At 40.7% G+C, this 144,179-nt stretch overlaps 2 protein-coding genes and 2 pseudogenes across 2 annotated transcripts; 2 read left to right on the plus strand and 2 right to left on the minus strand.

The window, feature by feature from the left end:
• Window positions 1-50,811: 50,811 nt before the first annotated feature.
• LOC137948141 (heat shock 70 kDa protein 17-like) lies at window positions 50,812-52,438 on the minus strand (annotated as a pseudogene).
• Window positions 52,439-56,385: 3,947 nt separating this feature from the next.
• LOC137948148 (ATP-dependent 6-phosphofructokinase 6-like) lies at window positions 56,386-66,095 on the plus strand (annotated as a pseudogene).
• Window positions 66,096-66,376: 281 nt separating this feature from the next.
• Window positions 66,377-68,023, plus strand: LOC137948156 (ATP-dependent 6-phosphofructokinase 4, chloroplastic-like). The gene is made up of 3 exons (XM_068794130.1): window positions 66,377-66,585; window positions 66,949-67,198; window positions 67,295-68,023. Exons 1-3 carry the CDS (start codon window positions 66,377-66,379, stop codon window positions 68,021-68,023), a joined length of 1,188 nt encoding a protein of 395 aa, XP_068650231.1.
• Window positions 68,024-85,638: 17,615 nt separating this feature from the next.
• On the minus strand, window positions 85,639-91,971 carry LOC137959459 (BRCA1-associated RING domain protein 1). Its single transcript, XM_068806830.1, has 14 exons — window positions 91,727-91,971; window positions 90,987-91,040; window positions 90,799-90,869; window positions 90,616-90,723; window positions 90,019-90,491; window positions 89,186-89,419; window positions 89,014-89,091; window positions 88,729-88,829; window positions 88,395-88,581; window positions 88,208-88,311; window positions 87,975-88,089; window positions 87,416-87,581; window positions 86,384-86,502; window positions 85,639-86,155 (listed from the first exon to the last, which is right to left on the minus strand). Exons 1-14 carry the CDS (start codon window positions 91,813-91,815, stop codon window positions 85,820-85,822), a joined length of 2,235 nt encoding a protein of 744 aa, XP_068662931.1. The 5' UTR covers window positions 91,816-91,971; the 3' UTR covers window positions 85,639-85,819.
• Window positions 91,972-144,179: the final 52,208 nt, after the last annotated feature.

Raw genomic sequence — 144,179 nt, forward strand, 5'->3', positions numbered from 1 at the left:
ATGTCTGGCCTTGTTACACATAGGTAAATAAGTCATCCCACTAACCTTTGATATTTGCCAATATCAACATCTTCTCCAGTGCCTCCACATAATTTTGTATTTGCATCCATAGGAGTGTCTACCGATTTGCATCCCATCATACCTGTTTCTTCTAGTAGATCAAGTGCATATTTTCTTTGGGATTCAATAATCCCATGTCTGGATTGTAAGACCTCAATCCCCAAAAAGTATTTCAGTAATCCAAGATCCTTCATCTTGAATTTAGCACATATTCTTTCTTTTATTTTTTGAATGCCCTCAGAATCACTCCCAGTTAAAATAATATCATCAACATAAATAGCTAGAATCACCTTACCACTTGCAGTGTTCTTAATAAAGATTAAGTGGTCTGCAGAGCATCTATAAAAACCTGCCCGTATGATGGCTTGACTAAATTTCTCAAACCATGCCCATGGGGATTGCTTTAGCCCATATAGAGATTTTTTAAAGCAACATACGGACTCCCCCTCAACCACATATTCAAGTGGTTGTTGCATATAAATCTCTTCTTTGATATCACCATTGAGAAATGCATTTTTTAACATCTAGTTGATATATAGGAAAAGAAGAATTAGCTGCCAAGGATAATAATATATGTACCGAGGTCATTTTTTCCACTGGAGAGAATGTCTCATCATAATCAATACCATAGCATTGAGTGTAACCTTTTGCAACTAGTCGAGCCTTCAGTCTTGCAATAGTCCCATCCGGATTATGTTTTACTATATAAACCCACTTGCAACCAACGGGTTTTTTATCTGTAGATAGTGGAACCAGAGACCATGTATGATTATCATTAAGGGCCTTCATCTCTTCATCCATTGCAGCCTTCCACCCTGGATGTTGTAGAGCCTCACGATATGACTGTGGAACTGATCTAGAGGAAATAGAAGAAATAAACTGACAACATAGAGGTGAGAGGCGATGATGAGACACAAAATTGGAGATAGGATGAGAAGTAGAAGGTTGAGTGCATAAACGAGGTTCTTTTCTTATAGCAATAGGATGAGTATCAAATTCAGGACCAAAAATGACTGGTGATGAAGGACTTACCTCTGGTGGATCCGACAACTCGGCAGGTGTGGTATCGGCCACTTTCTTTGGGGGCTGAGCAATCTCTGTATCACGAGGCACAACCGGTCGAGGAGAACTTGGTACTGATGACATACCAGGTGGAGCGCTATCAGAATAATATGAGGAGTCTTCAAATAATGTTACATCCCTGGACACAAATAAACGTTGCAAAGAGGGACTATAACAAACATAACCCTTTTTTGTTCGAGAGTATCCCAAAAAAAATGCACTTTATAGATTTAGGGTCAAGTTTGCTCTGTCTAGGTAAAGTATTATGAATAAAACATTGACAACCGAAGACTTTCAATGGTAATGCAAACAGATCATCATGTGGTAAAAGTTTAGAGTAGTGGGATTTATTCCCAAGAACAGTAGACGGTAGACGATTTATAAGAAAGACAGCATGGGGCCAATAAAAATATGAAACTTTCATGGCATATAATAGATCTCGAGATACCTCAAGAATATGATGATTTTTTTGTTCGGCTACACCATTTTGTTGAGGAGTGTAGGCACATGATGTTTGATAGATAACGCCATTCTCTTGACAAAAGAAGTCAAGGTTTTTTGAAATATACTCTTTGGCATTACCAGATCAGAGGATTTTTATCTTTTGACCAAATTGTGTGAGTACCATAGCATAAAAAGATTTAAAAATAGATGGTAACCCAGAACACTCCTTAAAAATAAAAAACCAAGTTGTGCGAGTCAAATCATCAATAAAAGTGATAAAATATTTGGCTTGACAATTATTAGAGACACTCAAAGGCCCCCAAACATCAGTATGAATCAATGAAAAAGGAATGTTACTTTTGACATATGGACTCGGAGAGTATGTACTCCTTTGATGTTTACTTAACTGATATACTGACCTTATCTTAAGAGATGGAAACATATGATGAAGAGTTGTATGGAAGGATGTCCCAACCGATTCTGCCATAATCGTGTCTCATTCTCCGTAGTGGACACCATATTGACCTTTGGCACTCTCAAGTAGTAGAGCCCCCCTTGTTCATGGCCTCCACCAATCACCTGCTCCATTATAAGATCCTGAAAAACACATAAAGCAGGTGAGAAGGTAACTGAGCAATTAAAATATTTTGTAAGCTGACTCACAGAGAGAAAGTTCAAAGGAAATGAAGGAACAAAAAGAATATCATTGAATGGAAGTGATGGGTGATAGAAGTGGAACCTTTTCCATGGACTTTGGTTTGAGAACCGTCAACTATGGTAACAAACTTGTGTGAAAGACTCGGAGAAAAGAATGTAATAAAGTTTTGTTACCTGTAAGATGCTCAGAGGCTCCCGAATCAATTATCCAGGATGAAGAGGAGGCAGATAGCATACCTAAAGTAGTAGTGGTAACAGTAGTGGCAGAGGGGCTAGGATAAGACCCTAGCATGGTATTTATTTTCTGAAATAATTCATACTCTTCATCAGTAATAATTTTCTGTGCAACTGATGTTGGGGGACGGTCTGCTTGTGCATCACTAATGAGGGCTTGATTGGCCCTTGTTGATTTTGACTTGTCATTAGCCTTATAGTATGTTTCTTTATAGTGGCCATATCTACCACAGGAAGTGCATGCCCTATAACGGCACTGGTCAATAGTGTGGCCCCGAAATTTACAATGAGTGCATTTAATATCATCTATTTTGCCACCTCTGTTTTGTCTATCCAGTGTATCAGGGCTTGAATATAGTTTAGTACATGTATCCCAAATATATATAGCAATGTCAAGATGAATAACATTACTAGAGACATGTGCTTCCATGCTATTTATTAGCCAACCAATTACCAAAGTATCATTCTTCATCCATTTCATATAAAAAATATCATCTTCATCAATAGGTGGTCCTCGGGTAGTGAGGTGACCAAGTAGGTCTTTGGTTATGAGAAACCTCCTAACCGAGGTGGACCAACTCATAAAATTTGATACCCCACATAAGGGTATAGTGATGATTTTTAGTATATCACCTTTGATATTCATATTCTCATCAGCCATGATAGGCTCTTCTTCTTCATAAAAACCTCAATAATATCACCATGTAGCACTTCTTCAATCAACTTGGTATATGTTAATATAGCATCAATGCTAAATAATTTTTTAATAGAAAACCACTCATAAGAGGCTCAATATAAATCTTCTATTATCAGGGAAATCTTATCCCAGGAAAAAAAATCAATAATCTGAGTATGGACTGGTCTTGGCTAACCGATAAAACTGTTTTGATAGCTCCTTCTAGATAGAGGGGCATGCATATTTATAACATAATAAGATAAAAGCATTCACATATTCATCCTTGAATCATCATCTAAAAACGAGAACCAATAGCATAGAAAAAAAAATTTAAACACTTATCTCTTGGCTAGTGTTTTTCCTTCATACAAGAGCCTTCTTTGAGTGGTGTTGATCATCACTTCTCTAGAGCATTCCTTTGTCGAGGGATCCTAATTATGTTGTTCTGATACCATGTTGTATTTAGGATCCCTTTTCCATGATCACGAACAAGAGAAAGAAGAAAGAAAAATGAGAAAAGGGGAGGAAAGCTCTCGGTAGAGAAGAGAAAAAATAAAAAAGAAAAGGGTGAGTTGCGTCAAGTAAGGAGAGGGAGAGAGAGAGAGAACCAACTCGGGATTGAATGTGTGACTTGATTAATTCAGAATTACAACTCCTCTATTTATAGTAGAGGAGGAGGTAGAGTCCTTATACAACTTGTTATTCAATCCTAATTACATTCCAACTCTAACTCTTCAATATAAGTAAGTCTATTCAAACTAGAACTCATAGAAGACTAATTGGAGTAGAACTAGGAGTCTTTTATTACCCACGAGATTATAAGGGATAAGCCAGCTCGTGGCCTTATCCTTGTGGGCCCCTCATGATCCTCCAGCGCACCTTGATAAGAGTTCCAGCTCGTGAAATCTTTGTGGGTCCCACTGGATCGTCAAGTCTGCTAAATCAATTCAGCTTGTGCTTCTTGATTCCTTAACTCGTGCTTGCTTTGGGAGAGGACTCTTCTTGGTGACCCAAGTCTTCTAGGATTCTTCTTGATAACCTATGTCCTCATGGTGGGTCCCACCAACTCAAGCACCATGGTGGGCCCCACATTGTAACATAATCCATAAGGGTTTTTGCTAGTCTACTGCCCATCATTCATGTCTCCTCCAGTAGATCAAGGACATACTTCATTTGAGATAGTATAATCCCATGTTTGGACCGTAGTACTTCAATACACAGAAAATATTTAAGTAGTCTAAGTTCTTTTGTCTTGACCTTTTCACATATCATTTCCTTGGTTTTCTGAATGCTCTTGAGATCACTACCGGTTAAGACAATATCATCAACATAGATGGCCAAAAACACTTCACCTTTAGGTGTGTCTTTAAGAAACATGGAGTAATCTACAAAATATCTGTGAAATCTAGCATGTATCAGTGCTTGGCTAAATTTATCAAACCATACACGAGAAGATCGATTCAGACCATAGAGGGATTTATTCAATCAATATACTAACTCCACCTTGACCATAAATCTAGGTGGTTGTTCCAACTCTAAAAAAATTGTTGAGATCAGATATTTCTAGAAAGATAAATCAACATTTGAAAAAGAAAAGGTTAAACAACAGAAAAGTTTGATGTAGCAGCAGAAAGCTTCAATTTCTTAGTCGTTTTATGCTATAAGAACAAAACTTTATATGGAGAATTATATATCAAAAGGAATATTTGTAAGTATATTTTATTATCTATTTAATAAATTCTCAATCTGAGTTTTTTATATAGAGATATCGTTCTCAGAAGAGTTAATGGTCATGCTGGCCAAAGGAGCAAGAGTACTTAGTTTGGCCAAATTAGTGAGTCTAAAATCTATTAGATTATCTATCTCAAAATAAGTACATTCTTGTTGGAAGAAGAGGCCAAACCCATATGACCAAAGAAGGCCCACACATCCAAGAGATGTGGAAGATGGGTTCAAGGCTTGTAGGCCTATAGGCCCATACAGTGATGGCAGGATGGTAAATAAAGAGTTGTCATATAGAGATGGCATTGATGTAATTAGTTTAAGTTCCAAGGGAATAATTGTAATATTTTAGTTTTATCAATCTATAAATTGAGCTTCAATGGGAGGGTTAGGACATAAGTCCATAACCTCTTCTTCCTCCTGTTTTCTCCCAATGGGTGTCTCTCTCTTTTTCTCCTTGAGTAAAATCCATGGAGTCGTGAAAATTAATATGGTATCAGAGCATTGATTTTCAAGACTCATATTGCTACTTCGATTTCTCTGGTTGATTATTCTCTATGATATGGATTATTCTCCATCCCCTTTGATTACTCGTGATTCTACCAACTCTCGTTGCTCTAATCCTCATCATCGGATCCTCCGTCACGCAAGTAGTCTATCACTATATGGCTTCTTGACATCACAAGCATCTCTTCATTTTTTTGACACTGGTACTACTCTTTTTAGTAATAAACTATCATCATGCCTATCACTATATGGCTAGTGACTAATAACTCATCTGGAGCCAAGTGATGTCGGAAGGCAAAGGATTCAACAGTCAGACGGTGGAGACTCTCATCTCAGGAACGATGCAAAGAAAGAAAAAAGAGATAAAATAATCACTGAGCAAAAGGAGATGGGTCACATCAACAAGTAATCAGACACTCTAAAAGTTTCTAAGAACTATAAAAATGAACCATCAATATGACAAACAAAATGGGTTTCTGGAATCTTGAAAACCATAGCTACGTGTTATGGTCCTAGGTTAAGTACCTATGTCTTCCGCTCCTAACAGACCGGTCTTTTGGGTAGTATTGGCTAGGTGCTTAACATTTGGTATCAGAGCGGGCTCCCACATCACGAGTTCGAGTCTCGGTGCGCACAAAGGCTGGATTAAAATTACTGGTAGGTTCGAAAGGGGCGACCTAGCGGAGGGGGAAACTTGGAGAACTGCGAAGGGGCACTAGGAGTAGGCCACACCTAGAGTAGGCCACCGGGTTGGGCCAGTGTCGTTGCACCGCCGTGGTCGTCGGCTCGCGAAGGTGGGGTGTGATGTTATGGTCTTGGGTTAAGTACCTATGTCTTCCGCTCCTAACAGGCCGGTCTTTTGGGTAGTATTGGTTAGGTGCTTAACATTTGGTATCAGAGTGGGCTCCCACGTCGCGAGTTCGAGTCCCGGGGCGCGCAAAGGCTGGATTAAAATTACTAGTAGGTTCGGAAGGGGCGACCTAGGAGAGGGGGCGACCTGGAGAACTGCGAAGGGGCACTAGGAGTAGGCCGCCACTAGAGTAGGCCACCGGGTTGGGCCAGTGTCGTTACACTGCCGTGGTCGTCGTCTCGCGAAGGTGGGGTGTGACGTTATGGTCCTGGGTTAAGTACCTATGTCTTCCGCTCCTAACAGGCCGGTCTTTTGGGTAGTATTGTCTAGGTGCTTAACACTACGAGTCCTGAAAATCAATGCTCCGATACCATGTTGATTTTCAGAAATCCTTGGATTTAGCTCATGGAGAAAAAGAGAGATGGACTCCTTGGGAGAAAACAGGAGGAAGAAGAGGTTATGGACTTATTGTCCTAACCCTTGCCATAAAGCTCAATTTATAGATTGATGATCTAAAAATATTAAAATAATACCCTTGAAACTTTAACCTAATTACATCAATGTCATCTCTATGAGATGACTCTTTATTTACCATATTGCCATCATTGTATGGGTATGTGGGCCTTCTCTTTGGTTTATGGGCCTTGTGCCTATCTTCCACATCTGTTGGATGTGTGGGCCTTCGTTGGTTTTAAGGGCTTGGCCCATCTTCTAACACACTTGGATATGTGGGTCTTCCTTAATCGTGTGGGCTTGGGCCCATCTTCCAATAGTCCCCCTCAAGCTGGGGGTGAGAGAACATCATGAACTCCCAGCTTGCTACAAATGGTGTATAGGATATTCTAGTACATAATGGTAGTCCTCCTTATCTTCCAATAGAAGCTCACTTACCGCATATGGCATGGCTCTATATTTTGCTTCTACACTAAACCTTGCAACCACATTTTTGTTTTTACTCCTCCATGTAACAAGGTTGCCTCACACTAGATTACAATATCGTGAAGTAGATTTTCTATCATTTGGTGATCCAGCCCAATCTGCATCGACAAAGTTTTCAATATTGAAATGGCCATTATACTTATATAAGAGCCCTAGTCCTGGTGCCTTTTTCAAGTTCCTGAGAATCCTTTCCAATGCCTGCCAACGAGACATCTGAGATTTATGCAAATTGACTGACCATATTGATAGCAAAAGAAATATCTGGTCTAGTCATAGTGATATATATAAATTTGACAACAAGCATCTGGTACTTGCGAGCATGAACTTCTTCTCTCGAGCCAACACAATTTTGTATTTGTCACCATGGGGTGTATGCACGACGACATCCCATCATTCCCATTTCTTCAAGCAAGTCAAGGACATATTTTCTCTATGATAATATAATATTATGCTTGGACTGAATAACCTGAATACCAAGAAAATAATTGAGAAAGTCCCAAATCTTTCATCTTGAACTCATTGGATATCCTTTTTTACTTGACAGATGCTATCGGAATCACTACCCATCAAAATAATATCATCCACATATATAGCTAATAGTACAACTCCTTGGTCAGTATGCTTGAAAAATACATAATGGTCTACAAAGCACCTTGTGAACCCAAAATGAATCATTGCTTGACTAAATTTGTCAAACCTGGCTCGTGGAGATTGTTTCATACCATATAATGATTTTGTAAGATGGCACACCAACTCCCCCTTAAACACATATCCAAATGGTTGTTGCATAAATTTTCTCCTTACAATTTTCATTGAGGGAGGCATTTTTTGCATCAAGTTGAAAGACAAACCATCGAGAATTAGCAGCTAAAGATAATAAGAGATGCACCGAATTGAGCTTGGCAACAAGGGGAAAAGTTTCCTCATAATCAATCCCATAACATTGGGTATAGCCTTTAGCCACAAGTTGGGCTTTAAGGTGGGCCACCATGTCATCCAAATTTTGTTTGATAGTAAAGGACCCATTTCTTCATTCATGGCTGTTTTCCATCTTGGATTCACAAGGGCCTCCTAATAAGAGTGAGAAATAGGAATAGAAGAAATGGAGGCAAGAAACTGACAGCAAGATGGGGATAACCAATGGGTAGATAAAAAATTGAGCAATGGGGTAAGAGGTAGAAGGCCGGGTGCAAGCCCGAGGTTCTTTTCGAAGAGCAATGGACCGGGTATTAAATGAAGGATCAAATATAGGAGGTCGAGAAAGAGTGATTGCCTCAGAAGATTATGGAGACTTCACATGTATAGTTTTAGCTAGTGCATCAGGGAGCGAGTCAAATACATCAAGACGGCCATGAATTGTAGAGTCATCAATGGGCATAATAGACTGTGGAAACTCATTTACTGTAGAAAAAATAGGTGGGGCACTAGTGGAGGGATAAAAGGGTTGGTCCTCCAAGAATGTGATATCACAAGAAATGAACAATTTTTGAAGAAGTGGATTATAACAGACATAGCCTTTTTTGAGTCTGAGAGTACCCGAAAGAAATATATTTAATTTCCCTAGGATCCAATTTAGTGCTATGTGAGGAAGTGTTATATATAAAATGTGTGCATCCAAAAACTCTCAAAGGGAGAGAAAATAGTTTATCACCAGGAAAAAGGTAAGAATATGATGTCTTGTTACCCAGCACAGAAGAGGGTAACCTGTTAATAAGGTAATAGGCAATGAGGATGGCATTAGGCCAATAGAAGTGAGGCACATGCATATGATGAATAAGGGCTCAAGAAACCTCAAGAAGGTGTCTATTTTTTCTTTCAACTATCATTTTGTTGTAGTGTATAGAAACATGGGGTTTGGTGAATTATGCCATTTTTCTTGACAAAAGGACAAGAAGTCAGTAGAAAGATATTCCTTGGATTTATCAAAATGAATATTCTTTAGGGTAGTATTGAATTGAATAGACACCATGGCACAAAAGGACTTATAAAGAGGTAAGACTTTTGATCTCTCTTTTAAGAGGAACATCCATGTTGCTCGAGAGAAGACATCCACATATGTAACAAAGTACTTTGACCGTGAAACAATGGAAATATTCATAAGACCCCATATATCAGTGTGAGCTAAAGAAAATGGGGCAACACTTTTGGTTCACTGCTAGGAGAATAAGTACACCACTGGTGTTTACTCATTTGACAGTCTTTGCAGTTGAGACTTGAAACAGACTGTAATGTAGGAATAATGTGTTTGAGAGACTAAAGAGATATATGTCCTAACCTATTGTGCCACTAAAGAGCTATATGCTAAGCACTGGTGGTGGTTGTTAGTGCTGGTGAATCAAGATAGTATAACCCCCTCTTTTACAGCCTCCACCAATAATATATTTTGTCTTTAGATCCTGAAGGACACAAGAAGTAGGAGAAAAAGTGATGGAATAATTAAACATTTTTTAAGTTGACTACCAAAAAAGAGGTTTAATGGAAACTCAAGTAAAAACAATACATCTTGTAAATTAAGAGTAGGTGTAGCAATTATGGACCACACCCCACGTTCATTGGTTTGGGATCCATCAGCTATAAAAACAAACTTTTCAGGTAAACAAGGAGATAGAATTTAGGAGGGTACCATTACCTGTCTAGTGCTCAAAAGCCCTAGAATCAATGATCTAGGATGGAGAAGTCATTGAGACCAGACCTTGTATAGGATTAGCAGTAGTAGGAGAATTCTAGGGTAAAAATAAGTTTCATTGTAATACAAGTTGAAATATCTCAGGGTACCAATCAAGCCTAAGTCAAGAAGCTAACTGAGGGAGGAAAGAGACCGGGTGGAGAGAATTGAATTGACTCATGAATCAGATTTGATCAAGTTGATGAGACCCGATGTAGACCTTCTAGAGTTAGGCCAAGTGAACTCAGCCCAAGTCAACAGATAACAGTATACTCAGATAATCAGTCCTTCTTTGGTTTGCTGGTTCGAGTTGAGAGGAGTCCTCAACTCACAATTTTCTCTATTCTCACCAACTCAAATAATTATCAATGTGCCTAATCACTAAGATTCAGAACCTGGAATAAATCAATAAGCAATAACAGAGAGATATTTGGCAAAGATACTTGGCATGCAATCAGCAACAGTAGAGGAAGGTCTAAGCCTGGAAGAAATCGACAAGCAATAATAGAGAGATATTTGGCAGAGATACTCGGCAAGCAATTGGAAATAGAAGAAGAAGGATCGAGGCAAGAATTAATTGGCAAGCAATAATAGAGATATTCTACAGAGAATCAACCAATCAGTCAAGACCAGGCTTGAAATACCAAGCATGAGATGAAGACAGGCATAAAAAATTGCCTTGGTAACTTCTTCTAATCCAAGATGCAAATGGTTCCACTGCCTCATAAGATGAAGTTATCCATAAAAACATCTCTAAACCATCCTTTTAATATCCAAAGACCAGTAGCATAAATCAATAATACCATGAATAGAAATAAACTTATCTTGTGAGCATCAATCTTGCTTCATGAAGAGCCTTTTATGATCATATCTTCTTAGAGCATTCCTTTTACGTGGGGATCCTAAATTGGTTGCTTTGATACCATGTTGAATTTAGGACCCCATGAATAATATCTCAAGCAAGGGAAGAGAAAAAAATAAAAGGAAAAGAGAGCTCTCAGGTAGAGAAAGGAGAAGAAAAAAAAAACTAAAGAGAGGAGAGGGAGATTTCTTTCACATGAATGAGAGAAGAGGAGAGCTTGATTGAATGCCTCAACCAAGACCCTCTATTTATACTATTTCCAATACATAATTAGGTAAACTCCTTAATCAATTAGGATTCTTACTTTCCCTTATAAAAAATCAAACTAAGGAAGATAAATCAATCATATAAATCAAGGAAGATATGCAAATCTTTCCAACTCATGTTGGGAAAGATACCAGCTCATCATGTACATGTGGGTCCCACTTGATCCTCAAATCTTCCAATGTATTCCAGCTCATGTGGTGACTCCTCTTGGCTGATGTCCTCATGGTGGGTCCCACCATAGTTGCACGTCATGGTGGGTCCCACATTGTAACACTCCCCCTCAAGCTAGGGGTGAGAAAACATCATAGATGCCCACCTTTCTGAAGATGGTGGACAAAATTTTATGTGTGACTGGTTTGGTGAAAATGTCTTCAACCTGATCTTGCGAAAATATATGGTCGAGGTATAAGATGCCTGCAGTGAATTTTTCCTATATGAAGTGACAGCCTATTTCAATACATTTTTTTTCTTTCATGGAAGACTGGATTCTATGTGATGTGTATTGCGTCCTAATTATCACAATATAAGTCCATAGGATCTTCTTTGTATAATCCCAGCTCAGTAAGAAGGGATCTAATCCATAAGAGTTCGCTGACCGTGTGTGCTATGGCCTTGTATTCTTCTTCTACACTAGACTGTGCCACTACGTTATGCTTCTTGCTTCTCCATGTAACCAAGTTCCCTCTAACCATCGTATAATATCTCGAAGTAGATTTTATATCATTTGGGGATCCTGCCCAGTCAGCATTTGAGAAGTTGAAGTCACCATGATTTTCATAGAGAAGTCCTCTTCCTGGTGCTTCTTTCAAATATCACAATATCCTTTCTAGTGTTTGCCAATGACTGAGTTGTGGGTTGTGCATATATTGACGTACCACATTGATTGCTTATGAGATATATGGCCTCTTTACGCAGAGGTAAATAAGTCTTCCCACGAATCTTTGATATTTTTCGATGTCTACTTCTTCTCCAGTAACTGCACATAATTTTGTATTTTGTCCATAGGAGTATTTGCTGGCTTGCAACCCATCATTCTGGTCTCCTCCAGTGGGTCAAGGACATACTTCCTTTGAGATAATAATATGCCATGTTTGGATTGTAGTACTTCAACATACATAAAATATTTGAGCAGTCCGAGATCCTTTGTCTTGAATGCAACACATATCCTTTCTTTTGTTTTTTAGATTCCCTCGTGATCACTACCGACTATAATGATAACATCAACATATACTACCAAAATTACCTTGCCCTTCGGTGTGTCTTTAATAAATATCGAGTGATCTCCAGAGCATCTGTGAATCCGGCCCTTATGAGTGCCTAGCTAAAATTTTCAAACCATGCACGAGGAGACTATTTCAGACAATAGAGGGATTTTTGTTGTTGACATACGGACTTCCCCTCAACAACATGCCTAGGAGGTTATTGCATATAAACTTCCTCTTTTATATCCCCATTCATACAAGCATTTTTTATATCAAGTTGGTATACTTGCCAAGAAAAAATAGTTGCCAGAGATAATAATACATGTATCAAGTTCATTTTTGCCACTGGAGAGAAGGTTTCCTCATAATCATTGTCATAATTTTGTGTATAGCCTTTAGCAACGAGGCGATCTTTCAGGCGAGCCACTGATCCATCTGGATTGTGTTTCACAATAAACATCCATTTGCAATCGACCGATTTCTTATCAGACGAAAGTGGTACTAGATCCCATGTCTGATTTTCATAAAGTGCCTACATTTCTTCATCCATTGCCACCTTCCACCCAGGATCTTTGAGAGCCTCCTGATAGGACTAGGGTACGTCATGGTGGGTCCCACATTATAACATACTTTTGGGATCTTCCAGGGCCATGGATCTTGTCACCCTTCTTCCCTCTCTTCCCTCCAGATTGGCTATTGACGCTGGAAGAGAACTCCTGTTCTTGGAACGTGTAATGGTGGAAATGGATTGAGCCTTGAGAAGGCTCAACCTGGACCTCTGAGGGAGAATACGGCCTGGCTAAAACTAAATGATTCAATGCTTAATCTTCATTCTGCTCTTTGTCCCAATAAATAGGTTTGGGGATGAAATTACAACTCAGACCCATGGGTCACATGGTTCACGCAAAATTACATTCAAACCAAACCAAACCAAATTCAACATACATGCAAAGGGAAATAGCATAATTTAATTCTTACGTCTGCTGATAACTCGGGATGCTATGGAGTCCATAACACATACACAATTAAAGTTGTTAATTTTCTTTCTTTGTGTTTTATAAACAAAGTATGATTTGAGTTACTTTGCTTATAGCCAAACTCCATCATTGTAGCCGAGAATCTCCCAAACCATGCTCTAGGTGACTGTTTCAGCCCGTACAATGACTTCTTCAATTTATAGACTTCACTTTGACATAAAGAACCACTTTTAACTATGGGTGGTAACTCTATGTAGAATTCTGCTTCTAAGTCTCCATTGAGAAAGGCATTTTTAATATCAAATTGTTGCAGAGGCCAGTCTCGATTTGCTGCTATAGATATAAGAATGCGAATTGTATTGATCTTAGCTACTGGTGAAAAAAGTATCCTGATAGACTATCCCATACCGTTGTTCATATCCCTATGTAACTAGCCAAGCTTTATATCTTTCAATACTTCTATCCGGTTTGAGTTTCATCGTGAACACCCATCAACATCCAATTGTCTTCACTCTTTTAGGTTGTGGAATAAGTTCCCAAGTGGCATTCTTTTGTAGAGCCTCCATCTCTTCGTTTTTGCTTTTTTCCATTTTGGGTCAGCTAATGCATCATGTACATTACAAGGAATAGAAACCCTGGATAATTGATCAATAGTAATTGCATATAATTTAGTCAACTTATGAGAGGACACAGATGTTGATTGAGTATTTGGTCTTGGCTTCAGGATCAAGTTCAAACTATTTTTTTGGAACTCCCCTATTCAATCTTTGTGGATATCTAGGAGTTGTATTTTTTGTAGGAACACATGTTTCATTAGACTCATCAAACACAAGATTCATATTTACCTGAGGAACATTCTGGGTTGATTCTTCATCTGATGGGAAAGACGGAGAAATCTCTGAGGGTTCTTCAGGAGAAATTAATGATTCACTCTAGGCTTCATGGTTGTGATCACAGTCTTGTTTCACATCATGACAACCTAGTTGCTTAAAAAATTCATTCACTACTTCTAACTCAATAAACTCAGCACCTCTATTATTCTCTTGTAGAACGTTCTCAGTCAAAGGCAGAACTCCTTTTCAAAAATCTCATAACAGAAAATTAGCCAATTGAGGCTAAGGTTCTTAACGCCACGGCTATCATAGGTGAGTCTTCACATCCCTCTATCCGACGTGTAAAAATTGGAGAAATGCACACTCTGTCATGGGATACCGGTCAACAGAAAAAGGAGGACAGTGTGGAGGCTTCTTCTCGTGGTCATAGACGATTTTGCTTCAAAGATTTTGTTGGAAGATGGGCTCAAGCCCACAAGCTCATGGCAAGAAACTCACACGTCAAAGGAGTTGCACATGTGTGAATTATGATACTTCACTTAAAGATGGCATAGAGGTGTAAATATGTGTTCTTTTTATGTCTTTTATTTCAACAAGTTGTAGCCCTAAGAGCATCTAAAGACTATAAAAAAAGGCATTGGCTAAGAGGTAGAGCATTGAAGCACTCTCCTCTCTTTCCACAAATTCGTCCAGCCCTCATTTTCACTTTGACGCAAACCTCTTTTCCCTTAATCCAAACTCTCTCCTTCCAAGTCCTTCTTCTTCTCTTCTCCTTCTCTCTTCTTCTTCTTCTTCCCCTTTGATCTAAAGTTTCTTTCATGAGATCCTAAATTCCACATGGTATCAGAGCAAAAAGTTTAGGATCTCTCTTGATGAAGTTATTATGGAATCTGTTCAAGAAGTTGTAAAAGGAGTTCAATCATGAAGAGATAAGTTCATTCTCTTCTTATTTACATTTTATTTCCTTTCCTTATTTACATACTCCTCTTTACTGTGTTTTCTACTTCTTGAACTTTGAATCATATCAAGTCAAGATAAATCTTTATATGTTGTGAAGATTTATAGTTATGACTAAGTTGATGTTATAATCTTGATCTTCTTGTAAATCAATTACAAACGTGATCAATAGATGGGTGAGATTCAATTACCTTTATGTAACTTGGATCAATCTCATTTCTGGTAGAATTCTAGCACATGTTACTATAACTTCTCCTACTTAATGTTGCTCATGGGTTTGTGTTATGTCGTTTGATGCCCACTATATGTTTGGTGAAATTCCAGCAGCTATTTACCCTTTGTAGTTCCTTTTGAACTTCAAAAATTGAATTTTTTTTTACGTTGAAGTATCCCATGAGCTGAAGATAAATTTCTTCCAAGTATCTTGATTTGCCTTTAAATCTTCTCTAAATATTTTCTCTATCTCTCAGTTTGTGTTGGAGTTTGGATTAAGGCCTAATCGGTTGCATCTACCTTCTTCTCTTTGTTTTTAAGAATACAAGAGGAGTTGAGTGATGGCTGGATGTTATTCTCACTTGCTAAAGCCACAAATTTGTTGATAATTTGGTGCTTGTTCTCATGAAAGAGATTGGTTCTTGTTCTCTTTTTTGGTGACTGATTTGGTCCACAGGTTCTTCAAATTACATTGAGTAATTGTTCTTTGAAGAAGGCCCCTTCCCTTGACCTCCACATTTGACTTGCCTCATCAGGGAGAGTGGACACAACATTAATAAGAGTGATATACTTCGTATTACTACAATTCCACTTAGAGGTCTCTCCAATTACATGAGCTGGTCACAATCGATTCGGAGGGTTCTTATTACTCGTGACCTCTTAAGTCACGTTATTAAATTTCCTCCTCCAATTGATGAAGAAGATGAGACCTACCACAAGTGGGTTAAGCATGATAACATGGTGATAAGTTGGATCATCAATAGCATGGAAGAGCATGTGGCCAACAATGTGGTCCACTTGGAAACTGCCAAGAACATATGGGACACATGTGCTAAGCTTTACTCAAGTACAAAAAATATATGATGACTTACAAAATATGCTGCATACGAGACATGGAGATAATATTCATGAATTTTTAGCACGGTTTCGAGGCCTTCTCTAAGAATGGAAACTAGCTCAGCCATACTCCACTGATATTGCCATTCAAGAACGACAACGAGAAGCTTTGGTAGCAACCATTTGCTTATCGAATATTAAACCTTACCTTGAGGTAGCCAAAACTCAGCTTCTAAGTTCTTCCTCTCTTCCATCCTTCGATGACATTAGTGTTACATTATTTTGGATACTGGATCATCCCCTCCTTCTCCTATTGATACCCCATCGGCGATGTTCTCTAGCAATCGGGGTACATCTTCCTTATACCGAGCATAGGGCAAAAATATGAGAGGGGGTCGAACTATGAGAGGGGCTGAAAATAGAGGTGATAGAACGGGTCCGAATTCTTCTTATACTGAGCCTCTAATTTGCACTTACTGTAGTGGTCAGAACCACCTTGTGGCAACATGCCGGAAACTTCATGGCAAGCCTGATTGGACCACGGCTAACCCAGTCTCTGTTAGCGTTGAAAAACAAGAAGATAAGGTTGAATCATCCTCCGAAAATGTGACTCTTATTGCTGAAGACTATGTTGCATTTCAGAAAATGAAGTCCTTCATGGAATCATCTATTCCCTCATCATCTACTTCTGCCACTACTGTTGCCTTAGGTATGCTTTTTTCCTCTTCTTCCTCTTCCTCTTGGATCATCGACTCGGGGGCCTCCAAACATCTATCAGGTAACAAACACTTGTTGCAGTCCTTGTCTCCTTGGTATCCTCAGAAATTCATTACTATTGCTAATGGTACCCAAACCAAGGTCCTTGGCAAAGGTTCCTCCTCTCTTACCTCATCTATTTCCCTTCAAGATGTTTTGTTTGTACCACAATTTCCTTTAAATTTTCTCTCGGTTAGTCAATTAACCAAACATTTAAATTGCTCTATCACCTTCTCACTGTCTTCTTGTATATTCCAGGATCTCACTACGAAGCGGGTGATTGGTGGCGGCCATGAAAAGGGGTGTTTGTACTACTTTACTCTTCCACCATTAGCTGCATTATCATCCACTACATCTGAGGCCCAACTTTGGCACAACCGACTCGGTCATCCGTCTACCCCTTCACTTCGTTATTTGCTTCCGTCCATCGAAGAACTTTCTAATTTCAGTTGTGAGGTTTGTCAATTAAGTAAACATATTAGGAGTACATATTCTCCTCGTCTTACAACTACAAGTACTGCTCCTTTTGAGCTAATACATTCTGATATATGGGGACAGTTATGTGTCTCAAATATTTCCCAAGTTAAATATTTTGTCATTTTTGTTGATGATTTTACTCGAGTGACTTGGTTATATTTATTTAAAGAGTGTTCAGAAATTCTTCCTTTGTTTAAAAATTTTCATGCAATGGTCTTGACACAATTTGGGAATAAAATTTAGATCCTTAGATTTGATAATGCTAAGGAATACATGTCTCATGAATTCAAATCATTTTGTGAGAGTAATGGGCTTATTCATCAAACATCATGTGCCTATACTCCTCAACAAAATGGTGTTGCTGAAAGGAAGAATCGTCATCTTCTTGAAGTTGCTCGGGGCCTCCTCTACTCCATGAAGGTACCCTATTTCTATTGGCCTCATACTATACTTACAACATCTTTCTTATTAATGGGTTACCTTCATCAGTCCGTCATCATAAAACTCCTTACTCTATATTATTTAATGGTGAAAATCCTTTTTCTCTTCCTTTGACAGTGTTTGGATGTACGTGTTTTGTTCATGTTATATCCCCACATAAAAATAAACTTGATCCTCAGTCTATGAGGTGCATTTTTTTGGGGTACTCCCGCACCCAGAAAGGTTATGTCTGTTACAATCCTACCCTTCGGAGGATGTTTATCTCAGGGATGTGACTTTCTTGGACGACACCTCCTACTCCTCCCAAGATGCTCCTCCAGGATGGACTTGTCCTTCTACTACTCCTTGTCCTCTTGTGCCTTTTATTCTTGAAGTTAACCCATCCCCTGATGCACCGGTCGTACCTTCACCTATGGAGTTGTCGGATCCTCCAGAGGTAAGTGCTTCTCCTCCTATCTATGGGCCTAAATTTGATACTCGACCTATTGCTTTAAGAAAGGAATGTCGTTCTTGTACTACTTCGCATCCTATCTCAAATTTTATGTCTCACCATCGCTTCTCTTCCGAGTGTTTTCAGTTCCTTGCATCTCTTTCTTCTACTTCAATAGCACAGTCCTATCAGGAGGCTCTGAGGCATCCAGGATGGAAGGCGGCTATGGATGAAGAAATGCACACCTTATACAAAAATCAAACCTGGTCCTTAACATCACTCCCGAAAGGTAAAAGACCAGTTGGTTGTACATGGGTTTTTTCAATAAAACATAATCCAGATGGATCGGTTGCTCGTCTTAAAGCTTGACTCGTTGTTAAGAATTATTCACAGTGCTATGGGATAAATTATGGGGAGACCTTCTCTCCTGTTGCAAAATTGAATTCGCTACGCATCATGGCCCGTCTATCAATTGGATGTTAAAAATGCTTTTTTAAATGGTGATATAAGTGAGGAAATTTATATGGTCCAACCAACTGGTTATGTGGTTTAGGGGGAGTCAGTATGCCGGTTAAAAAAAAATTTATATGGGCTTATGCAGTCCCCTCGGGCGTGGTTTGATAAATTTAGTCAAACACTTCTACGGTTTGGTTTTCATTGGTGCTCGGTTGATCATTCTATATATTATAAAGATACGGTCAAAGGAAAAATATTATTGGTCATATACGTGGATGATATTATCTTAACCGATGATGATGCTTTGAGCATACAAGAGGTGAAGAATATGATATGTCAGGAATTCAAGACTAAAGACCTTGGTATTCTTAAATATTTTTTGGGTATAGAAGTTGTTCAAGCCAAACATGGGATAATATTATCTCAAAGAAAATATGTCTTGGATCTCCTTGAAGAAACAAGAATGAAGGGTTGTAGACCAGTTGACACACCTATGGATACAAATGTAAAATTCTGTGCCACAAATAAAGAAGATATTGATATTGGCAAATATCAAAGACTCGTGGGAAAATTGATTTATCTCACGGTAACTAGGCCAGACATATCATATGATGTAAGTGTGGTGAGTCAATTCATGCACAAACCACAAATTACCCACTGGCAGGCTTTAGAGAGAATATTACGTTACCTAAAAGGAGCTCCAGGAAGAGGATTGATGTATAAAAAACATGGGCACTTCAACATAGAAGGCTTCTCAAATGCAGATTGGGCTGGATCACCTGATGATAGAAAATCTACATCAAGATATTGTACTCTGGTTGGAGAAAACTTGGTTACATGGAAAAGTAATAATCAAAATGTGATTGCAAGATCTAGCGTCGAAGCCGAATACAGAGCTATGGCCCATACCATTAGTGAAATTTTATGGGTTAGGACCCTTCTTACTGAACTAGGATTTTATAAAAAATGGTCCATGGGTCTGCATTGTGATAATCAAGCTGCCAATCATATTACTTCAAATCCAGTTTTTCATGAAAGAACTAAACATATTGAGGTGGATTGTCATTTTATACGGGAGAAGTTTCAAGCAAGAATAATCTCTCTCAAACATGTGTCATCTCAAGAGCAAGTAGCTGATATTCTCACTAAACCCATTACATCTAAAATCCTATCGTTTATATGTAGCAAGCTGGGTATTTTTTATATCTTTTCTCCTCCATCTTGAGGGGGAGTGTTGGAAGATGGGCTCAAGCCCACAAGCTCAAGGCAAGAAACTCACACGTCAAAGGAGTTGCACATGTGTGAATTATGATACTTCACTTAAAGATGGCATAGAGGTCTAAATATGTGTTCTTTTTATGTCTTTTATTTCAAAAAGTCGTAGCCCTAAGGGCATTGTAAAGACTATAAATAAAGGCATTGGCTAAGAGGTAGAGCATTGGAGCACTCTCCTCTCTTTCCACAAATTCATCCAGCCCTCATTTTCACTTTGACGCAAACATCTTTTCCCTTAATCCAAACTCTCTCCTTCCATGTCCTTCTTCTTCTCCTCTGCTTCTCTCTTCTTCTTCTTCTTCCTCGTTGATCTAAAGTTCCTTTCATGAGATCCTAAATTCCACAGATTTCATTGGGGATTTATCAGGACGGATAGGTATGTTCAATTTCCTAATTTAGGATCATCAGGAATTTTTTGACATTGTGGCCAAGGTGCAAGAGAATGGGGAGAGTGATGTAAAGGGTTTAGGTAAGACCATCATAAAGCTAATGGTTTTGGTAAGGCCAAATGATGAAGGAGAAAAACTCTCGGGCCCCAAAAATGAACCACCTTTGGACGTAGAGAAGGAAGAAGTGTCCCTTAAAAATAGCACAGAACCAAGAATTGTTGAAGGGGAATTTAGTGTTTGGGTCCCGAATCTGACACATGGATTCGTAGGGAGGAAAAAGGGAAAGATAAAAATAAAGCCAAAGGAAAGCTTGAAAACCCTAGGTTCGTTAAGGAGAACGCACACCCCTGAGCTCGTTGAGGAGAACTCAAAACGCTAATTAACCTAAATCATTGCTTGCCTTTTCTCATTACTCTTACCCCTTAAATAGGGTTCACCCTTATCATGTTTAAGATAAAATATTACAAAAATACCCCTAAAAATAAAATATTCCATAAATGCCCATGTGGCCTATTTATTCTTTAACTGAAATAAAATAAAGTAAATTAAAGAAAAACAATTAAAATAATAATGTTACTGCATGCATAACATTACACCCCCCTTTGGAGAAAGAGTTTGTCCTCAAACTCGAAGGTAGGGTATGTTTGCCTATGCCGACATCTCCACCTGTTCTCAAGTATCACCCACGGTATATGTGTCTACCCTCTAGACTACAAAACTAGAGCATCCACTAGAGAAGAATTTTTTATTTTTTTTACTCAGCCAGCATCACTTGCTGAGCATACCCCTATACAGATAATCAACCGAACAACAAGTTAAACTATCACCTGCGCCAAACTGGTAACTGCTACTTTGACATTAACAGCTTTTGTGGGATCCGCCCCAACGGTTGCTTCAATGGCAAAATACAGCATGTCTCCTGTAACCTTAGGCATTGGACCCAGTCCATGTTCAGCAAATTGCCCAACATGCTCGACGAAAGTACCATGGTCGTAAGCACGAAGCATAATATCAAGATAACAACATGGTCTACTACTTTGTCAAGATCCACCAATTCAAGGTTCCACCTTTTTTGAAACTTCTCATCCATATCAAGAACATATGCAACGCCCCCACTCATCCCTGCAGCCAAGTTTCTTCTAGTTTTCCCACGTACTACTACAGTACCACCTGTCATGTACTTACAACCATGATCTCCAACCCCTTCGACCATAGCTTTAGGCCTTGAGTTATGTACACAACCTCTCAACTACAGTTCTGTTGGAAGATAAGGCCCAAGCTCACACGACCAAGGAAGACCCACATATCCAAGTGTGTTGGAAGATGGGCCTAAACCCATAAGAAAAAGGAAGACCTATGCATCCAAGAGATATAGAAGATGGGCTCAAGGCCCATAAATCAAGGAGAAGGCTCATAGGCCCACATACAATGATGGCAGGATGGTAAATAAAGAGTCATCTCATAGAGATGGCATTGATGTAATTAAGTTAAAGTTCTAGGATTAAAACCTTAAACCCTAAACCCTAAGTTCAAAGGTATTATTGTAATATAGTAATTTCATAAATCTATAAATAGAGCATCAGGGGGAGGGATAGGAATCAAGTTGTTATGGTCCTGGGTTAAGTACCTATGTCTTCCGCTCCTAACAGGCCAGTCTTTTGGGTAGTATTGGCTACGTGCTTAACATTTGGTATCAGAGCGGGCTCCCATGTCGCGAGTTCAAATCCCGGAGGGGGCGACCTAGAGGCCAAATTAAAATTACTGGTAGGCCGTAGGAACTTAACCCGGGTCCGGCCAGTGTCGCTAGAGTGGGCAGCCGTGGTAGTCGACTCGCAAAGGTGGGGTGTGATGTTATGGTCCTGGGTTAAATACATATGTCTTCTTTTCCATAGTTGTTAAATATTAGGTATTTTGTTTTGTTGATTATTTTCTCATAGCCCGGCATTACTCTGCCATTACCAAGCCTCTCTGCCACTGCTATCGAGCAGATCTTGTTTTTAGAAAATCATCTGAGACTGTTTCTCCCGGCCTCTCCGTTCTCGGCTCATTCTTGCACTTCATCAACAACCAAATAATAGCAGAGTTTCCGTGCCAATCCCTTCTCTGTTTTTTCGATACTTGCAGCAGCCAACGAATAACAGCTTCTCGATTTAAGTGTTTTATTCATCATAGCAGACGCATTGATTATTCTTCTAGCAGCAGATATTTGAATTGCATTCTGGTGGTTAATGTTTTTGTATCTCTGCATAGACCAACATCTAACATTAACTGATGTAGAGACAGGCTGAAGGATCAGGTGACCAGCACATGCTTGGCTCACTGCTGTATTGTTCAGATCTCTTCCGAATTGATATGAAAACCATGCGTTGCTGTCTGGAAGATTGCCTGCGCTGGTATCTTTGCTGGAATTGCTTCACTACTAGCCAGCCGAAACTATCTTGCCAAAATTGAAGGGATTTCGTTTCATCACTGCTTTGCTGATAATCCGAAATCATCTCTGCCAAAAAAGCAGCTGGTTTTGGAAATTCGTCTCTTGCTGTCTGATTGTCGTCCGAAGTTGCTCTGCTCTTTCTAGGCTACACCTGGTTATATTTCCAGCAGATCGTATTACCATTGCTTTACATTGCCAGCCAGATCGTGTTTTTTTCAAAAGCAGATGGTTCGGTTTTGGTTTACTGTTTGGAGACTTCATTAATAGCAGATACGTATCTCTTTAAGAAGAAGATTTTTCCGATTCTAGTTGATGTTTCCGGAGTTCGGAAATCACCAGTGTCGCGGGGAAGAAGAGATATTGCCGTGATTACGTTCTGCATATATTTTTTCCGTTGTCCCGAGTTGTTCGGTGTTGTGAGGAAGAGGAAGGTATTCCGAGCTGTTCGGCGCCGTGGGGAAGAAGGAGACGTTTTCCCAATTCTTGCCGATGATATTGGGAAAGAGTCCAGAATCGAAAGGAAAATTTTTTTCCAATCGGCCCAGTCCTTCGGCCCCGTGAAGAAGAAGACACTGTTTAAAAATTTATGTTTCCTAACTCAGGAAAGTTATTAAAAACCGGGTCGCTCGCCTGTTCTGACCCTGACCCAGACCAGAGTTCACCCAGCGACTGTCTGCTGACCCGAGGATGCTCTTGTTCTGCTGAGCCAACTCGGACCGATCAACCCAGTCCGGGTCAACCCAGTAGATCAACTCGACCCGGGTCAACCTGACTTGGGCCACTTATGTTTTCTACCTCGGTATACGTGGTTGTACCAAAGATTATACATATTTTTGTCATGACTCTGATATATTGATCTACTATTTGACTCGATGCGATTCAGTAAACTTTTTCTTTGGCTGGATTATTATTTTTGAAGAATTTACAGATTATTCCTTGGTTAGCATATTATTTGGTACAAATATGTGCATTAGATTATTTCATAGGTCAATTTTACAAGAATTATTTTGGTTCGTGTTATATGGTCCCAAGCCCATTACAACAGCTATTATTATGTCTCATTGGATGAGACTTTATTATTGAAAAAGAGGTGGCCTCAGTATATGTTACATCACCGTGATTGAGGAGCTTATTACTACATCCACTACCCGTAAGGACATCTATGTTATTTCACCGTGATGGAAAAGTTTAATACTAACTCTATGTTATACCCCATGAATTAGCATTTATTACTCCTACCACTTGAGAGTGGTTGTCCTGTGGAGGGTGTTATGGACTCCTTAGCATCTCGGGTAATTAACAGACGTAGGATTTAAATTATGGAATTTCCTTTTTATGTATGTTAGTTTGGTTTGGTTTAATTGTAATTCTCATGACTTGGTGACCCACGGGTTGGGTTTATCATTTGTGTCCTTAATCCTATTTATAGGGGAGAAGGGCTTTATTGGAATCAAGCATTGAATCAATTAGAAAGGTAGAGGTCGGATTCTCCCTTCTGAGGTCCAGGTCGAGCCTCTTCCAAGGCTCAACTCGTTTTCACTATTGCAGCCACCAAACACAGGAAACTCCTCTCCACATCAAGAACAAACTTGGAGAGAAGAGAAGGAAGAAGGGTGACGAGATCCATGGCCCGGGAAGACCCTAACATCTTGGTATCAGACAGGTCCACCCTTGGGGATTCCTCTTCCCGGGAGGATTTACGTCAAATGGTGGAGGAACACCGTCATGCCATTAAGGATAATTGCCAGCAAACTGCTGGCCTCCATTCGGTGAACTCAGCCTTGAATGAGGCAGTGAAGCACCTGATACGGCGAGTGGAAGAGGGATAGGTTCGAGGTCAGCCGCCGCCGGGCAGCTCCAATCTTCCGGCCGACTCCCACCATCCCCACCCACCCCCACCACCTCTGCGCCATCAACCTCCCCCCACCATGGGACCCCACACACCAGGCCCCAATTCGGTGCCACGGTATGTGAAGCTTGATTTTCCTTCCTTTGATGGGTCTACAGACCCCTTGATCTGGTTACACCGCTGTGACCAGTTCTTTTACAACCAAAGAACACATGCGGATGACCGGGTCCATTTAGCCACATTCCATCTGCTCAATGAAGCGCTTCTATGGTACCACCAGTTTAAGTATAAACATTTGGCTCCTGATTGGGATTTATTTAAAGAATATTGAATGTTAAGGTTTGGTCCACCTGCTCGTAGCAATCCTTTGGGTGATCTAGTGAACTTGAAATAGACGGGAACTATAAAACTGTATCAGAAGCACTTCCAGAAATGACTTGCCCGTGCCACTCACTTTGTGCTGCCCTCTCAGTATGTTAATCTTTTTACTACTGGATTGACAGAGGCTTTGAGTCTAGAGGTAGAATTGCAGGACCCTCAAGACCTAGCCTATGCTATGAATCTTGCCAGAACCATAGATGCAAAACAGTGTGTACTGAAAGAGTCTCTGGTTAGAAGACCTTCTTGGCAGAGCAGGGCGACCACCCCTGCCCCTGCATCATATTCAGGGACTCCACGCACTAGGACCCTTCCCTCTCCACATGCTGATCTTTCCCCATCCACGCCACCAGCCCAGTACATTAAACGATTGTGTAGACCTGAAATGGAACAACAGCGAGCCAATATGTTCAAGGTCACCAATGCAAGAGGTTATTCTGGTTGGAGGTATTAGATGACACCGAGGAAGATCATCCAATGGAAGACAGTATTGACGCCGAACAAGATGAACCAGCTATTTCCCTCCATGCTATGATTGGTATGCATAGCTCCAACACGCAGGGGCAACACCTACACTTACTAGCCTTAGTGGACTCAGGCAGCACCCACAACTTCATCAGTCAGCCAGCCTTTGAACAGCTTGGATTGGTCATTCAACGGAACATCGACATATCAGTCTCAGTGGCCAATGGGGCCAAAATATCCAGTGCGGGTATTTCTTCCTCCACAACATTTTGTATTGAAGGACACTCCTTTGTAGCCAATTTTTTGGTCATTCCATTGGCTGGGTTTGACTTGGTACTCGGGATTAAATGGCTCCAGATGTTGGGTCGATCTTGTGGGATTTCAAGGCACTTACCATGACATTTACAACTGGCCAGCATCCGATTACCCTTCATGGCACACATACTACTGCGCCCTGCACTATTCAGGAAATTCAGGTTCAAAGCGCTGAACACTGTAAGTTAAAAACTTTACTTACAGAATAAGGTGATTTATTTCAAGCCCCTACTGCCTTTCCGCCTATTCGCCATTGTGATCACCACATAAGGTTGAAATTGGGGAATGAACCTGTGGTGGTCCAGCCTTACCGTTACCCCCACTTACAGAAGGATGAAATTGAGCGCCAATGCCAGACTATGCTGGCCCAAGGGATTATTCAGCCCAGCAAGTCTCCCTTTTCCTCCCCCGTGTTACTGGTCAAGAAACATGACAAGTCTTGGAGGTTTTGTGTTGACTACAGGGAGCTCAATGCTCATACAATTAAAGAGAAATTTCCTATACCGGTGGTTGATGAACTATTAGATGAATTACATGGCGCCACCTTATTTACAAAATTGGACTTGAAGTCAGGTTATCATCAGATTCGGGTTCATCCTTCAGACGTGGAAAAGACCGCGTTCCGCACACACCATGGGCATTTCGAGTTTCTTGGCATGCCATTTGGTCTCTCCAATGCCCCTTCCACTTTCCTGGCCCTAATGAATGAGGTATTTAATCCTCTCTTGCGGAAGTTTGTTCTTGTTTTTTTAATGATATCCTGTTATATAATAAACACTAGGACGAGCACCTTCAGCATCTCCTCTAGGTATTTACTGTATTACGATCCCATCATTTGGTTTTAAACCACTCCAAATGTTCAATGGGCACGTCAGAAACGGCATATTTGGGACCCGTTATCTCAGCAGTTGGTGTGCAAGTCGACCAGAGCAAAATACAGGCCGTGACCAACTGGCCTACTCCCACATCCAGCTCAGCGTTAAGGGGTTTTTTGGGACTCGCTGGTTATTACAGAAAATTCATCCGTAACTACGGACAGATTGCCACTCCGCTCAAAATTTTCCTTAAGAAAAATGCATTTCTCTAGTCCGACACAGTAGCTTCTTCGTTTGAGCACTTGAAGGCCGCATTATCTTCGGCACTAGTAATGCAGCTACCAAACTTTGATGAATTGTTTGTGGTTGAATGTGATGCCTCTGGCGGGGGTATCGGTGTGGTTTTACAACAACATGGTCACCCTATAGCTTATTTCAGCAGACAGCTTGGCCAACATCACCACAAACTCGCTGCCTATGAAAGGGAACTGATCAGTTTAGCTAAAGTCATCCAACACTGGAGGCCCTCTCTCTGGGGGCGCCCTTTTCTTATACGGACCGATTATTGCAGTCTGAAGTATCTCCTGGAGCAGCGTCTTACCACTTCCCCCTAGCAGCATTGGTTGAGCAAATTGATGGGGTTTGATTTCACAGTTGAGTATAAACTGAGCACCCTTAATGTGGGGGCAGATGCCTTGTCTTGACGGGACCTGCCTGGGCCTCAGTTCCACGCTATCAGTCAGCCCATATTTCATTTGATGGACTCTATACGGGATGAAACACAGCAGCATCCCGAACTCCTTGAGTTATAACATAATATTGAGCAGGTTACAATGGATAGTAATTGGGCCATCCAGGCTCATCTTATATTGTTTCAGCACCGGATATATCTCCATTAGACCTCACCAATCATTCACAACATCTTGTCCATGTTTCATGATAGCACACATGAGGGAAGGCAGAAAACATATTTCCGACTCAATCGGGATTTTTATTGGCGAGGCATGAAGAGAAGTGCGATAGACTATGTGACAGCTGGTCAAATGTGCCAGCGGAAAAAAGCCGAATCCTTAAGTTCAGCAGGGTTGCTCCAACTACTCCAGTTACCTTCACAGGTTTGGTCCGATATTTCCATGGATTTTATCGATGGATTGCTGCCATCTTCGAGCAAATCAGTTATTTTTGTGATGGTTGACCGCTTCTCAAAATATGCACATTTTCTGCCTCTGACGCATCCCTACACTGCTGCTCACGTCGTCCAGCTCTTCATGGATTCTATTGTAAGATTACATGGGGTGTCGGCGTCCATTACTAGTGACAGAGATGCCATCTTCACCAGTACTCTCTGGAAGGAACTCTTCAAACTACAAGACACCAAGTTGGCCTTCTCTTCCGCCTACTGATGGCTAGACAGAGGTAGTCAACTGTACCATTGAGATGTACCTCCATTGTTGTGTGGGTGACTTGCCTAAACGGTGGGTTAGGTGGCTAGCATGGGCAGAATTCTGTTATAACACCTCTTACCACAGTGCACTTGGCACAACTCCTTTCAAGGTCGTATATGGCAGAGATCCACCCCGCTTTTATTGAATGAACCCGGTTCTTCCAAGGTGGCCACCCTAAACCAGGCTTTATCAGAACGGGACGCATTGCTCAACCAAGTGTGCACTCATCTCCAAGCTGCACAACAAGCAATGAAACTTCTTATGATAAAAACCATTGTGAAGTGGTCTTCTCTCCAGGGGATTATGTGTGGCTTCGTCTTCAACATTACCAACAACTCTCCCTAACAGCCTCCAAGCGTGACAAATTATGCCTTAAGTTTTATGGGCCCTTCCAGTGCTGGAACGCATTGGCACATTCGCCTACCGCTGGCAGCTTCAGTTAGGTTCTTCCCTTGCCATGGATCGAGTCACCCTTCTTTCCTCTCTTTCCTCCATGGATGATCTTGACGTTGGAAGAGAATTCTTTTTTCTTGAATGAGTAATGGTGGAACTCAATTAGAATGAAGGAGTTTTGGAGGAAGCTCAACCTTGGACCTCAAAGGGAGAAATCCGACCTAGACCTCTGAGAGAGAATCTGACCTGTAAAATATAATTTTCTCAATAATTGCCTCTCTTTTCCTTCACGTCCCCCTAAATAGGGTTGAGGACGAAAATACAAAGATGACCCATAGGTCAAGTGGTTCACGCCACATACACTGAACCAACCCAAAGTAAACCAAACCAAATAAAGTAAACCAAACCGAATTGAAATTACTTTAAAAGTAAATTGACATAATTTAATTCCTATGCCTATGGATAACTCGTGATGCTATGGAGTCCATAACATCACCCCCCCCCCCCCCCCCCCCCCCCCGGGAGAAAGAGCTTGTTCTCAAGCTCAAAGTATGGGTAGAGGGTGCGAAACGCCGCTAATGGCTCCCATGTCGTGTCAGTGGGGTCAACATCTGCCCATTGCACTAAGATCTCCCAATCACCCTGAATACGGTGAGTTTGTAATACATGTGCCGGTGTAGAAAGTACCGTCCCTCATGGAGTGGGGCAGCAGGGTGTGCAGCAAAGGCGAATCACCATGGAAGGCCTTTAATTGTGAGACATGAAAGACGTTATGAATTCTGGCCTCTGGCGGAACCTGCAATCTGTAGGCCACTGTCCCAATGCGGTCCATCACCTGAAAGGGACCATAATATTTTGGAGAGAGCTTGTGACGTTTGGAGGCTGTCAACGACAGCTGCCTGTAGTGTTGGAAACGCAACCAAACATAATCTCCAGGAGAAAAGGAGACTTCCGGGTGCTTCTTGTCATAATATTTTTTCATAGAATGTTGTGCCTCATTTAGATGAGTGCGCACCTCAGTGATGAATGTGTCTCTTTCAGCTAATGCTTGGTCCAAAGTGGCGACTTTAGAGGCCCCTGGTTCATAGGCTAAAAGACGGGGAGGTTCTCTACCATATACCACCTTGAATGGGGTTGTGCCGAGTGCACTGTGGTAGGAGGTGTTGTAATAGAACTCAGCCCAGGCGAGCCACTTAACCCACCTCTTAGGTGAGTCCCCCACGAAACAGCAGAGATACATTTCAATGGTTCTATTGACGACCTCTGTCTAACCATCATTCTGCGGATGGTAGGCTGAAGAAAAGGCTAACGTTGTGCCCTGTAACTTGAAGAGTTCTTTCCAGAAGGTACTTGTAAAGATTGCATCCCTATCACTGGTATTTGAATTAGGCATCCCATGTAAGAGGACAATGTTATCCATAAAAAGTTGAGCGACCTGAGTTACAGTGTAAGGATGCGCCAGAGGAATGAAATACCCATATTTAGAGAAACGATCCACCACTACAAAGATAACAGATTTACCCGACGAAGAGGGAAGTCCATCTATGAAGTCCATAGAAATATCAGACCAGACCTGTGACGGAAGCTGAAGTGGTTGGAGCAACCCCGCTGGACTTAATGTTTCAGCTTTATTCCGTTGAAAAGTCTGACAAGCTGCCACATAATCAGCTATACTGCGCTTCATGCTCCTCCAATAAAATTCCCTACTGATCCGGAAATATGTTTTGTGTCGGCCCTCATGTGTATTGTCATGGAAGGAGCCTAAAATGTTGTTAATCAGAGGGGATGTATGGTGTAGAAAAATTCTGTTTTTGTAGAGGACGAGATTGTCCTAAACCCTCCAATGTGGTGCCGCTGTCCCCTGCTGGATGTCCTGGCATAAGGAGATAATATCCAGGTACTGTTGTGCCTCTTCCCGTATAGAATCCAACAAGAGAGCTCTGGGCTGACTGATGGCGTTTAATTGCAGCTCTGGAATGTCCCGGTGAGATAAGGCATCAGCCCCTATATTCAAACTTCCTAGTTTATACTCGATAGAAAAGTCAAACCCCATAAGCTTACTTAACCAATGCTGTTGTGGGGAAGTAGTGAGACGCTACTTAAGAAGATACTTGAGGCTGCAATGATCAGTGCGAATCAAAAAAGAACGTCCCCATAGATAAGGGTGCCAATGCTGTATAGCTTTGCCAATCCGATCAATTCCCTCTCATAAGCTGCCAACTTGTGGTGATGTTGGCCCAGTTGACGGCTAAAATAAGCAATCAGGTGGCCCTATTGGTGCAACACTGTGCCAATACCGCCCCCCGAAGCATCACATTCCACTACAAAGGACTCCTCAAAGTCGGGGAGCTGCAAACCTGGGGTTGATGATAAGGCGTCTTTCAATTTGTGAAAGGAATGAGCTGCTGTCTCTGACCAAGTAAAAGCATTTTTCTTTAGGAGATTGTTGAGCGGAGCTGCAAGCTGGCCATAGCTACAATTAAATTTTCTATAATATCCAGCTAGGCCCAAAAATCCTCTTAAGGTTGTAATAGATGTAGGAATAGGCCAATCTATGACCGCCTGTATCTTACTCTGGTCTACCTTCACCCCCGATGCTGAAATAGCGTGGCCCAAATATGCCACTTCTGATGTGCCCATAGAACATTTTGACCGATTTAAAACCAAATGATGTGAACGTATAAGAGAAAATACCTAGTGAACGTGTTGAAGATGTTCTTCCCAGCTGTTGCTATAGACCAAAATATCGTCAAAAAATACCAATACATATTTTCTCAAGAGAGAAGAAAATACCTCATTCATGAGGGCCTGGAAGATGGAAGGCGCATTTGACAGACCAAATGGCATTACGAGGAATTCAAAACGGCCGTGATGTGTGCGGAACGCTGTTTTCTCCACATCTGATGGATGAACTCGGATTTGATGATAGCCAGATTTCAAATCGAGTTTAGTAAAAATAGTAGCTCCATGTAGCTCGTCTAACAGCTCGTCCACCACTGGAATAGGGAATTTATCTTTAATCGTATGGGCATTGAGTAGTCAGTAATCCACACAGAACCTCCATGATTTATCATGCTTGCGGACTAGTAATACCGGTGAAGAAAAAGGAGACCGGCTGGGCTGAATAATACCCTGTGCTAACATCAACTGGCACTGCCTTTCAATCTCATCCTTCTGTAAGTGAGGGTAATGATACGGACGCACCACTACATGTTCGGTACCCAATTTCAAACAGATACAGTGATTACAGTGGCTAAGTGGCGGAAAGGCAGTAGGGTCCTGAAAGATATCTTCAAATTCTGTAAGTAAGTGAGATAACTTACATGTGTTTGTGGACTGGACCTGGGCAACCCATAGTGCGCAGGTGAGTGGTGCTTGTGTGCCATGCAATATAATCTGATGTTGGTCCTCTATAAAAGACATGGCCAGAGCTTGGAAATCCCATAGTATTGATCCCAACAATTGTAGCCATTTAATTCCTAGCACCAAATCGAATCCTGATAGTGGAATCACCAGAAAATCTGCAACAAATGCACATCCCTCAATATCAAAGTGTGTGGCTGGTGATATGCCTACACTAGTAATTTTAACCCCATTGGCTACTGATACAGAAAGACCAGTCTGTTGCTGTACTACTAACCCTAGTTGTTCTGCCGCCTGTTGATTGATGAAATTATGTGTACTACCCGAGTCAACTAAAGCCAGTAACTGTAAATGAAGTAATTGGGCTTTAACTTGCATTGTGCTTGCACTGCGTAGAACAGTCATAGCATGAAGGGAAATCTCTAGACCTTCTTGGTCAGTTTCCAAAATTTCCTCCTCTGGTGGTATTTCTTCTCCATCCACCCATAGACATATACTGAATAATCGTTTGTAGTAGTGTTCAATGACATACTGTTCATCACAGTTAAAACAGAGGGCCTTGGCCTTTCTCTGGTCCATTTCTTGTCTAGTAAGTTTTTTGAAGTAAAGAGCAAGTGGAGCCGAATTAGAGATGTCTGGGCGTGGGGCTGCATTGTCTCTAAATCTTGGAGGTCCAGAGTAAGGGTTTGGCGTTGAGGCATTGTGCCTCCCTGGCCAAGCTGGTTTTCTTACCAGTGACTCCTTTAGAACACGCTGCTTGTGCTCAATTGCCCTGGCTAAATTCATAGCATAGTCTAAATCTGTAGGAGCATGTAATTCAACTTCTAAACGCAGAGCTTCTGTCAAACCAGCAGTAAAAATATGAACATACTGTGTGTGGCTAACAAATTGGTTTGCTCGGGCTAACCTTTCCTGGAAGGTCTTTTGGTACACCTCTAGTGTTCCAGTTTGTTTGTAATTGATTAATTCTCCCAATGGATTGCTACTAGCTGGAGGACCAAATCTCATCATGCAAGACTATCTAAAAGTTGCCCAATCCTGAACCACTTGGTCATTTCGGAATTGGTGGTACCATAGAAGCGCTTCATCGAGCATGTGGTAGGCAGCCAAATACACTTTCTCATCCGCAGGTGTTTTTTTATGATAAAATAACTGATCACACTTGGCTAACCAAATCAAGGGTCCTTAGACCCATCATACATAGGAAAGTCAAGTTTTAAATACTTGGGCACAGTGTTTGGTCCTTGAACGGCAGGCCCCAAATGGGGATGGTGTTGACGCATTGGTGGTTGTGGGGGAGGTGGTGGGTGGAATGGATGGTGGTCGGCCGATGGAGAGTAGGCAGCTGGTGGTTGGGCTCGTGTATCATGGTCCTCTTGTCGCTGGAGGAGAGCTTGGATGGCAGCATCCATTAATTTTATTGCCTCATGCAAATCAGAGGTTGTTTGACGCACCTCTTCCAGGGCATGAGCCTGGTTATCTGTCCTCTACCTAGTATCTTCCACTAACTGTCTCAAATCATCAGGGGAAGAGGAATCCCCAAGGGTGGACCTGTCTGATACCAAGATGTTAGGCTCTTCCCTTGCCATGGATCAAGTCACCCTTCTTTCCTCTCTTCCCTCCATGGATGATCTTGACGTTGGAAGAGAATTCTTGTTTCTTGAACGAGTAATGGTGGAACTCAATTAAAACGAAGGAGCTTTGGAGGAAGCTCAACCTTGGACCTCAAAGGGAGAAATCCGACCTAGACCTCTGAGGGAGAATCTGACCTGTAAATATAATTTTCTCAATACTTGCCTCTCTTTTCCTTCACATCCCCCTAAATAGGGTTGAGGACGAAAATACAAAGATGATCCATAGGTCAAGTGGTTCACGCCACATTACACTGAACCAACCCAAAGTAAACCAAACCAAATAAAGTAAACCAAACCGAATTGAAATTACATGAAAAGTAAATTGACATAATTTAATTCCTATGCCTATGGATAACTCGTGATGCTATGGAGTCCACAACAGCTTCCCCCCAGATGCTAAGCTCCATAATGTCTTTCACATCTCACAATTGAAGGCCTTCAATGGTGACACTCCATTGCTACATACACCCTTGCCACCGCTGGAGGAGGGACGAGGGCTTTCCACTCCAGCTCAGGTGTTGTAAGCTTGCCGAATTCAGGGCGACTGGGAGATTTTAGTGCAGTGGGCGGATACTGACCCCATTGACAATACATGGGAGCCCTTGGTGTCATTTAAGGCTATCTACCCCACTTTCGAGCTTGAGGACAAGCTCTTTCACCAGGAGGGGGGTGATTGTTATGGACTCCATAGCATCACGAGTTATCAACAGATGTAGGAATTAAATTATGCTATTTCCCTTTGCATGTATGTTGAATTTGGTTTGGTTTGGTTTGAATGTAATTTTGCGTGAACCATGTGACCCATGGGTCTAAGTTGTAATTTCGTCCCCAAACCTATTTATTGGGACAAAGAGCTTAATGAAGATTAAGCATTGAATCATTTAGTTTTAGCCAGGTCGGATTCTCAATCAAAGGTCCAGGTCGGATTCTCCCTCAGAGGTCCAGGTTGAACCTCCTCAAGGCTCAATCCATTTCCACCATTACACGTTCCAAAAATAGGAGTTCTCTTCCAGCGTCAACAACCAATCTGGAGGAAGAGAGGGAAGAAGGGTGACAAGATCCATGGCCCGGGAAGATCCCAACATCTTGGTATCTAAGCGGTCCACCCTTGGGGATTCCTCTTCCCTGGAGGATTTGCATCAACTGATTGAGGAAAATCGTCAGAGAATAGAGGCTCAATATCAATCCATTGACGAGGTTCGTTAGACTACTGCTAACCTGCGTTCGGACATGGCCGCCATAGATGCATCAATCCAGCTCCTCCTCCGGTGACAGGAGGACAGTGAGCTTCGAGCACCGATGCCGGGAAGCTATACACCACCCACCACAGCTACGCCACCCACATCCCCCATTGGGACCTCATTCTACTACACCTAATTCGGTTCCCAGGTATGTGATATTTGACTTTCCTACATTTGATGGGTCTAAGGACCCCTTGATATGGTTACACCGATGTGACCAGTTCTTTTACCATAAAAAAACATCGGCGGATAATCGAGTCCAGCTGGTCGCATTCCAAATGCTCAATGAAGCGCTTCTATGGTTCCACCAATTCAAAAATGAACATTTGGTTCCGGATTGGGATGTATTTCAACAATCTTGCATGATGAGGTTTGGTCCTCCATCCAGTAGCAATCCATTGGGCGAATTGGTGAATTTGAAACAAACGGGAACAATTGAAGTGTACCAAAAGACCTTCCAGGAACGCTTGGCCAGAGCCAATACCAATGTCAGACCCTTCCAGTATGTTAACCTCTTTACTGCTAGCTTGATAGAGGCCCTGCGTCTAGAGGTTGAATTACACAAACCTAGAGATTTGGACCATGCTATGAACTTGGCCAGGACCATTGATACTAAACAGCGAGTTCTGAAGGAATCCATAGTCCAAAGACCAGCTTGGCCAAGCAGGGCGACTACCACTGCACCCTCACCCTATTCAGGGCCTCCACGTACTGGACACAATGCAGCTCCACGTGCAGAGAGTTCTTCCTCCACGCCAGTACCATACATAAAAAAATTGAATAGACAAGAGATGGAACAGAGGAGGGCAAAGGGTCTTTGTTTTAATTGTGATGAACAGTATGTCCAGGGTCACATATGCAAGAGACTATTCAGTGTGCTTCTCTGTGAGGATACTGAGGAAATACTCCCATAAGAAGATAGTGCTAAGACAAAACAAGATGCCCCAACTATTTCACTCCATGCCATGAATAGCATTCATAATTTCAACACAATGCAAGTTCGGGCCAAGATGCACCATCTACAGTTACTAGCCTTAGTTGACTCTGGCAGTACACACAACTTCATAAGTCAGCTAGCGGCAGAATAGCTTGGCTTGGTAATCAAGCAGAATACAGGCCTCTCAGTCATAGTGGCCAATGGTGCCAAAACTGCCAATGTGGGTATCTCTACAGCCACCCCCTTTTGTATTGAGGGCCACTCCTTTATTGCCAATTTCTTGGTGATTCCACTGGCAGGATTTGATTTGGTACTCGGAGTTAAATGGCTCCAGATGTTGTAGGCTATCTTATGGGATTTGCAGGCCCTGACCATGACCTTCACAGAGGGCCAACGTCAGAACACCTTGCATGGCACGCATGCTACTATGCCCTGCACACTTCAGGCAGTTCAGGTCCAGAGCGCCGAGCACTATAAGTTATCTCAATTACTTACAAACTTTGAAGATTTATTTCAGGAACCTACTGCTCTTCAGCCTATTTGCCACTGTGATCACCGCATCAGATTGAAAATGGGGACAGAACTTGTGGTGGTTCAGCCTTACCATTACCCCCACTTACAGAAGGATGAAATTGAGAGAAAGTGCCAAAATATGCTCGCCCAAAGAATTATTCAGCCCAGCAGGTCTCCTTTCTCATCCCCAGTGTTACTGGTCAAAAAACATGACAAGTCCTGGAGATTTTGTGTGGACTACAGGCAACTCAATGCTAACACAATTAAAGACAAATTTCCCATTCCCATGGTGGATGAGCTGTTAGATGAGTTACATGGCACCACTATATTTACAAAGTTGGACTTGAAGTCAGGTTATCATAAGATTAGAGTTCATCCTTCAGATGTGGAGAAGACCGCGTTCCGCACGCACCATGGGCATTTTGAGTTCCTAGTGATGCCCTTTGGTCTCTCCAATGCGCCATCCACTTTCCAGGCCCTCATGAATGAGGTATTTAGCTCTATCTTACGAAAATATGTTCTAGTTTTTTTATGATATATTGGTGTATAGCGAACATTGGGACAAGTACCTTCAACACCTTCACCAGGTATTTACTCTCCTACATTCACATCATTTGGTTTTAAACAAGTCCAAATGTTCTATGGGTACACCCGAGGTAGCATACTTGGGCCACGTTATTTCCGCAGTTGGGGTGAAGGTTGACCAGAGAAAAATTCAGGCCATCATAGATTGGCCTCCTCCCATATCCATCACAGCATTAAGGGGATTTTTGGGCCTTGCTGGTTATTACAAAAAATTTATCCGCAGCTACGGATAGATTGCAGCGCCGCTCAACAATCTCCTTAGGAAAAATGCTTTAAGCTGGTCCGAGCCAGCGGATCATTCATTTCAGCAGTTGAAGGTAGCCTTATCTTCAGCATTGGTTTTGTAGCTACCGGACTTTGATGCGTTGTTTGTATTGGAATGTGATACTTCGAGCGGGGGAATAGGTGCAGGGTTACAGCAACAAGGCCACCCGATCGCTTATTTCAGCCGATAGCTTGGCCAACACCATCACAACCTCACGGCTTATGAAAGGGAATTGATCGGTTTAGCTAAAGCCATCCAGCATTGGAGGCCCTATCTTTTGGGGCGCCCATTTCTTATTCGGACCAATCATTCAAGCCTAAAGTATCTTCTTGAGCAGTGTCTCACCACCTCTCCTCAGCAGCACTGGTTGAGTAAACTGATGGGGTTTGACTTTACCGTTGAGTATAAACCTGACAGCCTGAAAGTGAGGGCTGATGCCTTGTCTCATCGGGATGTTCCAAAGCCACAATTGCATGCTAATAGTCAGTCCAGAAGTCTTTTGTTGGACTCTATTAGAGAGGAGACACATCAGCATTCAGAACTCTTTGCCTTATATCATGATATTCAGTAGGGGACCTTGGATAGCCATTGGACGATCTAGGATCGTCTTATCTTGTTCAAAAATAAGATTTTTTTGCACCTCACCTCACCACTCATTACCAGCATCTTAACCTCTTTCCATGATAGTACACATGAGGACAAAAAGAAAACATATTTCCTTCTCAATCGTGAATTTTTTTGGAAGAGTACGAAGAGAAGTGTAACAGAGTATGTGATAGCTTGTCAGACTTGTCAATAGAACAAGGCCGAATCATTAAGTCCAGTAGGGTTGCTCCAACCTCTTCAGCTACCATCACAGGTATGGTCCGATATTTCTATGGACTTCATTGATGGCCTTCCCCCTCTTCAGGCAAATCCGTTATATTTGTAGTGGTTGACCGCTTCTCCAAGTATGGCCAATTCCTCCCTTTGGCGCATCCCTACACAGCAGATCATGTGGCTCAGCTCTTCATGGATAATATTGTCCGCTTACATGGGGTGCATGCGTCCATTACCAGTGACAGGGACGCCATCTTCACCAGTATGTTTTGGAAAGAACTCTTTAAGCTACAAGGCACCAAATTGGTGTTCTCTGCCGCCTATCACCAGCAGACTGATGGATAGACCGAGGTGGTCAACAGGACACTTGAGATGTATCTCCGTTGTTTTGTGGGGGACTCACCTAAACGGTGGGTTTACTGGCTGGCATGGGCCGAATTCTATTATAATACATCATACCACAGCGCACTCGGCACTACTCCGTTCAAGGTAGTGTATGATAGAGATCCGCCTCGGCTTTTATCGTATGAACCAGGTGCATCCAAGGTCGCCACCTTGGACCAGGCTTTAGCAGAAATGGACGCCATGCTCAATGAGGTATGCACTCATCTCCAGGAGGCCCAACAGCCCATGAAACTCTATTATGATAAGAAGCACCGGGATGTGTTCTTCTCTCCAAGGGATTATGTGTGGCTACGTCTCCAAGATTACAGACAACTTTCATTGACAGCCTCCAAATGTCACAAACTCTCCCCTAAATATTATGGGCCCTTTCAGGTGCTAGACAACATTGGCACAATAGCCTACCGCTTACAGCTTCCACCAGAAGCCAAGATCCATAATGTGTTTCACGTCTACCAATTGAAGGCCTTCCAGGGAGACTCCCCATTCCTACACACACCTTTCTACTCCAGTGTAGGTGTTGCAGGCTTGCCGTATTCAGGGCGATTGGGAGGTTCTAGTGCAGTGGGCTGATACTGACCCCATTGACACTACCTGACCCCATTGACACTACATGGGAGCCCTTAGCCGCTTTCAGGGCTCTCTACCCCTCTTTCGAGCTTACGGACAAGCTCTTTGTCTAGAAGGGGGGTAATGTTATCGACTCCATAGCATCCCGAGTTATCAATAGACGTAGGAATTAAATTATGCTATTTCCCTTTGCATGTATGTTGAATTTGGTTTGGATTGGTTTAAATGTAATTTTGCATGAACCAGTTGTAATTTCATCCCCAAACCTATTTATTGGGACAAAGAGTTGAATGAAGATTAAGCATTGAATCATTTAGTTTTAGCCAGGTCGGATTCTCCCTCAAAGGTCCAGGTCGAGCCTCCTCAAGGCTCAATCCATTTCCACCATTTCACGTTCCAAGAACAGGAGTTGTCTTCCAGAGTCAACAACCAATCTGGAGGGAAGAGAGGGAAGAAGAGTGACAAGATCCATGGCCCGGGAAGATCCCAACAGTGATGTTATGGACTCCATAGCATCTTGGGTAATTAACAGACTTAGGATTTAAATTATGGAATTTCCTTTTTATGTATGTTGGTTTGGTTTGGTTTAATTGTAATTCTCGTGACTTGGTGACCCACGGGTTGGGTTTGTCATTTGCATCCTTAATCCTATTTATAGGGGAGAAGGGCTTTATTGAAATCAAGCATTAAATCAATTAGAATGGTAGAGGTTGGATTATCCCTTCTGAGGTCCAGGTCGAGCCTCCTCCAAGGCTCAACTCGTTTTCACTATTGCACACACCAAACACAGGAAACTCCTCTCCACGTCAAGAGCAAACTTGGAGGGAAGAGAAGGAAGAAGGGTGATGAGATCCATGGCCAGGGAAGACCCTAATAGAGGGACACAGCGATGGAGGAATTTTTTTATTATTACACTTCCGAACAATGTATAGACCCACTACCTATAGAAGATAGGAGTGTGTCGAACATCTAGCATGAGTTAATTGACTGGATTAAAGAGCAATGTCATACGACTTGAAGTGATTTTACTCTCACTTTTCTTTTGCCAATTGGGCCTCATGAATGAGAGCACCAACGTAAGGGGGAGTGTTGGAAGATTTACCACATTATACAAACAAATATTCTATATATCATTAGCAACAAGTTGGGAGTTCATGTTGTTCTGTCACCCCCAGCTTGAGGGGGAGTGTTGGAAGATAGGGCCCAAGCCCACACGAACAAGGAAGGCCCACATATCCAAGTGTGTTAGAAAGTGGGCCCAAGCCTATAAGACCAAGGAAGACCCATGCATGCAAGAGATATAGAAGACGGGCTCAAGGCCCATAGACCAAGGAGATGGCTCATAGGTCCACATAGAATGATGGCAGAAAGGTAAATAAAGAGTCATCTCATAGAGATGACATTGATGTAATTAAGTTAAAGTTCTAGGGTTAAAACCCTAATGTTATGGACTCCATAGCATCACGAGTTATCCATAGGTATAGAAATTAAATTATGTCAATTTACTTTTCATGTAATTTCATTTGGTTTGGTTAACTTTGTTTGGTTTGGTTTACTTTGGGGTGGTCCAGTTGTAATGTGGCGTGAACCACTTGACCTATGGGTCACCTTTGTAATTCAGTCCTCAACCCTATTTAGGGGGACGTCAAGGGAAGGAGAAATCAAGTATTGAGAAAATTAGATTAAGCAGGTCAGATTCTCCCTCGGAGGTCTAGGTCTGATTCTCCCTCTGAGGTCTAGGTTGAGCTTCCTTCAAAGCTCCTTCATTCTCTTTGATTTCCATCATTCCACGTTCCAGAAACAAGAATTCTCTTCTAGCGTCAAGAGCATCCATGGAGGGAAGAGAGGAAAGAAGGGTTACTCGATCCATGGCAAGGGAAGAACCTAACATCTTGGTATCAGACAGGTCCACCCTTGGGGATTCGTCTTCCCCTGACGATTTGAGGTAATTATTGGAAGATAATAGGCAGAGGACAGACCACCAGGCTCAATCCCTAGAAGAGGTGCGTCAGACAACCACTGACTTCGTGAAGCCATAAAATCAATGGATGCTGCCATCCAAGCTCTCCTCCGACGACAAGATGACAATGGTACACGAGCACAACCACCGCTTGCCTACTCCACACTAGCCGACCACCATCAATTCCAACCACCACCTCCCCCACAACCACCAATGCATCAACACCATCCCCATCTGGGGCCTACTGTTCAAGGACCAAATACTGTTCCCAGGTATTTAAAACTTGACTTTCCTATGTATGATGGGTCTAAGAACCATTTGATTTGGTTAGCAAAGTGTGATCAGTTCTTTTATCATCAAAAAACACCTGCGGATGAGAAATTTTATTTGGCCGCCTACCACATGCTCGATGAAGCGCTTCTATGGTACCACCAATTTCGAAATGACCAATTGGTTCCGGATTGGGCAACCATTAGGCAGTCTTGCATGATGAGATTTGGTCCTCCAGCTAGTAGCAATCCATTGGGTGAATTAATCAATTACAAACAAACTAGATCACTAGAGGTGTACCAAAAGACCTTCCAGGAAAGGTTAGCCCGAGCAAACCTGTTTGTCAGTCACACATAGTATGTTCATATTTTTACTGTGGGTTTGACTGAAGGTCTGAGGCTGGAAGTTGAATTACATGGTCCTACAGATTTGAACCACGCTATGAATTTAGCCAGGTCAATTAAGCACAAATAGTGTGTTCTAAAGGAGTCACTGGTCAGAAAACCATCTTGGCCAGGAAGGTACAATGCCTCAGCACCAACCCCTTATTATGGACCTCCACGTTCTAGAGACAGTGCAGCCCCACGCCCAGACATCTCTAATTCGGCTCCACCTGCTCCTTACTTCAAAAAACTCAACAGACAGGAAATGGATCAGAGAAAGGCCAAGGGCCTCTGTTTTAACTGTGATGAACAATATGTCATTGATCACCACTGCAAAAGATTATTCAGTATTTTTCTGTGGGAGGATGGTGATGACATACTACTTGAGGAGGAGATTGGGCAGACAGACCAAGAGGGTCCAGAGATTTCCCTTCATGCCATGACTGGTCTACGCAGTTCTAGCACAATGTAGGTCAACGCCCAGTTACATTATCTACAATTACTGGCTTTAGTTGACTCTGGCAGTACACATAATTTCATCAGTCAGCCGGCGGCTGAACAACTTGGGTTAGTAGTCTAGCAACAGACTGGCCTTTTTGAATTTGTAGCCAGTGGGGCTAAAATTACTAGTGTTGGCATATCTCCAACCACACACTTTGATATTCAGGGACATGCATTTATTGCAGATTTCCTGGTGATTCCACTGTCAGGATTCGATTTGGTACTAGGAATTAAATGGCTACAACTGTTGGGGCCAATACTATGGGATTTCCAAGCTCTGACCATGTCCTTTACAGAGGACCAACGTCAGATTATATTGCATGGCACACAAGCACCAGTGCCCTGCGCACTACAGGTTGTTCAGGTCCAGTCCACGGCCAACTATAAGTTATCTCACTTACTTATAGAATTTGAGGATATCTTTTAGGACCCTACTGATTTACCACCAATTAGGCACTGTGATCACCGTATCCGTTTGAAAATGGGCACTGAGCCTGTAGTGGTGCGTCCTTATTGTTACCCCCACTTACAGAAGGATGAGATTGAAAGGCAGTGGCAAAAGATGCTAGCCCAGGGTATTATTCAGCCCAGTAGGTCTCCTTTTTCCTTCCGCAAGCATGATAAGTCATGGAGGATGTTAGGTTCTTCCCTTGCCATGGATTGAGTCACCCTTCTTTCCTCTCTTCCCTCCATGGATGATCTTGACGTTGGAAGAGAATTCCTGTTTCTTGAACGAGTACTGGTGGAACTCAATTAGAATGAAGGAGCTTTGGAGGAAGCTCAACCTTGGACCTCAAAGGGAGAAAATCCGACCTTGACCTCTGAGGGAGAATCAAACCTGTAAAATATAATTTTCTCAATACTTGCCTCTCTTCTCATTCACGTCACCCTAAATAGGGTTCAGGACGAAATTATAAAGTTGACCCATAGGTCAAGTGGTTCACACCACATTACACTGAACCAACCCAAAGTGAACCAACCCAAATAAAGTAAACCAAACCGAATTGAAATTACATGAAAAGTAAATTGACATAATTTAATTCCTATGCCTATGGATAACTCGTAACGCTATGGAGTCCATAACATCACCCCCCCTGGAGAAAGAGCTTGTCCTCAAGCTCAAAGTATGGGTTGAGGGTGTGAAATGCCGCTAATGGCTCCCATGTTGTGTCACTGGGGTCAGCATCTGCCCATTGTCCCAATCACCCTGAATACGTCGAGTTTGTAATACCTGTGCCGGCGTAGAAAGTACACATCCCTCATGGAGTGGGGGCAGTGGGGTGTGCAACAAAGGCGAATCACCATGGAAGGCCTTTAATTGTGAGACAAGAAAGACGTTGTGAATTCTGGCCTCTGGCGGAACCTGCAATCTGTAGGCCACTGTCCCAATGCGGTCCAGCACCTGAAAGGGACCATAATATTTAGGAGAGAGTTTTTGACTTTTGGAGGTTGTCAACGACAGCTGCCTATAGTGTTGGAAAAGTAACCAAACCAAATCTCCAAGAGAAAAGAAGACTTCCCGGTGCTTCTTGTCATAATATTTTTTCATAGAATGTTGTGCCTCCTGTAGATGAGTGCGCACCTCAGTCAGGAATGTGTCTCGTTCAGCTAAAGCTTGGTCCAAAGTGGTGACTTTAGAGGCCCCTGGTTCATAGGCTAAAAGACATGGAGGTTCTCTACCATATACCACCCTGAATGGGGTTGTGCCGAGTGCGCTGTGGTAGGAGGTGTTGTAACAGAACTCAGCCCAGGTGAGCCATTTAACCCACCACTTAGGTGAGTCCCCCACGAAATAGTGGAGATACATTTCAATGGTTCTGTTGATGACCTCTGTCTGACCATCAGTCTGCGGATGGTAAGCTGAAGAAAAGGCTAACGTTGTGCCCTGTAACTTGAAGAGTTCTTTCCAGAAGGTACTTGTAAAGATTGCATCCCTATCACTGGCAATTGAATTAGGCATCCCATGTAAGCGGACAATGTTATCCATAAAAAGTTGAGCTACCTGAGTTGTAGTGTAAGGATGCGCCAGAGGAATGAAATGCCCATACCTAGAGAAATGATCCACCACTACCTGGATAACAGATTTACCTGACGAAGACGGAAGTCCGTCTATGAAGTCCATAGAAATATCAGTCCAGACCTGTGACGGAATTTGAAGTGGTTGGAGCAGCCCTGCTGGACTTAATGTTTTAGCTTTATTCCTTTGACAAGTCTGACAAGCCGCCACATAATCAGCTATACTGCGCTTCATGCCCCTCCAATAAAATTCCCTACTGATTCGGAAATATGTTTTCTGTCGGCCCTCATGTGTATAGTCATGGAAGGAGGCTAAAATGCTGTTAATCAGAGGTGATGTGTGGGGTATAAAAATTTTGTTTTTGTAGAGGAGGAGATTGTTCTGAACTCTCCAACGGGTTGCCGCTGTTCCTTGTTTGATGGCCTGGCATAAGGAGATAATATCTGGGTACTGTTGTGTTTCTTCCCGTATAGAATCCAACAAGAGAGCTCTGGGCTGACTGATGGCATTTAATTGTGGCTCTGGAATGTCCCAACGAGATAATGCATCAGCCCTGACATTCAAACTTCCCGGTTTATACTTGACAGAAAAGTCAGACCCCATAAGCTTACTTAACCAATGTTGTTGTGGTGAAGTAGTGAGACGCTGCTCAAGAAGTTACTTGAGGCTACAATGATCAGTGTGAATCAAAAAAGAACGTCCCCATAGATGAGGGCGCCAATGCTGTATAGCTTTCGCCAATCCGATCAATTCCCTCTCATAAGCTGCCAACTTGTGGTGGTGTTGGCCCAATTGCTGGCTACAATAAGCAATCGGGTGGCCTTGTTGGTGCAACACTGCACCAATACCGCCTCCCGAAGCATCACATTCCACTACAAACGACTCCTCAAAGTCAGGGAACTGCAACACTGGGGCTGATGACAAGGCATCTTTCAATTTCTGAAAGGAATGAGCTGCTGTCTCTGACCAAGTAAAAGCATTTTTCTTGAGGAGATTGTTGAGCGGAGCTGCAAGTTGGCCATAGCTACGAATAAATTTTCTATAATATCCAGCTAGGCCCAAAAATCCTCTTAAGGCTGTAATAGAGGTAGGAATAGGCCACACGGTGACCGCCTGTATCTTACTCTGGTCTACCTGCACCCCTGCTGCTGAAATAACGTGGCACAAGTATGCCACTTCTGATGTGCCAATTGAACATTTCGACCGATTTAAAACCAAATGATGTGATCGTATAAGAGAAAATACCAGGTGAAGGTGTTGAAGATGTTCTTCCCAGTTGTTGCTGTAGACCAAAATGTCATCGAAAAATACCAATACATTCTTTCTCAAGAGAGAGGAAAATACCTCATTCGTGAGGGCCAAGAAGGTGGAAGGCGCATTTGACAGACCAAATGGCATTACGAGGAATTCAAAATGGCCGTGATGCGTGCAGAACGTTGTTTTTTCCACATCTGATGGATGAACTCGGATTTGTTGATAGCCAGATTTCAAATCGAGTTTAGTAAAAATAGTAGCTCCGTGGAGCTCATCTAACATCTCGTCCACCACTGGAATAGGGAATTTATCTTTAATCGTAAGGGCATTGAGTTGTCGGTAATCCACACAGAACCTCCATGACTTATCATGCTTGCGGACTAGTAATACCGGTGAAGAAAAAGGAGATCTGCTGGGCAGAATAATACCCTGTGCTAACATCTTCTCGCACTACCTTTCAATCTCATCCTTCTGTAAGTGAGGGTAGCGATACAGATGCACCACTACTGGCTCGGTACCCGTTTTCAAACAGATACGGTGATCACAGTGCCTAAGTGGTGGTAAGGCAGAAGGGTCTTGAAAGATATCTTCAAATTTTGTAAGTAAGTGAGATAACTTACTTGTGTGTGTGGACTGGACCTCGGCAACCTGTAGTGCGTAGGTGAGTGGTGCTTGTGTGCCATGAAATATAATCTGATGTTTGTCCTCTATAAATGACATGGTCAGAGCTTGGAAATCCCATAGTATTGGTCCCAATAATTGGAGCCATTTAATTCCTAGCACCAAATCGAATCCTGATAGTGGAATCACCAAAAAATCTGCAACAAATGCATATCCTTCAATATCAAAGTGTGTTGCTGGTAATATGCCTACACTAGTAATTTTAGCCCCATTGGCTACTGATATAAAAAGACCGGTTTGTTGCTGTACTACTAACCCAAGTTGTTCTGCCGCCTGTTGACTGATGAAATTGCGTGTACTGCCCGAGTCCACTAAAGCCAGTAACTGTAAATGATGTAATTGGGCCTTAACCTACATTGAGCTTGAACTGCGTAGACCTGTCATAGCACGATGGGAAATCTCTGGACCTTCTTGGTGAGTTTCCTCAATTTCCTCCTCTGGTGGTATTTCTTCTCCTTCCTCCCACAGACATATACTGAATAATCTTTTGCACTGGTGGCCAATGACATATTGTTCATCACAGTTAAAACAGAGGCCCTTGGCCTTTCTCTGTTCCATTTCCTGTCTAGTAAGTTTTTTGAAGTACGGAGCAGGTGGAGCTGAATTAGAGATGTCTGGGCGTGGGGCTGCACTGTCTCTAAATCTTGGAGGTCCATAGGAAGGGTTTGGCACTAAGGCATTGTGCCTCCCTGGCCAAGCTGGTTTTCTGACCAGTGACTCCTTTAGAACACGCTGTTTGTGCTCAATGGCCCTGGCTAAATTCATAGTGTGGTCTAAATCTGTAGGAGCATGTAATTCAACTTCTAATTGCAGAGCTTCTGTCAAACCAGCAGTAAAAATATGAACATACTGTGTGTGGCTAACAAACTGGTTTGCCCAGGCTAACCTTTCCTGGAAGGTCTTTTGGTACACCTCTAGCCTTCCAGTTTGTTTGTAATTGATTAATTCTCCCAATGGATTGCTACTAGTTGGAGGACCAAATCGTATCATGCAAGATTGTTTAAAAGTTGCCCAATCCTGAACCACTTGGTCATTTCGGAATTGGTGGTACCATAGAAGCGCTTCATCGAGCATGTGGTAGGCGGCCAAATGCACTTTCTCATCCGCAGGTGTTTTTTGATGATAAAAGAACTTATCACACTTGGCTAACCAAATTAAAGGGTCCTTAGACCCATCATACGTAGGAAAGTCAAGTTTTAAATACCTAGGCGCAGTGTTTGGTCCTTGAACGGCAGGCCCCATATGGGAATGGTGTTGACGCATTGGTGGTTGTGGAGGAGGAGGTGGAGAGTATGCAGCTGGTGGGTGGGCTCATGTATCATGTTCCTCTTGTCGCCGGAGGAGAGCTTAGATGGCAGCATCCATTGATTTTATTGCCTCACGCAAATCAGAGGTTGTTTGATGCACCTCTTCCAGGGCATGAGCCTGGTTGTCTGTTCTCTGCCTTGTATCTTCCACGAACTGTCTCAAATTGTCAGGGGAAGAGGAATCCCCACGGGTGGACCTGTCTGATACCACGATGTTAGGTTCTTCCCTTGCCATTGATCGAGTCACCCTTCTTTCCTCTCTTCCCTCCATGGATGATCTTGACGTTGGAAGAGAATTCCTGTTTCTTGAATGAGTAATGGTGGAACTCAATTAGAATGAAGGAGCTTTGGAGGAAGCTCAACCTTAGACCTCAAAGGTAGAATCCGACCTTGACCTCTGAGGGAGAATCAGTCCTGTAAAATATAATTTTCTCAATACTTGCCTCTCTTCTCATTCACGTCACCCTAAATAGGTTGAGGACGAAATTATAAAGATGACCCATAGGTCAAGTGGTTCACGCCACATTACACTGAACCAACCCAAAGTGAACCAACCCAAATAAAGTAAACCAAACTGAATTGAAATTACATGAAAAGTAAATTGACATAATTTAATTCCTATGCCTATGGATAAATCGTGATGCTATGGAGTCCATAACAGAGGTTTTGTGTGGATTACCAGCAACTCAATGCCCATACTATTAAAGATAAATTTCCCATCCCAGTGGTGGACAAGTTGCTAGATGAGCTACATGGAGCTACTATTTTTAGTAAACTAGATTTGAAATCTGGCAATCATCAAATCCGAGTTCACCCATTAGATGTGGAGAAAACAGCGTTCCGCACACATCACGGCCATTTCGAGTTCCTCGTAATGCCATTTGGTCTCTCAAATGCGCCTTCTACCTTCCAGAATGAGGTATTTTCCTCTCTTGACGAAATACGTATTGGTATTTTTTGACGATATTTTGGTCTATAGCAACAGGTTGGAAGAGCATCTTTAGCACCTTCACCATGTATTTTCTCTTATCCGTTCACATCATTTGGTTTTCAATCTACCCAAATGTTCTATGGGAAAGTCAGAAGTGGCATGCTTGGGCCACGTTATTTCAGCAGTGGGGGTGAAAGTAGAACAGAGTAAGATACAGGCGATCACAGATTGACCTCCTCCTACATCCATTATAGCCTTAAGGGGATTTTTGGGCCTAGCTGGGTATTATAGAAAATCTATTCGTAGCTATGGCCTGATTGCAGCTCCGCTCAACAACCTCCTCAAGAAAAATTCCTTTACCTGGTCAAAGACAGCGGCTCATTCCATTCAGCAGTTGAAAGAGGCCTTATCATCCGCCCCAGTTTTGCAGCTACCCGACTATGATGAGTCCTTTTTAGTGGAATGTGATGCTTCGGGGAGCGGTATTGGGGCAGTGTTACACCAACAGGGCCACCCAATTGATTATTTTAGCCGCCAACTTGGACAGCACCACCACAAGTTAGCAACTTATGAGAGGGAATTGATCAGATTGGCTAAAGCTATACAGCATTGGCACCCTTATCTCTAGGGACGTTCATTTTTTATTCACCCTGATCATTGAAGCCTCAAGTATCTGCTTGAGCAATGCCTCACTACCTCATCGCAGCAGCATTGGTTAAGTAAACTTATGGGGTTTCACTTTACTGGAGAGTATAAACCGGGGAGTTTGAATGTAGGGGCTGATGCTTTATCTCGCCGGGACATTCCAGAGCCGCAATTACATGCTATCAGTCAGCCCAGAGCTCTCTTGTTGGATTCTATACGGGAAGAGGCACAACAGTACCCAGAAATTATAGCTTTATGTCATGACATCTAGCAGGGGACATCGGCAAAACATTGGACGGTTAAGGACAATCTGGTCCTCTACAAAAACAGAATTTTTCTCCACCACACATCCCCTGTGATTCACAGCATTTTAGCCTCCTTCCATGACAATACACATGAGGGCAGACAAAAAACATATTTCTGGATCAGTAGGGAATTTTATTGGAGGGGCATGAAGCGCAGTATAGCCGATTATGTGGCAGCTTATCAGACTTGTCAACGTAATAAAGCTAAAACATTAAGTCCAGCTGGGTTGCTCCAACCACTTCAGCTACCATCACAAGTCTGGTATGATATTTCTATGGACTTCATAGATTGACTTCCCTCTTCGTCAGGCAAATCCGTTATCTTTTTAGTGGTGGATCGTTTCTCAAAGTATGGGCACTTCATGCCTCTGGCGCATCCTTACACCGTTGCTCAGGTCGCTCAACTCTTTATGGATAACATTGTCTGCTTACATGGGATGCCTAATTCCATTACCAGTGATAGGGATGCAATCTTTACAAGTACCTTCTGGAAAGAACTCTTCAAGCTGTAGGGCACAATGCTAGCCTTCTCTTCAGCCTACCATCTGCAGACTGATGGTCAGACACAGGTCATCGATAGAACAATTGAAATGTATCTTCGCTATTTCGTGGGAGACTCACCTAAAAGGTGGGTTAAGTGGCTCTCCTAGGCTGAATTCTTTTACAACACCTCCTACCACAGTGCACTCGGCACAACCCCATTCAAGGTGGTCTATGGTAGAGAACCTCCCAGCCTTTTATCATAAGGATGAGGGGCCTCTAAAGTCGCCACTTTGGACCAAGCTTTAGCCGAAAGAGATACCTTCCTCACTGAGGTGCGAACTCATCTCCAAGAGGCACAACATTCTATGAAGATGTAATATGACAAGAAGCATCGAGAAGTCTTATTTTCTCCAGGAGATTATGATTGGTTGCGTCTGCAACACTACAGGCAGTTGTCGCTGACAGCCTCCAAATGCCACAAGCTCTCTCCGAAATATTATGGTCCCTTTCAGGTTATGGACTGCATTGGTACAGTTGCCTACTGCTTGTAGCTTCCGCCAGAGGCCAGGATTCACAACGTCTTTCATGTCTCCCAACTGAAGGCCTTCCAAGGTGATTCTCCCTTGTTGTACACACCGCTGCCCCCACTACATGAGGGACGTGTCCTTCTACTCCCGCAAAGGTATTACAGGCTCGCGGCATTCAGGGTGATTGGGAGATCCTAGTGCAATGGGCAGATGCTGACCCCAGTGACACGACATGGGAGCCATTACCTGTGTTTCGCACCCTCTACCCATACTTCGAATTTGAGGACAAGCTCTTTCTCCAGGAGGGGGGTGATGTTATGGACTCCATAGCATCACGAGTTATCCATAGGCATAGGAATTAAATTATGTCAATTTACTTTGCATGAAATTTCATTTGGTTTGGTTAACTTTGTTTGGTTTGGTTTACTTTGGGTTGGTCCAATTGTAATGTGGCGGAACCACTTGACCTAAGGGTCACCTTTGTAATTCCGTCCTCAACCCTATTTAGGGGGACATCAAGGGAAGAAAAAATCAAGTATTGAGAAAATTAGATTAAACAGGTCAGATTCTCCCTCAGAGGTCTAGGTCGGATTCTCCCTCTGAGGTCCAGGTTGAGCTTCCTTCAAAGCTCCTTCATTCTCTTTGATTTCCATCATTCCATGTTCCAGAAAAAAGAATTCTCTTCCAGCGTCAAGAGCATCCATTGAGGGAAGAAAGGGAAGAAGGGTGACTCGATCCAAGGCAAAGGAAGAACCTAACACCTAAACCCTAAACCCTAAGTTCAGGGGTATTATTGTAATACACTAATTTTATAAATCTATAAATAGAGCATCAGGGGGAGGGTTAGGAATCAAGTCCATTACCCTTCTTCCTCCAATTTTCTCCCAATGGGTTTCTCTTCCTTTTTCCCCATGACCTAAATTCATGGAGTCCTGAAAATCAACAAGTTCCATTAAAATACACCTCCCCTCCATTTGCTCCATAAAGAGCAACATGACCAATGACTATATTTTCCTTTGGATCACCAATCGCTTTTAACTTGTCCAGTCGTTCTTGAAACTCAGTAGCAAAAGCATCTTCACCATCAGTGTAGAGCCAATCTTGAATCTCATCAAGCTGCTAGGAAAAGGTTTGACGTTTCTCCTCCAGTGAAATCTTTTGAAATTCTTCAGAAGTGTCTTGCTTTTCTCTTGTGACATAAATGTAGCTTTCCAGGTTATTCTTTAGCTCTGCAGTCCTCCTTTGATCTGCATCTTTCTTATCCAATGCAGCCAATCTACTTTTAGCCTCAGAAATGGACTCCTTTGACAGAGAAATTCCGAGACCCAAAGTTTTGTCTTCTATCTTTAGTGGGACCCTGAAGTTTCAATTCGATAACTTTTTCTTCATGATGAAACCATTTCCACTTGGCTCTTCAATAGGATTAGATGAACTATCTACAATAGATTATGTGCTCAGGTTTTCATTGCCAACAGTTGTACTATTGTCAGGGCTTGCTTCAAGTGATATGTCTGGTGTAGTACTGGTTGAATTCTCCATAGTAAAACTTTTAATTGGAACAGCAACCCACTCTGAGATCTCGATAATTGCATTTGCACAATCAAAAGAGACTACTCCACTTCTACTTTGAGAAAAGTGCAGATTTTCCTTGATTGGGGAAGACAAATTGTTGGGTGAATACTTCTCACTAGCATCTGAAAGTCCAGAAACAGCATAATGAGCAATTTTTTCTGAAGGAACCCCCGGAGGTAATTCATTGGCATTCTCATAGCTGAGTGAAACTTCAAAATCCTTGTTGTGCATAATAGACCTTAACATCTTACTGGGGAGTTTTTTTCATTCTTGGTACCAGTAGTTGTTTCAAGTTCTCATCTTTTAAGAGATCTAGACCATCCAATTTCATTATGACCCCATAAGAAAAACCATCAATTATCCCTACTTTACGGTTCAAGTTGATTCCATCACTTAAATTTGCAGCATGATGAGCTGCCCCAAGTGCGATTGCTTCATCTGCATCAAGGTGCTTGTCCAAATCCCACCTCCCAAGAAATTCCTGAAGTTTAGCCTACAACTTAGGCACCTAAGTTGCACCACCTATCAACTCTACAGCATATAGTTCATCAACCCTCAAGCCAAAATGTGGAAGCACTTCTTTTACAAGAACAAGAGGTTGCTCCCACAGATCAGCTCAGAGTTATTCAAATTTTTCACTAGAGAGCAAGCGCCTAAAATCACGATCATCTGTTACAGTCCCATCAATAGAAAAATCATTCATCCACAGAATTATCTCACGCCTGCTCTGAATACCCCACAAAATTTCATCACCAAAAGTCACACCTGGTTGAAGAATTTTGACAAACAGTGGTTGAGCAGCATACAAATCATCCGAAAAAATTAACACAACTTTTTGAAATGGACTGTTACTGCTGGAAAAATTACCCGAAACAGCCACGCTATTGTTATATTCATTCACCACAATAGAATACGTCCCATGCCCCTGTGCAAAAAAAACGTTGACGGGAGACATAGCTAAGGCCCTCTGCTGCTTGAATTTTAAGATGGCCATGATTCCAAAAAGAGTATTATTTTCTTTGGTGTTGCCGACCAGTCAACAACATCACGTTGAGGCTTTAATTCGAACAGCTCTCAAGCATCAGGAACCTCGTTGAAGCATGGAGAATTAGGTTCATATACAAAGAGGGTTGCACGCTCCATGGTAAGAAAGTGTGGAACGGAAATTTCATACCTGATTATGTGCCTAGCAACCACAAATCGAAGTCCGTTTATAGCACCACTATCAGGGCCTCATCTTGTTGAAGCCGTTTCAATTCGAAATCCTCTGGATGAGACCTCTCTTCTTCCGCCAAGGCCACGATTTCTACTTCAAAATTGAAATCTCAAGATTTTTTTGCTTGTTGGTTCGCATAAGCTGTCAAAGGTGAAGAAATGATACTGCTGTGTAGAAATTTTTCATGCCCCTTGCCAACGTCAAGCCAGACTTGTTGCCGACAACAAACAACAGGAAGGTGTGGCCAAAATTTAGAACCTTTCTGCTCAACAATGAACAAGTCTTTTGGTTCCACTACATTAGAGTCGGTCTTCGGATTCGAGGTCGCCAAATCGTCCAGTTCCATTTTTTGCGTCGCTTGTGGAAGACGTATGGCTTCCAGTGAGAAGGGGATTGTGGAATACCCCTCTGATTTCCAACAATTGGGGTCTCCGCCGTCTGATTGCAGAAGGTCTGAATCCGAATTCAGATTTGAGTCCTTCTCGGAGATTTCCATGACTTCCGGTTTTGGATTTGATGTCGCACCCAAATCGTCCACAGTGACTTCGATTGGTGAACAGCAGGACTACAATTTCTCTGCTTGAAAAGTTTTGAATTTTTCTGCCCCGTGGTCAGCAAATTACCCAGGGCCAGAAAATGCTCAGAAAGATTCAGACAAGTGTTGGGTGCAGGTTGGACATCATGCCAATTGATATGGCAGGTACAGCTAAAATGTCAAACTTTATAGCAGGAGGGAGACTTCCACTTGCTGCAGCAAGGCATGCAAAATTGTCTACGGCATGGGACATACAATTGGAAGTACATTCGGTACCATCTGTTGTCAAAATAATTAATCTTGGGCACAGAAAAGAAGAAGAGGTCAATGAAAATTTAAGGACTACAATGGATGCAATGCCATCTGCCTGTCTCAAAGTGGCTGGACCTACTGCCAGGAGTCCAAAGGCAGCAGCAACTACACTGATCCAATTGACTTTTGGTGGTTATCTTAAGTCAAAGATAAAGGGCATAGATGTGTAGGCAAGTCTGAGCATTATGAAATGATCGTGGATATAGATGGAAATAGTGCAACTCTTGAAGGAGTACTGCATCAATTTACATCTATGGAAAATTGGGAAAGAGGAAACAAGCATCCCTGTAGTAGATGCAAATCCTATGAAAAGGCCAACTTGCAGCTAACCATCTTGGAGGCCCCTACTATGCTGCCAATTGCTGTGCAAAGCTTCCAGTAGGGAAAAACTGGCATGCTCACTAACATGGCAATTTTTGGGCACTATGTTTGCTATGTGAAGAATACCCAGGGGCAGTGGTACAAGATTGATGACAGCATGTATCGAAACTGGATGGAGGAACGAGCCTCTCAGCTATTAGTGGACTCGGATGTTTATCAAGCTTCACAGAGCTTGGTCTGGAAGGGCAGCAAGAAACAAGGAGTTTCTTGGAGGATAATGCAACTTCGGGTGCAGTAGCAGCATTATGAGCCTCGTACCGAGGAGGCAATTCAGGTAATGGTGATTGCTTCAGTTGCTGGGATTGGCTTTGAGGTTTAATTCAAGGCAACATATCCTTTCAGTGAACAATGGCAGAGTGATCCTAGAGCAGTAGTTGCTGCAAAGAAATGAGATGAGACACTAGAAGAACTTGGGCAGACAATCATAATTAGGCATCAGTGGAATCCTATTTGGCTTCCAAGAATTTGAGTTGGGCTTCAATTTGAAATGGTCCAATCACTGGTAGGTAGAGTGTATGAGGTTGTGTTAGGTTCCTCACAAGCCATGGATCTTGTCACCCTCCTCTCTTCTCTTCCTTCCATTACCTTGCTTGATGTTGAGATGGAATGAGGGATTGATGGGTATTGAATTTTGGAGAGGAGAATTGGGGAAAAATGGAAGAGAGCTTGAAGGAGTTCTTGACCTGTTTATCTAATTTACTCTAGCTAAAGTAGACTCAATTCATAATTCTCATTACCCTAGCCGTCCCCTTAAATAGGGTTGAGGATGTCCAAAACACTAAAGACTGGTTCAAACCAATAAATGTTAAACCAACCCAAACCAAAGACAAAACCAAACCAAGAAACAATTACATGGAAATTGAAAAACACATTCATTAATTCCTACGCCTATTGGTAACTCGTGATGCTATAGAGTCCATAACATCACCCCCCTCTCACCCCCCTCCTGGAGAAAGAGTTTGTCCTCAAGCTCGAAGGAAGGATATAAGAGTCGAAATACTGATAACAGCTCCCATGTGGTGTCACTGGGGTCGGCATCTGCCCACTGGATAAGAATTTCCCAAACACCTTGAATGTGGCGTGCTTGTACTACCTGAACTGGAATAGAAAGGACTCTACCCTCATGTAGTGGCGGTAGTGGAGTGTGCAGTAGGGGCGAGTCACCCTGGAAGGTCTTCAATTGGGAGACGTGAAATACATTGTAGATCTTTGATTCCGGTGGTAGCTGCAAGCGGTATGCCACGGGCCCAATTTTGTCCAATACCTGAAATGGACCATAATATTTTGGAGACAGCTTATGGCGCTTGGATGCAGTCAGGGACAGCTGGCGGTAGTGTTGAAGCTTTAACCACACATAGTCTCCAAGGAAATAAGATGCCTCCCGGTGCTTCTTATCATAATAGCGTTTCATAGAGTGTTAGGCCCCCTGTAGATGAGTACGTACCTCAGTGAGCATAGCATCTCTTTCAGCTAATGCTTGGTCCAAAGTGACAAATTTGGATGCCCCAGGTTCATATGGTAATAGACGAGGTGGATCTCTGCCATAAACTACCCTGAAAGGAGTAGTTCCTAGTGTTGTGTGGTAAGATGTGTTATAGCAAAATTTTGCCCATGAAAGCCATTTCACCCACCTTCTAGGTGCGTCCCCCACAAAACAACGAAGATACATTTCAATCGTGCGATTGACAACCTCTGTTTGTCCGTCCGTTTGTGGATGATATCCAGACGAAAATGCCAATTGTGTGCCCTGTAATTTGAATAATTCCTTCCAAAAGATACTGGTAAAAATGGCATCCCTGTCACTAATAATGGATGAGGGAATTCCATGTAATCGGACAATGTTTTCCATAAATAATTGAGCGACCTGAGCAGCAGTATATGGATGCGCCAAAGCAATGAAGTGACCATATTTTGAAAACCGATCAACAACGACGAATATCACAAGTTTACCTGATGAAATGGGAAGTCCAGCAATGAAGTCCATGGAAATGTCGGACTAGATTTGAGACAGTAGTTGCAGAGGTTGCAGTAGGCCGGCTGGACTTAAAGATTCGGCCTTGTTTCGTTGACAAATCTAACAAGCAACTACATAATCTGCAATTGTGCTCTTCATGCCCTTCCAGTAAAAGTCCCGACTGATTTGGAAATATGTTTTCTGTTGACCCTCATGAGTGCTATCATGGATAGAGGAGAGGATGGTGTGAAGAAGTGGGGATGTATTATGCAAAAAGATCCAGTTTTTGTAGAGTATGAGACGATCCTGAATCGTCCACTGAGGAGCTGTTGTCCCCTGTTGAATATCCTGATATAATGACATGAGATCCGGATATTGTTGTACGTCCTCACGAATAGAATCTAATACCAGTGAACGTGGGTGATTGATAGCATAAATTTGTGTGGCTGAATTATCCCGACGTGAAAAAGCATCAGCCCCCAAATTCGAACTACCTGGCTTATAGTTAACCGTAAAATCGAAGCCCATGAGTTTAGTTAACCAATGCTGTTGTGGGGATATGGTGAGGCAATGTTCAAGAAGATACTTGAGGCTGCAATGATCTGTACGAATGAGAAACGGTCATCCCCAGAGGTAAGGTCGCCAATGTTGGATAGCCTTGGCTAACTCAATCAATTCCCTCTCATATGCAGCTAACTTATGGTGGTGTTGTCCCAACTGACGGCTGAAATAAGCAATGGGGTGTCTCAATTTTTGTAACACTGCCCCTATACCTCCCCCGGATGCATCACATTCCACCACAAAGTCTCCCTCAAAATTTGGTAATTGTAGGACTAGCACTAAGGCTAAGGCCTCCTTTAACAGGTGAAAGGCCTGTTCCGCTGAAGAAGACTAGTGGAAGCCATTTTTTTTAGCAGGTTGTAGAGTGGTGCTGCTATCTGGCCATAAGATTGGATAAATTTTCTTTAATATCCCGCTAGGCCCAAAAATCCCTTTAATGCTGTGATGGAGGTGGGAATCGGCCAATCTGTTACTGCTTGTATCTTGCTCTGGTCAACTTTCACGCCCACAGCTGATATGAAGTGGCTCAAATAGGCCACCTCAGATGTACCCATAGAACATTTTGATTGATTCAAAACCAAATGATGAGAGCGTAGAATGGTAAATACCTGATGGAGGTGGTGGAGATGTTCTTCCCAATTTTTGCTGTAGACCAGAATGTCATCAAAAAAGACTAACACATAGTTGCGTAGAAGTGATGAAAAGACCTCATTCATGAGGGCCTGAAAGGTGGAGGGTGCATTGGAGAGACCGAAGGGCATGACGAGGAACTCAAAATGACCGTGATGTGTGCGGAAGGCAGTCTTCTCCACATCCACCGGGTGAACTCTTATTTGATGATAGCCCGATTTCAAATCTAATTTGGTAAAAATTGTAGCACCATGTAACTCATCCAGCAACTCGTCCACAACTGGAATGGGGAACTTGTCATTAATTGTTTGCAAGTTGAGTTGCCTATAGTCGACACAAAATCTCCATGATTATCCTTTTTACGTACTAGTAACACTGGTGAGGAAAAAGGAAATCGACTGGGCTGGATCACACCCTGAGCGAGCATATGCATGCACTGTCATTCTATTTCATCTTTCTGTATATGCGGGTAACGATAAGGCCGCACCACTACTGGATTAGTTCCCAACTTTAAACGAATGCGGTGATTGCAATGACGCACTGGTGGTAGACCCGTAGGATCATTAAATAAATCCGCAAATGCTGTAAGTAAAGGAGTTAACTGATCATCACCAGTGTGTTGAAGCTATAAAGTATGAAGTGCATTAGGGACCTGTGCCACAATACCTTGGAAAGTAATCTGACCCTGTGGTGCTGAAAATGTCATAATCCGAGCCTGAAAGTCCCATAATATAGGTCCTAATAACTGGAGCCATTTGTCCCCGAGCACCAAATCAAATCTAGCCAATGGAATGACTAGTAAATCTGCCTAAAATGAATGCCCCTCAATGGTGAAAGGGGTGTTGGCACATAACCCAACACTTGCAATTTTAGCCCCATTGGCCACTGAAACTGAGAGTCCCCTTTGTTGTTGAATTGCCAATCCCAATTGTTGCGCGGCTGGTTCACTGATAAAATTATGTGTGCTGCCCGAATCAACTAAAGCAAGTAGCACGAGATGATGTAACCTGGCCTTTACCTGCATGGTATTAGAACTACGCAGGCCATGCATGGCATGGAGGGAGAGCTCTGGTTCTTGTTGTACCTCTTCAACAAATTCATTTTCAAGAAGCTCTTCTGAATCTTCTTCCAACAGTTCAATACTGAATAAGCGTTTACAAGTATGTCCTGGTAGGAATTATTCGTCACAATTAAAACATAGGCCCTTTGCCTTTCTAGCATCCATTTCCTGTTTAGTCAAAAATTTACGTGGCATAGTGTGTGGAGGCACACTGGTAGCCTGATCTGCTCGGTTAGGGGCAAAGGACCCAAAACGTGGACCAAATGCAGTACCCTGTATTCTGTTGTTCCAAAATGGTTTTCGGTGTAAAGACTCTTTTAGAACTCTCTATTTGTGTTCCACAGCTCTGGCATAATTCATTGCTGAGTCCAAATCTGTCGGACCAAGTAATTCCACTTCCAATCTAACCACCTCTGTCAATCCAGCATTAAAAATTTGAACATGTAGGTGAGGAGGAACAAATTCACTAGCTTAGGCCAACCTTTCTTGGAACGTTTTTTTGTAAACTTCTAAGGTGCCTGTCTATTTATAGTTGATCAATTCCCCCCACTGGGTTGCGGCTAGCTGGAGGTCCAAACTTCAACTGGCAAGCATGTTTAAAGTGCAGCCAATCCTGAATGGAATGGACATTTTGGTAGTGATGGAACCACATGAGCGCTTCATCGAGCAGGTGGTAGGCAGCCAAAGTAACCTTGTCCATTTCCACCGTTTGTTGATGATAGAAGAATTGTTCACATTTCGTGAATCACAGTAAAGGATCTTTAGAGCCATCATATGTAGGAAAGTTAAGTTTAAAGTACCTTGAAACCGTTGATGGTCCTTGTGCATGATTTGCCATGGAAACCATTGGTTGGAACAGGGGTGGATTTGGTGGTGGCGTGAATTGTTGGTGAGGTACTGGTTGTGGTTGAAAATTGGTTACTGGTGGTGGCGTTGGTGCTTGAAGTGTAGCAAGATGGATGACGGTTTGGAGAGATGATTCCAGTGTTTGTAATGTATTATTGATGTGAGAAATTTCAGTACCTTGAAGAGTGGATCATTGTTGAAGTTCTGAAAGTACTTGACGTATGTCCTCTAGAGAAGAGGAATCACCGAGGGTGGACCGCTCTGATACCACGTTGTTAGGTTCCTCACTAGCCATGGATCTTCTCAGCCTCCTCTCTTCTCTTCCTTCCATTACCTTGCTTGACGTTGAGATGGAATGAGGGATTGATGGGTATTGAATTTCGGAAAGGAGAATTGGGGAAAAACGGAAGAGAGCATGAAGGAGCTCTTGACCTGTTTATCTAATTTACTCTAGCTAAAGTAGACTCAATTCATAATTCTCATTACCCTAGTCGTCCCCTTAAATAGGGTTGAGGACGTCCAATACACTAAAGACCTCTTGGATCAATTGTTCAAACCAATAAATGCTAAACCAACCCAAACCAAAGACAAAACCAAACCAAGAAACAATTACATGGAAATTGAAAAACACATTCATTAATTCCTACGCCTGTTGGTAACTCGTGATGCTATAGAGTCCATAACAGGTTGATGGCCAGTTCCATGACAGGCCTAGCAAGGCACTTAACGTGGAAGATACTAGAAGCATTTTGGACCAAATCTCATAGAGGAAATTAAAGTTTTGGAGTGCAATCCTGTTGGGACACTGTATTCATGGATATATTGCAGTTGTGGGGGCACAAAGCTATAGCAACAAAATAGAGGCAGGAAATTGTGTTATTTTTCTCGCCAACATGGGGACAGAGGCTGCTACTACTATCAGTTTCAAGGGCACCTCACGTCGTTTACCTACCTGGTCTGGAGCATCCTGCCTACTGACCAGAATGTGGTTTGCAGCACAGCATAGATCAACTCTCCATAGAGTCGTTTGGCTCTGAGATGCCTTAAGTCTAGTTCCCAAAATATTGTCGGCTTTTCAGAAGTATACTAGTCCAACTGGAGCTAGGTGACTGAACCTATTATGCATCAGCATGATGAGTGCAAAGAGACCATCAGAATGGAACTTCGTCAAGACATGCCTGGCTGCTATGATGACAGATATAGAGTAAGGGAGAAGGCACCTAAGGTATTCAATAGAGTTTACTTTTACTTCTCCGATGTTGTTGACCCATAGGAGACCTTAGAGACCTACTCCTTGTTGCTGGGCTGGGGGGGGGGGGGGGGGGGGGGGGGGGGGGGGGGGGTTCGTCTTGGATGACAAGAAAGACCGCATGAATCCAACGCAAGTGCTTGCCTCTGCAAGGGCATTTCTGCATGTGCCTATGCAGTCAATAAGTGAGTCTGTCCAACAGGCCATGACCAAGGAGTCCATTGTGAGCAAGTGCATAACTGTGATAGACACGATATTTCAACTTGTACCGGGGATGCAGATTGCAACTGATATAATTGTGGGTTTCCTGTTAGCATTTTTGCCAACTTTAACCTTGTTGCCATGTATGGCATTGCGGTGGCAGCTATTGGAATGATGAGCACCATTGCGGCTGGTTCAGCCATTGAGGCATATGGTCCCATTAGTGACAAGGCTGGAGGTATAGCTGAGATGGCTGGCAAGAGTCACAGGAGACGACAAAAAAACTGATACCCTTGATGTAGCTAGAACCACTATGTTAAGATCTCTAGCCATGGATCGAGTCACCCTACGCTCTCTCGGTCTTTCAGGTTTAGAAATGGTGAAGATCTGTGTTTCGGATGCTTGGAATGCCCAATGGCGACAAAGAAGTTCACAGGGAAGGTGAACTGTCATAGCGAGTTCCAACAAGGAGATGAACTGTCAGGCTACAGGAACTCGGCAAGGAAGGGAAGAAGACATGTCTGTTGGTGGGGGGATAGAGGCTGTGGAGGAAGGCAATCGACGATGGAAATAGTTTAGAGGATTAGACGGAAGTGATGAAAATAGAGGAGCTCGGAATGGAAGACGAGAAGGAACGTGAAGCAGCAACTCGGGAGAGGGGAAGATGAACGGACGTGAGGGATAACCAAGCTTTGGAGGAAGCTTGCACCTAGGCCTCGTTGGAGAGAGTACCTGATCTCAATTAACTATGATTCAAAGCTTACCTTACATTCCAATGTCGTCCCTATAAATAATGGGAATGCCCCCAAACACAATCACTCAAAGCACAAATGTCTGACAAAATTACAAAAATGCCACTAAATGAAACATGAAAAAAATTACATCAATTGCCCCTACGTCTACCTGCTAATCTTGATGCTATGGAGTCCATAACATCACCCCCCCCCCCCCCCTCCTGGAGAAAGAGCTTGTCTCCATGCTCAAAGTTGGGGTAACAGGCTGGAATTCCTCGAGTGGTTCCCAAGAGTCAGCAAGGGACTGAGCGTCAGCCCACTGAACTAACAGCTCCCATGACTCGTGAACACGGTGAGCCTGCAAAACTTGGGCTGGAGATGGCAGATCACGACCATCATGCAGTGGCGGCAAGGGTGTGTGCAGCATTGGTGAGTCACCAAAAAATGGTTTCAGGAGGGAAACATGGAAGATGTCATGGATACGGGCCTCCGATGGAAGTTGTAGGCTATAAGCTACCTTGCCAATGTGACCCAATACCTGAAAGGGACCATAAAATTTGGGGGACAGTTTGTGCCTCCGTGTTGCTGTCAAAGAACGTTGCCGATAAGGTTGAATATGCAACCAAACATAATCGCCTGGACCAAAAGAAAGGTCCCTATGACGCTTGTCATAGTTATGCTTCATCGTGGCTTGAGCCTTCTGCAAGTTGGACTTGAGCTGAGCCAGCATCGTGTTCCATTCGCCCAAGGCCTGGTCAATCAATGGTAAGCGAGACAAACCAGGCTCATAAGAGAGGAGCCGAGGAGGTGCACAACCATATACCACCTGGAACGGAGTGGTGCCAAGTGTCATATGGTAAGAAGTGTTATAACAATACTCCGCCCATGCCAACCAATGCACCCAGCGTTCGGGGTGATCCCCAACAAAACACCGCAAATAGATCTCAAGGGTGCGGTTCACCACTTCAGTCTGCCCATTAGATTGAGGATGGTAGGAAGAGGAGAAGGCCAATTTGGTACCCTACAATTTAAAAACAACTTTCCAAAAACTACTGGTGAAAACTGCATCGCGGTGACAGGTAATGGACTCCGGTAAGCCATGCAGACGCACAATTTGTTCCATAAAGAGGTGGACTACCTGTACTACAGTATACGGATGCACCAAGGGCAGAAAGTGCCCGTATTTAGAAAACTGATCCACCACAACCAGAATTACAGATTTACCTGAAGAAGTGGGAAGGTCCTCAATAAAATCCATGGAGATATAAGCCCATACCTGAGACAGAAGTTGAAGAGATTGTAACAGGCTCGTTGGATGTAAAGATTCGGCCTTGTTCCTCTGACAAATTTCACACGCCAAAACATAGTCAGCAACCATACGCTTCAACCATTTCCAAAAGAAATCCCGGCTGATACGAAAAATACGTTTTCTACTGGCCCTCATGAGTACTCCAGCAATAATGGTGGTGGGAAAAGGGGAGGTATGGTGGAGAAAGAGGCACTTCTTGTTGAGTATGAGCCCGTCTTGAATTTCCCATTGGGGATCCGCAGTGCCTTGCTCAATCTGTAGGTACAACTCTAGGAGCTCAGGATGGTTCTGGAGGTCACCTCGGATGGAGTCGAGTAAAAGGACACGTGGTTGACTAATAGCATGCAGCTGATGATCCACTAATTCCATGCGGGACAGGGCATCTGACCCCTATTAAGGTGACCCGGATTGTATTCCACCTTGAAATCAAAACCCATGAGCTTATTTATCCAATGTTGCTAGGGGGAAGTCGTGAGACGTTGTTCCAACAAGTACTTCAAACTACAATGGTTTGTACGAACACAAAGTGCCTACCCCACAAGTAGGGCCTCTAATGTTGGATGGCTTTGTTATGGACTCATTAGGGGTTTATTTTTAATTTGTTGAACTTATGGCCTTTGGCATGTTTTCCCTAACTCCCTATATAGGGACGTGAGATGAATGAAGAAAGTAAGCATTGAATTAAACAGTTGTTAGCAAGGTCAGATTCTCCCTTCTGAGGTCTAGGTTGGATTCTCCCTTCTGAGGTCTAGGTCAGATTCTCCCTTTGAGGTCCAGGGTTGACCTCCCTTCGAAGGCTCAAAACATCACAACAATCCTCCCTATTCATTGTTTTCCACACGTGTTAGATCCAAGGCGTAACATCTTGGTATCAGAGCGGGAACACGATGGGCCACAAAGACCCATGGTTGGTGATGCACAGACAAGTCCGTGAAATGGCTGCATATGGCTTTGCAGCGGAAGAGATACAGAAATGGCATGATGCCTGGGTGAAGTATTGGCTAACAACGGAGTATCGAGAGGCATTCGCTGGAGAAGCTGTCTCTGATGGGAAAATGGGAGACAAAGTAACCACTTCGTCCTATCTACCAGCCGAAGCCTCTGTAGAGGATTTGGGGTCAATCTCAGATCCGGAGGGGCAGAGAGGCTTTGCGTCACCACAAATTAAGATTTCCTCGCACAGAATTTCAAAGTAGAACTGCAAGAATGATTTGGGAAGATCGAAGGGGTTTTTGGCTACCACATCGTCGGCGTTGGACAGATTGGAGGAGACCTCAAATCTGGAACCACACCAACACAACTCACAGCGAGCAGAACCCCATCCCGATCTGCAAAAGGAATATCTTCCGGCGACTATTTCGACCTGGACATCAGACGACGGTGACCCCAAATCGTGCACATCGGAGGGGTTTCTCCCCCACCTGTCTCCCATGAAGCCATACATCTTCCACCGGCGACGCAAACCATGACACTAGATGAACTAGCAATTTATGGGGCACAAATTCCGCCGAAACAGGCCGACGAGCGGCAGCCATATTTGCCAGATCAGCGCAGGTTTGCCTTTTGCCACCGGAAACGAAGGAGGCTCTGTCGGTGCCATCAAAAAGAAATCCGAAGGGCTCTGGTTTTCGGATTCTCATTCTCAGCCTCAACCTTGCCCACGAAAACCCAATTGGGAACCATATCCAACCAAATTTTGGGTAAGATTTTGAAACGCCATCTATTTTTAGTTCAAATCGGTGGTTACATGCGGTTGAAGGGCCTCCAAGGTGCTGAGCAACAGCAACGTTGCTCGAAAATTGGGAACAAAAGCTCTCTGTTTTGGGAAGCCACGAACCAGAGCCCAAATGTGGGAATTTCGGCTTGGGTCTATGCAAATCGAGATAGAATTTTTGGGAGAATGTTGGGATTCGTATAACTAATTTTTTGGGGACGTCGGAAAAAAAAAATTTGGTGGGTTTGTTTTTCTGTGGATGCATACAGTACCTGTGCGGAGGTGAATTGTCAAATTGTAGAGGGAGGGTTTCCTTTTCTGGATCCCAGGGAGATAGAATTCTTTTGGGTAGTCAATTTGAAGCTAAAACTTGGACGGAAGGTCTTTGTTTCAAAGACTAAGGCTTCTGGTGTTCCGACTAACTGTGAATTGCATAAAACTGTTATGGGAGATGGCCATGTTGTAAATGTTATTGACACTCCTAGGCTATTTGATACGGTGTTGATTCATACGGACATAGTAATAGAGCTTGTCAGATGCCTTGCTTTATCAAAGGATGGAATTCATGCTGTCCTTCTGGTTTTCTCAATTGGAAACCGGTTTTCAGAGGAAAAAACCCTGCTTGTCAAAGCCTTAAGCAGAACTTTGTCAATCCAGAAGGTGTGGTTGCCCAGAAGATTGTTGTCCAGAAAAATAGTCAAAGAGGAGTACATTTTCGATGTGCAGGTCCTCAGGAGAAGGTCTATTTCAACCCACATGATGTCAAGGCTTGCATTGTCACATGTGGTGGCTTGTGCCCTTGTATTCATACTGTTATTCAAGAGATAGTATGTGGTTTAAATATTATGTATTAAGTGAATGACATACTTGCTATTCAAGGAGGATATAGAGGATTTTACTCCAAAAATAGCATTCCATTCACATCAATGGTTGTGAATGATATTCACAAACATGGTGGGACCTTCCTTTGTACCTCACGGGGAAGTCACGATACAATGAAAATAGTTGACGGCATACAGGACTGGGACATTAATCCGGTTTACATAATTGGAGGTCATGGAACCCAAAAAGGAGCATATGCCATATATGAGGAAATTGAGAAACGCAGGCTCCTGATCGTTGTTGCTAGAATCCTTAAAACTATTGATAATGACATTGCAGTGATCAACAAATACTTCGGTTTTGACAAAGTTGTAGAAGAGGCTCATAGGCCTATTAATGCTGCACACGTTGCAGTTGAAATTTTTCAGAATGGTGTTGGGATTGTGAAACTTATGGGTCGTTATAGTGGGTTTATAGCTATGTATGCTACTTTGGCAAGCCGAGATGTGGATTATGGCTTAACTCTGGAGTCTCCTTTTTACTTAGAAGGGGAAGGTGGACTATTTGAATTTGTCGAGCAGCAAATTAAAGAAAATGGGCATATTGTCAATGTGTTAGCTGAAGGTGTTGGGCAGGAGTATGTTGCTCACAGCATGAGTCATATGGATACAAAAGTTGCATCAGGGAATCATTTACTCCTTGATGTTGGCCTCTGGCTGTCTCAAAAAGTCAAGGATCATTTCCCAAAAAGCCAAAAGACAGCAATAAACCTGTAGTTTATTGATCCAACTTACATGATCCATGTAATTCCTAGTAATGCATCAGACAACATCTACTGTACTCTTCTTGCACATAGTGTTGTTCATGGAGCTATAACCAGATATCCTGGCCAGGTGGTGATTGGCATGGATGTCACTGCATCTGAGTTCTCTGACCATAAGGATAAGTCATATAATTTGAATTTCAAAGAGGCAAACCATGATAGCTCCCAGAAAATTTCAGGAGACAGCCGTAGCCTCTACAGAGGATTTGGGGTCAATCTCAGATCCGAAGGGGCAGAGAGACTTTACGTCACCACAAATAAAGATTTCCGCACACAGAATTTCAAAACCGAACTGCGACGATGATTTTGGAAAATCGGAGGGGTTTTCGGCAACCACATTGTCAGTGTTGGTCAGATTGGGGGAGACCTCAAATCCGAAAGCACACCAACATGACTCACGACGAGCGGAACCCCATCGCGATCTGCAAAAGGAATATCTTCCAGCGACTATTTCGACCGGGACATCAGACGGCGGTGACCCCAAATCGTACACATCAGAGGGGTTTTTCCCCACCTCTGTCTCCCACAAAGCCATACATCTTCCTTCGGCGACACAAACCATGACACTCACTGAACTAGCAGTTTATGGGGCACACATTCCGCTGGAACGGGCCGCCGATCGCCAACCATATTCGCCACATCAGCGCAGGTTTGCCTTTCACCACCGGATACAGAGGAGGCTCCGTCGGTGCCATCAGAAAGAAATCCGGTGGGCTCTGGCTTCCGGATTCCCATTCTCAGCCTCAACCTTGCCCTCGGAAGCCCAGCTGGGAACCATATCTAACAAAATTTGGGTAAGATTTTGAAACGCCATCTATTTTTAGTTCAAATTGGTGGTTCCATGAAGTTGAAGGGCCACTTCCATGAAGTTGAAGGGCCTCCAAGGTGATGAGCAGCAACAACGCTGCTCGGAAATTGGGAACAAAAGCTCTCTGTTTCGGGAAGCCACGAACCAGAGCCCAAATGTGGGAATTTCGGCTTGGGTCTATGCAAGTCGAGATCAAATTTTTGGGAGGATGTCAGGATCCATAAAACTATTTTTTGGGGACGTTGGGAAAGAAATTTGGAGGGTTTTTTTTTTCTGTGGATGCGTACTGTACCTATGCGGAGGTGAATTGTCAAATTGCAAATGGAGGGTTTCCTTTTCTGGATCCCAGTGAGATAGAATTCTTTTGGGTAGTCAATTTGAAGCTGAAACTTGGACGGAAGGTCTTTGTTTCAAAGACTAAGGCTTCTGGTGTTCCGACTAACTGTGAATTGCATAAAACTGTTCTTGGAGATGGCCATGTTGTGAATGTTATTGACACTCCTGGGCTATTTGATATGTTGTTGATTCATATGGACATAGTAACAGAGCTTGTCAGATGCCTTGCTTTATCAAAGGATGAAATTCATGCTGTCCTTCTGGTTTTCTAAATTGGAAACCGGTTTTCAGAGGAAAAAACCCCTGCCTTTCAAAGCCTTAAGCAGAACTTTGTCAATCTAGAAGGTGTGGTTGCCCAGAAGATTGTTGTCCAGAAAAATAGTCAAAGACGAGTACATTTTCGACGTGCAGGTCCTCAGGAGAAGGTCTATTTCAACCCACATGACGTCAAAGCTTGCATTGTCACATGTGGTGGCTTGTGCCCTGGTATTCATACTGTTATTCAAGAGATAGTATGTGGTTTGAATATTATGTATGGAATGAATGACATCCTTGCTATTCAAGGAGGATATAGAGGATTTTACTCCAAAACTACCATTCCATTGACAGCAAAGGTTGTGAATGATATTCACAAACATGGTGGGACCTTCCTTTGTACCTCACTGGGAGGTCACGATACAATGAAAATAGTTGACGGCATACAGGACCGGGACATTAATCCGGTTTACACAATTGAAGGTCATGGAACCCAAAAAGGAGCATATGCCACATATGAGGAAATTGAGAAACGCAAGCTCCCGGTCGCTGTTGCTGGAATCCCTAAAACTATTGATAATGACATTGTAGTGATTGGAAAATCCTTCGATTTTAACACAGCTGTAGAAGATGCTCAGAGGCCTATTAATGTTGCACACGTTGCAGTTGAAATTGTTGAGAATGGTGTTGGAATTGTGAAAGTTATGGGTCGTTACAGTGGGTTTATATCAACCGCAGCATTGCATTATACTGACATAAGAGAGAATTGTAATGACGAGGTTACCAAAAAAAAAAAAAATCTGCTCCTCCGCTTGGTTGCTCTACTCTTGTAGTCCAGCGCGCTGACACTGATACTACGGTTCCCACTTTACATGGACCCAACCTTCGGCACAGGCACACGATCCTACATTCGAGCTTGAGGGCAAGCTGGTTCTCCAAGAGGGGAGTAATGTTTTGGACTCATTTGGGGTTTATTTTTAATTTCTATTCATTAGGGGTTTATTTGCAATTTCTATTCATTAGGGTTTATTTGTAATTTGTTGAACTGATGGCCTTTGGCATGTTTTCCCTAACTCCCTATATAGGGACGTTAGATGAATGAAGAAAGTAAGCATTGAATCAAATAGTTGTTAGCAAGGACGGATTCTCCCTTCTGAGGTCTAGGTTGGATTCTCCCTTTTGAGGTCTAGGTCGAATTCTCCCTATGAGGTCCAGGGTTGTGCTCCCTTCGAAGGCTCAAAACATCACAGCAATCCTCCCTATTCATCGTCTTCCTCGCATGCTAGATCCGGGGCGTAACAGGCTTTGGCCATGCCAATGAGTTCCCGCTCGTAAGCCGCTAATTTGTGGTGGTGTGGAGCCAACCGCAAGCTGAAATATGCTATGGGGTGGCCCTACTGCTGTAAAATGGCGCCAATGCTGCCACCATATGCATCACATTCCACAAAGAACATTTCTTCAAAATTTGAAAGTTGTAGAACCAGTGTCGAAGCTAAGGACTGTTTCAGCTGTTGGAAGGACGAATCAGCTGCATCAATCCATGTGAAGGTGTTCCGCTTGAGTAGGCTTGTGAGTGGTGCAGCGATCTGGCCATAGTCCCGAATAAACTTCCTGTAATAACCGGCCAACCCTAGAAACCACCTCAAAGTTGTGACCGAATGCGGAGTCTGCTCGTCCAGCACTAACTGGATTTTGGTACTATCCACCTTAACACCTGATGTAGAAATAACATGGCCCAAGTAGGAAACCTCGGAAGTTCCTATCACACATTTAGACTTATTAAGGAATAAATGGTGCGAACGTAGAAGGTGGAATACCTGGCGCAGGTGCTGAATGGTTGCCCCAATTTTGGCTATAGATCAAAATATCATCAAAAAACACAAGAACATATTTGCACAAGAAGGGCTGGAATACATCTTTCATGAGTGCCTGGAATGTAGAGGGCACGTTGGACAGACCAAAGGGCATCACCAAGAATTCAAAATGGCTATGGTGGGTATGGAACGCCGTTTTCTCCACATCATCAGAGTGGACTCGGATTTGATGGTATCTAGATTTCAAGTCCAACTTCGTAAATAAGTTTACGCCATGAAGTTCATCCAACAACTCGTCCACCACTGGAATGTGACATTTATCCTTCATCGTGTGAGCTTTGAGCGTTGAGCTCCCTATAGTCTACACAGAACTGCCATGAGTTGTTATGTTTCTTGACCAACAGAATCGGCGATGAGAACGGGGAACGGTTGGGCTGAATCAGGCCCTGAGTTAACATCAGCTCACACTAGAGCTCTACCTCGTCCTTCTGCAAGTGAGGGTACCTGTATGGCCGTACCATGACTGGCTCAGTGCCCAACTTCAGTCGAATGCGATGGTCACAAGCCCGTATCGTGTTGTGGACTCAATAGCACACCGATTCACACAACAAAGGAGACAACAACAACTCACTCAATAGGATTTATTTCTTATAATTTCTTTGAGTAGGATTTATTTCATATATTGTTTTAAGTAGGAGTTATTTCTAATTACTTTATATGTAAGGGCATTATGGGGAATTATTGTAACCCTAACCCTAAAACTCCATGACCTATTTAAGGGAAAGGTATAAATGAAATAGGTAAGCTTTGAGATTTTAGAATAACCTAGTCTAAATAGGTTGAGATCACCTCTTGATCTCTAGTTTAGGGTTTACTCCAAAAATCCAACTTATCCTTCACCCTCCATTGCCATCCATCTTCACCCAAATTCATCCCTCATCATCTATACTAAGAAGAGGAGCTTCCTGTCCCTTTTTCGAGCCCAAAGAGAGGGTCTTCCTTCATCATCAGCGTCAACAACAAGATTGGATCAATTCCCCTTGACGAGCAACAAAGAAAGGATAATTCTGGTTCTTTCACGTGAAGGATTAGAACCACTCTTCTTTCTGGGAGTGCATCATGGAAACAGAGCAAGGGAAGCCATCAACGTGAGCCAAGGCTATCCCCCTAAGCTAGGCCTTCAAGTCCTAGAATGAGCGGCATCAAATCAGGGTTGAAACCCTGATTTACGTGAGCAAGAACAAGTATTCCTCCCTTATCTCCCCACCTGAATTAATTCCATTCTAGCTATAACTTTAGCAATAGAATGAGTTCATAAAAAGGGAGACTGATCACTGGTGGAAGATTAGCCAAAGAAGGGATCTTTAACCCTCCTTATCGAGTCCATCAACTCAGTACCAATGCTGGATTCACAATTCCCATGCTGTGTTACTCGATCCATGACTCGGGACCATAACAACTTGGTATCAGAGCAAGGTAACATGGGGGATAATATCAGTAATGAAGAAATCCAAATCAGGATACAAAAAATAGAAGATAGCCTTGAAACAGCACAACCAATATTGGGGAAGGTTTGTGGTTTGGAAGAAGAGATGAGCCGAGTCATCAGCATGCTACAGGAGTTGAGGATAGAGAGACATCAGAGTCCAAAAGTGAGAGAGGTTGCTCAACCATATCACAGAAGAGGGGAGCAGTGGCCTGGGCGCATTGCTTTCCAAGGACCTCAGCATGGAGGCACAGTCCCAAGGTACACTAAGTTAGAGTTTCCCTCTTTCAATGGTTCTGTGGATCCTTAATTTGGTTCCATATATGTGAGGAAAACAAATTTGAACCAAGGGACTATTGAATGGGATAAGGTGCAACTAGCCTCTTTCCATATGACAGATGAAGTCATATTATGGGTTACTCAAGTAGAGAAAGATAGACCGGGAATGACATGGGGAGAATTTAAAAATCTATGCACAGTTAGATTTGGGCCTCCCGCCAATAGCAACCCCCTGGGAGAGTTAGTCCTATTGAGACAAACGGGTTCGGTGGAACAATATCAAAAAATGTTCCAGGAAAAGTTGGCTAGTGTTGGTGAGAGAGTATTGGTTGACCAGCAGGTCTCCTTATTCACAGCAAGTCTCAATGAGTATTTATGGCAAGAGTTAGAACTCCTTATGCCCACGGATATAGCTCATGCCATGAATATGGCCCAAGGAATGGAATAACGACAACAGCTACAGCAACGTAAACTGGGTTGGTTGAGTGAGAGGAACACTTCCTTCACATGGTAAGGGCGCTACTATAATTCATCTCAGGGAGCATCTACAGTAGCACCATCCAGACACACTCCAACTACGACTCGGGTAGCAAATCTCCGCCCTGGAAATTCCATACCGAGCTTTATAAAAAAATTGACGAGTGCGAAGATGGCAGAAAGGTGGTCCAAAACTTTATGTTATAACTGTGATGAGCAGTATCTAGTCGGACACCAATGTAAACAATTGTTTTGGCTCGAGGTGGAGGATTTAGAGGAGCCAGAGGATATTATCAAGGAGGAACCACCAGAGATATCTTTGCATGCTATTACTGGGCGGAAATAGCCTACTACAATGTAAGTCCGAGCTCATGTCATTGAACGAGAACTGGTGGGACTAGTCGACTCGGGGAGTACACACAATTTTCTAAGTTTGACAGCCGCACAGCATTTCCAGCTCCTGATACACATTCATCTGATAGCCACCGTCTCAGTGGCCAATGGTGAGAAGGTCCCTAGCTATGGGATTAGTAAGGCGGTAACTTTTTCCATTGCCTTCACTTCGTTTAATGCTGAATTTTTTGTTATTCCCCTAGCGGGATTTGATATGGTATTAGGCATTAAATGGTTACAAACGTTGGGCCCATTCTGTGGGGAATTTTCGGCTTTAACCATGAGCTTTGATTTGGCCAGAAGTCGGGTGCTCTTACAGGGCTATCGGGTGGACAAGGCCCACCGCATGCACACTTTGCAGACACAGGATCAACCTGACAGTACTAGTGATGGTCTGGTTGAAGAGTTCTCTGACCTCTTCCAGGAGCCTTCAGAGTTGCCTCCCCTGAGGCACTATGACCACAGGATATGTTTGAAAATAGGATCTAAGGTAGTGATCGTGCGACCATACCGTTACCCACACCTTCAAAAGCACGAGATAGAGCGTCAGTGCCATGAGATGTTGAAACAGAGTCTTATTCGTCCCAGCCGCTCCCCGTTGTCTTCACCCGTCTTACTTGTGAAGAAAATTGATGGGACATGGAGGTTCTATGTGGATTATCGGGAGTTGAACATGCAGACAGTAAAAGACAAGTTCCCGATTCCGATAGTGGATGAGCTCCTGGATGAGTTACATGGGTCGTGGTTATTCACTAAACTCGACCTCCATTCGGGATACCATTAGTTCCGGATGCACCCCTCTGATATCAAGAAGACGGTGTTCTGCACGCACCATGGCCACTTTGAGTTTGTCATCATGTCGTTCCGGTTATCCAATGCACCCTCCACTTTCCAAGCTTTGATGAACGAGGTATTTAGCCCCTATCTTCGAAAAAAAATTCTTGTATTTTTCGATGATATTTTGATATATAGCAAGTCGGTTGAGGAGTACTTGGCACACTTGCAGATTGTTTTCGACTTGTTATGAGCACATCAGCTCTATTTGAAACATTCCAAGTGTTCTTTTGCAGCTTCACATGTGGGGTATCTGGGATACATAATCTCACATGAGGGGGTTACGGTGGATCCCGAGAAGATCCGAGCTATTCACAAGTGGCCGCAGCCATAGTCGTGTTCTGCATTACGGGTTTTTTTGGGTCTTGTAGGCTACTACCACAAATTTATTCAGAACTATGGGCCAGTGGCAGCACCATTGACAAGTCTACTCAAGAAAAATTCCTTTATTTGGAATGAGGGGGCCACCACATCGTTTGAGGCACTCAAAGCTGCCCTCGCATCCGCGCCAGTATTACAACTTCCCAACTTTGATGAATTGTTCATGGTAGAGTGCGACGCTTCGGGCGTGGGCATTGGGACCGTTTTACAGCAGTTGGGTCATCATATTGCGTATGTTAGCAGACAATTGGCAGTCCGTCATCACAAGCTAGCAGCCTATGAGCGCGAATTGATTGGGTTGGCCAAAGCGGTCCAACACTAGAGGCCTTATCTCTGGGGCCAGGCTTTTCTCATACGCACGGAACACTACAGCCTTAAATTCCTAAAAGAACAGCGTTTGACGATGTCACCACAACAGCATTGCATCAGTAAGTTGTTGGGGTTTGACTTCTCGGTGGAGTATCATGCGGGGAGATTAAATAAAGCGGCAGATGCCTTGTCATGGTGTTTTGAAGATCAGCAGTCGGTCTATTCGATCAGCAAGCCAAGATTTCTCATTCTAGACTTGGTGAGAGACGCACATGCCACTAACTCTGCACTATAGGAACTGCATCAGAAGATTTCGGAAGGGACGATGAATTCGAAGTGGTCCATCCAGGATTCACTTATTTATTACAAGCGGCGGATTTTCCTTCCACCTAAGTCCGAGTTGATTCCAGCTATTCTCTCGGCCTACCATGACAATACACATGAGGGGATCCAGAAGACCTTGCACAGAATTCGAGCTGATTTTTACTGGCAATCCGTGAAACCCTCTATTGCGACTTATGTGGGCGACTTTCAGGTATGCCAGCGTAACAAAGCTGAGCACTTGAGTCCAGCCGGTATTCTCCAGCCAATGGCGCTTCCTACGCAGGTTTGGGCCAACATTTCAATGGATTTTGTGGAAGGCCTACCCTGTCCTCCTGCAAATCCATACTTTTCGTGGTGGTTGATAGATTCCCTAAGTACAGACATTATATACCATTGGCTCATCCGTATACAGCAACACGAGTAGCTCAGACTTTCCTGGAGCAGATAGTCCGCTTACATGGCATTCCAAAATCCATTATGAGTGACAGAGATGCAGTTTTCACGAGCACCTTTTGGGGGGAACTATTTCGCTTGAGTGGGATGAAATTAAAGTTCTCCTCCGCCTATCATCCACAAACAGACAGGCAGACTGAGGTGGTGAACTGCACCATTGGGATGTATCTACGGTGCTTGGTGGGGGATCATCCGCGGCAATGGATTCAATGGCTTCCGTGGGCCAAATATTGTTACAACACTTAGTTCCACTCTACCTTGCAATCCACTCCTTTCTGGTTTATATATGGCCGGGATCCACCTCGCCTTCTCTCATAAAACCCAAGGTCCACCCGGGTGGACGCGATTGATCAGGCACTCATAGACCGGGATCTGCTGCTATAGAATATCACAGAACGACTACAATGCGCCCAAGCTCGGATGAAGGATGTCTACGACAAAGGCCACCATGAGGTCTCTTTTGAGGTTGGGGAGTATGTGTGGCTACGGCTGCAGCCCTACCATCAGTAATCTCTTGCGGGACCTCCACGTTATAATTTCTCACCTAGATTTTTTGGGCCGTTTCCCATTCTTCGATGCGTGAGACCAGTCGCCTATCAGCTCAAATAATCGGACACGGCCAAAATTCATGATGTGTTTCATGTCTCTCTTTTGAAGCCGCATTCCGAAGCACAGCCTACATCCACTCCATTCCTACCACCAGTTGATAATGGCGAGGTTATTCTTAACCCAACTACAGTGTTACGCGCGTAGCTGACAAATGACCATTGGGAGATTCTCGTTCTGTGGACGGACACTGACCCCGACGCTGCAACATGGGAACGTGTGGACTTCTTCAAACAAGTCTACCTAGCTTTTGACCTTGAGGACAAGCTCTTTCTCCATGGGGGGGGCGCAGATGTTGTGGACTCAATAGCATACCGAGTCACACAACGAAGGAGACAACAACAACTCACTCAATAGGATTTATTTCTTATATTTCTTTTAGGATTTATTTCTTATATTATTTTAAGTAGGAGTTATTTCTAATTACTTTATATGTAAGGGCATTATGGGGAATTATTGTAACCCTAACCCTAAAACTCCATGACGTGACCTATATAAGGGAAAGGTATGAATGAAATAGGTAAGCTTTGAGATTTTAGAATAACCTAGTCTAAACAGGTTGAGATCACCTCTTGATCTCGAGTTTAGGGTTTACTTCAAAAATCCAACCTATCCTTCACCATCCATTGCCATCCATCTTCACCCAAATTCATCCCTCATCATCTATACTAAGAAGAGGAGCTTCCAGCCCCTTTTCCAAGCCTGAAGAGAGGGTCTTCCCTCATCATCAGCGTCAACAACAAGCTTGGATCAATTCCCTCTTGACGAGCAACAAAGTAAGGAGAATTCTGCTTCTTTCACGTGAAGGATTAGAACCACTCTTCTTGTTGGGAAAGCATCATGGAAATAGAGCAAGGGAAGAACGAACTAGGCCTTCAAGTCAGGGTTGAAACCCCCTAAGCTAGGCCTTCAAGTCCTAGAACAAGCTGTATCAAATCAGAGTTGAAACCCTGATTTACGTGAGCAAGAACACGTATTCCTCCCTTATCTCCCCACCTGAATTAATTCCATTCTAGCTATAACTTTAGCACTAGAATGAGTTCATAAAAAGGGAGACTGATCACTGGTGGAAGATTAGCCAAAGAATGGATCTTTAACCCTCCTTATCGAGTCCAGCAACTCAGTACCAGCGCTGGATGCACAATTCCCACGCCATGTTACTCGATCCATGATTCGGGACCGTAACATATCAGAGGGAGGGCAGTAGGTTGCTAAAATAAGATGGCAAATTCCTCCATCAGCTGCGTGAATTGACTGGCCTCTGAATCCTTAACTAGATAGTCTGAAGAGTACACGGCAGGGGAGCATGCATACCATGGAGCGTGAGCTGCTGGTGACCTTGGTTGAAACTCATAGTGAGGGACTTGAAATCCCACAATATTGGTCCCAACTGCTGTAACCATTTAATGCCTAGGACCAGCAAGCGAAATGATCGGAAAATCTACCTGGAAGGTGTGGCCTTCAATAACGAAAGTGATTGCTGCACATAACCCCACACTGGTAATTTTTTCCCCATTTGTTACTGAAACCGAGATGCCTGAATTTTGCTGCAGTGGCAAGCCCAACTGTTGGGCTGTGGGTTGACTAAGGAAATTGTGGGTGCTGCCCGAATCAACCAGTACAAGTAACAGAAGAGCCTGGATGCCAGCATGGACCTGCATCATCATGGTGCTATATAACCCAGTGATGGCGTTGAGGGAGATAGTTGGGGCTTCCTCTTTTATGCCTACTTCTTCTTCAAAGGAGGGGGTTGTCCTCTGGATCCTCTACCTCTAACCAAAACAGCCTCTTGCAGATGTAACCTTGAGTGAACTTCTCATCACAGTTCAAATAGAGCCCCTAGACCCTCCTTTTTTCCATGTCGAATTTAGAAAGTTGTTTAATAAACTGAGGGGGAGGCGCTGACCTGGTAGGCTCGGCTGACTAGGTTGTAGGCTGTCCTGAACGCAGAGGGGTGTTGGGGGTTGGTGTCCTACTCGGCCAAGGAGGGCGATGTACCAAAGATTCTTTTAAGATGTGTTGTTTAGCATCAAAAGTTCAGGGCAAATTCATGGCATGGTCCAAAGAGGAGGGCCCATGCAATTCCACCTCAAGGAGTATAGCCTCCACCAACCCGGCAGTGAACAAGTTGACATGCTGACATGGTCGGACAAACAGACTAGCACGGGCAAGGCGTTCTTGAAACTGTTTATGATACTCCTCGATGGAGCACGTCTGTTTGAGATTAACCAAATCCCCAAGGGGATTGCTGCGTGCAGGGGGCCCAAACCTCAACAGGCATGACTCTTTAAAGAAATCACAATCAAGTATGTGGTGTGCCGAATCAAACTAGGAATACCACAGTAATGCCTCATCTAGCAGATGGAAAGCAGCCAACGAGACCCTCTCCTCCAGGTGGGTTTGTCGGTGCCAAAAGAAGTGTTCACAGCATTGCAACCACATTAACGGGTCTGCAGACCCATCATAAGTCAAAAAAGTAAACTTGGTGTACCTGGGGACATTTGTATTGCTGTTGCTATGAAAGCTCCCCGGAGGGTTCTAAGCAAGGGGCATAGGAGGCATAGGCAGGAGTGGAGGGTCGAGGTATTCCGCAGGGCGTGAGCCACTACCCGGACAGGGAACCTCCCATGAACCCAGAGAGTTGAAAAGCTAGAGCATGGTCTCCCGAAGCTCCTGGATCTCTGTCCGAAGCTCTGTTCTAAAATCTTCCATAGTTGTACACCCATCCGCTGGAGAGGAAGAGTCGTCCAAGGTGGTCCTGTCTAATACCACGTTGTTAAGATCTCTAGCCATAGATCGAGTCACCCTACTGTTATGGACTCTATAGCATCACGAGTTACCAACAGGCGTAGGAATTAATGAATGTGTTTTTCAATCTCCATGTAATTGTTTTTTGTTTGGTGTTGTCTTTGGTTTGGGTTGGTTTAGCATTTATTGGTTTGAACCATTGACCCAAGGGATGTTTAGTGTTTTGGACGTCCTCAACCCTATTTAAGGGGATGGCTAGGGTAATGAGAGATATGAATTGAGTCTACTTTAGCTAGAGTAAATTAGATAAACAGGTCAAAAGCTCCATCAAGCTCTCTCCCATTTTTCCCCAATTCTATTCCGAAATTCTCCTTTCCAAAATTCAATCTCCATCATTCCCTCATTCCATCTCAACGTCAAGCAAGGTAATGGAAGGAAGAGAAGAGAGGAAGGTGACAAGATCAATGGCTCGTGAGGATCCTAACAATGTGGTATCAGACAGGTCCACCCTCGGTGATTCCTCTTCTCCAGAGGACATACGTCAAGTACTTTCAGAACTTCAACAACGATCCACTGTTCAAGGTACTGAAATTTCTCACATCAATAATACATTACATATGCTGGAATCATCTCTCCAAACAGTCATCCGGCAACTTGCTGCACTTCAAGCACCAACGCCACCACCAGCCACCAATTTTCAACAACAACCAGTACATCAACAACAATTCACGCCACCACCAAATCCACCCCTACGCCAACCACTGGTTCCCATGGCTACTCACGCACAAGGACCATCCACGGTTCCAAGGTACTTTAAACTTAACTTTCCTACATATGATGGCTACAAAGATTCCTTACTGTGGTTCACGAAATGTGAACAATTCTTCTATCATCAACAAACGGTGGAAATGGACAAGGTTACTTTGGCCGCCTACCACCTGCTCGATGAAGCACTCATGTGGTTCCATCACTACCGAAATGTCCATTCCACTCAGGATTGGCTGCACTTTAAACATGCTTGCCAGTTGAGGTTTGGACCTCTAGCTAGCAGCAACCCAGTGGGGGAATTGATCAATTATAAACAGACAGGCACCTTAGAAGTTTACCAAAAAACGTTCCAAGAAAGGTTGGCCCAAGCTAGTGAATTTGTTCCTCCTCACCTACATGTTCAGATTTTTAATGCTGGATTGACAGAGGCGGTTAGATTGGAAGTGGAATTACTTGGTCCGACAGATTTGGACTCAGCAATGAATTATACCAGATCTATGGAACACAAACAGAGGGTTCTAAAAGAGTCTTTACACCGAAAACCATTTTGGAACAACAGAACACAGGGTACTGCATTTGGTCCACGTTTTGGGTCCCCTGCCCCTAACCGAGCAGATCAGTCTACCAGTGTGCCTCCACACACTATGCCACACAAATTTTTTGACTAAACAGGAAATGGAAGCTAGAAAGGCCAAAGGCCTATGTTTTAATTGTGATGAACAATTTCTTCCAGGACATACCTGTAAACACTTATTCAGTATTGAACTGTTGGAAGAAGATACAGAAAAGCTTCCTGAAAATGAATTTGTTGAAGAGGTACAGTAAGAACTAGAGCTCTCCCTCCATGCCATGCATGGCCTGCGTAGTTCTAATACCATGAAGGTAAAGGCCAGGTTACATCATCTCATGCTATTTGCTTTAGTTGATTCGGGCAGCACACATAATTTTATCAATGAACCAGCCGCGCAACAATTGGGATTGGAAATTCAACAGCAAAGGGGACTCTCGGTTTCAGTGGCCAATGGGGCTAAAATTGCAAGTGTGGGTTTATGTGCAAACACCCCTTTCACCATTGAGGGACATTCCTTTCAGGCAGATTTACTAGTCATTCCTTTGGCTGGATTTGATTTGGTGCTTGGGGTCAAATGGCTTCAGTTATTAGGACCTATATTATGGGACTTTCAGGCTCGGACTATGACCTTTACGACACCACAGGGTCAGATTACATTACAAGGTATTGTGGCACAGGTCCCTAACGTAGTTCACACTTTACAGCTTTAGCACAATGGTGATGGTCAGTTAGCTCCTTTACTTACAGCATTTGCGAATTTATTTAATGACCCTACGGGTCTACCACCAGTGCGTCACTATGATCACCTCATTCGTTTAAAGTTGGGAACTGATCCAGTAGTGGTGCCACCTTATCGTTACCCACATATACAGAAAGATGAAATAGAACGACAGTGCATGCATATGCTCGCTCAAGGCATGATCCAGCCCAGTCGATCTCTTTTTTTCTCACATGTGTTACTAGTACGTAAAAAGGATAAATCATGGAGGTTTTGTGTCGACTATAGGCAACTCAACTTGCAGACAATTAAAGGCAAGTTCCCCATTCCAGTCGTGGATGAGTTGCTGGATGAGTTACATGGTGCTACAATTTTTACCAAATTAGATTTGAAATAGGGCTATCATCAAATAAGAGTTCACCTGGCAGATGTGGAGAAGACTACGTTCCGTACACATCACGGTCATTTCGAGTTCCTCGTCATGCCCTTCGGTCTCTCCAATGCACTCTCCACCTTTCAAGCCCTCATGAATGAGGTATTTTCATCACTTCTGCGCCTATGTGTTAGTCTTTTTTTATGACATTCTGGTCTACAGCAAAAATTGGGAAGAACATCTCCACCACCTCCGTCAGGTATTTACCATTCTACGCTCTCATCATTTGGTTTTGAATAAATCAAAATGTTCTATGGGTACATCTGAGGTGGTATATTTGGGCCATGTCATATCAGTTGTGGGCGTGAAAGTTGACCAAATCAAGATACAAACAGTAACAGATTGGCTGATTCCCACCTCCATCACAGCATTAAGGGATTTTTGGGCCTAGCAGGATATTACATAAAATTTATCCAATCTTATGGCCAGATAGCAGCACCACTCAACAATCTTCTCCAAAAACATGCCTTCCACAGGTCTTCTTCAGCGGAACAGGCCTTTCACCTGTTAAAGGAGGCCTTAGCCTCAGCGCCAGTCCTACAATTACCAGATTTTGAGGGAGACTTTGTGGTAGAATATGATGCATCCAGGGAAGGTATAGGGGCAGTGTTACAACAATTGGGACACCCCATTGCTTATTTCAGCCGTCAGTTGGGACAACACCACCATAAGTTAGCTGCATATGAGAGGGAATTGATTGGGTTAGCCAAGGTTGTCCAACATTGGCAACCTTATCTCTGGGGACGACCATTTCTCATTCGTACAGATTATTACAGCCTCAAGTATCTTCTTGAACAGCGCCTCACCACATCCCCACAGCAGCATTGGTTAACTAAACTCATGGACTTCGATTTTACGGTTCACTATAAGCCAAGTAGTTCGAATTTGGGGGCTGATGCTTTATCACGTCGGGATAATTCAGCCACACAAGTTTATGCTATCAGTCACCCACGTTCACTGGTATTAGATTCTATTCGTGAGGAAGTACATCAATATCCGAATCTCATGTCATTATATTAGGATATTCAACAGGGGACAGCAGCTCCTCATTGGATGATTCAGGATTGTCTCATACTCTACCAAAACATGATCTTTATGCCTCATACGTCCCCACTTCTTCACACCATCCTGTCCTCTATCCATGATAGCACACATGAGGGTTGACAGAAAACATATTTTCGAATAAGCGGGACTTTTACTGGAAAGGCATGAAGAGCACAATTGCTGATTATGTAGCTGCTTGTCAGATTTGTCAACGAAACAAGGCCGAATCTTTAAGTCCGGTAGGCCTACTGCAACCTCTTCAACTATCGTCTCAAATCTGGTTCGACATTTCCATGGACTTCATTGCTAGCCTTCCCGTTTCATCAGGTAAATCTGTGATACTCGTCGTCATTGATCGGTTTTCAAAATATGGCCAGTTCATTGCTTTGGCGCATCCATATACTGCTGCTCAGGTCGCTCAATTATTTATGGACAACATTGTCCGATTACACGGAATTCCCTCATCCATTATCAGTGACAGGGATGCCATTTTTACCAGTATGTTTTGGAAGGAATTATTCAAATTACAGGGCACCCAATTGGCATTTTCATCTGCATATCACCCACAAACGAACGGAGAAACAGAGGTCGTCAATCGCATGATTGAAATGTATCTTCGTTGTTTTGTGGGGGACGTACCTAGACGGTGGGTGAAATGGCTTTCTTGGGCAGAATTTTTCTATAACACATCTTACCACACAGCACCGGGAACTACATCTTTCAGGGTCGTTTATGGCAGAGATCCACCTCGTCTGTTACCATATGAACCAGGGGCATCCAAAGTCGTCACTTTGGACCAAGCGTTAGCTGAAAGAGACGCTATGCTCACTGAGGTACGTACTCATCTATAGGAGGCCCAGCACTCTATGAAACGCTATTATGATAAGAAGCACCGGGAAGTATCTTATTTCCCTGGAGACTATGTGTGGTTAAAGCTTCAACACTATCGCCAGCTGTCTATGACTACATCCAAGCACCATAAGCTATCTCCAAAATATTATGGTCCATTTAAGGTGTTGGACAAAATTGGGCACGTGGCATACCGCTTGCAGCTACCACAGGAATCAAAGATCCATAATGTATTTCACGTCTCCCAATTGAAGCCCTTCCAGGGTGACTCGCCTCTACTGCACACTCTACAGCCGCCACTACATGAGGACAGAGTCCTCTCTATTCTAGTTCAGGTGGTAAACGCACGCCACATTCAAGGTGATTGGAAAATTCTTGTCCAGTGGGCAGATGCCGACCCCAGCGACACCACATGGGAGCCGTTATCAGCATTTCGACTCTTATATCCTTCCTTCGAGCTTGAGGACAAGCTCTTTCTCCAGGAGGGGGTGATGTTATGGACTCTATAGCATCATGAGTTGACAACAGGCGTAGGAATTAATGAATGTGTTTTTCAATTTCCATGTAATTGTTTTTGGTTTGGTTTTGTCTTTGACCCAAGGAGTCTTTAGTGTTTTGGACGTCCTCAACCCTATTTAAGGGGACAGCTAGGGTAATGAGAGGTATGAATTGAGTCTACTTTAGCTAGAGTAAATTAGATAAACAGGTCAAGAGCTCCTTCAAGCTCTCTCCCATTTTTCCCCAATTCTTTTCCGAAATTCTCCTTTCCAAAATTCAATCTCCATCATTCCCTTATTCCATCTCAACGTCAAACAAGGTAATGGAAGGAAGAGAAGAGAGGAGGGTGACAAGATCCATGGCTCGTGAGGATCCTAACACCTACGCTTTCTCGGTCTTCCAAGTTTAGAGATGGTGAAGATCTATGTTTCGGATGCTTGGAATGCCCAATGGCAACAGAGAAGTTCGCAAGGAAGGTGAACCGTCACAGTGATTTCCAACAAGGAGATGAACTGTCAGGCTGTTGGAACTCGACAGGGAAGGGAAGAAGACGTGTCTATTGGTGGGGGGATAGAGGACGTGCAGGAAGGTAATCGACGAGGGAAATAGTTTAGAGGATTAGACGGAAGTGATGAAAACAGACGAGCTCGGAATGGAGAAGGAGAAGGAACGTGAAGCAGCAACTCGGGAGAGGGGAAGATGAAAGGACGTGAGGGATAACCAAGCTTTGGAGGAAGCTTGCACCTAGGCCTCATTGGAGAGAGTACCTAATCTCAATTAACTATGATTCAAAGCTTACCTTTCATTCCAATGACGTCCTATAAATAATAGGAACGACCCCAAACACAATCACGCAAAGCACAAATGTCTGACGAAATTACAAAAATGCCACTAAATGAAACAAGCAGAAAATTACATCAATTGCCCCTACGTCTACCTACTACTCTTGATCCTATGGAGTCCATAACACACAACGGCTGCTATTGGAAAGGGGCTCGCCATGGGTTCAGCCGCCCCTAGTGTCTTTAACTCTCTTTGGTGTTGGTGTGAGCCACGCTGAATTTTCCACAAGGAAGGGGCGACACCTATAATCTTCGCTGGGTTGATTGTGGGTGCAATGCTGCCATGTTGGTTCTCTGCCATGCACACGAAAAGCGTGAGCAGTGCAACCTTGCAAATGGGGGGCCAAAATGAGGGGCTGTTCAACACCAGCCCAGGACTGATAGAGGGCAGAGTAGGGCCTGGCTTCACCGCTTTTGTCGTCAAAGTGAGTTGCCATGGATGCCACCGATGCTACTTGGGGAGATGTGGCGACGTTCGGCATGCATCCCTACCTTCGACCTTGATGACAAGCTCGTTCTCCTGGGGGGTGTAATGTTATTAACCCAATAGTAGGCCGAGTCAGGCAGAGACGACATGGCTGAGTCAATTACTCTGACTGAGTCAGTTACTTAGTCATTTAGTTTACTTTTCAAGTAAAATGCCATGGAAGGGCAAAATTATAATTTTCTCTTGAATCTTGTGGACTTGAACCTTATTTAGAGGGGAAATGGAATGGAAAGAAGAAAAGTTTGAATTTAGGTTAAATAGAGGGTTTGAGTTCTTCACAACGAGCTCGAGGGTGTGCGTTCTCCTTAACAAACCTAAGATTTTCAAGCTTCCCTTCGGCTTGGTTTTCTTTTCTTCTCTTCGCCGTGTTATATCCGGAACGTAAAATTCTTATACCAAGATGTTAGGGTCCCTTGTTATAGATCGTGTAACATGGCATGGGATTGGTAGATCCAAAGCTGAGAGAGTAAATTCTTCTACTGCTGTGCACGGCTAGAACTGAACAGCAGCACACTGCTGTGCTCGGCTGAATCTGAACAACAGCACATTGCTGTGCTCGGCTGGAACTGGGCAGTAACCTACTGCTGTGTTCGGCTAGATCTGAACAGCAACACACTGAAACAAGTGTATGATTTCAGTGCTGCTGTTTTGGGCTTGAACTCAGTAAAAACGGGAAAGAAGAGGGAAGAAGAAGGGATAAACGGGGTTAACCAGAACTCAATGGGGGGAACTCCAACCCCTTATCAATGGGGAACTCAAACCCTGAGCTCGTCAAAGAGAACTCGTGATCCGCAATGAACACAAGGGTTTTTCCACTGATTTCTACCTTGCCCTCTTATCACCTTGCCATTATTTTTTTTGCTGAAAATTCATAGTAGAGTTAGAAACAAATGCCGAAGACTCACCCTTTAGTTTGGCTTCTTGTATTATCAGTTTAGCTCTAACCACTTGGGACGCAGACGCTACTTCCTCTAACATAGTTTCTTCTTGGTTTGCTAGGATTTAAGCTCCAATTTGTTCACATGGTTTTTTTTTTCTTTGCTAGGATTTGAGCTCTAATTTAATCATACTCAAATCCTAGACCATGTAAGAATCTAAGTGACTTGATATCTTTACATTGTTTCGCCGTTACATTCACATCATATAACCAAGGGTGATAAAATTGACCTCTAATTCTCTCACTTACTCTATAACATCTCGTTAAGAGAAAATTTTGATTAACACTTAATTAACTCTAGTATTAACGTGGATTGAGAAAGGGAAATAATAATCTTGAACTCAGGTTAAATGAGAAGGAGAAAGATAAAAGGGAAGAAAAGTTTGAGAGAAAGATGAGACTTGAGTGAAGAAGATGAGTTAAAAAATCACGTACTCCCTATTCATATGTTTACAATATATCATAAATACCCTCAACACTACATAAAATACCCACATACCCTTGTCCCTTTACATGCATAGTACATTTAAATTCTTTAAATAGTGTACGAAAGAACTTTTAGTTTACTTCTTTATTTTTTCTAACCTAATTCTCAAGATATTTCAAATTTTATATCAAATGAAGGCCCACCTCTACTTCTAAATGGAGTGTCTTCCTATCTTATGGAGCGTAACATTGCAATTAGAAATAAAGGCCCACTCTGTAGTAGACAAAATGTTAAAATCAATCATCCATTTATCTTTTGCTTTTTGTTATTAAGAGTACAAATTGAATTGTAATATAAATATTCTCATTTACTTAAAGTTCTATGTAACACAACCAATTCTTCATCTTCTCCTTTTCTTCGATCACTGTTATAAAACCTGTTGAACCTCCATCCCGTCTGGTCTGTGTTTCAACTACCAACTGGCACAAATCCAGCTTGGATCAAACCAGTCTTCCCCCTCCCCCCTCTCCACTTCTGCTTCTCCCATCTAAGTTTGAAAGCTAACAAGGGAAGGAGACTTCCACCTTGCCTCACCCTCCTTTCTACAAGTGAAATAAATGTGGAAGGCAGGAGAAAGGCTCATGCCCCTGGTTTTTGCAAACAAAACTGCTGGAGAGAACAACCATCCCACCCCTCCCTTTAATTCTGCCAACCCCAAGGCCCATCCCTTCCCAACTTAAGGGAGAAAGGCAGACATTCACCCGTCTTTCTCTATCTTTACATTTTTCTAAAATACTTCAAAGTTACCCCTAACTAGAACGTTATGCAAAATTTTAAGTACACCTTCATTCAAAAGGAAAAAAACTGAAGAAATCAATCAAACAAACAAAAGACAAATTAATTGTTAAACACAAATTTCTCAGAAAAGATAAAATCATACTACTATTCAGATTATGATACTAATGGCAACAACTTGCAAGCAGCAATTGAATCCAGCAGCCACGTATGTGCAGCTACCCAGGCACCAGTTCCAGAAGCAAGCAATTCCGCTTCCTTCCGGTTGCTCTCAATAACTTCTGAGAACTCACTTTCGTTGCAGTTGTCAGATGGATCAGCATTATAAATTACAATGGTTGTAGCAAGAATTGCCTCTGTATTCCTTATTTCTTTCTTGTCATCCAAGACAACACCCCCAGCAACAATAATAAGGTCCTTAAGGTCTCCTTTGTAAGACGGTTCAAAAGCTTCAGAGAAGTAAAAGTAAACTCCACTGAATAACTTTGGTGCCTGCAAGAAAATCACAATATATGAGGTAAGGTAAGCCTGGCCAAATGAATAGAATATATGGGGGAAGAATGCAGATAAACTAGCTTCTATTTCTAGCATATAATTCAGCAACCAATAGATGACTGAGATATGAATCAACGACATGCAACCAGAAATCTACCAAATTTTGTAACTTCCACACCAAGAAGCAATTTTATGAGACGTACATAACAAATATTCATGATATACCTTCTCCATTACTCTTTCTCTGCCATTTTTTGGGCCATCACAGCAACCATGAATATCTTGACTAACCTCATAAGCCTCTTCAGGGACAGGATACTGAGCTTCCAGACAAGCTTTAACCCCTGTCATTATGCACAGCTCTCACAAATGATGAAGACACATTTTAACTAGCATAACCAAAAAATACTGTACAAGATAAGTTCAGTACAGCGGCAAGCCAATGGGTCACTTCATATTACTGCAATTAGATGGCATACATGTTGATCATTTGATGCAAAACATAGCAGAAATTTCTATGAGAATACTTATTTAAGGGAAAAAGCTGCTCAAAAACCCTATTTTCAGTATCAGCTATTTTTGGAGTGTCAAAACATGGGAAAGTTCCTTTTTGAAGTCAGCAGGTGCTTTGAAGAAAAATAATAACAGTGAAAGTCTACAATGAGCAAGTTCTATTTTAATTGATTGTTTTCTTAAAAAAGTCTAATCTTATGAAGTCCATTTTTTGTAAATCTTTCCTAGAATGGTTGGATTCTCTTCATTCCTCTTTTAGAAAAGTCAAGTGGAACTTTAATTAGTTTAGTCCTAAAGAAGTTTTATATTAGTTACTTGAGTTAGCAAATCGACAGCAAGTTTTAATAGGAACTCAGTTAAAAGGGGGTAAATTATGGGATTCAAGAGAGCTGTTTTAACTTAGTTTTGTGATTCAAAATAGAAAAATTACAATATGCTTTTGACACAGTTCTCATGTTCTTTTTCACTGTTTTCCTTACGTTTTTTTTGCTGAATTCATTAACATTCCAAGTCTAGCTTCTAAGCTGGCATCATTGTTACAAGTACACAAAAACAACATACAACCAAAAACAAGTACATGGAAAACAAAAACTGATCATGCTCTCCAAGATGGTAGTGCTGAATATGGCAACGTTTTGCCAAGATAAAGGTGCTCAATGAAAACTGAATGATAAATCATCACGGCCACAGCCAAACACACATAAACAACGACTAAGTGGCACAATGACAGGCAGATGAACTTACAATCAAAAGTGAGGATCCACTTTCCATTCAAGATCCCCATAAGGATCTTCAACGTTCTGCGGCAAGCACCAGTTGCATCAGTGGATGAAATCACATGAGTAACACTTGGATCCCAATTCTTTTTAATAGTTGAGCCAGTCAAGCTTGCAAACTCATTCACGAGATCCTATATAGCACCAAATCAGAGAATTCAGTCATTAGAACATTATGATTGTTAATAATAGTCCTATATGTACTAAACAAAAGAAAAATTCAGTGCTTAATAATTGGAATAAAATTTCCTACCTTGGCTAATCATTTTGAAATAAGACTTATACCCAACTTTAACATGGTATCAAAGAGTATCTTTATGTAACCCTTTATCCAAAACTTATCCACATGTAGGAGCTACGTGAGGGCATGTTAAAATAGTCCCACATGGATTAAGAGTAGAAAGATACTGTACTTATTAATTGAAAAGTCCTAGTCATTTTTTATATGGACTTTAAAAATAACTTAGCTAATCATTAAAAGAATGAGAACTTTTGGTGTTTGATATATAACCTTTTTTAAGCATTACCTTCTCTACAGGAGAGAGAGCAGATCCACAAAGAACCCACCCACAGGTCACTGCAAGTGAAGCTGTCCAAACTTCAGTAGACTCTTCCCTTGTAGAATTAGACTTCAAAGAACCTCTGGGAAATGAAGTCAAACTTGAAACATGTTAAATTCTAAGCATCAACAAACCTTGAAAATGTATATGAATCCATTGTTCGAAGGAAAGAATAATCACATAGAAAGAAAAGGGTATACTTTAGAAATGAACATTGCTTTGCTTTCATGTGTTTCTTGGATTTGGATTTTTCACTTGGAAACTTGAGTGAAGAATGAGTAGGACAAAGCATTAGGAAATTAGCCTGTGACACGCCAACATAATCAGAACTTTATTTCAAACCAAGACCTTTAAAATATACATATAAATTAACTACAAATAGCATACATCATCCCACCGGCAACCTTCTATGTAAACTGAACATGGAACATGATAGCTCCGCCTACAGCTCTTAGCATAGCAACCAAGGGCTGCCCCCTTCTTCCCACATTCACTGCACTTGATCTTTGCACCCCTGGCAACTTCTGCTTCTAAATTCATGATTGTCTCATTAACAAAATATACTTGTGGAGCCCTAAATTCACAAATATTGAGTATTGAGAATTCATCAAAAAGTAAAAAGGTAAAGAATAATGACAAGAAGCTATGCACCTACTTACTATAAAAGCTTTTGTGATTTGAATAACATATAAAATAATCAATGGACTCTTTGCAACATTACCATTCAACACATCTTTTATGAACATGCACAACATTAACATCCTGTGCTGGCTCTGCCACAACTGCTTCCCCATTGGCATAATGCAGCATTGCCCCGGTAACCTGGGAAATGGATATAGATCAAAAAGCAGAAGAACATCCATTCATAACTAACATTCTAGCTGACTAGAACATTCTACTATAAGAACATGTTAGTGATCCCTTCCGTTAAAAGGAAATAAGATAGCATTTTGTCATTTATTTTGAATTCTAAACAGAAAGGTAACATCAGAAATTAGTAAGCCACCTCAGACGCCTTGGGAGACTGGCAAAATGCACATTCAACAACTAGATTTGCATCCACAGGATTCAGTTTGTTTGATGACTGCAAGTTGGAAAAATTCATCAAGATAAGAAGGTTGCACAATAAAAATGATCTGGATGAAACAATTAGAAGGTAAAAGGGCATGTTCATTTACCAAAACTTGACATTCAAGGTTTAACTTCTGTCTCTTTGATTCATGATCAGAGTGCTCTTTAGCTGGAGACAAAGATCTTTTGTTGACATTAGCTTTTGAGTTTTCCAAATTTGTAGTATCACTAGTTGAAATATCAGTGTATGGGGATGAAGGCATTACAGCAGATGCTTCCAAGTTCATCCCAGGATGAGTCTTTGTACTGCTCAAAATCCTCTTTGCCAATTCCTCAGTTCCCTGCAAAAAAAGTTCTGGATTATAACAAGAAAGAGAAAACACATATACCTACCTATCTATTTAAAGAAATACCCATAATTTAAAAAAAAAAAAGTATCAGAAAATACCAAGTAGTTGAAGCTAATAGAAAAATAAAAGACAGGAGATCCTGATATTAAGAAACTAATGAAAACTTTAAATGACAACATTCTCTTTAATTTTTTTAAAAGAGATTATAACTGCCACATATGACTTCAGTGACAGCAACAAACTTGGGAAGAACTGCTGCAAAGACTCAAGTGCCTGAGCCACTAAGACAAGAAAGAAGAGGCAGTGTTTAAATTGCTAAAGAATGGGCATATGCAAGAGTTCTGAAGTCATCAAATCTTTAAACTGTGTCCAACCAATCCTCATCAACAACAAGACACAATTTACAACACTACAAACAGACAATGTAAACACCACAATCACCACTTTTATGGTCAAAATACCACGTCAAAAAATTGTATGTGAATAACAAAAGCCAATAAAAATCTTAGACCAGAAACATGCTTCAGTAGATGTGACATTTCAACCCACATATATAATATCATACAAGCAGAACTCCACATGGGAATTACATGTATAATTCCATGATTACGGCTGTCATCGTCAGAATCCTTAGAGTCACAGAATGGAGGAGGGCTGCCAAGAGATGTTTGTTCTTGATGGCTCACATTTCTGTGCCTAGTTGAACAATCTTTTCCCTGAAGGTTCTCTAACCAAAAATTTAGTGACACAGTAGGATCCTTGTCACTTGTGGAAGCATCTTTAGTATCATAACAAACAGAAGATTGAAAACCCAATCTCCCAGATCTGTCAATTTCTAAATCATTTCTAAGCTCACAAAAGTTTGGAGGCCTTTCAGGCAGCTCCTCATCCTGTTGGCTTGGAAAATTAGGAACATCAGCCTTGTTTCTGCATAAGAAAGATGGCTCAGACGAATTCAAACAGACTGCATCTTCCTTAGGACTACTTTGTGGTCCCCCCCTTAACTTTTCAGTGTTACTCGTATTTTCAGAGCCCACATTTTTGCCAAAATACAGACGCCCATCTGTGTAGAGAATAATGCAAAACATGCAAATATCAGTAAAAGGAAAATAGAAAAAACAGGGGGCAGATGACAGAGAAATGACCAAAAAGAGTTCTACATCATATAGACTAAAAGAAGTCTGTACCATGCAAATTATTCAGGGACTTCAAATGAAAAAGATAGGCATCAAAAGCAGACTCCATGCTCTTGTAAATGTTTGTCATGTTTTCAATAAAAGGGGTAGACCTTACATCTGTAGGAAAAATTAATGATTAGATAATTCAAATTTAATAAACAAATTTTATTCACTACAAACTTGATATTTTACCTTGTGATGTATAAGGTAACTTGCAAATTGTACATTTCAACTTGAATTCCACTGGTCTTGACAAACAGGAACTGCAACAAATCAGATAGTTAGGAAACAACCAATGAATCTGAAGGAAGAATCACATGGAAGTTATACACACACACACACACAGTAATTTCAGCTCAAAGTCAGGAAAGACACTCAACCTGCACATTACATGATTACACGGAAGCAATTGAGGGCGGCTCAATAAATCTAAGCTGCAATAAGTAAAAAAAAGAAAATTAATATAGAAACTAAGAAAGCCCCATTTTTTATACCTCGAACTAAATCAAATTTGATATTCTGGAAATTGAAATTTCCACTCCGAACACTTAACATTGCAACAAACATACGTACATAACCATGATTTTGCTAGTCATAACCAGAAAAACGTCGAAGCACTAACAATTGAAGGGATATACATGTTAAGGATTGAAAAAAAAAAAAAAGTAAACCATATTACAAGAGCAAATAAAGTGATAGGAATATGATCCGCGTAAATCATCGGAAAAACTAAAGTTAGCCATCGGTTAACTTCATTATATGAGTCAAACGTGTCTCATCCACCGAACACTAAGCCAACTTTCAAGACAATAAGTGAAATCAAGATTTCTGTGGCACAAATCAGCAGTTACTTGTTCGTTAAAGAAAGACCAAAAAGCTATAATTCGTTTGCTACAGTTGAACTGGATTAACAAAAACAGTGACAGGACCACTTAACGTTGAATAGCCTTGAAATTGCCACTCAAGTTCTATGATACCGGATCACACTGACAGAAGAAGAAAAAACCCAGGAAAAAGCAATTCTACTTAAACTCTACGCCCAGCTCATATGCAACCTAACTTTTACTTGGATTTGATAAGAAAAAGTGGAAACAGAAAAGTAGATTGTGTTCTCACTTACCACATCGGACATTTCAGTTCTAATCCCATTTTCTGCATGTGAAGTAAACACGGATTCAGAAATCCTTTCTTACCAACCGCGCTCGCCATTTTCGTTGTCGTCCTTCTGTTGGCAGAGAGTATACAGTGGTAGCCTAGAACAAGAACCTTTTCTCTACCTGAAAAAACCGGAGATTAGGGTCGACGGCGAAACTTAACCTTGCACGACAGACACGCAGGGATTTTCAAAGGGAAGTGATCCACAAATGAGTCAGCGCACGATTCTTGTCTGTAATTTTTTGTTTGCCGCTATAAATATGAGATTAGGCGGGACATTTGAAGGGTCCCTGTAGCGGGAATAGGAAAACAATGTCAGTTTGGTGGTTTTGAGATTCGCGCCCTCTTTCAGAAAAGCTGAACTTTTCACTGCGCGTGTTAACGCCTAGGCGGGTCATTTAATTCGGACGCAACGCGGGAGTGCACTTTTTGACATTAGAATCAGCAGCGCGCATTTCTTAACATACTGAGAATTATTTTGAACTAAAAACTAAAGTTTGGACACATTACAAAACTGGGACGGACCAGTTGAATCGAATTTTAACAAAGATCTCAGAATTTCCGATAACTTAGAGAGGATGATGAAAATGCTGGAAAGGCAATGTTCTCCTTCCTCCTTTCTCTTTCCTACTAAAAGTTAGGGAGAATAAACTCTCCCAAATTCCATTTTTATAGTATTACCTTATAAATAAAAACATCTCACTAAAAATCATGAATGAAATATTTTGAACGACAAATGTGATCTTAAAGGGTTGCTCTAAAGTTTTTATTTTTCTATTTTTATATAGATTTGTTTTGTTAAAAGTAAAACATTCACAAAATCTTAGCACTACAAGGAAAGCTTTATTTATTTTGGAAGGAAATTTCTCTATATATCAATTTCCTATTTAAAGAAATTTTTTTAACAAAATGTATTGTGAACAAGTGGTGCTATGAAAATAGCAACTATTGACTACATGTGCGGTGCCAAAAAGAAAACTTTTTAGTTCAACATCAACATTGAGATTACCACTAACAAGGTTTTTAACCCAAAATCAAGACCCAACCAGGTCAACTCAACCAAAGTCGAAGGTTTGACTCGGGGAGGATTAGAGAGGAGACACCCAAAATAGAAGGGCAAATTGAACACCATGACCTAACTTGGCCTTATGAAATCCAAGTCGCCCCACATGGTCGAAAATCCCTGCCACTCATAACTAAGGAGAATAAGATGGTGTTATGGTCCCTAGCCATGGATCTAGTAACTCGGCGAGATACTGATGAATCCAGCACGTTACAAAGTTTTTAACAATGTAAGGAACCAAGAATCTCGTCTCCAACCACTGTTCACGCAGGTAAGTTGAAAACAGAATTCCTTTTGTCTAACGTATGGATTTAACTACTATTCACGCAGGTAAATTAAAACAGAATTCTAACCTGCTGTACTTTGGAAAATAGAGTCTCAAGTTACCTCTTTGAATGAATTCGGAACTCCTCCTCAGCCCAGAATTTGGAACTCCTCCTCTGCCCAGAATTTGGAACTCCTCTGCCCAGAATTCGTAACTCCTCCTTAGCCCAGATTCGGAACTCCTCCTCTACCCAGAATTCGGAACTCCTCCTCTACCCCTTTCCTCTTGAATGACCTCCAATACAGCAGCCTCTTTCCGTTCTTCTTGGCTGACAAAAAGGTTCCATGCCACCCTTCTTCTCCACCCTTTTCTCCCTGATTTCCGTGAAGAAAACCAGTCCTTCCCTTCACCACATAGGTTAGGGTTTAATTCTCCTTTTCTCCTCCTTTCTCAGCCCTCAAGACACTCACGAAAACACCAAGATAGCAGTTAAGGTTCACGCCAAAATCCCTAGAAGAGGGAGCTCGAGGAGAACCTAGATTAACCTAATTTACTCTAGTTTATGCTAATTCCGAACTTGCTTTATTTCTCCATCCTTACCCCTTAAATAGGGTCATTAACATCAACATAGGTTAGGGTTATAAAACCCAATTCTGCCCCTACCTTTAATTCTTATTACAAATCAATAAAATTCGAAATTAAAAGCAACATAAATAATAAAATTAAAGTAGATGACTCAGTGTTATAGAGTCCATAACATCTGCCCCCCCCCCCCCCCCCCCCCCCCCCCCCCCTTGGAGATCGAGCTTGTCCTCAAGCTCGGAAGCTGGGTAGACCTGGTGGAAGTTGTCGAGCTGCTCCCATGCTACGTAGTTGTGGCCGATTGCTGCCCAGTAATGGCATGCAAGGAGATGTCTGGTGGTTCTTCCTCTATCATATCCTTTGTCACCTCGATATCCTCATCTTCAACCTTATTGATCAAAAACAATCTTTTGCACTGATGCCCAGCCCGATATGTTTCATCACAGTTGTAACACATATTCTTAGCCCGCCGTTCCGCCATCTCAGCACTTGTCAATTTTCTTATATAAGGAGTTGTAGGATGACTAGTTCTCGAATCCTCTGTCCAAGTAATAACAGGGTTGTTTCTCGGAGGAATGCGCTCCCCTTGCCCCGTGGATGGAGTGCTCCGCTCCCCTGACCATGGAGGTAGTCCGTGTTGTGCCTTCTGTCGCAGTTCTAAAGCACGAGCTATATTCATAGCACTGGATAAGTTAACAGGTGCATAGAGCTCCACCTCAAGCTTTAACGCCTCAGTCAGTCTTGTTGTAAATAGCGCAACTTGCTGATCCACTTGTACCATACTGCTGGCTCGTGCTAATTTTTCTTGGAACAGTTTTTTATATTGCTCCACGGCCCCAGTTTGGCGTAACAAAACCAAATCTCCCAAAGGGTTGCTGTAAGCCGGAGGACCAAAACGGAGAGAGCACAGTCGCTTAAATTCATCCCAATCTACCACGTCACTATCAACCTCAACTAGCTGGTACCAAAGTTGTGCTTCCCCTAGTAAGTGGAAAACAACCACTTTGACTCGGTCATAGGCTGGGACTCGCTGATGGCTAAAAAATTTTTCTCATCGATACAGCCATATCAAAGGGTTTTCTGACCCATTATAAGTAGGGAATTCCATTTTAGTATACCTCAGAACAGTGCATCCCTCTGGTAGAAGTGTCCCCCCGGAATGAGGGGTCCTTGCTGTCCTGAGAAACTCGTGCGCCTAGGAAATTCATCTCCCCCTCTATTATACTAATGGTCCCCTCCTCTCTGATCTGGAATGAGAGGTACAGTGGTCCCCCCTGGTTGAGGTGTCCCCCCGAAATGAAGGGTCCTTGCTGACCCGAGAAACTCGTGTGTCCAGGAAACTCATCTCCCCCTCTGATCTGCGAATGGTCCCCCAAAATTGGGTTCTTGCCAGTGCTCAGACCAGTCTCCATGCTATCTATCCTTCCTTTCAAGGTTTCCAAACTGAGAGTGAACTTCTCCTCCAATGCAGCAATTTCTTGCCAGTAGTCAGACTAGTCTCTATGCTATCCATCCTTCCCTTCAAGGTCTCAATATCGATATCAATTTTGGAGAATCTCTCTAGGACTGTATCAAATTTTCTTTCAAGCAATTCAAAGTATTCATTGGTGTTTCTCTCTACTGGGTTACCCTGCTCTGATACCAAGTTGTTATGGTCCCTAGCAATGGATCTAGTAACTCGACGAGATACTGATGAATCCAGCATGTTACAAGGTTTTTAAACAATGTAAGGAACCAAGAATCTCGTCTCCAACCATTGTTCACGCAGGTAAGTTGAAAATAGAATTCCTTTTGTCTAATGTATGGATTTAACCACTATTCATGCAGGTAAATTAAAACAGAATTCTAACTTGTTGTACTTAGGAAAATAGAGTCTCAAGTTACCTCTTTGAATGAATTCGGAACTCCTCCTCAACCCAGAATTCGGAACTCCTCCTCAGCCCAGATTCGGAACTCCTCCTCTGCCCAGATTTTGGAACTCCTGCCCAGAATTCGTAACTCCTCCTCTACCCAGAATTCAGAACTCTTCCTCTGCCCCTTTCCTCTTGAAGGACCTCCAATACAGCAGCCTCTTTCCGTTCTTCTTGGTTGAGAAAAAGGTTCCACACCACCTTCTTCTCCACTCTTTTCTCCCTGATTTCCGTGAAGAAAACCAGTCCTTCCCTTCACCACGTAGGTTAGGGTTTAATTCTCCTTTTCTCCTCCTTTCTCAGCCCTCAAGACACTCACGAAAACACCAAGATAGCAGTGAAGGTTCACGCCAAAATCCCTAGAAGAGGGAGCTCGAGGAAAACCTAGATTAACCTAATTTACTCTAGTTTATGCTAATTCCGAACTTGCTTTATTTCTCCATCCTTACCCCTTAAATAGGGTCATTAACATCAACATAGGTTAGGGTTATAAAACCCAATTCTACCCCTACCTTTAATTCTTATTACAAATCAATAAAATTTGAAATTAAAAGTAACATAAATAATAAAATTAAAGTAGATGAGTCAATGTTATTGAGTCCATAACAGATGGAGTCATGCCAATATCATGCAAGAGATGTAATCCCTTAAGCTTGGTAGTGATAGAGGCCAAAAACTAATGTTGAGTTTAAATAAACATACACAATTAGCCCTACAAGCAATATGACCAGTGCAAGTAAGTGTATGGTACTAAACTACCCAACTATTATGCTAGAAAGAGTGGCATTAGTTGGTAGTGGTTCTCTACTCAAAAAAAGGAGTAAAGAGAATTACATCTTTGTGCCTTTCCACATGTTGAAAAATATTAAAAATCTACTTCTATTGAGATGAAAGGATGTTAAAATAAAATTTGTGACCTCAATTACTTGGAAGAAATGAAGAGGTCTTGGGTCATTCAATGTAAATTTTCATTCCAAATAAGAGATAATCATTGTAACAATATATTTATTGTCTTCTCTCATAATTATACTATCAATGTATAGAAGCAATAATGTCATTTGAAAGAAGGATTGGCTCGATTACAAATAAAATCAAGATGAACTTCAAGAGTAGAAAGAAACCTATCAAACTAGGCATGTGGAGGTGGTTTTTAGCTTATATAATAACTGTCCAAGATGACACATATGATTTGCTTAATGGGGGTAAAGAATTTTTTTGTGATCGTTTCATATAGATAATTTCCTTGAGGTATTGATGCAAGAAGACATTTTTTATATCAGATTGGAATACAGACTATTTTTCAATGTCATAGAAATGGCAAGTACCACTTGAAAGTAGTAGACTGAATCACTAATTACATGTTTCAACAAAATCCATTCATAAAAGTTGCTTAAGCCCTCTAACAACTATTAAACTTTTTATATTTATACATCTATTAGAATGTAACTTAGTCTTGAATGCGTACTTAGGGCTAATAAAAGTTATATGAGGTGCTTGCAAATTGTTATGATTTTCCTCTACATGAAATGGTATGGGGGCCTTGCTCAGATGGTGAGAACCTAGTGGATGTGTTTACATGTGGGGTTTTGTACTATGTTTTCTTTAGGTTTAAGAATAAGAAGGGGTGTTATAGAGAGAAATTGGTTTCCAGGGCTAGAGTTTACTAGTTGAGATGTCAACTAGAGCTCTAGGGTTAAAGGGAATTAGTTAGGCTAGAGAGGTAAGACAAAGAGGAGGGATGTGTGTGGATTATGAGGGCGAAAGTGAGGAGTAGGCGTTGGGGAGGCTCTCCCAATAAGGAAAGCATGAGGAAAGGGAACTCTTGGGGATGTGAGTAGACTAGGCATAGGAGTGTGAGACTATTAGATCCTATGAATACAAATTGGAGAGAGGAGGTGAATAGGTTTGTATAATTTGTTGACAATATGTTACAATTCAAATGGAACTTGATAAGTTTCTGAAAAATAATGTGCTATGCTAGTATTCCTTCCAAGTAAATGTAATAAAAATAGTAGAAGAAACAGTGAAAGGACGAATTGGAGCACCCTCCTCTCAGCCTCGTCTAACTCCTCTCTCTATTTTTTTTTCTTTCTGTATCTTTCTCTCTCTCTCCTTGTCCTCACTCCTCTTTTTGTTAAAATCTTCTCTTCTTTTCTAAATACAATGCATCCAGCTATTGACGTTTTGGGTTTGTATGAATTGGGTATTAGAGCACCTATCTTGGGCATTGAAAATTTTGGGTTTGTATGAATTGAGTATTAGAGCACCTATCTTGGGCATTGAAAATTTTGTTCCAGCCATGGTGAATACAAGAGTAATCGAAACGTAGAAAGAAATTGAAATGGTTGTTACTGCTACAGTTGGTTCATGTTGGAAGATATGATGTAATTAGGGTGGCACTGATGTAATTAGTTTACATTTTCTTCTCTTATTCACTCTTACAAGGGTGAAGGACATTTTTATAATATTAGTAATTTTGATATCTATATATACAACTTAAGGGGGAGAGTTTTGACTAAGTCTATAACCCTATTCTTCCTACTTTATTTTCCAAATTCGTCACTCTTCCTTCTCTCAACAACTCTTCTTCTTCTTCTCACCCCTTAATCTTCTTCTACCATGATTATACATCATGGAATCCTAAGTTTAACATGGTATCAGAGCAGGTTTTATGATTTGACTCAGTCAAACCACAAAGGTCATGTGATCCTTTTTTTATCTATCATCTCTAGTAGTTTATATTTGTATTTATTTTTTTCCGCTCTTTTTAGTTTCTATACCTATTGTTTTTTTGGTATTCGAACCTCCATATAGAGCTTTTCATTTAACAAATTATCTATTAACGAAAATATATTTGAGCCTACTTTCTAACACAAAATGAATTTCAGCAATCAGAGTTTTTTACAAAGAAAAATTGATATTTGAAGCATTAATGGTTAGATTACTAGAGAAGTTTGAGAAATAGCAAAAAACTTTTACTTTCGAGCTATCTTATACCATCAAGAATGAGACTTTATAGGGAGAATTATATATCCAAATAAATATCTATAAGTTTATTTTCTTAAATATTCAACCAATTCTCAATCTGAGTTTTCTATAGGGAGATATCAATCTTGGAAGAGTTTATGGTCATACTGGTCATAAAAGAAAAAGTATTCAGTTCGGCCAAATTACAAATTCCCAAAATATATCAGCTTCTTTATCTCAAAATAAATATATTTTATGAATTAAAGTTATGATTATATGAAATATATTAAAGTATAGTGTCAACAAGAGAAAATTTCATATTAATATTATTGAACATATGACTCATATAATATAAGGTTGAGGAGGACAGAGAGATTAATGTAAAATGTACAAATATTTCTAAGATTTAATATTATATAAAAATTATATAACCCTGATTATCATTAGTGAAGAATTAATCCGTATCGCTCGTGTGGTCGTATACACAGCTAAACCACTGAAAATTTGTCATTGTTCATTCTTTATTTTCTGTTCTTCCTGCATCAATTGATATCAGAACTTCGAGAGGTTTTCCGCTATTTTTCTGTTCTTCCTACATCAAGCTTCGAGAGGTTTTCCGGATTAAGTTTTCTGTTTCTGAAACTCCAGAAACGTGAAAGAAATTTTTTTTTCTAGTCGGCGACGACGCAGAGATCGTCTTTCCGGTGTTCGGCGATGACGCAGTCGCACACAGAGGACAACGAAATCGGGAAGGAGAACTTCGCACGGAACGACGAAAATGTGAACCGTCGCGCTGGACTTCTGAGGCTCGGCGACGGCGCCTCTGTCGGGGATGACGTTGGAGGTTGTGATTTCTCCTTGAGAAATCGCAGAGAAAGAAAAAATGAACCAGAAATCGCAGACGCGAGACGACGGAACCGGGAGAGGAGAAGCGTCGCGGGAAGACGACGGACAAACCTACGTCGCCGCTGTCGGGGACGACGACGGGTGCCGGAGATGACTCAATTTCTTGAAAGGGGTTCTGAAATCTCAATTTTGGGAGGGGGGACGCATTGGCTCTCCCCTCGATTTTGGAAATCGCGGGTGATTTTCGAATTTTTCTGGAAATCCGGACGCTGGGCGTCTCACGCGAGAGACACGCTTCTGACGACGCTGACTCCAGACGAGTCAAGGAAACAGTGACGCGGCTGATTTTTTTATCTTGCTGGACTAGAAGGCGTAGGTGAACGCCGTGCACATCCGTGGTGGTTTGTTGCTCGGTAACGCTGATGATTTTTATGCCGTACTCAAAATTCAATTTTTTTTTTTTTGCACAAAAAACCCAAGTTAGGCTATGAAGAGTAGGGTTTCTTCTGCCAAATTTGATATGATAAAATTTGACGACACTAGGAATTTCGGATTATGGCAGAGGAGGGTGAAAGACCTGTTAGTGTAGTAGGGCATGTTGAAGATGTTGTACGAAAAATAACTAGCAGGAATGGATTGAAAGGAAATGGAAGCAAAGGTTATGGGGACTATTAGGCTTTGTCTGGTTAATGATGTAATGTATCACGTCATGGATGAGGAATCACTAGCGGCAGTTTGGTTGAAACTGGAAAGTCGGTATATGTCCAAGTCGTTGACGAACAAGCTCTATCTTAAGTAAAAATTGTATAGTCTTTAGATGATAGAGGGTTCAGATCTGAGCCAGCATATCAACGTTTTTAATCAGCTCATTAGTGATTTGAGGCGGGTTGATGTGAAGTTTGAAGACGAAGACAAGGCGTTAATGTTGTTGAATTCCCTACCGAATTCTCCTATGTATGAAAATTTGGTTACGACTCTGATGTGGGGGAAAAATATCTCGAAATTGAGGAAATCACAAGTGCTCTATTAGGTCTCCATTAGAGGAAGAAAATCAGTGATGAGACTTCACAAGGTGAAGGACTTGTGGTGAAGGGTAACCAGGAACGTGGAAGAAACAAGTCTAGGAGTGGATCAGTAACAACAAATTTCGGTCTAAATCCAGGAAAAGGAAAGACATCACGTGTTTTAAGTGCGGGAAACAGGGGCACATAAAACGGGATTATCTAGAGAAAATGAAAGGGATCACAGAGAATAGAGAGGGTCCATCAAAGTCTATGAATGTAGTGGAAGAAGAAGATTCAGAGAGTGGTGACAGGGATATGCTTTCTGTCTCATCTAGTTCAGATCATCTAAGAGATTTTTGGATTCTAGATTTGGCATGCTCTTATCACATGACACCAAATAAAGATTGGTTTCACACCTACAGGTTAGTAAACTCTGGTTCTATTCTTATGGGTAATGATGCTTCATGCAAAGTTGTTGGAATAGGGAGTATACAAATTAAAATATTTGATGGTGTGATTAGAACGTTGTGTGATTGTAGACACGTACCTGATTTAAGACAGAATCTGATTTCATTGGGCACTTTAGACTGTAATAGATATAGTTACAAGTCTGCAAGTGGAATAATGAAAGTTAGTAAAGGTGTCTTAACAGTGATGAAGGGATAGAAAATATCTGGCTATATCTATACACTGCAAGGTACCACAGTTGTAGGTGGAGTTGCAGTTGTAGAGTTTGAGTCAGACTGTACAGTCTTGTGGCATATGTGCTTAGGTCATATGGGAGTGCGTGGGATGATGGAGCTTTATAAGATAAATCTATTGAAGGGTATCAAAACATGCAAGCTTGATTTCTACAAGTTTTGTGTCCTTGGGAAACAGAATAAGGTGCAATGCAAGGCAACCACACACAAGACGGAAGAGATTCTAGACTATGTTCACTCAGATGTTTGGGGGCCAGTAAGAGTAGCATCCGGAGGAGGACACATGTATTTTGTTACCTTTATTTATGATTACTCACGAAAAGTTTGGGTGAACTTCATGCAGCACAAGTCAAAAATATTTGCCAAGTTTAAGTTGTGGAAAGCTGAAGTAGAGAACCAAACAGGGAGGAAGATTAAATGCCTCCGATTAGACAATGGTACTGAGTACACAGACTCAAAGTTCAAGGAGTTGTGTGAGCAACATAGAATTAAGAGACACTTTACAATACGCAAGACACCACAACAGAATGGTGTGGTGGAAAGGATGAATAGAACTATAGCTGAAAAAGCTCGATGTCTTAGGTTGAATGCAAGGCTTGCAAAGAATTTCTGGGCAAAAGAAGTAAATATGACATGTTTCTTAATTAACAAATCACCTAGAGCAACACTAGATGGGAAAGTATCAGAGGAGGTGTGGACAGGCACTAAGGTAGACTATTTTGGCTTCAAAGTGTTTGGCTGTCCGGCCTATGTAGATGCTTCTACTGAGGAGAGGTCGAAGCTTTATGCGAAGTCTAGACAGTGTATCTTTTTGGGCTATCAGAAAGGGGTGAAAGACTTCAAGATTTGGGATCCGAAGGCAAACAAGACGGTGATCAGTCAAGATATGGTTTTTGATGAAAAAACCATGTTGCAACGTACTCAAGAAGAAGAGAAACAAGTGCCAAAAAATTACAGCACCAATGAGCATGTGGTGCAGGTGGAGCTAGATAACCATGGTAGAGAAAAGGATACTCAGCATGCAAAAAGCTCTAGCTTAGGTGAACAGCAGCATCACTGTATAGCCACAGATAGACCCAAACGCACTATCAAGCCACCTACCAGGTATGGTTTTGAAGATTTGGTTTCTTATGCGCTTATTATTAGTAGCGAGGATCCTACTACTTTTCAAGAGGCAGTACAAAGCCAGGAGAAAGGTAAATGGATGGGTGCTAGGGTGGAGGAGATGGAGTCTACATAAAAACCAGTCATGGGAGTTAGTGGAGCTTCCCAAGGGGAAGAGAGCGATAAGGTGCAAATTGGTCTATAAGAAGAAAGAAGCAATATCCATAAAAGAGGGGGTGGGGGATTCGGTGCTCATCTTGTAGCAAAGGGTTACTCACAGAGGAAAGGGGTTAACTGTGGTGAGGTCTTCTCCCCTGTGGTCAGACACACCTCCCTTAGGACAGTGTTGGCATTAGTAGCACATTCGGACATGCAATTGGAGCAAATGGATGTAAAGACAACTTTCCTTCATGGTGACTTAGAGGAACAAATTTACATAATACAACCAGAAGGGTTTAGTCACCCTAGACAAGAACATTTGGTTTGTAATTTGAAGAAATCAATTTATGGGTTGAAGCAGTCTCTGAGGCAGTAGTACAAGCGATTTGATTCTTACATGATCTGGATTGGCTACAAAAGATGTGAGTATGATTGATGTGTTTATTTAAAAAGCCTTGATGATGATTCTTTTATTTTTCTGCTACTTTATGTGGATGATATGTTGATTGCTGCAAAGAATATGAGTGAGGTCAACAAGTTGAAGACTTTGTTGAACAAAGAATTTGACATGAAAGATTTGGGTGCGGCCAAGAAGATTCTTGCGATGCAGATACGCAGGAACAAAGCTTCTAGGAGATTATGGCTATCTCAGCAAAACTATGTTGAGAAGGTGTTGGATAGGTTCAACATGGGTAATGCAAAACCAATAAGTACACTTTTGGCGAATCATTTTAGATTGTTTACCCCTCAGTGCCCAAAGACAGATGATGAAGTCCATGACATGTTAAAGGTCCCGTATGCCAGTGCAGTGGGGTGTTTGATGTATGTTATGGTTTGTATGAGTCCAGATTTGGCACAAGCTGTCAGCGTGGTTAGCAAGTTTCTTTCAAATCTGGGTTGATAACATTGGGATGCAGTCAAGTGGATCTTCAGATACTTGAGGGGTACTACAGACTATGGCATCATGTTCAGTAGACAACAGAGTGATTCTTCAATTGTGGGATATGTGGATGCAAACTATGCAGGGGACTTGGATGACAGGAGGTCTACCACAGGTTATGTATTTACTCTTGTGGGAGGACCTATTTTGTTGGAAGTCCATGGTACAGTCTATAGTTGTACTATCTACTACTGAATCAGAGTATATGGCAGTAGCTGAGGCTGCCAAGGAGGCTTTGTGGCTTACAGGGTTGGTCAAGGAACTGGGTGTCCAGCAAGGTCGAGTTCAGTTGCATTGTGACAGTTAGAGTGTCATTTATTTGGCAAAGAGCCAGGTGTATCATGTGAAGACCAAACACATAGATGTGAGGTTTCACAAGATCAGGGAATTGGTTTCATCAGGTAAACTACTACTTGAAAAAGTTCACACTTCTGAGATTGCAGTAGACATGTTGACAAAGCCTATTACTACAGATAAGTTCAAGCACTACTTGGACTTGATAAATATCTCCAGCTGCTAAATGAGAGACGGCTCCCAACCTATTGTTCCAGGTGGAGTCCTATGTTATGCTTTCTTTCTTAAGGGGTGAATATTCGCCAAGGTAGAGATTGATGAGCATATGACTCATATAATATAAGGTTGGGGGGGGGGGGGGGGGGGGGGGGAGATATTAATGTACAAGGGTATTTGTATCTTTTTTACACAAATACCTCTAGGGTTTAATATTATATAAGGATTATGTAACCCTGATTATCATTAGTGAAGAATTAATCCCTGTCGCTTCGGTGGAAGTAGGCATAGCCGAACCACCATAAAATTGTCTTGTTCGTTCCTATTTTTTCGTTCTTCCTACATCAAATATGATTTATATGTAAGGAGATATTCACATTGTAGTCGACAAGGGGCAAGATACATATGGATAATGTGTTAGTAGACCGTGATCATACTCTCAACGGCATAAACCATCATCATGTCCTTGCCCAACAATGCAAGAAACTCCAGCATGACAAGAAACATCGAGAAACAGATTTCTCTATTGGTAATTTAGTTTATCTCAAGATCCAGCCATACCGCCAACTCTCTTTGGCTATTTGCTGAAACCAGAAGTTGGCGCCTCGCTTCTTTGGTCCACACTGAGTGCTGGAATGAATCGACAAAGTGGAATATAAGCTGCAACTACTAGATGGCACAACAATTAATGCGAAGCTATCTCGTCAGCTCTTCCATTGTCCATGGAGGATGACACTGTTGTTCCCTTAACAATTCACAAGAAACACCACGCCTACCATGGCTCCTGCCTCTACATGGAGCTCTTGATACAAGGGGAACACAAGTCACCCGATAATGCCACTTGGGAACTTGAGGATGACCTCCTCATTCGTTCTTCGACTTTCCAACCTTAAGGACAAGGTTACACTATACAGGGGGGGGGGGGGGGGGGGGGGTGGGTTGGTGGGGTTGTGGAGGTTTGAAATGTTACAATTCGAAGGGAACTTGATATGGTTTTAATCTCTAAGTTGCTACTAAATAATGTAAGTTGTGCTTAGTTGATGCTATGCTAGTGTCAAGTTATGCTAGCATTCCTTTGAAGTAGTTGTAATAAAAAGAGAAGAAGAAGAAGTGTGTGGACGAATTTGAGCACCCTCTTCTCTCACCCTCGTCTATCTCCCCTCTCTCTATTTTCTCTCTCTATCTCTCTCTTTCTCTCCTCGTCCTCACCATTCTTCCCAAATTCTTCTATTCCTTGCTAAATACATGCCATCCAGCCATTGACCCTTTGCATTTGTATCACAATATTTAAACTCTTTTTCATTAAACCAATGTGAAAGTCCTTTTCCACCACACAATTGTGATAGTTGGATTTATATAGTGGTTCGCAAGCCAAACTCAGGTTGCGACATCCACTCTCAAGGTGTTTTCACCTTAAAGTTAAATCAATTAAATCATAGTCTAATAGACATCATCAAGCCTCATAGGCAATGATACATTGGTTCCCAATATGGAAAATGGTAGGCTCTTCAAGGATATATTTGGTGGGGTAGATTGAATAAATTTGTTACAATCCGGGATCTGACACAAGGATTCTTTGGGAGCATCTGGGATCTGCCACGGGTTACGGGTCTTCCAGGCATTACCGTAGGGATAGTAGGAAGACATGGGGAAGACGAAGATCAATGGAGGATAGGAGAATATGTGGGTTTTTGAAGAAAACCCTAACCTTGAGATCAAGAAGGTGATCTCAAGCCTCTTTACGCTAGATTTAACCTAATTCTTAATACTTCAATGCCTCTGTTTCTCATTACTCTTACCCTTAAATAGGGTTCACCCTGTTAGGGTTTACAATAAATATTCTAAAAATACCCCAATAAATAAAATATTCTAAAAGTACCCCTATAAATAAAATATTCCAAAAATACCCCTATGACCTAAAACTGAAATAAAATAAAGTAAATTAAATAAAACAACTAAAATAATGATGTTATTGTGTGCATAACATCACACCCCCCTAGAAGACGAGCTTGTCCTCAAGCTCGGACGTAGTGTCTGTGAGCCTGTGCCGATGGCGCCATCCTTGTGCAAGTGTCAACCGCGGTATTGGAGACCCTCCAACCAAAGAAAGATATTTTTTTTTTTTTTTTTGCTGATCTCCCACTTGCAGTTTTATGTTTCTCTACTAGACCTCCTCATCCCTAGGTGGTATTAATTTCAAAATACCTAGGGCAACGATTGACTAAGAGCACAACTGTCCTATAGGTGGAGAGTGGTCCAGCCCATATCGCAAGATCTCCCTCCATGTGAACCTTCGTAGCTTGAACACCAAGATGATCTTGGTTCACTGCTACCACTTCCTTATTGTCAATAATTTTCAAGGTTTCCTTGGTGTCATTCAGCGCATCACATCCGATTAGGAGAGGTGCCTTAGAGATAGCCCATAAACTGAAGTGTGTGATGTATTCATCATTGGTCATACCTCCATTTCCTACCTCAAGCATGTCTGGATCATTCCAACCACCAGGTTGTGCAAGCTCAGCATACACTTTCTTCATATCAGCGCTGGAGACCATGCCCTCTTCAAGTTTTCTAGCAGTCCGCAAAGCACTCGACCCCGGTTCTTTTGGCCTCTCCAAATTTTTAGCTGTTATGGACTCAATAACACTGAGTCATCTACTTTACTTTTATTATTTATGTTGCTTATAATTTCGAATTTTATTGATTTGTAATAAGACTTAAAGGTAGGGGTAGAATTGGGTTTTATAACCCTAACCTATGTTGATGTTAATTACCCTATTTAAGGGGTAAGGATGGAGAAATAATGCAAGTTCGGAATTAGCATAAACTGGGGTAATTTAGGTTCTTGCTAGGCTCCCTATTTTAGGGTTCTTGGTGTGAACTCTCTTGAGGGTTTGCTGCATCCATTGGGGAGTCTTTGAGGAGATCTTGGAAGGAAAAGGAAGAGGAATTACCTTTCTCTTTCGAGCTGCAAGAGAAGGTCATCTCTTTCACAAAAATTCCAGAAAGGGAGAAGGGTTGGTATGAGCTAACCAGGAAGGAGGACGAATTATGGTTACTGGATTAGTGTTGACGTCAAGAGGTATTTGCAAATCTTATTCCAAGCATTAAGATTAGATTTATGTTTCTCTTTTACGTAAGGAACCAGTGCTGCATGAAATTGGAAACCCTACCTTGACGTGAGCCATAAGAAAGGAGGTTCCACGTTGGGGCCTCAAGGAGCTTCCTTGACTAGCTGGGTTCGTTCATAATTAAGAAAAAGAAACTTCTTTTCAAGGGGAATGAATTCAGTAAAGGGAAAGGGGTTGTTCTTGAGTCATTACAGCAAGTAAAACCCTCTTGACGTGAATCATAAAAGAGGGGTTTCATATCTAAGTGCTTAAACAGTCCTTTAACTTGCTGGTTGCATCTATAATTGAAAAATAAAAAAAATCCTTTTCAATCCTAATGTGAAAGGAGAAGTATAAGAGAGTTCTTTTCACAAAAACATGATAAGAAACCCTCAAACAGTGCTGGATTCATATTCGACTCGCCAAGTTACTAGATCCATGGCTAGGGACCGTAACAACTTGGTATCAGAGCAGGATAACATGGCAGAGAGAAACACCAATGAATACTTTGAATTGCTTGAAAGAAAATTTGATACTGTCCTAGAGAGGTTCTCAAAAATTGATATCGATATGGAGACCTTGAAGGGAAGGATGGATAACATGGAGAATGGTCTAACTACTGGCAAGAAATTTTCTGCATTGGAGGAGAAGTTCACTCTCAGTTTGGAAACCTGGAAAGGAAGGATGGATAACATGGAGACTGGTCTGAGCACTGGCAAGAACCCAATTCCGGGAGACCATTCGCAGATCAGAGGAGGAGATGAGTTTACTAGACACACGAGTTTCTCGGGTCAGCAAGGACCCTTCATTCCAGGGGTACACCTCAACCAGGGGGGAGGCACTGTACCTCTCATTCCAGATCAGAGAGAAGGGGACCATTGGTATAACAGAGGGGGAGATGAATTTTCGAGGCGCACAAGTTTCTCGGGACGGCAAGGACCCCTCATTCCGGGGGGACACTTCTACCAGTGGGGAGGCACTGTTCCGAGGTATACTAAAATGGAATTCCCTGCTTATAATGGGTCAGAAGACCCTTTGATATGGTTGTATCGATGCAAAAAATTTTTTAGCCATCAGCAAATCCCAACCTATGACCGAGTCAACGTAGCTGTTTTCCACTTACTAGGGGAAGCACAACTTTGGTACCAGCTAGTTGAGGTTGATGGAGGTGGTAGATTGGGATGAATTTAAGCGACTGTGCTCTCTCCGTTTAGGTCCTCCGACTTACAGTAACCCTTTGGGAGATTTGGTTTTATTACGCCAAACTGGGGCCGTGGAGCAATATCAAAAATTATTCCAGGAAAAATTAACACGAGCCAGCAATATGGTACAAGTGGATCAACAAGTTGCGCTGTTTACAACAGGACTAACTAAGGTGTTAAAGCTTGAGGTGGAACTCTATGCACCTGTTGACTTATCCAGTGCTATGAATATAGCTCGTGCTTTAAAACTGTGACAGCAGGTACATCACAGATGACCTCCATGGTCAGGGGAGCGCATTCCTCCGAGAAACAACCCAGGTATTATTTTGACAGGGGATTCGAGATCTAGTCCTCCTACACTTCCTTATATAAAAAAATTGACAAGTGCTGAGATGGCGGAACGGCGGCCTAAGAATCTGTGTTACAACTGTGATGAACCATATTGGGTTGGGCATCAGTGCAAAAGATTGTTTTTGATTGATAAGGTTGAAGATGTGGATATCAAGGTGACAGAGGATATGATTGAGGAAGAACCATCGGACATCTCCCTCCATGCCATTACTGGGCAGTAATCGGCCACAACTACGTAGAATGGGAGCGGCTCGACAACTTCCACCAGGTCTACCCAGCTTCCAAGCTTGAGGACAAGCTTGATCTCCAAGGAGGGGGGGGGGGGGGGGGGGGCGGGGGGGGGGGGGGGGGGGGGGCAGATGTTATGGACTCAATAGCACTGAGTCATCTACTTTACTTTTATTATTTATGTTGCTTTTAATTTCAAATTTTATTGATTTGTAATAAGACTTAAAGGTAGGGGTAGAATTGGGTTTTATAACCCTAACCTATGTTGATGTTAATTACCCTATTTAAGGGGTAAGAATGGAGAAATAAAGCAAGTTCGGAATTAGCATAAACTTGGGTAATTTAGGTTCCTTCTAGGCTCTCTATTCTAGGGTTCTTGGAGTGAACTCTCTTGGGGGTTTGCTGCATCCATTGGGGATTCTTTGAGGAGATCTTGGAAGGAAAAGGAAGATGAATTACAATAATAGAGGAAGGTAGTAGAGTCCAATTACAATAAAACTACCTTTGTCCCAATTACACCCAAATTCTAACACTTAAAGATAAGTCTAGCATAATTAAATAACTCAATATAGATGAAATACAAACTATAACTCTTCAAGGACGTGACCATAAGATAAAGATGCCTTTAAGAGTTCTTCTTGATCTTCCAACTGATGTGATAAGGATGCCAACTCTTGGTAATCATTGTGGGTCCTACTTCTTAGGTGTTTGGGCCCATCTTTTGGGCTTTCCTTGGTTGTGTGGCCCATCTTATAATACTCTTAGATATGTGGGCCTTCCTTGGTCGTGTGGGCTTGGGCATATCTTCCAACACTCCCCCTCAAGTTGGAGGTGAGAGAACAACATGAACTCCCAGCTTGCTGTAAACGATATATAATATTTTTTTTTGTATAATGTGGCAGATCTTCCAATACTCCCCCTCATGTTGGTGCTCTTGTTCATGAGACCCAGGTGGCATAAGAAAAGTGAGAGTAAAATCACTTCAAGTTGTATGACATTGCTTTTTAATCCAGTCAATTAACTCCTATCTTCTATAGGTAGTGCCACTCCTATCTTCTATAGGTAGTGGGTCTATATGCTCGATGTTCGGCACACTCCTATCTTAGGTAGTGTCACTCCTATTTTCTATAGGTAGTGGGTCTATACGTTGTTCGAAAGTGTAATAATAAAAAAACTTTTCCATCACCGTGTCCCTCCACAGGACAACGACTCTCAAGTGGTAGGAGTAATAAATGTCAATTCATGGGGGTATAACATAGAGTTAGTAATAAACTCTTCCATCACGGTGAAATAACATAGATATCGTTACGGGTAGTGGTTGTAGTAATAAGCTCCTCCATCATGGTGATGTAACACATATTGAGGCCACCACTTATTCAATAATAATGTCTCATCCAAAGAGACATAATAGCAGTAGCTGTATATAACACGACCATTTTCCAACTCATATAACACGAACCAAAATAATAAACCTTGTAGCAGGACCCATGAAATAATCATAATCCGATATAAATATTTTTTCTTAGATGCTAAAGCTTCATCTTTTGTGCTCCCCTTTTCTTGAATATTTTGGTCACATAAACTCATCCACAACATATGGAATAAAATACCTCTTTCTTGTACTTCTTCTACTTCTCCCCCTCAAGCTGGGAGGTAATGGCAATGATCCCAGCTTGAACCAAATATCATAGATGTAGCAATAAGCCCATATAACATAGATGTATAAATAAGCCCTTAAACCATGGAGAAGTGAGATATTTTTTTGATATATCAACTCAAAAAGTGACGCAAAACAATGGGCATAAATTTGGATTTTTCAATACAACAGAATACCAGTATGACTTTGATTCTTCCAATGCGAATATATCTTTAAAAATAGATCAGATTGACATGAAATTTTATTTGTCTGAAACTAGACTGAAATATATTTCATCGAAGTATAATTTACCTTCATAAAATATAATTTTAAGAAGATAAATAATCTGATATATTTCGGTCTCTGTCATCTGGCCGAACTAAATTATGTTTCTCCCTTTTTTCCAAAATGACCATTGACTCTTCCAAGATCAATATCCCCTTATAAAAAAAATAATATTGAGAATTGGCTGAGTAGGTAAGAAAATAGACTTAAATATATTTTTTTGAAATATAATTCTCCTTATAAAGTCTCTATCTTTATAGCATAACATACCTCAGAAGTTGAGGCTTTTTGCTGCCGCTAGAACCTCTTTTTCAATCTGACCTTTTCTGCTTCAAATATCGATTTATCTTTGTAGATAACTCAAGTAAAAAATTGGTTGAATAGGTAAAAGAATAGACTTATAAATATTTCTTTTGATATATAATTCTACATATAAAGTCTAGTTCTTGATAGCAAAAAATACCTCAGAATCTGAAGATTGCTGCTGCTCGAACCTTTTTGCAATCAGACCTTCACTCATTCAAATATCGATATCTCTCTGTAAATAACTCCGATTGGAACAAATAATTTTTATTTTGAAATTAGACTCAAATATATTTTCTTCAATATATAATTTGAAATATAAAAAACAATACGTATAGAGGTAAAAAATGTAAAGAAAACTACTCATGTAGGGACTTGAAAAAAAATAATAAGTACGAACCTAGACATAGGTTTAGGGTTTAGAGAAAAGGATCACATTACCTCTATTGTTTGACCACATCAACTCATAGAACCTGCTCTGATACCATGTGGAATTTATACAAAATAAAAATACTTAATTGACTTATTATAATCAGAGTACATGAACCTCTATTCATAATAGAGGAAGGTAGTAGAGTCCAATTACAATAAAACTACCTTTGTCCCAATTACACCCAAACTCTAACACTTAAAGATAAGTCCTAGCATAATTAAATAACTCAATATAGATAAAATACAAACATAACTCAAACTAAAACTTTTCTAGGATGTGACCATAAGATAAAGATGCCTTTATGAGTCCTTCTTGATCTTCCAACTGATATGATAAGGATGCTAGCTCATGGTAATCATTGTGGCTCCTACTTCTTATGTGTTAGGGCCCATCTTGTGGGACTTCCTTGGTTGTGTGACCCATCTTATAATACTCTTCGATATGTGGGCCTTCCTTGGTCGTGTGGGCTTGGGCATATCTTCCTACACTCTACCTGAGAACTGTTCCCTTTTTCTCTTTTTTATTTCTCTCTCCCCATGCTCGAGGTATTATTCATGGGATTCTAAATTTAACACTATTATTGCAGACATTATGGTGGCGGCTTTTGATGTTTCTTCTATTATTGTAGACACTGTGGTGCCGGTTGATGTCGACACAATGGTACTGTAGTTGATGTTTTACCTGGTGTGACTTGCCAGTGTTGTAGCTGATCTATTTATTTTCTTTAAGTCATTAATTTGACAGTCTAGATTTTTTATTGTGGTGATCTGACTATATGATATTTTGATTTATTTGCCTTTATAATCAATAGATGCTTCTTTTATGACCATGATTGGCCAATTGTCAACTACTTTTTTATAGCATTCTTCCATTGTGAGTGTTCCTATTTGATTCCTTCTTTGCTGTTTTCTCCAAAGATTAAGGAGCCCTGCTGTATGCATCCTGTGTTTTGATTCTTTCTCTTTTTTAAAATTTTTTTTTTTTCACAAGATTTAGAAATAGTTGTCCCGTTCCTTTATTAAGACTGAGATATGCATTGATCATTAGATTGGAGATCTGATAATTTTGTTGCTTGTCCATCTGTAAGAAATTATTTTTTCATTGCTCTTGTTTGAAGTTTGTGAATAAGCAACTTAGTAGTCACCAAGAGATGCATCATTGTCTTTTGGCTATGATTATGGATTAGAACCCACTTCTTCTTCCTGATTACCCATCTTGACTACCTTCCCTGGAGGATTCATAGGTAGAGATTGACATATTGTCATCTTTAGATTTTTATTTAATTATGATAAAAATGATTCTTTAATAGATTCAAGAGCTTTGAAGAGAAACACTTCTTTAGATATGTTTGGAATTCCTTTTAATTGAGCTTTGTTAATATCAATGGGTGACATATTTTTCGAAGACAAAATTTTGAGCTCCATATAATGAGGAGTTAAATTTTTGTATTTTAGAATTACAACCTTGATTTCTGTAATATTTTCTTCCATGGTTGTAGTGGAAAATTTACCCCACATAAGTACATGGAAATTGATTTGCAACATTTGCAGTTGTAATTCATTGAAAGCAATTTTCAAATCCCATTTCCATATCCAGGAAAGGGAAATTTCTAGAAAGAAAAGAAATGTATCTAATCCTTTCACCAAATTCTGGACATTCTTGATACTAGGATGAATGACCCGCCATTGACCATATAAATCCTGAATGGGCTAAGGAAGAATGGAGATTGGAGGCCCAAATTTAGCCCACCATTTATATACCCTTAAAGGTATTTTGTTTTGTAGATGCTTCTTAATTTCAGCACCGAGTGCAATAAATCAGGTATGTTTATGCATAGGATTTTAGTAATAAAACATGTTGGACCACGCATTAACATATGTTGAATTTAGGACCCCATGAATAATAACTCGAGCAAGGGGAGAGAGAAAGAAAAAAAAGGAAAAAAGAGAAGAGCTCTTGGGTATAGAGAGAAGAGAAGGAAAATAAAGGAGAGTAGAGAGAGAGCATTTCACATGAGAGAGAAGAAAATAATAAGAAACTTGCTAGATGATTTCCGAGTTACAATCTCCTCTATTTATAGTTGAGGAGGTGATAGAGTCCATGTACAAGAAATCTTAGGACTCATAATTACATTCCAACTAGAACTCTCTAAGATAAGTCTATCATGATAAAATTACATTATCTATTTAAGAGACTACTTTAACTCAACTTCTAACTCTTCTTTAGGAATGTGAACCAAGATAGAAAGACAGCTTGTGATCTTATCTTTGTGGGTCCCACAAGATCTTCCAGCTCATGTTGATAAAGATACCAGCTCATGGTATCTTTGTGGGTCCCACTTGATCTTCAAATCTTCTATTTAATTCCAGCACATGTTCCTTATCTCTTAGCTATTTGTATCTGTGGGTCTTTTTATTGCCGTCTTGTGAATGACAAGCATTACCCACTTATTACCCATTTCTACCCTTTGAAAGTTTGTACCTTGTGTCGTACTTATACTTGAGAACTTATTACTACATCTATGTTATTTAGTTCAAGTTGGGATCATTGCCATTACCTCCCAGCTTGAGGGGGGAGAAGTAGAAAAAGAAGTACAAGAAAAATGTATTTTATTCCATATGTTGTGGTAATTTTAATGTGACAAAAATATTCAAAAAAGGGGGAGCACAAAAAATGAAGTTTTTGCATCTAAGAAGAAAATTTTGTAGCAAACTAAATTGAAGACCATGAATCTTTTTCATTGCAAGATGAAGTTATAAACTCCACCTTGAGGGGGAGTGTTTAAGAGCAAATATGGAAGAGTCTTACAAAAATCTCACCATAAGAAGTCTTACAGAGCCACAATTATTATGGAAGGAGGTCTCAAAGAAGAGTTTCAATTTAAAGGTGTTTTAGTTATGTTAGTCTTCTATTTATGTTGAGTTATTTAATTATGCTATGACTTATCTTTAAGTGTTAGAGTTTGGGTGTAATTTGGGACAAGGGTAGTTTAATTGTAATTGGACTCTACTACTTTCCTCTATTATAAATAGGGGTTCTTATTTTAAGATTATATTAAGTCAATCAAGTATTTCTCTTTTCCATAAATTCAACATAAATGTAACAAGCCACCAATGAAAAATGGATCTAGTGATTCAATGGAACTCATCATATAGAGGAATTGAACTTATTCGCAGTTCCTGATAATTGATGGAGATTTGCTATCTATTTTTCCATAATGGTTATGGACTTGCCACAAAATTGTGCTTAATCCTAGTAACGTAACATGATTCATGGAAATGTCTGAAATGTATACATTTTGTTTATACAAGGGTTTGTCTATGTTGGAAAAATTATAAATTATAAATTTTTTATTTGACTGAAAGATTCTAGTGTTTGTATCAGTTTTAAGGAACAAAATATTTATGATGAAGTTCCTGTAGTCCCACAAAAAGTTGAAGGGGATAGAAAATGGAATGGAAACAATGAAAAACTGAACAAAGAATGCACAAACAAAAGAAAACCAATCAAAACGAAGAAAAAATGACTTTTTTGTAACTTAGTTTTCATAGTGGATTACTGCAGTAGTGGACATAATCTCACCTTGAGGCGAATCTATACAAATCTTGTAGACCTTTTCCTTGCTTGTTTTTCCATTCTTTTGCATTTATTATTATTGTTCTCGTTAGTTTGGAATTAGGGCGTTTAATTCCTAGCTCCCTTCCTCTTCTTCTCTCCTGACTAATGGATTGTATTTGATGCCAAGAGTTTTAGGTTGGCTATCAGGTTTTGTCGTAGATACATTGCAAAATCACCCAAAAACTCAATGAATGAATAAGTAATCACATTTTCTTGATTACCATCCTGAGTACTTGAAGATGCTCATTAGCAATAACAAGAAAAAGTAAAAGAATAATAGTTCTAACTCTAGTTCCACGTTTTTACTAAGAATTTACTTCGTTAAATAGCATGTAAGCCAAGCCAAAACATGATGCATTACGTCCATCCTGAATTGTAATTGTTAGCATCTCCATGCATATGGCATAAAACAAGTGAAGAGAGAAAAGATAAAATTATGAAGGAAAAAAGTGGGAAATTATATGCCAGAACTTATGACTGAGTTTCAATCAGGCATTGGCTTGTCCTAGCTCCGCTGTTGGTGATGCTTGGTACTGTTGGCATTTCTATAATGCATTTATGGCTCTTACACGTATTCCCACCCAATTGTACAACAAGTGAGAGATGTTTCCAGCCAATAGCACACCTTTTTGTAGGTGCAGGGCAAAAAGCTGGCAGACAAAAAAGCAAACAACCAGATGGACTACTAGAGCCTGATATGCGTTCCTGAGGGTTTTGATAGTATCCAAGCATCACAACCTGCTAGGAATGAAGAGTTTCAATCAGGCATTGGCTTGTCCTAGCCCCGCTGTTGGTGATGCTTGGTACTGCTGGCTGTTCTATAATGCATTTTTGGCTCTTACACGCATTCCCACCCAATTGTACAACAAGTGAGAGATGTTTCCAGCCAATAGCACACCTTTATGTAGGTGCAGGGCAAAAAGCTGGCAGACAAAAAAGCAAACAACCAGATGGACTACTAGAGCCTGATATGCGTTCCTGAGGGTTTTGATAGTATCCAAGCATCACAACCTGCAAGGAATTAAGAGTTTCAATCAGGCATTGGCTTGTCCTAGCCCCACTGTTCGTAATGCTTGGTAATGCTGGCTTTTCTATAATGCATTTTTGGCTCTTACATGCATTCCCACCCAATTGTACAACAAGTGAGAGATGTTTCCAGCCAATAACACACCTTTTTGTAGGTGCAGGGCAAAAAGCTGCCAGACAAAAAAGCAAACAACCAGATGGACTACTAGAGCCTGATAAGCGTTCCTGAGGGTTTTGATAGTATCCAAGCATCACAACCTGCTAGGAATGAAGAGTTTCAATAAGGCATTGGCTTGTCCTAGCCCCGCTGTTGGTAATGATTGGTACTGCTGGCTTTTCTATAATGCATTTTTGGCTCTTACACGCATTCCCACCCAATTGTACAACAAGTGAGAGATGTTTCCAGCCAATAGCACACCTTTTTGTAGGTGCAGGGCAAAAAGCTGGCAGACAAAAAAGCAAACAACCAGATGGACTACTAGAGCCTGATATGCGTTCCTGAGGGTTTTGATAGTATCCAAGCATCACAACCTGCTAGGAATGACGAGTTTCAATCAGGCATTGGCTTGTCCTAGCCCCGCTGTTGGTGATGCTTGGTACTGCTGGCTTTTCTATAATGCATTTTTGGCTCCTACACGCATTCCCACCCAATTGTACAACAAGTGAGAGATGTTTCCAGCCAATAGCACACCTTTTTGTAGGTGAGGCAAAAAGCTAGCAGACAAAAAAGCAAACAACTAGATGGACTACTAGAGCCTGATATGCGTTCCTGAGGGTTTTGATAGTATCCAAGCATCACAACCTGCTAGGAATGAAGAGTTTCAATAAGGCATTGGCTTGTCCTAGACCCGCTGTTGGTGATGCTTGGTACTGCTGGCTTTTCTATAATGCATTTTTGGCTCTTACACGCATTCCCGCCCAATTGTACAACAAGTGAGAGATGTTTCCAGCCAATAGCACACCTTTTTGTAGGTGCAGGGCAAAAAGCTGGCAGACAAAAAAGCAAACAGCCAGATGGACTACTAGAGCCTGATATGCGTTCCTGAGGGTTTTGATAGTATCCAAGCATCACAACCTGCTAGGAATGAAGAATTTCAATTAGGCATTGGCTTGTCCTAGCCCCGCTGTTGGTGATGCTTGGTACTGCTGGCTTTTCTATAATGCATTTTTGGCTCTTACACGCATTCCCACCCAATTGTACAACAAGTGAGAGATGTTTCCAACCAATAGCACACCTTTTTGTAGGTGCAGGGCAAAAAGCTGGCAGACAAAAAAGCAAACAACCAGATGGACTACTAGAGCCTGATAAGCGTTCCTGAGGGTTTTGATAGTATCCAAGCATCACAACCTGCTAGGAATGAAGAGTTTCAATCAGGCATTGGCTTGTCCTAGCCCTGCTGTTGGTGATGCTTGGTACTGCTGGCTTTTCTATAATGCATTTTTGGCTCTTACACGCATTCCCACCCAATTGTACAACAAGTGAGAGATGTTTCCAGCCAATAGCACACCTTTTTGTAGGTACAGGACAAAAAGCTGGCAGACAAAAAAGCAAACAACCAGATGGACTACTAGAGCCTGATATGCGTTCCTGAGGGTTTTGATAGTATCCAAGCATCACAACCTGCTAGGAATGAAGAGTTTAAATCAGGCATTGGCTTGTCCTAGCCCCGCTGTTGGTGATGCTTGGTACTACTGGCTTTTCTATAATGCATTTTTGGCTCTTACACGCATTCCCACCCAATTATACAACAAGTGAGAGATGTTTCCAGCCAATAGCACACCTTTTTGTAGGTGCAGGGCAAAAAGCTGGCAGACAAGAAAGCAAACAACCAAATGGACTACTAGAGCCTGATATGCGTTCCTGAGGGTTTTGATAGTATCCAAGCATCAAAACCTGCTAGGAATGAAGAGTTTCAATCAGGCATTGGCTTGTCCTAGCCTCGCTGTTGGTGGTGCTTGATACTGCTAGCTTTTCTGTAATGCATTTTTGGCTCTTACACGCATTCCCACCCAATTGTACAACAAGTGAGAGATGTTTCCAGCCAATAGCACACCTTTTTGTAGGTGCAGGGCAAAAAGCTGGTAGACAAAAAACCAAACAACCAGATGGACTACTAGAGCCTGATATGCGTTCCTGAGGGTTTTGATAGTATCCAAGCATCACAACCTGCTAGGAATGAAGAGTTTCAATCAGGCATTGGCTTGTCCTAGCCCCGCTGTTGGTGATGCTTGGTACTGCTGGCTTTTCTATAATGCATTTTTGGCTCTTACACGCATTCCCACCCAATTGTACAACAAGTGAGAGATGTTTCCAGCCAATAGCACACCTTTTTGTAGGTGCATGGCAAAAAGTTGGCAGACAAAAAAGCAAACAACCAGATGGACTACTAGAGCCTGATATGCATTCCTGAGGGTTTTGATAGTATCCAAGCATCACAACCTGCTAGGAATGAAGAGTTTCAATCAGGCATTGGCTTGTCCTAGCCCCGCTTTCTATAATGCATTTTTGGCTCTTACACGCATTCCTACCCAATTGTACAACAAGTGAGAGATGTTTCCAGCCAATAGCACACCTTTTTGTAGGTTCAGGGCAAAAAGCTGGCAAACAAAAAAACAAACAACTGTTCAGCAAAGTATTTTTTCCTCCCTCTGCCCCCACCCCCGTCGGCTGTCTTCCCTCTGCCCCCACCTCTATCGCAGAGCCCCTCGGCCTCCCGCTCTTCCCCCCCCCTTCCCCCCTCCACGATCGTTCAGTAAAGTATTTTTGCCTCCCTCTCCCCCCACCCCCGTAGGTCGTCCTCCCTCTGCCCCTACCTCCGTCGCAGAGCACGGGAGGCTCTGTCGCAGAGCCCCTCGGCCTCCCTCTCTTTCCGTCCCCCCGCCCCCGTCGGCCTTCCTTTCTCCCTCTCTCGACCTCCGTCGCAGAGCACGGGAGGCCAGAGCCCCTCGACCTCCCTCTCTTTCCGCCTCCCCCCCGTCGGCCTTCCTTCCTCCCTCTCTCGACCTCCGTCGCAGAGCATGGGAGGCCAGAGCCCCTCGGCCTCCTGGTTTCTCTTCTCTCTCGGCCTCCCTATTTTCTCCCTCTCGGCGCACCATCGGAGCGTCGCCTCCGTCGCCGTTGCCCGCCGCCGTCGTCATTGCTCGCTGTCGTCGCCGTTGCAAGCCCGCTGTAGAGGAAGACGAAGACGCTGTTTAATTTTTCCTAAGTTAGGAAAAATTACACATCGTTATAATTGGTTTAATTATCCAATTAATTAAACCATTAGTTTTTCATTTTTTGTTAATATATTAGTAATTAATAATATTTAAAATGTATATTATGTTATTGATAAATTAATATATTTATTTATTTATTATGTATTTATTTATTTTTTTATTAAAATAGTGAGTTTTAATGTTAAACTATATCTTATGTTATTACAGAATAATTTATTTATTTATTATATTCACTTATGTTATTTTTACCTTTTTTATTTATTTTAAATAATTTATTCTAGTCACACGTAATTAGTATATTAATTTATAATAAACTATAATCATTATTTGGTTTAATTATCCAATTGTTATAATTAATTAAACCATAATTATTATTTTAATTTATAATAAGTTATAATCATTAAGTAATATAATATAATTTTTCATTAATTAGGATATTAATATATTCTAATACTACATGTTAAATCACTTATAAGTGTAGTAACCACGCTTATTTTTGTTAATTATATATTTAGGTATATGTTCTATTTAAGTATATTATAAAATGTTACTTATTCTCTTTTTTATATCGTATTTTTCATTTGGGGGCACTAACACTGGAATCTGTTTTCCAGCCACTTGAAGTCGTCTATACTAACACCCAAACATGAGTTGAAGTGGAAGCAATTCATCTCACTTCAATTCAATTTTCCACTTCATTGTGGACTAACCCCCCCTAATGAGGGAACCAATTCCCAAGTATGTTTTTTTAGGGGTATTATAAATTAATCCACCCAAGTATATTTTGAAGAAGAGGATGATATTCTTCAACCATGGCTGCTCTCCAAGCTGGATCATTAAGTGCCTCACTATAGCTCTTGGGTTCAAAAGAAAGATCTGAAACAATAGAAGAGGCTAGTCTCACCTCTGAAGGAGTAAACACAGGATGAAGTCTGGTAGAAGATGAGATGGGGTTGGACTTTTGGCTTAACGTGGATCCATGACTAGGTTGAACAACTTTACCTGGACCAGCACTATGAAGTTTCAAACTAGCCTTATTATGTGGACAAGATGATGAAGTAACCTCATGTTGTTGATGAGAATCTGTAGGCAAAGACTATTGAATAAAATCAGCAGACTGAACATTTGAATTTTGAATAATAACCATCTCATTTTGTGGATTCAGAGCATCTTGGTTCTCCATGAAGAAGGAGATAAAGTAGTTGCTGCTGAACCTAGAATAAACTAAGGTGATAGACCAAGATCTAGTTGCAACTGAATATTTGAATTTGAACTGGAGGTGGACTCCATTGGCTTGAATAGAGGCAATATGAGTTGATAAACCGTGATTATAAGGTTTATGACTATTTTTAGGCTGAGATAAGGCACACTCACTCTAAGTTATCTTGAAATCACAAATAGTATCCAATGTGGTAGAATTTGCTATTAATGGAACAATTGGACAAGTAAGAGTTTTTTGAGATTGAATTTGAATTTAAAACCAATGAACCCCAATTGAAATTAGAATTTGAAATCATAGAATCTGAATTAGATAAGGGTTATTTTGAGGAAGTTGTTGCATTTGAATTCAAAAAATGAGTAAAGAAATCAAGAGATCGAGATAGTAGAGGATTAGATGGGATAAGTGGAGGATTAGGACTGAAAGAAAGCTGAATTGTAAGTATGGTCAAATATTCTGTTCAATTATGAAAATGAATATCATTGAGAATCCAGAAAGAATGATTTTGAAAGATAGTTTGTCTCTTGCCAAATTACAGCTTTCTACTAATTAAAGTACCTTCCATAGACAAGGCTGTTTGGATCATGAAGTGGTTAAGTCTCGCTACTTCATGCTAATGTTCATCATTGTTAGGATCAAATAGAATCACCGTATAGAAGTTGCCATCATCAGCATGAGCAATGACCATACTGGTGTTTTAAAATATATGGATTAAAAAAAAAAGAGAAAGAAAAAGAATAAGAAACTCTATCAAATCTTGGAGAGAAGACAAACAAGTAAAACTATTACTATTGTTAAGGAATAGTCCCACATGGATTAGTGAGTACAAGGATCTTGAGTTTATTAGTTGGGAAAAGAAGTTTCCTAAGTTGGCTAGTCATTTTGGGATAGGGCCTTGGACCCAACTTCACATATAACTCATAGATCCTTGATAAATTACTTTCTTGAGACAAAATGGAAGCCAATGTAGTCCACATTGCCTTAACATTATAGTAACTCAAAATCTGATCACTAAATCTTGATTCCATACTATTGACCAACCAGGTCATTACTAAATTATCTTCTGCCACCCAATCTTCAGTAACAGGTATGGGGGGATCATCATTTATATATTTTACCATTCTTCTGGCCCTCAAATACATCAAAACTGATCTAGACCACTTTACATTATTCGATCAATTCAACCGGATCATAGTTATCTGAATAAACTGAGAGAATTTCACATATGAGCTCTCAACAGTCCTTTGGACAGCAACTCGTGTGCTGGAATCAACCATTAAATATCACCAAACACCACAATTCAGTACACATCAATTAACCAAAGGGAAGCACTTTCCCAAAATTTCAATATTTGCGTAGTCAAGTGGGCCCCACACCGAATTTAATTAGGGCAATGCAACACCCAATTCATTCAATTTAGAACCAATAGTAATCAATTCCAGCAATTGAGACCATAAATGAATGAAAGAAGAACCTAATTGCAAGAAATCAAGATGGCGTAGGCTATATGGATGCTGCTGCAAACATTAGATTGACGACTCAGGCAGATTTGAGAAATTTCCTCAAATTGGGATCATTAAACACTTCTAAATCGCAACATTTAGTCAAATAGAAGTAGTAATCATTAGCTAATAGGCTAAGATAGACAGAAAAAGGGAAAAAAATGAAAATTTTACCCTACCAGTCCAGAAATATGGGGAAAACCTTTAAGGAGATTGCTGAAAACTGGAGAGAAAATCCACAAAATCCAAAGAAACTTGCCCAAGACTTGCGTTATTGCTTTGCTACCATGAAAAATAGGTGATTTGGGGAGAAAATAGAAGAGAAAATGAATTTCTGGAAGAGAGGAATCCCTGTAAAATAGAAGAGAGGAATAATTGTTGGGCCAGACAACCAGATTCAGAAAGATTCAGTAAGGAATAATTGTTTGGAGTGTTATCTGTTGAGACTTATAATTGGATGAACATAATGTTATGTGCTCTTCTTTGTATATTACTTATATGATACTAGAAGCATATAGGCTCACATGTCTCACTCTTAATTGGAGTAAACAACAAGAAAGGTGTGGGTGAGAATCATAAGTTCAGAACAATAAGTCTCCTTACAAGCAAAGGGGAAGTTATTTCCATTACCCATTTTCTTTAAATGAGAACATTTTCTTTCTGCATCTACTACAGACTTCAAAGTGCTATTTAGATTATTCATTATCGAGTAGTAAATTTTCTTTATTCCAATAAGACCTGAAATAAAGACAAGTCATGTTGCATATCAAATACATACTAAACAAATGAATAATTTGACCACAGATTTTTAAGCAGTGTCACTATTTCTCCATATCTAATTCTGGATGATAGATACTTGTCATACTAACTAGATGTGATGGCCTTGTAATTGCAGAAGTATTTTTCATTCGCCATGTCAAAAAAAAAAAAACTCATACAACCATATTGACTTTATTACCACAAAACATTGGGGAATTCAATGACCCCATGTATTTTACATTTTGCATGATAAGGCACACAAATGATCTGCCTGAGAAAGAGAGAAGGTAGCACATAGAAAGAAATAAGAAAAAAGAAAAGAAGGAGAGAAAGAATCACTATAGAAACACACAAACAAACAAGTCATAGAGAAAGAAAGAAAAAATGACATAGAAAAGAAAAAAGAAAGAAAGAAAGAAAAATGAAAAAAATGAAAGAAGGAAAAAGAAAGAATCAAGAAAGAAAGAAGTAAGCAAGAAAGAAGAAATATTAAAGAAAAAAGAAATAAATAAGGATTATTTGTTTCTAGAAGCAAGAAAGAAGGGAAGAAGACAGAAAGAAATGAAGTAGGAAAGAAAGTAAGAAAGAAAGGGAAAAGGAAAGAAGAAGCAAATAAAAAGAATAAGAAAGAAAGAAATAAAGAAAGATGAAATATAGAAAGAAAGAAGAAGGAAAGATAGGAAGCAGAAAAAAGATAAAAGATAATAAGTAGAAAGAAAAAAATGAAATTAGAAAGGACGGAAGAAAGACAAAGACAAAGAAAGTAACATGAAAGAACAAAAAAAGTAAATAGAAAGAAATAAGAAAGAAGAAAACAAGAAGAAGAAAGAATCAGGATAGAAACAAACAAACAAGTTAGAAAGAAAGAGTAAGAAAGAAACAAAAAAGAAAGAAATAAATAAAAAGGGTCAAGAAAGAAAAAAGACCGAAAGAATGAAAGAAGAAGAAATAAAGAAAAATAAGAAATATATAAAGCAAGAAATAATAAAGGAAGAATGATGAAAGAAAGAAAGAAAAACATAACAAAGAAAGAACGAAAAGTAAGAAAGAAAGACATAAGATAAAACAAAGAAACATAGAAAGAAGAATGAAAGAAACTAGACATAAATAATAAAAGAAAGCAAAAAATAAAGAAAAAAGAAAGAAAGAAACAAGAAGGGAAGATAGAAACATGAAAGAAACTAAGAAATTAAAAGAAAGAAAAAAATAAACAAGAAAGAAAAAGTAAGAAAGAAACATAAAATAAAGAACTACCTTAGTAGATAATAAATAAAGTGATTAAAGAAATAAGAAAGGAAGAAAGATAATAAATGAATAAAATAAAGTAAGAAACAAGAAAGAAAGAATGATGATTGAAAAAAAAAAGTCAAAAGAAAGAAAGAAAGAAAGAAGATCGAAAGACAAAAAGATTAAGAAATAAAGAAAAAAGAAGCGAGAAAAGAAGAAACAAGATAGAAACAAAGATGAAAATAAACAAGAAAGAAAGAAGAAAGAAAGAAGAAAGAAAGAAGAAGAGAGGAAGAAAGGAAGAAACATAGAAAGAAGAAGAAAAAACAATAAAAAATAAATAAATTAGAAAGAATGAAAGAAAGTTGAAGAAATGGAGAAAGAAGCAAGGAAAAAAGAATGGAAGAAGCATAAACAATGAAAGAAGTGAAAAAAAAATGAAAGACCGAATGAAGAAATAAAGAAAGAAAAAAGAAAAGGAAAGAAAGAAAGAAAGAAAGAAAGAAAGAAAGAAGAAACAAACAAACAAGAAGGAATAAATAAATAAATAAATAATAAGACACTTTGCAAGAAATAAGAAATAAAAAAAGAAGAAGGAAAAAATAAATAAGATAGAAATAAAAAAATAAGAAATAAAGAAAGAAAGAATCAAAATGAAAGAAGAAACAAACAAAAAAACAAACAAGAAAGAAAAAAAGAAAAAAGAAAGAAGGAAGAAGGAAGAAGGAAGTATGAAATAAGAGAGAAAGAAGTGTTGGAATTATGGTTTCAAAGATATTATTTATAAAATAAAATTACCATGATTTTAGTGGCATGGAGCCCACTTCTAGATGCTTTGTCATTGGTTGTGCAGTACATGGAATAATGGCCAGCACATCTCCCTGTAGAGCGATTCATTGGGTGCATTAATTGGACACATCCCTTGGGTATAAGGAGATGTATCTTTCTTGAGGGGATGTGTCTCTCCTTAGGGGATGTACCTCTCCTTAGAGGATGTATCTCTCCTAAGGGAATGTATCTTTCTGAACAGTCATTAGTGCCACACCCTTTGGAAATCTATAAATTCCTCCATGGACTTATAAGTGAGGCTAAGGCTATTTGCACACCCAATCTGGCTGAACGGGAGCAAGCTTATCACATGTAAACGAATTATCAAAGGTTATCTTGTGCACTTTAAGTTCTATTTATATTTTTTAACTTGAAAGGTACGCTCTCATTATTCTTCTTATATCAATTCTATGATATATGTATGGCTTTCATGATAATGGAATTATGGAGGATTTAATATCTATTTTTATGATATTTATTTTATTATTATTAGACATCAAGTCTAACAAATACAAGTGAATAATGCCTTTGCTGGTATCATAGAGATAGATTCTAATTTTTTATATTTTTTCCATATTGTTTTGTATTTTTTGGCTATTTATTTGTGAATGAAAATAAGCCTAGTTTAGGCTTATTGGGTTCTGGCGCTGTAAGCGGGCCTACTGGTGCGGGCCGTGGGGACTGGTGTGCTCGGGCTTGCTAGTGCGGGTTGGTGTGCGCGGGGCCTGCTGGTGCAGGCTTGTGCGATTCGGGTCGGTAATGACCCAGAACCATGAACCAAACCGGGTTTTGCTAATATAATGAGCTTGAATGTGTTTTAAGAGTTGTTTTGACCCATAATTTTATTTTTAATGAAATTTCCATGTTATTTGGAATTTATTTGGCTATTTGAGATCTAAGACTTTAGGTATGAAGATTAATATGTTGATATTTTATAAATAGCTGACATCTAATTGGTTTAGTTGTTGTTGTGTAATTATTTCTTTGCTATAATTTCTTGAAGTATTTATAGTTTGTCTTATTGCATGCCTTGTTATTTATTTATGTATTTTATGTGAAATTTAATTTAATTATATAATTTTCAAAATCCTCAAAGGGTAATGTGAGTTGTATAATTAGATTAGTATATTGTAAATTAATTCATATGAATCCCCAAAGGGTAAGTATGAATTAATTTATTTGTTTGTTTGTTTGTTTGTGATATTGTTGTTTGTTTATTATGTGTGGAATGATTTGCCTAGTAACTCTCATGAATCCCCAAAGGGTAAGTGGGGGTACTAGATGGCAGAGATGATTGTATAATTATGTATGTTCTCCTATATATTGAAATATTTTCTGGATGACAGGAATATCCAGTAGTGGACATAATTTTACTGAGTCCCTAAAGAAAAATGTACTTGATGGGACTAATTATGTGAACTGGTCACAACGGGTTGACTTAATGCTACGAGGCTATAGGTTTAATAAGATTATCAAAATGGATACTTCTTCTCAAAGACCTTCTCGAATAAACTACCCCGATAATCTGAAACAGTATAAGAAGGACCTTAAAAAAATCAAGGAGTGGGATGATGCTAATGAAATTTCTAGGTCACATATTCTTGGGGCTCTAAGTGAGACTCTCTTGATGACTATTTTCATGTCCCCACTACAAAAGAGATTCTCAACCAAATTGAGGCTAAATATGGAAAAAAGTCGTCTACTCACATCAATAACTTATGGCAAAAGTTCACTCGTGCAAAATGCGCATAAAATGCTGATGTGAGAAAAGATGTAAATGACATGCTTGCCATGGCAGATGAGTTACAATATCATGGTAGACCAATGGATGAAGAAACTAAAGTGGTCACCATTATCAACTCTTTACCCAAATCTCTCAAATATATTCAAGATTTTTATTCTTTGTCCAAGACAAAGTGACTATATTTGATTTGGTTAATATGATCGACCACCAGTCCGAAAGACTCAATCTAAGTATTGAGTTAGAGAAACCTTCGCCTAGCTCTAACGTAGTTTTGAAGCCGAAGAAGAAGAATTTTAAGAAGAAGGGAAATAATTTTCAATTTCAAAACTTCAAGGACAAAAAGGTCAATCAACAAAAGGTTGAAGTACATGCAAATCAACGTGTTTGCTTCTTTTGTAATAAGTCAGGACATATAAAGAAGTATTGTAGGGCTTTGAAAACCATGCAAGAAGGGCAAGAGGAGAACACTAGTGAGTCCTTATCTCTTGAAACCTGTACTATTTATATCAAGCCTTTTAGTTGGTGGGTTGATTCTGGTGCAACTGTTCATGTATCGAATGAGTTGCAGGGCTTCAAGGAGCTAAGAAAGATTGAGGACAAAAAAAGCTTTATTTACATGGAAAATGATGAAAAGGCCATTGTGGAAGGCGTGGGAACTTACCGACTAAAGCTCGTTGATAACAAGTTTTTTGATTTAGAAGATTGTCTTTATGCTCCTTCTATGAGAAGAAGTCTATTATCTGTATCTTGTCTTGAGAAACTTGGATTTACATTTTACTTTGGAAGTGAAAAGTTTCTTATGTTACAAGATGATAAAGTTATTTTGAGAAGTTTTCAAAATTCTGGTCTATATAAATTCCAACTTAGTGGAAATATGGTGTTTAATGTTTCTACTTCTTCGAATATTAAAGAAAATGAATTGTGTTTGTGGCATTTACGACTAGGGCATATAAACAAGGATAGAATTACAAGACTTGTGACACAAGGATTATTGAAAAATCTTTCACATAATGATTTTCCTATTTGTGAGTGTTGTATATATGGAAAAATGACAAAGATACCCTTTCCATCCAAAGGCTCAAGAAGTTCTCATGTTTTGGATATTATTCATTCTGATATATGTGGACCTATGAATGTGAATACTCGTAATGGTCATTCGTATTTTATCATATTTATAGATGATTTCTCAAGATATGGAAGAGTATATTTACTGCATAGAAAAAGTGAGGCCTTAGATTATTTCAAAACCTTCAAATTGGAAGTAGAAAATGCCACTCGAAGGAAGATCAAAACATTGCACACCGATAGAGGTGGAGAGTATTGTTAGGAGTTATTCTCTGAATTTTGCAAGTCAAATGGGATTATCCATATGTTTAACATGCCTTATACATCTGAACAGAACTGTACTACTGAAAGGAGAAATCGAACCTTACTAGAGATGGTAAGATCTATGATGACACTTGCAAATTTGCCAATATCCTTTTGGGGTGAGGCACTATTGACAGCTACCTTTATCTCAAATAGAGTACCTTCAAAGTCGGTTGAGAAAACACCTTATGAGGTATGGTTAGGCAAAACTCCTAGTCTTAACCATTTTAAAGTATGGGGATGTGTTTCTCATGTTTTAAAACTTGATCTTAAGGACAAATTGAAGGCTAAGACTCGAAAATATTTATTCGTTGGGTACTCTGAACATTCAAAATGATATAAGTTATATGATCCCAAGGAGAAGGTAATTATTGAAAGTAGACATGTGAAATTCATTTAGGATAGATTTGATTGTGATGAAGATTTAGATATGAAGTCTCAATTGGAAGAATATGTTGAAATGTCTTCTTTTGAATCTCCTTCTAATATAGAGAATTCCACCCAAACGGATATTCGAAGAGGGACCAGAGAAGGAAAACCTAGTCAACTCCTATCATCTTCAGATTTTTATACCTATGCTGGAGAAAATTATGAAAGAACAAGGTTGAATGAAGATGTTACTGATCCTGACACTTATGAGGAAGCACCCCTTGATGTGGATTCCAACAAGTGGAAGTCGGCAATAGAAGAAGAGATGGACTCTATGTATAAAAATGAAGTTTGGAAACTTGTTGATCCTCCTACATTAGTTAAGCCCATTAAGTGCAAGTGGATTTTTACAAGGAAGAGAAATGTTGAAGGTAAAGTTGAAAGATTCAAAGCTCATCTTGTTGCCAAGGGTTTTACTCAATAATATGGGATTGATTATGATAAAACATTCTCTCCTATTGTAAGAATACGGTCTATTCGAGGTCTCCTGGCGTTGGTTGCATATTATGACTATGAGTTGTTCCAAATGGATGTTAAAACCGCTTTTCTAAATGGAAATTTGGATGAGAAGATTTATATGGAACAACCACGTGGATTTGTTAGACTTGGAACTGAAGCAAAGGTGTGTAAGTTGGACAAATCTATTTAAGGTTTGAAACAAACCTCAAGACTATGGAATATCAAGTTCAATGAAGCAATTACAGCGTATGGTTTTACTTAGAATCCAGAAGATCACTATGTCTATATCAAAATAGTGGGATATCGCATTGCCTTTCTTACTTTATACGTAGATGATATTTTATTAGTCGGGAATGATATTCAGTTACTCCAAAGTATAAAGACATGGTTATTTCAGACATTGGATATGAAAGACCTTGGGGAAGCTTCTTATATTCTTGGCATTAAAATTATACGGGATAGAGCTTTGCAAAAATTGAGTTTGTCTCAAGAGAAGTATATCGACACTCTTCTGGATCGGTTTCACATGTCCAACTGTATACAAGGTAAAGTACCTTATGATAGCACTAAAAAGATGAGCCAGGTGGATTGTCCTTCTCGTCTCAAAGTTAAGTTGGATGAATCTACGTATCCATACGCTTCTGCTGTGGGGAGTTTTATGTATGCTCTTATATGTACAAGACCTGATCTTGTTTATGCTGTTGGGATTCTTAGCCGGTTTCAAGCTAATCCAAGTTTCACTCACTAGGAAGGGGTTAAATGCGTAATGCGCTATCTAAAACGAACAAAGTCATATGCTTTGACTTATCAAGCGGACAAGTTGGAATTGATTGGTTATTCCGACTCAGATTATCAAGGATGTATTGATACACGCAAGTCTTCTTCTGGTTTTATCTTAATGTTTGGCAGAGGTGCCATTTCTTGGAAAAGCAAGAAGCAAGACTGTGTTGCGCAATCAACCATGGAGGCAGAATATGTGGCTATGAACTTAGCTACAAGGGAGGTTATCTATCTTCGTAAATTCTTGCGAAGTCTTCTAGTGGTAGACTGTGTGGAGCAACGTATTCCTCTCTTTCGTGATAATGCATATGCTATTGCTATCACAAAATATCCGAAGTTTCACTCCAAGGCTAAACATATCGAAGGGAAATATCACTACATAAGAGACATGCTGAGGAAGGAGGAAGTTGTTATTTATAAGATATCTTCTCCGGACAACTTAGCTGATCCAATAACCAAGTGTCTTCCCGTGACCAGTTTCACTTTCCATGTGGGGAACATGGTCTTGATTTGTTTATAATTGATGAGATAATACTATGTATGTCATGACATTGTAATTTATATTCCATGGTATGATTTTGAAAGAATGCATATGTTTTTGTATGATAATATGAGTACTCAGAGTATGCTTTGAGATTCAACTTCCCTATTAGGTATGCACTTGTACGTGTATATGTGAGGGTCTCAATAGGGAGTGACGATTGAGTCTCTAAAATTTCCAGGCCAATGGGACTGCATGGGCACAGTTTCCTTTACGGCTAATACTCATGGTGGTATAGAGCTTTACCCTGAGCTCTTCAGATACTGAGTATGCTATGGACAGTGAGATGCCTTGATGTCCAACTTTTCTATTAGGTATATACTTGTATATATATACGGAAGGGTCTCAATAGGAAGGTAGGGTTGGATGTCTAAATTATTTAGGCTTGTGGTATTGATTAATCACAGTTACCTTAGTGGCTAATACTCGAACTGGTACAGAGCCTTACCTTGAGTTTAGGTCTGAGTATGCTATGAATGGAGACCGCCGAACTGGAAAATTTGACAAGTATGGATTTGGTTTATTCCCCAGCCTTGGATATCTAAGATATATAGTGTGTAGGCCCGGGTTAACTACACATGTATATTAAAGTGTTTAAGCTAATGCCTATGGTCATGGTATGGTTATATGTGTCAAGATTGATTTTTCAAGTGTTTTTTTTTTCAAAAAATTGGAATTTGAAATGGATTTGAAACGTGGGAGTTTGTTGGAATTATTGTTTCAAAGATATTATTTATAAAATAAAATTACCATGATTTTAGTGGCATGGGGCCCACTTCTAGATGCTTTGTCATTTGTTGTGTAGTACTGGGAATAATGGCCAACACCCCCCTATAGAGGGAGATTCATTGGGTGCATTGACTGGACACATCACTTGTATAAGGAGATGTATCTCTCTTGAGGGGATGTATTTCTCCTTAGGGGATGTATATGTCCTTAGAGGATGTATCTCTCCTAAGGGGATGTATCTTTCTGAATAGTCATTAGTGCCACACCCTTTGGAAATCTATAAATTCCTCCATGGTCTTACAAGTGAGGCTAAGGCTATTTGTACACCCAGTCTTGCTGGACGGGAGCAAGCTTATCAATTGTAAACGAATTATAAAAGGTTATCTTGTGCACTTTAAGTTCTATTTATATTCTTTAAGATGAAAGGTACGCTCTCTTTATCCTTCTTATTTCAATTCTATGATATATGTACGGGTTTTATGATAATGGAATTATGGAGGATTTAATATCTATTTTTATGATGTTTATTTTATTATTATTAGACATCAAGTCTAACAAGAAGGAAAGATGAAATAAAGAAAGAAAGAAACAAGAAATAAAGATAGAAAGCAGAAATAAATAAATAAAGAAAGATGATAGAAAGAAAGAAGGCAGAAAGAAAGAAATAATAATGAAAGATACAAATAGGAAAGAAAGAAAGAAAGAAGAAAAAAATGGGAGAATAAGGAAAGAAAGGAAGCAAAATGAAAGATAGAAAGAAGAAAAAAAGGAATGAAATTAGAAAGGAAGAGAGAAAGACAAAGATAAAGAAAGAAACATGAAAGAAAGAAACAAAAAGAAAGAAAGAAAGAAAGAAAGAATGAATGAAGAAAGAAAAAAACAAAATGATAAGAAGAAAGAAGAGAAAAATTCAGAGAGTTATCATAGCCATTCTTCTACCTGTCCGAGTGCAATTTTTTTATTTTTTTTAGAAACAGAGAGAAGGAGCGTCATTTTAATTTGCAATAGTGGTATCCGACCTGGTCGAAATATCTATACGACGCTTCCGTTGCAAGCTGCTGTCGAAATGATGCATCCGATGGAGGTTTGCTTGTGATATTTTTTAGAAAAAGAGAAACAGAGGACGACACTTTTTGTTTTTCAACAAAGGAAGAAGACGACCAGTTCGGTCCTGAATTTTATTTTCGGGTTCTTCTCCACGACCCGGTTCCATCTCCGACCCAATTTTTGAAGCAGACTTGGTTCATGAATCCTTTCGGATTCAGAAAAACTACGGTTCCCGTGATTTTACTATCCGTTTCTCGCTCAACCCACTTCTAACTCGGCCGGTTCGGTTCAACTCAGTAAGTTGACTCAGCAAAGTTCTGGTAGCCAGTGAAAGCTCGTCCGACATCCGATCAGGGTGATCTTGGTGGCGTTGGATTCATCTCATCAAGAGCTTTGATTTGATAAGGTATAAACTTTGAAACAAATTACCAAAGATTTTTATTTTTGAAAAATGGCAAATAGTATGGCATCCTTCCAAGTTCCGACTCTTAACAACAATAATTATGATAATTGAAGTATCAAGATGAAGGCTCTTCTTGGAGCACACGATGTCTGGGACATCGTTGAAAAAGGCTTTAGCGAGCCAGCAAGATAAGATGCTCTTACACAAGAGCAAAAGACAATCCATAAACTCTTTTGTCTCCTGTTTTTCTCCTAGTGGGTGTCTTTATTTTTTTCTCCATGACCTAAATCCATGGAGTCCTGAAAATCAATAGAACTCAAGTCGAACAAAGAAGTACATAATCCAAAAAAAGAAAAACCTCAGACCCCCATATAAAAATTCAGTTGTAATTACCTATTTGAGCCAGAAATCCCCGTTGCTTTTGTTGGTAATAAAAATCCATGTTAAGCTAATCCATATAAAAGTTCAGTTGTACCTTTTGAGCCTCGATGTCATACCCCTCAATCACAATCGAATTTAAGAACACCAACCTTAGGTTCTCCATGCCCCCAAATGGAAAACTCAATGGCAACACCAGCAAACCGAATCTCTCCTACTTGTAGGGTCCAAACAATCTCTCCCCCTATTGAATCATCTCCTCCATCCTAAAAAACTCTCTTGTTGTCACATCCAACACCAATGACGCCACCTTTATTTAGATTCTCGTCCATGATCTCCTCTCCCTAAACTGAATATCTTCAACTACAAAAGCAAACAGACAAAGGGGAATATGTCGGGTCATCAAGAACTCCTCCACCATTGCCATCAACACACCAAATTGAATTATCGACCGCAATTGGAAGATATGAATAAGTTGGGGTGTCATTGATGTGATTATCTTAAGGTTTTGTCACTTATTCACTCCTACTAGGGTGAAGGGTATACTTGTAATTCTTTGAGGTTGGTTTCAACTTATGTTTTATCCCCTATTTTTTAATCTTTAAGAGTTTGTGTCCAATTTTGTACTTATCCGTGAAACACCTTTGTTGAGGAGAAGATATGGAGGGCTTTTACATGACTCTCATAGAAAGAAGTCTCATAGAGCCAGAATTAATATGGTAGAGTCTTACAGGAATCTCACAGAAGGAGGTCTCATAGAAGAGTATTAGTTTAAAAGTGTTTTAGTTATGTTAATCTTCTATTTATTTTTAGTTGTTTAATTATGCTAGGACTTATCTTTAAGTGTTAGACTTTGGGTGTAATTGGGGCAAGGGTAATTTAATTTTAATTGGACTCTACTACTTTCCTCTATTATAAACAGTAGCTCATGTACTCTGATTACAACAAGTCAATGAAGTTTTGTTCTTTTCCAGAAACTCAACAACCTTGATGGAGGAGATCATTACTACAACTATTTTATTTGTTTCAAGTTGGGATCACTGCCATTACCTCCTTGCATAAGGGGGAGCGTTAGAAGATATGAATAAGTTGGGGTATCATTGATATAATTATCTTATGTTTTTGTCTCTTATTTACTCCTACTAGGGTGAAGGGTATACTTTTAATATTGGTACTTTTACCATCTACCTCCTTTTTTATTTCTAACGTGCTCACCTGTCTCACCTCTTTGTCTTGGACGTCCCCTTTTCTCTTCTCTCGTATTCTTCCTTTTTTTTCCCCTCTCTTCTTTACCCAAGATTGTAATCTATGGAATCCTGAAAATTAACAACTGCCAATTGGACCTCGTTGGGTACAAGCAGGAATTGATGAACCAAGTCAACTAATATTACAACTGATAATTGGCATGGAGTGTTAAGGAATTATTGGTACTAAATGTGCAAATAGTGTGTCTTGGAAGGGGAAGATGGAGCACACGTGAATAGACTCGCACTGCATGTATACAAGAGGATGATTCTTAATTAAAGCCTGGGGGCAAAGAAAGCCATTAGGGGGTAAATGAAACAAGGTCAATGGAGAAGTTAAGAATGAATGATGATTGATTGAAGAGTGAAACCATGAGATTGTAACCTTGCGAAGGGTATCTGAGACTAGCTAGAGGGATCCAAAGAAGATGAGATCGTGAGAGAGCGAGTATCGAGGAAGAATGGACCGAAGTGGGGGTAAAGGGAGGGTGAGGGCAAAACAATGATGGTGGAAGAGGAGAAGTAAATGGAGAGGGGCATTGATTTGTAGGAGATGACTGGATAATGAGTGAAAATCTCAGTTTCCTCTTCGATAGTTTTGTTTTTCTTAATCTCGAATTACTCTTTTTTTTTTTTTTCTCTCAATTTTGTCTTCCACGCGTAGAGGGTGAGGGGTAGCGAGGAACCCTGCCATCACATCAACCATCTCCCAATTTTGTCTCATTTCATGTTTGTTTAGAGCTTGAGGAGTTGAGAAAAGGACTTGCCCTATTTGTGAACTTTGAAAAACTCTCAACCCTTTTGCTAAACTAACTAGCAAATGTATATTTAAATAGTTGAAATCTGTTATAAAGGGAATATAGTCTTCCTCTTAATTTAAGAGAAAATTTGAATTACAATTTTGTCAATGAAGTTGTATGTAAATGTTGAAAATATTTTTACTGATGGGAGAAATATTTTATTAAGGATTTTTTAACCATCCTTTTATAGAAATGATTGGTGCACTTTATTGGAGGGCATGTTTGAATATGATCTTCTGTTATTTCTGGATGCATGACATTAGAAAACCGAAACATAGGCGATTCAGACACTTGCAAAATCAAAACCTAAACATAGGACATGTCTTCATAGCAGTGTTTCCTCTCAGCCTCTATTGTCTTTGGGAATCGAAAGTGTACAAAATCAGTCCATACAAGTAAACCGAGTTAAAATTTCCTTTAATAATTGGTTTTACCCTTAGTTAAAGAAAAACGAAAAAATGCATTTAACACAAATACTAATATATATATATTGAAAAAAAAGGGAAGAGCTTCCATGTGTGGTGTGGGAACGGGGATATGTGAGAGACTAATGCATCACCCTCCTATAAAACATGCTATTGGTGAATTGGGACATTTTTATAACTAGTTTAATTGTTTTTAAGAAGTTTTAGAATACAAGGCATTAAGCAAAGTTCTAAAATCGCCCAAATAAATCCAAACGACTACTTCAAGAGCATGGTGTAAGAGCTTGATGATCGTATAACCTGTTGCAGAGATTAAACTAAGAAAAGCAATACCCACAGAGAAGGAGCTACAAGCAAACAGAAATTATGATCTATTGTCTTCATCCTCATACATCAATTGTGGTTTCTTGTCTACTACCAGCTGCTTTTTGTATATATTACCTACGGAGTCCACATTTCACTCGTCTCCCACCCTTCTTCTCTCGCCTCTCCCTCTACTCTGCGATTAAAACAATTTTACAAACAGATGATACAGACGGAGAAATCGAGATCAGAGAAGGTGGGAGCAAACTTTATCTTCGTCAAGAACCGACAACTCTTGTTTCAAATTGATTCGACGATCTTCAGAGAGTGATGCCATTTTTCAGAATTAACAGAAAGTTCATCCTCCATTGCAAAATCGCTCTTACATAACTGATTGATCACAAAGTTTTATTTCTCTATATTTGAACAGTACATCTGTGACAGAAGTCGGGGAATGATCCAGACGAGGCGTGAAGAGGAAAAGAAGCGAGTACCCTTCATGGCAGGACTTGCCGCAGGATATTATTTACAATATCATCTCCAGACTCGAGGCGACTGATCTCATAATCGGTGTGCAACAAGAGTTACGGGTTCTTGACTCATTATCTAACACCCGAACCTTTTCCACTCCAACAACTCCGTCTGCCATCTCTTCAGGCTCGATTTCCTCATTTGGGCCGAGGAACATGTTTCTCATTCCTCGTATCATTCGTGTTCTATGGACATCGAATTGACTCGACAAAAGTACCCCTGTGATATTAGTCGTACCACGACTTACAACAATAAGGAGCTCCGAAAATGAGATCAGTCGCCTCGAGTCTGCAGAAGATATTGTGAATAATATCCTGCGGCAAGTCCTGCCATGGAGGGTACTGACTTCTTTTCCTAACTTAGTGATCAATCAGTTATGTAAGAGCAATTTTGCAATGGATTCTTCTTCCTTGCCTTGTTTTTTATCACAAATTTACTGTGTTGGAAGCAAATGTGGGCAAGCAACTCAAAGAAAGAGAAAAGATAAAAAGAGATTCTTGATTCAATTGCCTGCTACTTCAAATTTTGAATATAAGGGTATTTATTCTACTCAAAAGACACTTCTACATTTAACGATTTTTTAGATGCATCTTATCATACCAAGAGACATTAATCAATAGATGCATCTTCTCACACCAAAAGACACTAATCAATAGATGCATGTATTTTCGGTTTCGTTGAACAACCTTTAATAAATTGGTAATAACGTTTTCTATAAACCTTCAATCCGTAAATGGTTTGATTCATTGGAATCTAAACAGACATAACTTTTCAATGACATATTATTTGCACAATTTAAATAAGAATAACCCCTTCAACCGATTCTTTAATTCTAGTCAAGTTTATTATCTAACATACTATTCAAGAAAAAAAAATTCTTAGTGAATCAGTTATGTATTGTTCTTCATGGCCTTGTTTGTGAATGAAAATCAAAGCCAGTTCGAAATCAAATCACATATGGGCATTTGATGAGAGTACTTTGTGTTATCAACAAATCTGGTCTCACTTTGGTCTCATTTGAAAATTTTCTGTTTGAACGAACCTGCTACAATCCATAAACGTAATTGGAGTAATTGACAAGGCTTACCAACCCAATTGTCGTTTTTTTAAAAACAAAGAGATTAATCTGGTAGCTCACCAAACAGATTGTCCTTTTCTGAAAAAGAGATGATCTCTTTACAGGCGTTTTAGTGGATTCTGAAAAGATTCCACCTCAATAGTTCATGCGTCAATAAATGAATATAGCTATTCGATGATAAGATTAGGGAGTAAACCAGCAAATGTTAGCTTATGCAGAGGAAAGTTTCATGGATACAGCAGAGCGATGAAACATTTTATTAAAGAATTTCTCACACAGTCTTTATAGCAATGATTGATGCAATCCATTAGAAAACATGTTCGAGTGTGAGCTTTTTCATTTAGGGTTGCATAACTTCAAAAAACTTTGGTAAATGTATATATTAAAAATAGGCAAGTTAGAAATTTTTTGGCAAAATAGATTCCAAAAAATTGTATAGCAAGGAATCGCATGGCGAATCAAATAGATCAACTGGATCTGAGTACATTACAAGCTTATAAAACGATCTTAGGTAGATCCATGGACCTAGCTGTAAACTCATTGAAGCTTCTTGCAAAAATTAGGACTTTCGAAAATAAAAAGAGGAAATACGGGAGATTATAACATTATTATTAAGGTATATAAAAAAGCGATTTAAGGCAAATATTTTATGAAAACCTTAAAAATCAATTGATAAACCATGCATGACTTGTAGAAATAAAAAAATCAATAATTTACCAATATCACATCATAATCAAGGCTAAAAATTGCAAGAAGTTAATGATTTAATTTGATGCAACCCACAAATTAACCATATTAGATATAAAAAACACCGAAGAGTATGTTCTTTGATGTGAGTTTTACTTGACATTCTAAGCCTAAAATAATCAAAGGCACTTTTATTGTTTGCTTGAAAGCAAAAGATAACTCAAATTAGAAACTACCTTAACCGGTTGCCTTCTTGTATATCGATCATCGAACAATCCACGTTTGTAGCCAAACTCAAGTTTAGTTGCAAGGATTGATCTGCTCTTGCCATTGTGAAAATTGCTTCCCACTGGTTTTTCAACTGGGGCTTGCATGCACTTATAGGTGGCTCTTACACTTTCATAAACCTCACATTAGACCTAACGGTAGTCGACTTTGTTATTTATAGAGTTTTGAAGGGCAATGTATTATTTCATAAATTTAAAATAGCCTAATTAATGATTTCCGAACCACATATACAATGACATGAGTACATCCAAAAATTCTAATTGCTAGTTATGAGAATAAAGTTGATGTCTATGTATGAAACCCTTTCTATTAGAGTAGTACTTTTAGACTATGCATAAACAAGTGGAGATAATAATATGGAAACTTGCTAAGTTGATATTTTATATGGAATTTGATTTATATACTTCGGATATTATAGCATTTAATATGCTTTGTTATTGCTTTGATGAGTCATAAACAAGTGGAAGATTACATAGACTAGGAGGCTTTTAAGCTGTAGTGTCCAAGTGGGGTTTGTTTTATCTAATTTAGATACTAAATATAGGGTTTGATATCATTTGTTATGGCAAGAATGTGTTTCCTAGTAAAATTTTATATAAGAGATTTTTTTGAGAGAGTCCCACTTAATCCTTCATGTACAAGATGTAGTTTCTTTGATACCATAGGAAATGGAGGTTCATCATACATACTTTGGTATTGTGAATAAAAGCCTAAGCTTCCAAACATAGTTGGGAAACTTGGAAATGGGGAGTACAATAAATAATAGAAAAAATGTAACTCAATGAATCAAATTGAAGACTTGGATGACTCAAACATACAATTAGGAACCATTGAGCTGCATGTAACTATGATGCTTCAAATCCTTTTGGCAGATTTTTGAGGTATAGTTCCCAGTCCTGCCATGTCATTGTGCAACTTTATCCTCTCTTGGCATCCTTTGATCTTGAAATCATTTCCTAAGGTAACAATTTTTGCATATATATTTGTGAGATGGTCCATTGATCTAGAGGGATTCTCATACCCTCAACCTAGACTTTCAATCCAGCTTGTTGCTCTATTCACTGGACATTTCTTCTAAGAAACTCTAGAAAAGCCTTCCTATTAATAGACTAGAACTTAAATATAGCAATATATTTCTTCACAAAATCACCAAATGCAATTAGCCAATCTCCATATTCTTTGTAAATCAACAAATTATCAGTAGTACTCCATTATTTTTTCATAACATAAAAGGACAACTTCACTAAATCAAAGAATAATATGTGCTCAAAGAAGACTTGATGTTCAATGGATTAGAGACATCAGAGTCCTTTCTTGTATGGAACCTTAGAGTAGATGTCATTAGGGTCTGCTCCTTACTGGGGCTTAAGTTTTGAAAACTTAATGTTGTTCTATACCGCATTTAGTGACCTCAACATTTCCCCATTATGCATATATTGTGAGCTCCTACAAGACTCTCTCTGGTTAAAATGAAGCCTATCAAGCATATGAGCATATACATTGTCAAGAGGAGCAGAACTTACGTCGAATAAACTCCCTTGTTGTCACATCCAACACCAACGACTCAACCTCTGTTTAGATTCTTGTCCTTGGTCTTATCCCTCTAATCTGAATCTGTTCAACTACAAAAGCATATAGACAAAAAGGAATATGTCAGGGCATCAAGAACTCCTCGACCATTGTAGTCAACGCACCAAATTGAATTATCAACTGCTACTGGAAGATATGAATAAGTTGGCGATGTAATTATCTTGTGGCTTTTATCTCCTATTCATTACTACTAGGGTGAAGGATATGCTTGAAGTATTGATACTTTTGACATCTATAAATAAAGTTTAAGGGGGAAAGTTAGGACAAGTCCATAACCCTATTCTTCTTCCTATTTTCTCCCAAATGTGCTAGCCTCTCACACCTCTTTCTCTTGGACGTTGCCTTCTCTCTTCACTCTTCTTCTTCTCTCTTCTCTATTCTTCCTTCTTTTCTTTACCCAATATTGTAATATATGAAATCCTAAAAATCTACATGGTATCAGAGCAGTGATTGATTTCAGGATTCCAATTATTTTTTTCTACTCTGATTATGAAATATGGAGGTGTTGTCCAGTCTTGATGATGTGTTTTGCATGTGCTATTCGGTTTAGAGCTGCTTAAAGTAAATAAAAAAACATAAGTTCTTCTCTTGATTTCTGTATCTTCTATAACTGGACAAGTAGGTATAGCATGCTGGTCTTTGGTATCAGTTTCATGCCTCAAGTATTTTTTTCCTTAGCATCATAACCGGTATTTGCTTCGGTGAGAATGGTGCTTCTGCGTTTCTAGAAAACAAATGAAGCTTGTTGATTTGGTGAAGTCTAGAGTGTCCTGCATGGATCTGGATATGACTTAGCTAATTGATGTTCATTTTTATTGGTAAATTGCATCCTCTTGCTTCTTGCATTATTCCTTCTAGATAAAGTCTTGCAGTTGATATTGAGTAGCATGAATTTGATGTTTCGGAAAGCCGCTTGCCTTGATGAACTTAATTAGTACTCTTGGAGCATCTGAGGTCCCTTAACTTGAACAACAACATAAACTCTGCACCAGTAACATCTTCGAACTCTTTGACGAAGTCAAGATGTTGAACAAAATTCTCAATTGTCTCTCAAGAACGAAAGAAGAAGCTTGAGTCTTGAATCTATAATGAAAAGTTTTTTGTTTCGTTTTTTTCAGGGAAAAATGATGTTGATTTTACTACTAGGATATTGTTGGAAGTGCACACTACTATTATTTTGGAAAGTTTCTAGCATGTTGATGACTCTTCAAGAAAGTTTTTGTTTCAGTATCAGTTGATATTGGGATGTCTTCTTTTAATCAGTGGTAACCCATGTCATTTCCGAATTATCATACTTCATATTGGGACATTAAAACTAGATGTGGGTTTGTATCTAGAGGACACATTGCTGTTATTTCGAGAGGGTCATTGTTTCTCCTTGAATTAATATTGGAATGCTCTATTTTGATCCAGCAATCTATCTTCTGTATTGAAATTCTGCATATTACGATATGGTTATCTTTTGGCATCTCTGGCTTGCCAGGTTGGTCATGGTAATATTATTTATGGAAGTTTTTTTTCTTTTTTGTGAAGTTGATATTGGAATGCTAGTTCTCTTCTCATTTTTTAGAATATTTGAAATAGTCGTTGATTAGCAGTAGAGTAAGGAAGCTTTCTAGTTCTTCGACTTCGACATTTGAACGATGTTGGTAGTATCTTCCATCTCATGTTGATGCTATTAAACATGGAAATTAGATAGTTGAATTCTTTTATTTCCATCCTTTTTATGCTTCTTCAGGCCATCGTCCATGTGCTCATATTTTACACAACTGGAGAAGGAATGAGAGAATCAAAGTGTTAGGAATTAGATGCCCTAAATCCAAACTAACAAGAGCAATAATAATAATCATAGAAGAAAGGAAAAGCAAGTACAAAAAACAACAAGATTTATATAGGTTCGCCTCAAGGTGAGATTACGTCCTATCTTTAGCTACTGCAATAATCCACTATAAAGATGAAATAGTTTACATGAGAAATTGCACACGCTTACATGTGTTTTCTCTAACCTCTCTCGGGGTACAACTCCAACTCCTTGATGATGATAATCAAGAAACCCTCCTTGATCGATCCACGTACCGAATCTGCGTTGGGCATTGATTAGGCTCCCCAACTTAAGAATCTCCCACTTGGAGACTAATCTGTCATCAATATGTCCTTTTGTAGCTACAACAACTTCTCATTTATCAAAGAGAAGTTCAACTGAAGTTTCACACAACTTCAATTTCTCAATCGTAACAAACTTTGTCAACATATCAGCCGGATTCTGACTTCCTTGAATCTTCTCAAGTGCTATGAATCCATCCTCATGTGCAGATATGATGAAATGATAACTCACCTGTATGTGCTTTGTTCTAGCATGATAAACAAGATTCTTTGCTAAATTAATGACACTTTGATTATCACAATATAACACATTCTTCTCATGCTTGAAACCTAATTCTTCCCAAAAAGACTGCAGCCATACCACCTCTTTGTTGGATTCAGTCACAGCGACATATTCTACCTCAGTAGTGGAAAGAGCAACTTAGAGACCCAATTTACTACTGTACCACCTAATGTGTATACATATCTAGTGGTACTCTTACTGCCATCAATGTCTTCAGCCATGTCAGCATTTACATAACCTTGTAATCCCAAGTTTGACTCTCTAAAACATAAAGTTGAGTCTGTAGTGCCTCTCAAATACCTAAGAATTCACTTCACTACTTCCCAGTGTTTTTTCCCAAGATTACTCATATATCTAATCACAAATCTCACTGCATGAGCTATGCCTGGTCTAGTGCACACGATAGCATACATGAGACTGCCAATAGCAGAAGCATAAGACACATTGGTCATGTGGGCTCACTCCTGCTCTATTGAAGGTGACTACTCCTTAGATAGCCAAATGCTCAGCAACATCTTCACATATTCTTCTTGTGACAATTTCAAGACATTAGTATCCCTAGTAATCCTTATCCTAAGGATTTGTTTTGCAGAACCCAAATCCTTCATTGCAAACTTCTTGGACAACTCCCTTTTCAACTTATCTATTTCCTATTTGCATGCACCTTCTATCAACATGTCATCAACATATAGTTGTAGATTGATGTAGGAGTCATTAAGCTTCTTCACATAACAGCAATGATCCACCTGATACTTCAAGAAACCATTACTACTCATAAAGGTGTTAAACTTCTTATACCAACGTCTTGGAGCGTGTTTAAGACCATACAAGCTCTTTTGAAGTTTGCATATTTTCTCCCTTCCTTGTGCTTTGAAACCTTGCGGCTGCATCATGTAAATTTCTTCCTCCAAATCACCATGAAGAAAGGCTGACTTAACATTCAACTGCTCTCAGTGCAAATCTTCATTTGTCACTAGTCCAAGCATTGTTCTAATATTAGTCAATTTTACTATTGGAGATAAAATCTAAGTGTAGTCAATGTCTTTTTTTCGTTGAAAGCCTTTTACCACCAGTCTTGCCTTGTACCACTTGTTGCCATCATGTTCGTCTTTTATTCAATACACCCATTTATTTTGCAAGGCCTTCTTCCCTTTTGGTAATTCTGTCAGCTACTGTGTTTGATTGAATAATAGTGAATCCATCTCGTCCTTCATGGTCAACTCCCACTTGGTTGATTCATCAACTTTCACAACTTCCTCATAACTCTCTAGTTCACTTTTATTAGTCAATAAAATATAATCCGGCACATGGGAGTACCTCTGTGGTGGTTTTCTAGTTCTAGCAGATCTCCTAAGTTTAGTCACAAGAATGTCTTGATTTACTTCTGGGGATATATTTTCCTGGTCTTCCTGATGTTACGATATGTTAAAATGTATATTAAATGTAATTTATATTCATAATTGTTGTATAATTTGGGATTTGTATATAGGGTTATTTGATTAGGCTTAATGGGATGGGCCCATGGGCCATTTTGTAACAGGAAAAACTAAAGGATAAATACTTAATGAAAGGGGGAAAATCCCCAACGGAAATAATTTTGGATTGATCTTCGTGTGTTTCGTTTCGCCATGAAACCAGAGAGCTACGCTCTCTCTTGTGGATGTTTGAACTGTTCCGTCAGTCCCTTGATCTTGTTTTATCACCTGAGTGATATTCTCCATCTCAATAACTGGAAAATCTCTCAACTGAATCACTTCAGACTTCTTGGCTTCATCACTTGTGCTCTCAGACTCTGTTCTCCACCTGTCTTTGTACATGACACCTTCATTGAAGATCACGTCCCTGCTCTGGATAACCTTACATCTTTGGTCATCCAAGAAGTCATAACCAAACTCGGTACCACCATTGCCAATAAAGAAACTCCAGACCACTTCTGGTATTTTGCAATCCGATGATGTCGATGGACCTTTGTTGATCAGATAGGCAACGGTGCTAATAGACTCAGACCAGGACATCTTTGGCAATCCCGCATGTAATCTCATGATCCTAGCACGCTCGTTCAATGTTCTATTCATCCTCTCAACCACACCATTCTATTGAAGTTTCCCATGAAGTCTTCTTCATTTGGATTCCATTATCAGCACAGTACTACTTTAAATCATCATCTATGTATTCTCCCCCATTACCTGACTACAGACACTTCACCTTCAAATT

The sequence above is a fragment of the Aristolochia californica genome, unplaced genomic scaffold, assembly GCF_029961685.1.
Source record: "Aristolochia californica isolate CCGP_79_NKW_82.1479 unplaced genomic scaffold, dmAriCali1.0.hap1 SCAF_1, whole genome shotgun sequence".
Taxonomy (NCBI): Eukaryota; Viridiplantae; Streptophyta; class Magnoliopsida; order Piperales; family Aristolochiaceae; genus Aristolochia; species Aristolochia californica.

What these genes read in the sequence shown, in the direction of transcription:
- LOC137948156 (XM_068794130.1), top strand. Translation starts at nt 66,377, where the DNA reads ATGGGGCACACATTCCGCTGGAACGGGCCGCCGATCGCCAACCATATT. An exon ending in CCATATCTAACAAAATTTGG is followed by an intron (nt 66,586 to 66,948) that starts GTAAGATTTTGA and finishes TCTGGATCCCAG; the next exon opens with TGAGATAGAATTCTTTTGGG. An exon ending in AAATTCATGCTGTCCTTCTG is followed by an intron (nt 67,199 to 67,294) that starts GTTTTCTAAATT and finishes GTGGTTGCCCAG; the next exon opens with AAGATTGTTGTCCAGAAAAA.
- LOC137959459 (XM_068806830.1), bottom strand. Translation starts at nt 91,815, where the DNA reads ATGGCGAGCGCGGTTGGTAAGAAAGGATTTCTGAATCCGTGTTTACTT. An exon ending in ACCTTGAATGTCAAGTTTTG is followed by an intron (nt 89,092 to 89,185) that starts GTAAATGAACAT and finishes TCCAACTTGCAG; the next exon opens with TCATCAAACAAACTGAATCC. An exon ending in GTGGATCCTCACTTTTGATT is followed by an intron (nt 86,503 to 87,415) that starts GTAAGTTCATCT and finishes GCATAATGACAG; the next exon opens with GGGTTAAAGCTTGTCTGGAA.